The 125,473-nt window shown below is 50.1% G+C and overlaps 3 protein-coding genes and 1 pseudogene across 3 annotated transcripts; 2 read left to right on the top strand and 2 right to left on the bottom strand.

The window, feature by feature from the left end:
• Positions 1–1,824: 1,824 nt before the first annotated feature.
• Positions 1,825–2,967, top strand: LOC121153467 (annotated as a pseudogene).
• A 15,453-nt stretch (positions 2,968–18,420) lies between these two features.
• On the bottom strand, positions 18,421–25,937 carry SFTPD (surfactant protein D). The gene is made up of 8 exons (XM_040976132.1): positions 25,808–25,937; positions 23,724–23,925; positions 21,241–21,357; positions 20,897–21,013; positions 20,482–20,589; positions 19,972–20,088; positions 19,314–19,397; positions 18,421–18,884 (listed from the first exon to the last, which is right to left on the bottom strand). The coding sequence occupies exons 2-8, from the start codon at positions 23,920–23,922 to the stop codon at positions 18,508–18,510; spliced, it is 1,119 nt and encodes a 372-aa protein (XP_040832066.1). The 5' UTR covers positions 23,923–23,925; positions 25,808–25,937; the 3' UTR covers positions 18,421–18,507.
• A 34,477-nt stretch (positions 25,938–60,414) lies between these two features.
• On the top strand, positions 60,415–71,184 carry PLAC9 (placenta associated 9). Its single transcript, XM_040976050.1, has 3 exons — positions 60,415–60,479; positions 69,060–69,157; positions 71,050–71,184. Exons 1-3 carry the CDS (start codon positions 60,416–60,418, stop codon positions 71,182–71,184), a joined length of 297 nt encoding a protein of 98 aa, XP_040831984.1. The 5' UTR covers position 60,415.
• A 4,310-nt stretch (positions 71,185–75,494) lies between these two features.
• On the bottom strand, positions 75,495–111,483 carry ANXA11 (annexin A11). Its single transcript, XM_040976032.1, has 15 exons — positions 111,337–111,483; positions 90,583–90,642; positions 88,803–88,915; positions 88,114–88,506; positions 86,990–87,077; positions 86,677–86,771; positions 85,942–86,055; positions 84,188–84,278; positions 83,832–83,911; positions 83,288–83,344; positions 81,330–81,423; positions 78,966–79,061; positions 78,082–78,140; positions 77,799–77,921; positions 75,495–77,175 (listed from the first exon to the last, which is right to left on the bottom strand). The coding sequence occupies exons 2-15, from the start codon at positions 90,632–90,634 to the stop codon at positions 77,116–77,118; spliced, it is 1,515 nt and encodes a 504-aa protein (XP_040831966.1). The 5' UTR covers positions 90,635–90,642; positions 111,337–111,483; the 3' UTR covers positions 75,495–77,115.
• Positions 111,484–125,473: the final 13,990 nt, after the last annotated feature.

The following is a 125,473-nucleotide window of genomic DNA, read 5'->3' as shown; positions in this document are numbered from 1 at the left end:
ACCCTTGCTATGTGTTGCTTTCTTGGGTTGAAGGTCAATGTCTTTACTCCCTCTTCCTGTAGCTCTGCCCTTCAATTAAAGAATTGTTTTTGCTTTTGTTTTTGTTTCTTGAAAAGAGAAGTGTGGGGTTCAGCCTGATTGCTCAGTGGCTAAATGCTTGCCTTGTATGTGCTGGGAACCCACATGGGTACCAGTTCACATTCCTGCTGCTCCACTTTCCATCTGGCTTCCTGCTTGTGGCCTGGGAGAGCAGTAGTGTTGGGAGACTCGTCATGGGTCCCTTCCCGGGGTCAGGAAAATAACACTTCCAGATGATAGCACAGGAATAGCTCAGCTGTTTCCTAGCTGATGAGAAGGAAGCAAGGCCAAAGGTCTTCCCAGGTCCCCAGCCCAGTGAGCATCCAACACAGCCATGCCTGCGCAGGGGAGCAGCAGAGAGAGGGGCAGGGAGCCCTCAGACCCCAAGGCTGTTGCTGAAACCTCGAGCCTACCCTGCAGGAACTCACCTCAGGCTCCATTCTGTCAGGTGTTTCACTTCAGTGCTCACTTTGACTTTGCAAAGTCTTGAACTAGGCTCACAAATGCTTCTCAGTTTCTTTGCCTTTTTATTTTTTCTTTTCTATTCTTGAGCTGAGAAGCTGTGAACTCAGGAGTGGGTGTGATCCATTCACCAAGGAGCTCTTCCTGGGTCAAGCCATTCAGCGGCAGCCTGCTCTTCTCTTTCATTCCCTTTGGGACCTCCATAGAATGAGAGCTTAGGATAACCTCCCACGAGTGTTCCCAGGATATCATGTGTTCCGAGGTACCATGCATGTACAGGTTGACTTGGAGTCGGTGTGTGTCACTGGGACCCATGTATATGGAAGTGTAAGACAGGGGCTGCGGACAGGGAACCACATGTGAACTTGCTGTTTGTGTCTAGTTTGCCGACTTGAGGTGCTCCTGCCAGTGGCCAGGGCTGCTTCCCCAGTGAGTGCTGCTCTTGATGCCTACGGCTGAGGCTCTGTGTGTCCTCTTCTCTTTCTCTCAGCCTCCCAAATCTTAAAGAAAGGGAAAAAAAACATAGTTTGTAGGTTTTGAAACTAGAAATGATCTGCTTTCCATTGGCATCAGTTGTGATGCACGAGCTGCCACCACCACACAAGGTTCTGGAATGAAGGCAGAATCTTTCTCCCACTGCCAGAACATGAACCGGTACCCACATGGGACCCCAGCATATGCAACTTGAGGATTTTCACCACTAAGCCATAGTGTTGGGCCCTAAAAGATTCTGTTTTTTTTTTTTTTTTTTTTAATAAACTCAGGACTCCTTATTTAAAATCAAAGTGATGTGGGGATTAAAATCAAGCATGAATGATTCAATTTTTCAAAGATGTATCTACTTCCTCGAAAGGCAGTGAAGTGGATGGGAGAGAGCTTCATCTTCTGGTTCACTCTCCAAATGGCCACAGCATCTACATGTGAAGCCAGAAGCTAGGAACTCCATCCTGCTCACCCATGCGGCTGCCAGGCCCAATCACACACTGCCTTCCCAGGTGCGTTTGCATGAATGCCAGATGCCAAGTGAAATAGCCAGGGCTCAAACTGAACTCCAGGATGGGCTGTGGGTATTCCAAGGGTTGGTTTACCTTGCTCTACCACAACACCAGTCACTGTTGCTGCCACGAATGAATTCCAGGCTTTTAATGAAATGTAATACTTCAATCAAAAGATAGACAAAAATATATATATATATATAAATATATATATATATATACCCAGTCCATCCTACAGAGCTGCTCAACAGTCACGTTTTAAGTGCCTGCAGGCCAATGATTGCCTCAGCTGCCACTGCAGCTCGCCCTCCTCGGCTGGGCTGTCACAACCTATGCCACTACTTCAAGGAACATTTTCTGGATGGAGATGGGTGGGCCAATGGCTGCATCAAATTCAAACACAGGTTGGATTTTTGCAAATGTGTTCTCAGCAAGTTCTACTGCCATCCGGACGAAGATATCTTCAGAACAGCCAGGAAGCATGCTGCTCCATGCTGTCAACAAGGTTCCAGCCATTCAGAGACAAGGGCCAGCCCCTGGTGCTGCAGTTCTCTCTAAAACATGAGCAGAACATGGACTTTGAGGGCAACTCTGCAAACCTGTTTCCCGCCAGCCTGGACCAGAAGTAGGACACGCATGGGGACTCCAAGGACAGCATCATGTTTGGACCTGACATCTGTGGGCCCGGCCCCAAGTAGGTTCACATCACCGTCAACTGCAAGGGCAAGAAGGTACTGCTCAAGGACATCCGATGCAAGGATGGTGAGCTCATGCACCTGCTCCCTGATCCTGCAATCTGACAGCACGTGCCAGGGGAAGCTCTACAGCAGCCAGGTGGAAGAGGGCTTCTTGGAGGACGACTGGGACTTCCTGCCCACACCCAGAAAATCAAGGACCCTGACACTGCCAAGCCAGAAATGGGCCAAGATCAGCAGTCCCTTGGAGTCCAAGCCTGAGCACACCCCTGACCACAATACCAAGAAGCCTGAGGACAGGGACAAAGAGATGGATGGTGAGAAGGAGCCACGGGTCAGCCAGGACCCCGAGTGTAAGGGTGAGTGGAAGCCACAGCAGATGGATAACCCCGATTACAACGGCGTGTGGATCTACCCACAGTCGACAACCAAGTACTCACCCACCGCCCACATCATTGCCTACCACAGCTTTGCAGTGCTGGGCCTGGATCTGTGGCAGGTCACATCCAGCACCATCTTTGACAACTTCCTCATCACCAAGGATGAAGCATGCGCAGAGGAGTTTGGCATGAGACATGGGGTGTCACAAAGGCGGGTGAGAAGCACATGAAGGACAAACAGGACCAGGAGCAGAGGCTGAAGGAGGAGGAGCTGACAACAATGATGACAATGACGAAGAGAATGAGGAGGACAAGCAGGAGGCCCAGGAGGACGAGCTGGCCAAGGACAAGCTCTAGAGGCTGCACTGGCCCCTGCAGCTGGCAGCACCCAAGAACGTCTCAATGAGACCAGGGAATTATTTTTGTTTGTTTGTTTTTTCCAGTCAGATTAGGATTTGGGATGGATTGTGGGTTTGTTTCCCCCCATCCTTTCACCTCTCAGTGTTCTTTAAATGTTCATGTATGTATGTATGTATGTATTTGTTATGGGTGTTGGTCTTTGATTCTCTACTGAAGCCTTCTCTCCAATCTCAGTTAACAACTTCCTTGTGCCCTTCTCTTCCCCCATCTCTCTAACCCCTTTCCCACTTGGGGCTGAGGTAGGGGACAAGGAGACTGGGGAAGAAGATTGCCCTATGCACCTGTAACAAGGCCTAAGATTCTCTGCATCAGGAGTCTGGAAGTGTGGGTGTGCATGGAAGGGGGCAGGGACGAGTGAAGGGGTGGCACCTGAACCCCCAGCACTGAGGAGGAACAGGGCTTAAGCCACGCAGCCTCTCCCCTTCCCCAACCCCGCCCCTGGGATTGGGCCACTGCTTTTAGGTGAGAGACAATGGGTTCCAGCTTGGCTCACCCTTGAGAATGTAAGAACTACAGACAAAAATTTCTTTTTTTAAAAGAAACATTTTATTTTTATTGGAAAATCAAAAACACAGAGAGCAGAGATGGAGAGGACTATATTTTGTCCGCTGATCCACTTCCTAAGTGGCCGCAATGGCCGTTGTCTGCTCGATCAGAAGCCATGAGCCAGGAGCTGCTTTCGGCTCTCCCATATGGGTGCAGGGTCCCAAAGCTTGGGCCATCCTCAATTCCTTTCCCAGGCCACAAGCAGGGAGCTAGATGGCAAGCAGGGACAGTGGGACACAAACTGGCACCCATATGGTATCCTGGCATGTGCAAGGCGAAGAATTTAGCCACTAGGCAGCTTTGCTAGGCTACCAAAATTTCTATTACATTTTGTGTCAAAATCAAAACAAAACAAAAAACCAAAAGCCATAAAGCAAAAACCAAAAAACTCACCAGTTCATCTTGTGAATCTAAACTTCAACACTATGCTTCTTTCTTTAAAAAATTTTAGTTTTATTATAAAGTTTGATATAGAGAGAGGAGGAGAGAGGGAGAGAAAGATCTTCCATCGGATCATTCACTCCCCATGTGACAGCAACGGCCGGTACTGTGCAGATCCAATGCCAGCAGCCAGGAGCTCTTCCAGGTATCCCACAAAGGAACAGGGTCCCATGGCTTTGGGCTGTCCTCCACTGTTTTCTCAGGCCACAAGCAGGGAGCTGGATGTGAAGTGGGGCCGCAGGTATTAGAACCGGCGCCCATATGGGATCCTGGCACGGTCAAGGACTTTAGCTGCTAGGCCACCACACTGGACTCAACACTATCCTTATTTCAACGCAGCGCTACAGCGGCTGCATGAAGTGAAGAGGACCCACCTTTAGCATGATTTTTAATTGTATGGTCATTTATTTGAGAGTGAGGGAGAGAAGAAGGGACAGCGAGAGGAGGAGGGAGGAGAGAACATGCCTTCAACAAGAAGGTTACAGGCAGCAGCCGGGGCAGCTGTGGATTGAATGCAGGGACTCAGCTAAGGGAGACAGGCACCTTAACTAGTGACTTACCAAAGACCGAAGGCCTGCCTTGCTATGGGCATGTTTGTGTGTCCTTTGGGACCAGGCTACATTCCTTTGTTATTATCCCTCCAAGCCTGGATCCCTTAATCCAGTCCCACCTGCTGTGAACAGGAAGATGGGATTGTTTCAGCTCCACCAAACAGGAGGGTGTAGTGGAGGAAGGGAACCTGCACAAGATCTCCTGCCTGCATGAAAGCAGGGGCCAATGACAGTGAATAGGGAGGGGCTGTGACTGCCTCCCAGGTGTTTAATGAGTATTAAGGAAGAGAATGAAACCATAACGGCTGAGGTTTCTGATGTCTTGTTGAGCTCCCCTTTCTTAAAAAGTAAAATCATGACTTGCAGACAGATATAAAATAAACCGGAGTAATGATGGATTTCCCAGAATCCATGAGGGAACCAGGCATATTATAACTAACTCAGAGAGTCAGAACAGCAGGACTGTATAGGAAGCAAAGCAATGTTGAAATGAAGGCGCCAATGGAGCCCACAGCAGCTTCTTCCAGGACGGGGCCGGGAACCTCCCCTGAGGAGGACAGAGTGAAGGAGTCTGCAGTCAAGACTGACTCTGCCTTTCTATGGCTTTCTGGGTTTTAGAGTTGCAAAAGCGCTCCCTTGGCACCAGCCAACGGTGTGGAAAGATGTGCTACCGAGGATGCTTAGTCTTCCACCGGAAGAAGTAGGTCCTACAATTTTTCCTTCTTCAGGGCAAAATGAATCTTGTCTAAGAAGGCCCTGCTTGATGGTGCAGCAGGCTGACCTGCTACTCTGTGTTGCCAGCATCAGCATCAGAGCACCAGTTCATGTCCTGGCTGTTGCAATTCTGATCCAGCTCTCTTGCTTAGGGCCTAGAGAAGCAGGGGAATTTGGCCCAGAGCTTGGATACCTGCAATCATATGGGAGACCAACAAGAGCTTCCAGGGTCCTGCCTTTGAATGAGGTCAGCTTTAGATTTTGGGGCATTTGGGAATTGAATCGGTGGGTGGAAGACTTTTCTTCTCTATCCTTCTTCTCTTTGTGTAAAATCTGCCTACAAATAAAATAATTAAAAAAAAAAATATTCCCTGCCTGTAAAATTCACTGAAAGTAACATAGCAATGGAACCTTACAGTTTCTGATTTATTTGATCATTCCTGTTGGCATGTGGGAGACCTGTGTGGAGTCCCAGGCTCCTGGCTTTGGCCTGGCTCAGTCCTGGCAACCGTGTCCATCTGGGGAGTGAACTCCACATGGAAGCTCTCTGTTTCTCCTGTTCTCTCTGAACTCTGCCTTTCAAACAATAACCAAAAATAAAAGCAAAAAAGAGGAGGGAAAAAGTAAACAGAATTAAAAGGTGTTCATTTTAGTGAAAAAATTGGAATATAGCCATAGTGTTTGCTATGTTTTATGTTAAGATTTTTTAAATTTGAAAGACAAAATCATAAGAGAGAGAAAATGGAAGGTACAGGGAAAGGTCTTCCATATGCTTGTTCACACCTCAAGGCCTGTAATAGCTGTGAACGCTCCTTGCCGAGGCCAGGAGTCCTGAACTCCATGTGGGTCTCTCCCAACAAGAGAGGCAGGGACCCAGGCACTTGGGCCACCAACTGCTGCCTCCCCAGAGACCAGTGGGCAGGAAGGAGCAGAGTGAAGATGCTGGGACCACAGCAGGCACCTCAACACAGGATGCAGGCATTGCTGTTGCTGTCCTCAGCTGCTACCCACACCTAGCACAACTAATTGCATACATATGCTCCCTGAGGGAAGAGCAGGGCAGCTCTACCAGGTGATGCCAATCACCTGTGTGCCTGGTGAGGCCTTTGCTCACTAGGGCACTGTGCCTGTCAGAGAGACCACAGGGACCAGCATCAGGTTGAAGGCTATGGGTCACTCTGTGCATGAAACCTCTAAGTCTCAAAGAGAAAAGGTACCCACATTGCAAATGTCTTATGGGGAAGTGAGAATATTGGTTTTGCCGGGAGCTCAATGAATGGCAGCTGGGATTTGAGAATAGGGATAACAGATTACCGGCAGCTGTGTCTGGGGTGGAGCTTGTATAGGGTAGAACAGGGAGAAGCAGGCTAGAGAGAGTACTAGGCCAAAGGAGAGCTGAATGGGAGGGTAAGGCGGGTCTAGGGGGCATATCAGGGATGCATATGTTACAGTGAGGCAGGACCCAGGAGTCTCAGTACGGACCTGAAAAGCAGCTCATCATTCTCTCTGTCTCCTGACAAGTCTCCATCGATGGCTTCCAGTGGTGAGTGTCTGGGTGCCGGGGTTCCTGGGAGGCCGTGATCCTGAGGGTCCCCCGGGGGTTGGACATGTCATCTTTGAAAGCACAGGCTTAGGGTACAAGGACAGCTAGTGACACAGCTGTGTTGCTTGACTGTAGCACAGAGCAATGAGGGAGTCAAGTTCTGAGAGCCTGGGCTGTGTAGAAATGAGCCCCACCTGGGGGGCCTTGAGAAGCTTCCTACATTTTTAAGACGCCTATGGAAGCATTTTGGATCCAGCAGTGTCCTGCATCCCCTTGGAAACAATCGGGGTGATTTGAGAGAATGTTAAAATCTAGAGGCAGTAACAATGGTGGCGTTTGAGGACGTGGGTGAGAGACGCTCACGCCCTGGTGCTGGGCTTGTCAGTCAGGGCAGCCTCTGTGGACAACAGTGTGGCGATTTCTTCCAAAACTAGAAGTAGACTTGCCATGTGATCCAGCCACCCCACCACTGGGTGTGTACCCCAAACCTGACCGCAGTATGTCAGAGAGAGAGCTACAAAACCTGATTATCACAGCCATGCTCCCATCAGCCAACATTTAAGTCCTACCAAGGTGTCTATTGTCAGCTGAAGAAATAAAGAAAATGTACTGCACCAGGCTGGAATGTATCACACAATGGAACATCATTCGGATGTGAAAATAAATAATAATCTGACATTGGTAGTAAAATGGACTCCATTGGAGGACATGATATTTTCAACAAAATTGTTTTGTACCTTCTACACACCAGTTTTTAAGAATGTTACACTGCTAAAATTTTAATGAAATATAATTTACTTCATTTAAATGAAATGAGTATTTTCTTTGAATTTTTGTTGAAAGCGTTTTTATGTATTTTCACTAAAGTCTGTTCTGTGTTTACACTAAACTAAGGTGTTTTGCTTGTTGAAGTTTGTTATAAAGATTTATTTATTTTTATTTGAAAGTCAGATTTATAGAGTGAAAGAGAACAGAAAGAAAGATCATCCTCCTCTGCTCACTCCCCTAGTAGCTACAATGGCCAAGGCTGAGCAGATCCTAAGCGTGGTGCCAGGAGCTTCTTCTACAACTCTGATGAAGGTGCAGGCTCCCAGGGCTTTGGGTCCTCCTCTACTGCTTTCCGACTGGTAGAGAGCTGGAAGGGATGTAGTGTAGCCAGGATATGAACCAGTGCCATGTGGGATCCGGACCTGCAGGGCAAGGATTTTAGCCAGTAGGCTACTGTGTTGGAAGTATTGGTGAATTTCTTATTTGGTACGAAGTACAAAACCTTTTGCCAATTTTTTGTTTGTTTGCTTTTTGTTTTGTTTTTACTTCTAAAATAGGTTATCTCAAATGTTAAAAAAATAAAAAAGATCAGGAGAAAGAATAAAGGGGAAAGATACATAGTAGAGAGGAAGACAGGTAGGAGAAGGGGAAAGCCTGCATGTTCTTCAAATTGTACCAAATCTGTTCAAAATGAGAAACATATGGATCCAACAAAGCAAAATTAAAGCAATAAATGGGAGAGGGAAGGGGCAAGAAATGGTGGGATGGAGGAAATAAGATAGTTACGTATGACTGTAACTCTCCCAGGTCATGGAAAAATGGAGCTAAGAGATGCTTGGGTGCAAAAGATGTGAAAATGCATGAATCCAACAGCTCCACTTCTACCCAGCTCTCTGCTGAAGGCTGGGAGAGCCGCCTAGAGTGCCCAAGAACTTAGGTGGGAGACCAGGAAGAAGCCCCAGCTTGGGTGTGCTCAGTATGTCTCTGGCGTCCATTTTGGGGGTGAACCTATGGTTGGAAAAATCTCTGGCGCATGCAAACTCTTTTCTCCTTCGATGCCTTTCAAATAATAATAAATATTATTATTAATAAAGCCTTAAAAAAGGAAATATCCAGGGTAACTTCTGATGAGTCTCTTAATCCCATAAACATTCTTTACAAATAGTTACTCTCACTTGAAAAACAGTTATAAGCATGGAGAGAGTGAGAGAGGATCATTCAACCTTTGTTTACTTTCAAAGACTCTTCGTGTACACCCTTGCCCCAGGGGACGAGCTACAGCAAATGCCCTTGGCAGCACAGGAGAAAAATGTTGCCTAGTCAATCTCATCCCCCAGCTCGGGCATTTTTATTAGTTCACAAATAATTCAGAAGCAGTGCGGAACCTTGGTAACTCCAACTGTGCCCAAGACTTGGAGGTTCCAGGCTCCAATTCCTTGAAAATGGTGAACTTTTTTTTTTTTTTTTTTTTTGGTGAACTTCACATCCTTGGAGTCTGGCCTGGTCTGGTTATTCCAGACGGAATCTGGGTGAGAAGCAAAGTCTCGGGGTCCACTCAACTCCTGCGGGGTCCTGTATCTTCTGAATATGTTTTTGAGATGCTGGGGCTACCTCAGGAGGAGAGGCAGCTTCAACATGTTGGTGGAATGCGACCTTCGTTTTGAATTTTATTTCCCATGAGCTTTCCTCTGGAGTGAACCTCTCAGCTTATTCTCTCTCCCTGTCTCAGAGGCAAAACTCTACACTGGGGCCTACATGTGGCTCAGCTGGTCAACCCTCCACGTGGCAGAGCTGACATCCCACATGGGTGCCAGTTCATGTCCTGGCCGCTCCACTGCCCATGCATCTCCCTGCTGGTGGTCTGGGAAAGCAGTGGAGGATGACCCAAAGCCTTGGACACTTGCACCTGCATGGGAGACCTTGAGGAAACTCCTGGTTCTTGCCTACAAATCAGCTCAGCTCTTTTCTGACTGCTGTGTACAGAAAATCTTTCTCTGTCATTCCTTCTTTCTATGAATTTGCCTTTCATTTGAAATAATTAATCCTGTTAAAAAATCTACATCGGTGGTCATTAAACAATGATGCCACCAGTGCAGTGTCCTTAGGTTGTAGAGGGCTCTGGGCAGCCCCCCAACAGTCGTATTTCTCAGCATCTTACTAATATTTCTTTGTGCCTTTTAAAAAATTTTAGATTGATTGATTGATTTTAGAGGTAGAGCTGTAGGGAGAGACACAGAGATCTTCCATCTCATGGTTCACTCCCTAAAGGACCCCTGAAGCCAGGAGCTTCTCAGACTGGCTCTCCCACGTGGATGCAGAGCCTCAAGCACTCAGTGCCTTCTGAGAAGCCTTAGCAAGGAGCTGAATCCAGAAGTAGAGCATCTGGGCTCGAACCAGCACCCTATGGGATGCCAGGATTGTAGTCGCTAGTTATATCCACTAGGCTACATCAGAGCTGCACAGTGTTTTTTTTCTTCTGTTTCTCTGTTCATATTTTTCAGGTTTCCTAGCAGGAGAAGATGGTGATAACAAAATTGGAATACAACATGCAAGAGGCAAAGTGAAACAATGCCATAAACTTTCAAATGGCGACCTGCAGCTCCTTAATCAACAATTTGAAACAGATCCATACCCTGACTTTACCACCAGGAAAAAATTGGCCCAACAAGTACAATGTCATATATTTGTAATTAATGTATGTCAAATATGTGCAGATTTAGATGAATATGTTTATTTGTGGGCAATTTGAAAAAATAGTTTCAAAAATGTTGAGTAGCATTTCATCTTCTGGGACAATATAGAAATTTTGTAATATTTCTTATTCATCTCATTTTGGTTTGAACAATTAAGCATACATACATTTTTAAAACTTTCATTTTTGAAGATACATTTTTATTGGCAAGGCAGGTTTACAAAGGAGAGACAGGGTGCAGCACAGTGGCCTAGCAGCTAAAGTCCTAGCCTTGAACAGGATAGGATTCCATATGGTGCCCATTCTAATCCCAGAAGCCCCACTTCCCATCCAACTCTTTGCTTGTGGCCTGGGAAAGCAGTCAAGGACAACCCAAAGCCTTGGGATCCTGCAACTGCACGGCAGACCCTATAGAAGTTCTGGCTCCTGGCTTTGGATCGGCGCAGCTCTGGCCATTGCACTCCCTTGGCGAGTGAATCATTCGATGGAAGATCTTCCTCTCAGTTTCTCCTTTTCTCCGTATATCTGCCTTTGCAATAAAATAACTGAAATTTTTTTTTTAAGAAAAAAAGAGAGAGAAGGCAAAATCTTCCATGTACTCTTTCACTCCCCAAATAGCTGTAATGGCTGAACCTGATCTAATCTGAGGCCAGAAGTTTCTTCTGGGTCTCCCAAATAGGTGCAGGGTCCCAAGGCTTCAGCCATTCTCTACTGCTTTCCCAGGCCAGTACCAGGGAACTGGGGTGGCTGGAACAAGAATCAGGATCATATGGGATCTTGACATTTACAAGGTGATGATTTAGCCACTAGCTGTTGCTCTGGGCCCAAGACTTAACTGGAAAGGAAGAAGCAGAAACTGAGAAAGATTTTCACTCTGCTGGTTCACTCCCTAGGTTTCTGCATCAATGGGGGTGAGCTGATATAGAGTTGAGTCAGGAGGATCTTTATCATCTCCCACATGTGTGCATGGTCCTAAGAATATGGGCCTTCTACTGTTGCTATCCTAGTGCACAAGCAAGGAGATGCATGCAATGTTCAGCAAGCAGAACATGAACTGGCACGCATATGGGCTGCTGGTGCTTACAGGCTGAGGATTAGCCAGTTTGCCATCACACCAGCCCCAGGGTGTGAATTTTTCCAAGTAGATGATCAAGATTGCAAGCAGGGAGCAGTTAGGAAGCCACTGAATGATCCAGGACTCAGACAGTGATGGTTCTGAGCAGGTGCTAGCTGTCCTGCAGAGAACAAAGTGGAGAATGCTTCATTTGGGGCCTGTTGGTGTTGGTGTGCCTGTCCCTCCTCCGTGGGGACACAGTAAGAACTACAAAATGCCCCTCCATTGTGCATGTAACTAGACTCTTGCTTTCTCTTTCTTTCTAGAACTGGTTTCAAAACAAAAGAGCCAGGCTGCCGGCCCAGGAGAGACGGAGGATTTTTGCTGCCAACTCATCGCATGAGTTCCCTATGTGGGATCTCCCTGAAAACATCCAATCACCCTGTCCCAACATATCTGCCTCTTGGGCTTCCATGCGTGCCCCAGGGTCCCTGCTGGGTGGAGCCAGCCCCTTTGGTCAGAACATACCAGAGGCGCCTGCTGACTCCTATGGCTCCAATAACCCAGGGGGTCTGGGTGGCCAGGAGCAAGCAAGATATGCTTTGATGGGAAATTCTGAAGGTGCTGGTAGTGGCTCTTTTACTGGTGCCATACCAGAATAGAGGTTTGTTCAGCATTTTTACCCTGGGCAGTATTTTAACCAGGAGGCATCTGGGCTGAAGGAGACGCAGCCTGCCCAGCCCACCTTTGTGGCCAGTGTTTCCAGTGCTCAGGGACATGGAGCGAATTGTGAGAAACAGCCTGGCCCATGGGTTCCCACTCTGTTCTCAGCCACACAGCAGATGCAGGACTGGGCCCCTTTTTTTTGGCAGGTGCAGCAGCCACAGTTTGACTCCACTGGGCAGCTCCCCCAGTCCCCGCTATGTGTACAGCCAGGGCCCAGCTTTGCAGAGCCCCCAGGAACCTACCAGCTGTCACAGTCAGAGGATGGAGCTTCTCCCTGAAACAAAGATGCACTGTTGCATGAGGGTCTAGCCAGTGCGCTGGACACTCTCAGCACTGAAAAGGAGTTTTCCAAATAAGATGTGCAGCAAGGAGCTGTCCAAGTGTCTGATTCTGAAATCCAAAATCTTGAAAGAGAACTGACCAGATTTCTTCATGTGGAACTCTTAAGCTTGAGGATTTTGAGAGCAGTGGACATGAGTAATGCATTGAGAAAGCTCATGGCATCCAAGGCCAAAGACTTTCCAATTCATGTGTGCCCAAGGAGAACTTGGCCTTCTCTATCCCGGATCTCCATGTGCATGTAGTTTTAGGGTTTCAGTGTTTTTTAAGATTGCCAACTGTGCTGACCCCAGGCCCTGAAACTTGCATGGTGTTTATCCTTCAGAAATATGACCGTTAGCACTGCAAGCATATCGTCTAATGTTTGCTTCCATATACCTGAAGGACATAATAAGGATTTTAGTGGTAGTATGTTTAGGAAATGCTGATTGTTAAGCTAGGATTTTCTGAACTTTTGTAAATGAATTATTTTTCAATAAATACTTATATTTTGTGATGACTGGCTCTGATCATTTCCTTATAGGAAGAAGTTTGACTCCTGATTTGGTGTTTCAGATAATTGGACAACAATTCTCAGGATTTAGGCCTGCCAGCAGGCCATGAAGTTACCAAGGATGAGGCAAATGTGCTCTTTGGCCATAAAAAAACACCAGCAACCAGCTGGTGAAGAATCGCTGCTTTATTATGCACAGGGTGTCCTAGTGGCTAAAGTCCTCACCTGGAGTACGCCAGGATTCCATATGGGTGCTGGTCCTAATCCCAGCAGCTCCACTTCTCATTCAGCTCCCTGCCTGTGGCCTGGGAAAGCAGTAGAGTACGGTCCAAAGCCTTGGGACCCTGCATCCACGATGGGGACCCGGAAGACGTTCCTGGTTCCTAGCTTTGGATCGGCTCAACTCTTGATACCAAGTCCAAGATGTTGACTGCATAAACAAGGTCAACAAGATATAAAATAACTATAGTTGCTGGGACCAAAATGGGATTGGAGCAAATACCACCCAGGGTCAGAGAAGGCATCATGCAGGGCAGGAGAAGGGGAGATGGTGTGAGCAATCTGATACTTGCCGCGGGAGGACCAACCATCTCTGTTGGAGCCCCCAGTGTCTCAGAACACAGCTCAAGACCACTGGGGGACATGGTGTGCATGAATTTGTGCCTACACTGCTCACCCAGAGCTCCTAGTACCCCACAGACGGCAGCAGGGTTGTACAGCAAGAAGACTAGTCCCAAGCTAGGAAGGAGGAGGCCAGGGGCTGAGACCCAAACACCAGAGCCTGGTGATTTCCCTACAGACATGGATCACACACTCCAACATGCATTAAAATACACAACAGGTCCAAGTCCTCATGATATATTTGAAAGGCATATTTTACAGAGAGAGGAGAGGCATCTAGCGAGATATCTTCCATGTAGCAGTTCATTCCCCTAAAGGGCTGCAATGGCCAGAGCCAGGCTGGTCTGAGGCTAGGATCCAGGTGCTTCTTCCAAGTCTCCCAAGTGGGTGCAGGGTCCCAAAGACTTGGGCCATCCCAGGCCATAAGCAAAAATCTTAATTAGAAGAGGAGCATCTGGAACATGAACCAGCACCTGTATGGGATGCTGGTGCTACAGGGCTGAAGATTAGCCTTCTATGCTACCATGCCAGCATGATCTCCTATTCTTTTTCATCATCCTGACTATTCCTTTATAATTAGTATGCTATTTTCATCACTCTAGTTTCATAAAATCTTTTAACACGGATCACCCCAATTCTTTCTAATTATGATTTGTATTATATTTCCTGACTTTTCTAGGATTCATTTTTTTTCCTTAAGAGCTTTAAAATCATTTCATGTGGTCTTCACAGTTTCTCTTTCCTTTTTAAAGATTTACTTATTTTTGTTGGAATGGCAGATTTACAGACAGAAGGAGATATGGAGAAAAATAATTTCCATCCACTGGTTCACTCCCCAAATAGCTCCAAAGGCTGCAATGGCTGGAGCTGAGATGATCCAAAGCCAGGGACTTTCTCTGGTTTCCCTGGAGTGGATGCAGGGTCCCAGGGCTTTGGCTGTCCTCCACTGCTTTAGCAGGCCACAAGCAGGGAGCTGATTGGAGAGTGGAGCAGCTGAGACTTGAATCAGCACCCATATGGAATCCCAGTGCTTGCAAGGGGAGGATTAACTAATTGAGCCATTATCCCGTGCCCCACAGTTTCAATAACTCCCTTTTTATTTTCTCTAAATGTTTTCTTTTTGGGAAGGACATTTGGTTTCTAGAATCTCTGGAAGTTTCACCTCATTAAACCTCTCTCTGTGCTTTTAGGTGCTTGCTCTAGCTGAGGACCAAGCACCCCAGACCACATCCACCACCCACCACTCACTCTTCTCCTTCCTGCCTTGGCCCATTCCATTGGTCATGAAATCTACTTGCTTAGCCTGAAGTTGCCATCTGACCTTTTAATACTGGCCTGGTCCCAGCCACTTACACCTAAACTGAAGTAATCAGGAAATTAAAAAATAAATATCTAGAAAGACTAACAGTGAGGTCACTGGGTCTCTGTTTAGATCAGAGGACTTGGTGACATCTGAAAAACACTTTAAGTCCTACAAGTAAGACTTGCAAGTGAGAGTTTGGAATTTTATTTCCTCCACTCTTTGACTTTTTCACCTCATTCATTTTTCTCCCTACCAAATAAATATGGAAAGTACCTTTTTTCCCCTGGATCCCTCCTAAGTCCCTCTTTGTGGCTAAAAGGTGATTCAGCCGGGCTGTCAGAGAGAACGTACAGGCTCTACAGTGGATGGAGGGCAAATGTTCAAACATATCCAGTGGAGGAGAACTGGCGTGCTGCATTAACAATCCCCAACTTTCACTCTACTGCCAAGTGGATCCGGCTGACAGCTAAGGGCTATGGTTTCCCGTAAGTTTTATCAAGCTTCCAGAAGGCTCCACTGAGCAATGTCGTATCCCCAAGTCATTCTGCAATCACCATGGCCACAAGAGAGTGGATTTCAGAAATGTACACTCATTCTTATCTGCTACTACCCAGAAGTGACACATGTCACAGGTTCATGCCTGCCTACACAAATTAGAGAAAAATTATAGGCTTTTATAGGGTTTCTGTGATTAGCCACATAGAGACCTGTAAATCAGACTATTCAAGTGGACCAGGATAAAGAGGATCTTGATCTTGGCCTCTGAGGAATGTGTTAATCGTACAAGGAGCTCCTATAACTCACCAATTGTCCTAAACCCACTTCTTGAGCATCTCTGTTGTCCACTGGCAGAACACAGTTCTGATTTCTCTGTAGTGTTAGGGACAAGCTACAGGATCTGTACGGATTTCACTAGCCATTTCCATCTGTACATCCAGTGCCTAGATAAATACTTGACACAGAAATGTTTATAAATAATATTTTATTTTCCCTAGCAGAGGTTTATTTTTCACTCCTGCACATAAAATTTGGGTAATTGAGAAAGATCAGGAACACCATTAAAACTAACATGAAGGTGGCTGAGAATTTCTAGAACTTCTGCAACTCCCTTGTCTGGGTTGCTTGTCAAGAGAATTCAGAGCAAAGCCAGGGTCCTAGGACAGCAAGTGACAGATGGCTGTCTACCAGTTGATCACTGTGGGACTGGGAGGGTCTGGAGACAGGAGGGTTGAGAAGCAGAGGGACACTGGGGAACGTTCTGATACACTGGACCCCTGTTTTCTGAGGCAGTATCCAGGAATGTTCCCCCTTCCAGATATGGATGAATCTCAGGCTGTTCACGTGATGTCCCCTGGCATTGCAAGGGGCATTGTAGTCTCCAAAGATTGAAGAGTTCCTCAGCACCTAAGTAACAGAGCAAGAGCCTGCCCATCATGCCTGGTGTGAGGTGGACACGGTTTGCCCTCTGTGTTGCCCTTTTCCCGTGGATGTTGGAGCAACAGAGCCCTGCTTGTCCCAGAAGGGAGCTGAGAAATACTGCTGCAGCTGCATCTACAGAGCTCAACCGAAACCTCCTTACCCGTCTCTATGGTAAGTCAGACCCCCATGGCCTTTGGTGTCAGTGGCTTTGAAGATTCTTTTTAGGGTTTGGGGATTCTCAGCACTCTTAACTCTTTGTACAGCAGTTACTCTTGTAATAAGTTACTCCTCTTGTCAAAGCACAAACCAACCAACCAACAAATCAGGCTTGATTGGACTTGGTGGGCATCACGTGGGGTGGGTCTTCCCAAATTGGAATGACCTTCCACAGGCTGTACTTCACTGCATGACCCACCCTCAAATTCAGGTAACTGGCTCAGGGTTAGGTATCTGAAACAGGCAGCCTGTTGGCACCAGCATTCCAAATTACTATCAGGTGAGATTTTCTTATCTCCATGCAGCAGGGTCAGACCCATGATTTGCTGTGATTACTCAGTCAATACCAGAGAACTGAGAAAGAGATCGCAAGATGCAGAAGCCAGGAAGGTGGCAATGACAATGCTGTGCTCCCCAGTCCCATTGGCACTCAATCAGAACTCTCTCTTCTCAGGAAAAAAAAATAATAAAAAGAAAGAAACCAAACCTGCTGTTCCTTGGTTTAAATCAGTTGCAGTGGTTTGGTCTCCCTTGTAATGAAAAGAGCCCTTCAAAGGCCCTTCCACGAATGGGTGCAGGTGTACCCTCTGTTCCAGAGAACTGTTTGCTCACTGTTGTGTAACTGCTGTTTCATAAGCTGCCAGGAACTGGGGGCTTTTTTTTTCCCCAGTAACAGGAGAAAGATCTTAGCAGATAGCCTGGACTGTGTACTGCCTGGGATTGTGACTCCAGTTTTTAGAAATGCTGCCCTATGGAGAAGGTATGGTTGCAAGAAAACTCAGAGGAAACATCAGAGTATGGGTCGGTGTTCCCATCCAGAAAGAATGGTTTCTCTGGTCGTTGATTTCCTCTTTGGGGAGATGCTTTGTGTTGGCCTCATTTAAGGACCCATAGTTCATCCAGTTTCTGTTGCCACGTCTTGCACACAGGTCTTAATTTGCCTTGGACACATTGTGTCAGTAAAATTCACCAAATATGCATGGGTCTCTGGCCTATATATTTATAGATCAAAAATGATAAGTGTGGGGACCAGGATGACCTCCTGTGTCCTTGCACAAATCTCCTATTGTCATATTCTGGTTTCAATAGCTCGAAAACAAGCAAGATTTAACTAGATTATCCCTAAACTGAGTGGGGGAAAGAATCTTCCTGGAACTTCCAGGCAAGAGGAGGGTTGGAGCGAAGTTGAGCATGATGAGATTCCCTCTGCTCTAAAGTGCCCTGAGATCCAAGATGGATTGAGAATCATGCAGCTGGCATGTCTCCCATGAGCCAAGAGCAGTCACAATGGCGAGAATGGAGAGAGATGTTCAGATGCATGGAGTGTGTATGGGGAGGTGGTGTATGCTAGTACAGAGATGTGCATGCTGGCGGGGCAAGCAGACAGTCCCTTCTGGGTCACTTTTCTGTGCTGTGTAGTTTCTTGGACTCAGGCCTTGAAGCAAGCAATAACCAGGGGCTTCCAGCTCTGGAGTTCTAGCCTGCATTGGTTAGAGAAGTCTGGGGTTAAGGCATATGCACACAGGAGCCATCAACTTGTAGAAGAAGCTAGGGAACAGGATGAGCTCGCTTCTGCAGTTGAGTTAAGGAGAGAAGAGAGCTGAAGGCTGAGATTCTATTATTCTGCCATTAAGGAGTGGAAGAGGGGTAAGGCAAGAGACACTGTTAAGGAGAAGCCAAATGAAAAAGAGCAAAGGCAGGGAAGAACTGTGCTCTGGAAGCCAAGAAGAGAAAGAATTTGAAAGATGAAAGAATAATCATTCATGGCCAAAGGCAGCTGGTGTTTAAGAAAGAAGGCTGCGTTGTGTTATGGAGAATTCATTTGAGATCTACTTCTAATGTTTGCAGTTAGAAAGCTAGTCCCTTTCTGCCCTGTGTGTGAAGGCAGTCTTGCATTTTACTGACACAGAAAAGAGCTCTTTGCAATAACCCTACCTTTCGTAGAGGAGCCTGGATGCTAGAGGTGAGCATCTTTTATTAGGATGTTGGCAGCACATGAGTCTGGGCCTGACTTGCTAGCCAGGCTCCCTGCCCCAACCACCTGTGGCAACTCAGAACTCGCAAACCACAAGGCGTTGCTCTCCACAAACCTTGTCATTCCACTTGCCATTGCTGAAAATCTCCACACAGTTTTCAGAACCACCGTTGTTGTTGGGCTCCCCTGGGGCCCAGTTGGAATAGACTAGGGGCTCCCCAGTGGGGTAGGTGAATGTGCCTTCTTTCTTGGTGTCAGTCATGCTCAGGAAGGCAGCCTTGTTCTTCATGGTGAGCAGCTCTTGCAAGGCATGGTTCTCAGCTGCATTGCGTGGAGAAGGCAACTTCCCACCAGCCTGTGCACACACCTGCTGTGCCTCCTCATAATGTTTTTCAAAGCCTGCTACCTTGAAGATCTTCTCCCCAACACCTTGGCCATCAGGAAAGAGAACGACTAGAGACGAAGAAAGTTAGGTTGTGATTATGGTAAACCCATGGTCCAGGGTCAGCAACTCTGAAACCAGAGCAGGGTGGGCAGGAGTGAAGGTCAACTAAATTGCTCTAAACTTGGGCATCAATCTGTTCCCACAGGACATAGTCTTGGCCTTGCTTTTGCTAGCCTGATGAGCGGGGCCATTCTGCCACTTGTCACTTTAATTTTTTCTACCAGCTTTTGAACCTTGTGGTTACCCCACTTCAGCTCAGCCCTAGCCTCAACCCCACTCCCTGCCCCAATCCCAGGTCTAGCCCTAGTCACAGTCTCCCTAATTTTCTCTATTCGCAATTCCTGGGCCAGATTAAGCCTCAGGTCCAGTCAATCCCACTCCTACCCCTCCAGTCCCCAAACCTAGACTGGGGTCCAACGTCAGATTCAGGAACATACCTTTCCTGTATTGAGAGAAGGCAGCCTGGAGGTGCTGTAGCTGTCCCTGTAAGGCCTCCATCTGTTGCCTCAGAGTAGTGATATCTGCAGGGGAGAGAAGTAGCTTTGTGAAGACTTGTCTAATCTTACCCAAGGGTAGCTCTTATCCAGGACTTCCCAGATAGGATATTCCATTCCACCTGTTAGGACTGAAGGAAAGGAGTCAGACGGACTCCTAGCAAAGCCTGCATCTGCCAACACAGCTGGTCCCTGTGCAGTAATTAGTTTAATGATTCTTTTATAGTCAAACAGAACAAGCCCCTGTACTGCAATGATAATGGTATGATATAATGATAATATTTTGACCCAACATCTGCCAATACAGGGGTATCTTCACTTTGGGAGAGGGGACAAGAATACACACTCCTCACCACTTCCCGTTCTTTGGGTTATTTGATGTTCAAAACTGTCCTCTGAGAAGGGAAGAAAGAGCCCACACTCTCCGTCCTCCCATGAGTCCTGGATGATTCAGACCAGAATCTGTTTTTCTTGCCTTCTAGTCTGTCCTGAGGTCCCCTCCCCTCCTATCCTTGATGGCCATATGTTCCAGAGGAGGGATGGTCCCTTCTCTCCTCTCATGCCCAAGGAGATTCCCAGAACCAGAAGCCTCCTTCCTTACCTGGCAGTCCACTTTCACCTTTGGCTCCTCTGTCTCCAGGAGCACCTCTGTCCCCCTTCAGTCCTGGGGGCCCCCTGGCTCCTGGGGCTCCCTGTGGACCTGCAGCTCCAGGAGATCCTGGGGTCACAAAAGAGTTGCGTGAGCTGTGTGGCCCGTTGCTCACCATTTTTACCCCTTCTCTGTACCTGGACTGACCAGTATACACAGCTCCTCGTATACAGAAAGTACCCAGACCTCAGACACACACCTTCTCTGGGTCTGCATTAACCTCCCCTGAGTCCTACTGTTCAAAGAATCCATGAGATAACTTCCCTGGGCACAGATGATGCCCATGGCTTAGCACTGCCCTGAGCTCCAGTTGTCTACAGTCCTTCAATATAGACTCTATCCAACACCCAGAAATGCCATCTCTGACTTCCTTGTGGTGATGGCTGGTGAGCTAGACCTGGCACTACCAAGCAGGCACAAGAGAACCAACTTCAGCTCCACATGAGCTCTGTCTACACTCACCAGCACTTCCAGGGGCTCCATGCTCACCAGGGGAACCTCTCTCCCCCTTGAGACCTGGAGGTCCCCTTGTTCCTGCAGTGCCCTGTATGCCTGGTGCGCCGACTTCTCCTGGAAAGACACACAGAGGGACAAACACTATGAGAGTGTGTTGTAGCCTGTAATATTTCCTTGGTCACCAACCATTGAATCCCCACACCCAGAGATGGAGAAAGAACTTGGGGAGATTTCTTATTGCTGCATGGGGCTCATCCTGGTGCATTAGAGGGAATGTGTGACTGTCAGGGAGTGGGTGCTTGGCAAAGCCTTCATGCTCTGTGCTCTCCCTGCCACAATCAGGATGCCTCAAACTGCATGGTGGCTGCCATAGTCATTTCTCCTTTCTCCCTCTCAGACTGGCCATGTATCATCCATCTACCTTTGGGCCCAGTCTCTCCTTTTGGGCCTGGTTTTCCTTGAGGTCCTATGTTCCCCTGCTTTCCTGATGCACCTTCTCTTCCAGCTGGACCAGGCATTCCTGGAAGTCCTGGAGGACCTGCAGGGGGAAAAAGGATTAGCTTTGTTAGTGATACTATAGGTCAGACATAATAAAGGTCAAAGAAGGAACATCTTCCAATACCCTAGTAGTGGGTCTAGTGGGTCTTGCAATAACCCAGTACAGCCTTTACCAGGACATTCGTCCTACTTCCTGGCATGAGCCATGCACATGCTCACTAGTCTTTCCCACCTGCAGACATCTCAGTCCCATTCCCAGGGGCTCACCACATGGTCCAGTGTCTCCCTTTGGTCCAGGTTCTCCAGCAGAGCCGTTGTCCCCTTTGGGTCCCACTGGGCCAGTTGGCCCAGGCAGCCCTGCTAGCCCTGTAGCTCCTGGAACACCTGTAGCAGTAGAAGAAAGAAATGGACATAAACTGGCCCTGATCTCAGGACAGGCTGGGTCAGGGTCCTGACGTTGCACGGACACACACTGCAGTCTGGTGGTGATCCTAGAAATGGATCCAGGAAATGCTGTGGATCACCACCCTAGGAGATGGGGGTCAGTACCCACCTCCTTGAGCACACGGACTTTCTAGAGTTGGAAGTAGATTCAAGTCAAAAATTCATTCTGTCCTTTCATCTCACACTCATACATTCATTCCACAAATTCCGGGGACATAGCAACAAACAAAAGGAATGGATCAAATCAGTTTTCCTTAGAACTTCAACTCCACCACATCATAGAAACAGACATTAAGAGACTAAAATGTGCTAGTCCAGGGCTGTTGGATTTGAGGAGGCGCCATGGAGAGAAAAATGAACTCAGTGTTGAGGATGGAGGCACCTGTTTTAAGGATGGTAGCTGGAAAGGCATTCTGTTCAGAATGCCCTGGAGGTGATGGGCAGTGAGCCACAGGGACACCCACAGGAAGAGCCAATGTCAAGGTCTCCAGGAGGAAAGAGATGAGTACAGGAAGGACCACCTAGCCACCAGAGTGGGTGCAGCTGAGCAGGTGTGGGGAGGAATAGAACACATCGAGGTTCCAGGAGCAAGCATGGCAGGAGACAGTGCCCACTGGGCCTCCAGGGGAGCTATCTGGTGGCTACCCACACAGGGAGATGGCAACATCCCTGGAGGGACTCTCCTGGCATTCCAGGAATTCTGGCAGTGCAGAAAGTGCTATAAGGAGACCATACTCCACAGGGAATGGTCTGGCTTTTAGTTGCCAGTGCCAGTCCATGCTATGCCTGAAACATCATCACATGGGATCCCCAGCTCCACCTTGCCCTGGCTCCAGGGCCTCTTGGAACCGAGAGCAGATAGATGCTTCAAAGTGCCCAGGGGACGTTGTCACCTGCCTTGCTTTGGTCTCACATATATGTGTAGGAATCAGAATTCTGAGGCATCTCCCAGCCCTCCAGGACTTTCTCAGGCCCAACCTTGGGTGAATGGAATTGAGAAGCAAGAGTGTAGCTTGACCTCCAGGCCTAGCTACTCCTTGTTTTCTGCCTGAGGACCAACCAAAACCAGGCTTGGGATACACATAGGATGGGGCACCTGCTCGGGAATGTGAGGTCTTGACTGAATTCCCTCTGCTCAAGGGTCACTACTGCTCCTGGTTCCTGGCTTTGAATCAGCTCAGCTCCAGCCATTGTGGCCACTTGAGGCAGTGAAGCAGTGGCTGGAAGATCTTTCTCTCTCTCTTTCTCTCTGTAAATCTGCCTTTCCAATAAAAATAAATAAACCTTTAAAAAAAAAAAAAAAAACTCTGTATTTGGTCCTTTGGAAGCCTTGGTCCAGCCTTCAAGTTTCTGTTGCTGCTTCTTTGTAGTTTTCTCTTGATGCCAATAAGACCAAAATCCTTCCCGCAATTCCCAGGGAAGGATGCAGCATCACCTGCAACAGTTTCTGTATTCACCCATACCTCTGGGGACCTCAGGAAATTCACTTAATTGGCACAGCAGAAAGATTTAACTGTCTTGGAGACCTCACAAAACCACAATGCTCTCTGCTTAGTTATTTGCCACTGGGTGCCAGTTACTGAGACTGAGTGGCTTCCCATGGAGCTGGAGCTAGTCCTGTAACCGGCTTGATTTTCTCAACCCTCAGGCTGGCTGCAGCTTAGCATTTCTGAGTTACAGTTTTCTAATCTGAGGAGGTTAGCATGTTCCTTGTAACCTCTTTAAGAGGATTAAACAAATTACTCAAATGAGTGTCCAAGTATAGGTTTGGGCAAAGAAATGTGAGGCTTCTTTTTTCTCCCTGTGTTGTACTAGGGAAAATGCTTTAGATTAAGCCTAGATGTGGAGTCATAAAGCCTCATCTAGGCTCACTTTCCATGCAGAGAAAGTTAATTAAATATTAAGAAATTTAATTAAATAAGTCCTGCATAGGCATCATTTAGAAGTGCCTATGAATGACGCCAAAGAGAATACCTGTGTCATATCAGAAAAGGGTTCTAGAGTCATTTGCCAAGGGTTCTATCAGTCATTTGCCAACCATTTGTTTGTTAGGGTGGGTGCCCTCTCGGGACCTCAGGGGAGGTACCAGGACAGTTGGGTGATACATGGAAACAGCTGGGAACTGAGAAAAGTCACTTGAATGCCAGCTGATGGCATGGACTTTGCACTGGAGACGAGAGAACCAACTTGTTAGAAGGAAGCAGCCCATCTCCAAGCTTTCCATCACATTCTTTAGAGTCGCTGGGATAGTGACCATTGCATTGCTCACTCTTCGCAGCCGGACAAGCGCTCAGTCCCAGCTCTACCTGGATCCCCCTTTTCGCCTCGGGGGCCCTCTCTGCCATCCCTTCCATCTCGGCCAGGCAGGCCATTTTCCACAGAGCTACACATGACCAGGGTGCATGCATTGCTGACTGCTGCCCTGGAGTAGGTCTTCACTTCTGCCCCCAGGTGTCCATGGGGCTGGGTAAGCAGGAACAATGTGAAGAGAAACAGCAGCAACATTGCCTGGGGAGATAAACAGAAAGACAAAGGACATGGTTTGGGCTTTAGGCCACTCCTTGAGAGTGGAAGACACCCCTGTTTACCTCCCGCATCCTGTTACAGAGCTCAAAGTAGCAAGATGCCAAAAGCAGCTTGGAGACAGATCAAATAGTGATCTTACAGGGCATGGCTTTCCTAGATGCTCACAGGGGTTGACAAGAGTTTCCTCAAGCCCTACCATTTTATTCTTGACTCTGCCTTTTCATGCGGCCTCCCACGGGCACCTGCTGAGGTGGTGTGTCTCATAGGGAGAGATCCAGTGAGTGTCCCTGAGCAAGACATTAGCCCTTGGCTCTGGCTGTTGACTTAGCTCAGACAAAACAGATTTTCTCTCACTTCCTTGATACATTGAACACAAAAGACCTGGAAGCCCACAACATTGGTCTGGAAGTGAGTCAGGGTCCCTACTGCTTCATGAAGTCTCTGCTGAGCTCAGAATGCAAGGGGAGCTGCATTGGCCAGGCACCTGGTCCAGGTATCATCCCTGGAAGCAGAACATCCCACAGGGAATCAAGGGGAAAGCTTTCAGAGATTCAAAGTTAGCTGGGAGATCCTGAGCCACCTTGGAATTCTTCACCTGAGAAGGCCTGGATGAGGGGCCTCATGGGGGATCACGACATGCCAGGTGGGCTAAGTCAGGTGAAAGATTCTGTGGGAGGCAGGAACAACCATCCAATAGCATGTCCAGTTACTGTCCGAGAGGAGATGGTAACTGAGGACAGAGACCAGGTACCAGGGTCACTCTCCATGCTGGGCATCTTTTTTCATCTCAGAGAACTTATGAAGTCAAAATTTATGAAGTCCAAGTAGAAAGAGCCAGTAGAAGGTCCAGAGGCTAGGTACAAAGCCCAAGGGACCCAGGCAAAGGAGAAAGGGGTACCAGGCCAACTGAATCAGTGTCAGGTAAAGGCATACCTGGTCACAGGATGGCTTCTACTCTAGCAATGGATGATGCTGGGGTGTGGGGGACAGCCTCTTTTAGTTTTGAATATGCCTCTTCTTCGAGTACCCTCACAGATGAGGTGTTTCCCTAAGAAATCCTCATGGATGCTCCCTGCTAAAGGCAGCTGCCAAGTTGCGCTTGTCCTGGCAGGTACTTCTTGGTGAACACCAAGGGTCAGCTCCAGGCCAGAGAGAGAACATGGCTCTCAGCTCTGGGACCCTGAGACTGATTGGGGGACAGGGTGCAAAATTAAGGCCAGCAGCTCCTGATGGCTCAGGTTTACCACAAAATGGATATGTTCCATCGCAGGGTCAGTGTGAGGATCTTGACAGAGTGGCCTCAGGGTCTCAGGCCTGAGAGTCTGACAGAGAAGGCAGGTGGAGTAGCCACGACCACTTCTACCCGTGCTGAGCTGACCTTCCACCAAGCTTTCTGAGTCAGATTTTAGACAAAGAAAAGGACTCTTCCGAGCATGGGTTGGAAAACCAGAGTCCTGTCTCAGTAAGTACAGACTTGAGGCCCAGAGGCAAGTGTGTGGAGCTGGGTCCAGAACCCAGACCTGGGAACACCTGACCCATTTCCCCTCCACTATTCTTTCTGCAGAAATCAAGATCAGAGAAGGAGCCAACAGAAAAGTTGTCACCTGTGGTTTCCATGGAGACAGCAGCACACCCTCGTCATCATTCTTTGTACCCCAGTGTAAGACCAAACAGCTTGGTGAAAGGGCCAAAGAGCACCTTAGGACCCCACGGGACCCCACCTTCCAAAGTCAAATTTCAGAGCAGCAGAGTGACACGGACTCCCCTTTCTATAACACCAGGATGATTAACTGGCCATTGGGGCAAGGGGCTATTTAGACAACAATGGGGAATATAAGACAAGAAGCGAGGGCACAAAACTCACAGCTTGCTGAGGGCACAGACACAGCTTGCTTCCTCTTGTTCCTCAGGAGCTCCAGGCAAACCAGTCTTTGCTGGGCAGGTACCTGTTATTTATGCTTATCCTGTAACCTGAGCTGCCAAGCTCTGATCTTCTGAGAACTCCCTTCAAGAAGTGGGGCAATTTTCTTCCTTGTTGACTTACTCTGACCCCTAACTGTGTTCTGAAAACAGAATGCCGCTATCCATAAAACTTCAACCACTAATGACTTTCAGATTTCCAGCCCATAATCTCATCTGCACCCCCACTGCAGCCCCAGGAGTACAAGAAAATATCAGCCAGTTGTGGGTGAGTGAGTGCCGGGATGGGTCTCAGCTTTCTTAGCCTATGCGAGGGACAGTGGGAGCACAGTTTTGGTGCATGTCTAGAGACTCCAGACTCCCCTTGGTTTCTATAAAAGCCTTGAGACTTCTGTTTCGAAGGCACCTTGAGACCCCTGCAGACCCATGCAATTGGCAAGAAGCCCGAGACCTTCCGGGTATTTCCGTCTCTCTCAACCTCTTCTGGTATATTTGGGTACTTTCCAGTAGCTTGGTCACCTCCTCCCCATGCCTATCCTGGCCCATACCCATCTTGTGGTAAACCTGTGCTAGTCTTGTAGTAAACAACTCCAGGATGCGGGTGGGTTACATAAGTTGTGCTGGGCTACACAGTGCCACCTGGCAAAGTATGTGACAGTTAAACTGATTGTCTAGGCTTATAATATGTAATAGATACTTATATCCAATAGAAATATTATTACTACCCTGAGGCTTGTTTTCCTGGACCCTTCCTGTATAAACTTGTACTTGGTTGCCAATAAATGGACAAGTTCACCATAACTGTCTCCGGCACTTCTCTGCTGAGAATGCTGTCAGCGCACCATATTACCCAAGTGAGTGGTCCATGGCTGAGACCCGCGCAGCAAGCGCCTATATTTTCTAGAGGTCCAAAGATGAAAGAGTTGCACAATGACCTACAGCAATTTCATACAAAACTCATATTTGCAGCTCTCAAGAGCTGGGCTCAGGCATGCCCACTTTCCCTCTCCAATTCAACAACCCAGAGATTGTGAAAGAGCCACTTGGGCATACCTGGGCAGGGGAAGAGCTCAGAAGCAGTGGCCTGTAGGGAGGAGTGACTTGGGAATGGCCACCTACCCCTCTTTCGCAACCTATTCAAGCCCTGGGAGAACTTTCCTCCTCTACTCATTGTCCTTCTGTAAAATTTGACTTCACTGGCGAGCCTCTTTTTGCCTCTGTTCAGACATACAATTTTTTTTCTTTTTTATGGGTTTATTTATTTTTATTGGAGAGGCAGATTTACAGAGAGAAAGAGAGAGAAAGATCTTCCATCTGCTGCTTTACACCCTAAATGGCCTCAGCTCCAGAGCATGCGGACAGGTCATAGATCTTTGCTCATGTCGGCCAGGGTTTCTTTTTGAAGCTTCTCCTGCCCCAGTGTCCCAACTGCATCTACTCACACTCATTGGACTCAAACTGAGCTACTGATTATTTCCAGTAAGTTCAACAGTGTTGCCACCAAATACATTTTCGTCCTCTGCCATTATTTGAATGTTTCCACTAGATTTACCTTAATAAGTCTACCTTAATAAATCAGCTGGAGCTGAGTTGATCCGAAGCCAGGAACCAGGGGCTTCTCCCGGGTCTCCCACATGGGTATAGGACCCCAAAGCTTTGAGCCATCTCTCCCAGACTGCTCTCCCAGGCCACAAGCAAGGAGGGAATGGGAAGTGGAACAGGCAGGACATGAACTAATGAATGAATGTGTCCTCTTCATTGCCCATGACTCTATGCTGTCTTCCCTTGTGGTTTTTGTTCTCATGTTTAAAAGTTCTTCAAGCTCCTCTATCAGGAGCTCCTCCTACTTGCAGATCTCACGCCGAATGGTGGGTTCTTAGCCCAGCCTGATTTAGCTCACCTCTCCTGTCCTGGCAGGAACAGTGGTCTTGTCCGATCAACCCACACCCATTCTGGCTCTTATTGTTGGGTGTTACAGCCCAGACACACCCGGTTCATCCCTAGACCCAGCTCTTACATGGTTCAGCAGGTACAGATCTAGCCTAGCCTGCCTTAAACCCACTCTGCCTCTTATGAGCACCAGCAGGTGCTTGATCCTAGCCCAGTATGGCATACCTCAGACCGAGTCCATACCCATGCTAAGGGATACTGCAGCCATGTCCAACCTAGATTACAGCCCCCCGTCCTGGCTCTTATGCTCACCAATCTCGCAATCACAGTCTAGCTGGGGCATCCACTTAGCTCATTCCCAGCCACAGATCTTGTATGTGCCAGTGGTTGCTATTGGTTGTTCTGACCCAGCCCAGCATAACCCATCATCCTCCTTGGCCTTTGCCATTGGATGCTGCAGCCTGGCCTGGCCCACCACAGTCCCAACTCTCACTGGTGGGTACTGCAGCCTAGTCCTGCCCAAACTGCCCCCACCCATGGCTTTCATGCAAAAGAGTAGGGGTAATAGCCTACTCTAGCCTGACCTGACCTGCACCCCATCCTGGGTCCTATGCATGCCAGTGTACTATGGTTTGGCTTAGCCCTGTCTGGTTTTCTCTCAGAGCCAACCTACATACCTGCCAACAAGTGAAACAGCCCTATCCAGCCTGGCCCATACCCAGCCTTGAATCACACACTCACCGGTGGGAGCTACGGACCACCAGGGGAGTTCCCCAAATTTCCCCACCATTCCCCTTCCCACTCCCAGACCCAGATCTCACATATACCAGTATGTGCTAGGCCCTTACCCAGCATAGTTTGCCTTCTCTGTATTAGCCTTTGTGTATCCTGGTGGGTGTTGCAGCCTAACCCACTCCACATCCAATTCTTGGGTGCACCTGTGGGTGCTACAGCCTGGACCAGCCCAGCCTGTTCCCAACCTCAGTACCCATGAGTGTTGATAAGTTTCATCATCATGCCCACCATCATTCCCAGCTCTTGAGCAAAGCAGCTGGTATAACAGCCTAGTTGGGGGGAACCCATAATCCCCCACAGAATCTGCTCCTAGACCCAGTTCTTTTGTGTGCTGATTAGTGTCATAGCCCAGCCTGGCATGGTCCACTCTGATCCGATACTTACTAGCAGGTATTGTGGTAGAGCTCTGCCAAGTAGGCCTGCCAGGCATAGCTTTCATGGGTGCTGTTAAGCGGTGGTTGATTCCAACAAACCCAGTCCAGCTCTCCTTTGTGGGCAGATGTATTGGTTTAGCCCCTAAGTGTCCTTTGGTTTCCTTCTTCTAAACCACCTGGTTTCAGTCCCCTTGTGCAATAGCTTGCTTGGTAGCGGTCCTCTAGAAGTCACTCCTCACCTGTCTTGTTCTCCCTCAGCAGTCCTCCTTCCCACACATTTCCAGACCCACTTCCCCAAGTAATCAACAGCCTTTCATGCCCACAAGCACACAGATCCCCAATTCCAGTCCTCTGGTGGTATGCTGTGTCAGCCTGAGGCCCTGCCTAGCTGCCCAGGGCCCTTACACAGTCATACACACGACCCCAGACCCTGTCTGTGCACTGGCATCTACCTCCCACATCTTTAAAAAAAATAGAATAGGCAATTATGCTGGCACACTGGTATAGTTAGCACAAATTTGGCATTAACCAGACCCAGGATACCCGCCAGCTATTAGCTGCTTTTCTCCCAGCAGTGTAACACTTACCTAAGTACAATGCAACCTAAGCAGTTGTTTATAGCTGGAGCAAATGGAAGATCTTTCTCTATAAATCTGTCTTTCCAATAAAAATAAACAAATCTTTAAAAAAGAAAAATTTCTATTCAGGTGTTTTGTCCTCTTCTTTTTTAAAAGATTTTTTTTTTTTTTTACTGGAAAGTCAGATTTATAGAGAGAAGAGATAGAAAGGTCTTCCATCGTTCACGCCTGGAGTGGCCACAATAGCCAGAGGTGAACTGATTCAAAGCCAGGAGTCAGTATCTTCTTCAGGGTCTCCCATCCTTGAGCAGGGTTCCAAGGCCTTGGGCCATCCTTGACTGCTTTCCCAGACCTCAAGCAGGGATCTGGATGGGAAGCGGAGCAGCCAGGACATAAACTGGTGCCCATATGGGATCCCGGCAAAGACAAAGCGAGGGTTTTGTCTTCTTCTTAACTGGAGTGGATTTGTTGTTAACTTTTTAACTATCTTATATAATCAGGATATTAACCCCTTGTTAGAAAAGAAGTCTGTAAGTATTTTCTATATTCTTGTATGCATCTTCAGTCTTTTTATTGTTTCCTGTGCTGATTGGAAGATTTTGAATCTAAACACAGTCCCTGCAGATAAACACAAGAACCGACAGCAAGCAGCCTAGATGAGGCCAGGTTACTGTACCAATGGCGTACATTTGGCTCAGGTCTGGAGCAAGCCAGGATGGGCTAGTTCATATCACCCACTGGCAAATGCAAGAACTGGAATGGGATATGCAACATGCCGGGTTGGACCGCCATATCAGCTAGTCCACATCAGGGCTAGGACTGGGGGCTGGCTGGGCTGACTAGGTAATAGCCCTACCAGCATGAACTGGAACTGGGGCTGGGCCGGGCTGAACTAGGCTACAGCACCTACTAGAAAATCCCGAGGTGAGGTGGGCCATGCCAGAGTGGGCCACAGCACCGAACCAGCACACGTGAGACCTGGGGGGTTTGGTGAGAACCCAGTAGGGGCTGTGTAGGGGGAGAACCCAGTAGTGGCTGCTTGGCCACTACTTCCACTGGTGAGTGTGAGAGCTGGGTTCGTGGGCAGACTAGGCTGGGCAGGACTACAACACCTGTTAGCCTGCATGTGAGATGGAGCAAGAGAAAGCCAGGCTGGAAAACTATACTTCTGGTGCATGTATAAACCAGAGTGGGTGTGAGTGGGTTGGGCTTTGCTGAAACAACAGATGGCAGCTGCTGGCACAGGAGACAAATTCCTTCAAGCTAAACAGCAGAACTGCCTGGAGAGTGCAAGATCCAAGAGTGAGAGTTGGCCCATTAGGGAACCAGTGGGCACCTCCCTCTTGGGTTGCTACTCCCACTGGCGAGCATGAAAACCAAGACTAGGGGCAGGCATGGCTAGACAGAGTGTGGCATGTGCCAGCACATTTGGTGTGGGCTGGACAGTGGGGCTGGTTGGATCGAACTTAGCTTCAATACCCAAGGACATGTACAAAAGCTGAATGGGATATAGGATAGACAGAACCAGGCTGCAGTACATACTGGCAACCAGGGCAGGAGGCAGACCTACTGGAGGTTATTGCTGCTCCAACTGGTTCAGCTTCAGCTTTCCACTGATTTGCATGAAGGCTGAGTGTGTGGTGGGCAGGATCGGGCTGGGCTCCAATACCCATTGGTTTGCATAGAAGACAGGGCTGGAGACAAAACTGACCTAGCAATTGCAACTACCAGTGTGTGTGTACGCTGACTTGGGCGACAGACTGTGTCAGACCCTGTATTGGCAAGCACACACAAAAATCAGGTCTGTACTCCATGGGATGGAAGAAGTCCGAATCCTTCCTTGTAGGATCCAAGGTCATTGGAACAACAACCAGGAACCCTGAGCAGTCCTCAGAATCAGAAGAACAGTAAACTTCCTTCAGGACTAGGGAGAGGAGCTTTCTCTGGTCCTTACTTATTTCCAACTCTGGGTCCCCCCCCCCGCAATGACTATCAGGGTCACTCCAGAGCCCCCCCCCAAATACACACACTCACTCACACACACAAATTAGAATAGATAGGCAGAGAACAACAAGGAAAGATTGGTCAGCATGGATTTAAACATAGCTTACTAGGTAGAACACAAAGAATAAGTACTCCCCACCAAGGTATGGAAGATTTCTCTGCACACCCCTCCTAAAACTGTTTTGCACCTCAATTGTTAAAATGTCATTAAAGTAGTCACAGGATGTTGTTAAGAACTTGCGTGTAATTTTAACATATTGTTTACTCAACACTATGTCAATTAATTCCATAACATTATATATTGTTGCTAATGGGGCTTTTAATTGATCGGGATTTTACTCTGTTGGCTCTACCTTCAGACCGAAGAGGTCTCCCCAAGAAGCCGTTGAACTTATCTGGACAATAAGATGCTGGACTCCATGCTTGGTATATGCTTGCAATGAAGGAATCTCAACTGAACTTGAACTGTGTTTACACAACAAGGTGGAGGAATCCACCTGGGGGAGGGTTAGGGGAGGGAGGGGGGGAATCCCAGTGCCTATGGAACTGTGTTTCATAATACAATGTAATCAATTAAAAAAAAGAATCAGGTCTGGGATCTCCTCAGATGAAGTTTTTTGAGGATTCCCTCTCTCCCACACTCCAAATGAACCACTGGCCTCAGAACTTCTACCGTGGAGAGAATTGCAAGTCCCATGGTCTGACCATGGAGTACACATGTCAGAGCAGGGCCTTCTCAGTGGCTTAGACAGAGCAGCGGACAGCATATCCAGGTGCACATGGATGATGCGCCGTACATTGGAGCCTGCAGAGGACACCTGGTACCATAACAGACGACAGAGGACGGAACAAATAGATCAACTACCCCAGCCAAGCGCTGGCAATGAATATGTAAACAAACGGCGACTCTAAGGTGGGCCATATCAGTCAGTGGATGCTGGAGATATTTTATCGTGATTCAGGGGGCAAGATCAGCAGCAATTCAGGACTGTTGAACTATCAAAATCACTTAAGCGGGACCCTCGGAGTATGCCCCACATCGGAGTCCCTGCGATATTTAGGAGGCTGGGTGTGGCTTCTCCCCTCACCTCTCCCCTCCCCCCAGATATAGGAAGAAATAAAGGGAATGTGGAAACAATGGTCTCACCCACTTTCCCATAGTGCTTGGCCCTTCACACCCTAATCGCATATGTAAAACAAATCAAAAATAAATTTTATGCAATATTAAAAATATTCCCTGCCTGTAAAATTCACTGAAAGTAACATAGCAATGGAACCTTAACGGTTTCTGATTTATTTGATCATTCCTGTTGGCATGTGGGAGACCTGTGTGGAGTCCCAGGCTCCTGGCTTTGGCCTGGCTCAGTCCTGGCAACCGTGTCCCTCTGGGGAGTGAACTCCACATGGAAGCTCTCTGTTTCTCCTGTTCTCTCTGAACTCTGCCTTTCAAACAATAACCAAAAATTAAAGCGAAAACGAGGAGGGAAAAAGAAAACAGAATTAAAGGTGTTCATTTTAGTGAAAAAATTGGAATATAGCCATAGCATTTGCTTTTTCTTTTTTTAAGAGTTATTGATTCTTATTAGTTAGGTAGATATACAGAGAGGAGGAGAGACAGAGGAAGATCCTCCATCTGATGGTTCTCTCCCCGAGAGACCACAACGGCTGATGCTGTGCCGATCCGAAGCCAGGAACCAGGAGCTCTCCCAAGGTCTCCAATGTGGGTGAAAGGTCCCAAAGTTGTGGGCCATCCTCGATTGCTTTTCCAGGCAACAACAAGGGAGCTAGAGGGGAAGCAGGGCCTCTGGGATTAGAACCAGCGACCATATGACATCCTGATGCAGCAAGGTGTGACTTTAACGACGATGTAATTCTCGGGGACCAACTTTTCCTTTATTTAGGATAAGATGTTGTTAATTTGAAAGACAAATCATAAGAGAGAGAAAATGGAAGGTACAGGGAAAGGTCTTCCATATGCTTGTTCACACCTCAAGGCCTGTAATAGCTGTGAACGCTCCTTGCTGAGGCCAGGAGTCCTGAACTCCATGTGGGTCTCTCCCAAAAAGAGAGGCAGGGACCCAGGCACTTGGGCCACCAACCGCTGCCTCCCCAGAGACCAGTGGGCAGGAAGGAGAAGAGTGAAGATGCTGGGACCACAGCAGGCACCTCAACACAGGATGCAGGCATTGCTGTTGCTGTCCTCAGCTGCTACCCACACCCAGCACAACTAATTGCATACATATGCTCCCTGAGGGAAGAGCAGGGCAGCTCTACCAGGTGATGCCAATCACCTGTGTGCCTGGTGAGGCCTTTGCTCACTAGGGCACTGTGCTTGTCAGGCAGATCACAGGGACCAGCATCAGGTTGAAGGCTATGGGTCACTCTGTGCATGAAACCTCTAAGTCTCCAAGAGAAAAGGATAGGTACCCACATTGCAAATGTCTTATGGGGAAGTGAGAATATTGGTTTTGCCGGGAGCTCAATGAATGGCAGCTGGGATTTGAGAATAGGGATAACAGATTACCGGCAGCTGTGTCTGGGGTGGAGCTTGTATAGGGTAGAACAGGGAGAAGCAGGCTAGAGAGAGTACTAGGCCAAAGGAGAGCTGAATGGGAGGGTAAGGTGGGTCTAGGGGGGCATATCAGGGATGCGTATGTTACAGTGAGGCAGGACCCAGCAGTCTCAGTACGGACCTGAAAAGCAGCTCATCATTCTCTCTGTCTCCTGACAAGTCTCCATCGATGGCTTCCAGTGGTGAGTGTCTGGGTGCTGGGGTTCCTGGGAGGCCGTGATCCTGAGGGTCCCCCGGGGGTTGGACATGTCATCTTTGAAAGCACAGGCTTAGGGTACAAGGACAGCTTGTGACACAGCTGTGTTGCCTGACTGTAGCACAGAGCAATGAGGGAGTCAAGTTCTGAGAGCCTGGGCTGTGTAGAAATGAGCCCCACCTGCGGGTGGAGGCTTGAGAATCGTCTACTTTTTTTTTTTTCTTTAAGGTTTATTCATTTTTGTTGGAGAGTCTGATAGGGAAGAGGAGAGACAGAGAGAAAGATCTTCTGTTCATTGCTTCATTCCCCAAGTGCCATAACGGCAAGAGGTGAGCTCGATCCGAAGCCAGGAGGCAGGAGCCTCTTCTGGGTCACCCACTCAGAAGCAGGGTCCCAAGGCTTTGGGTTATCCCTGACTGCTTTCCCAGGCCACAAGCAGGGAGCTGGATGGGAAGTGGGGCCGCCGTGAATAGAACCTGTGTCCGGGCCTGGCACAGTGGCCTAGTGGCTAAGGTTTTTGCCTTGCAAGTGCCGTCATCCAGTATGGGCACCCTTTGTAATCCCCTCAGCCCCATTTCATGTCCAGCTCCCTGCTTGTGGCCTAAGAAATCAGTCCAAAATGGCCCAAAGCCTTGGGACCCTGCATCCGCATGGGAGACCTGGAGGAGGCTCCTGGCTTCAGCTCAAAGCAGCTCTGGCCATTGTGGCCACTTGGGGAGTGATGTGAAAGACAGAAGATCTTCCGTTTTCTCTCTCCTCCTCTACTATGGATATCTGACTTTGCAATGAAAGTAAAATTCATCTTAAAAAAAATGTTAGCGTTTAAGGACGTGGGTGAGGGACATTCAAGCCCTGATGCTGGGCTTGTCAGTCAGGGCAGCCTCTGTGGACAGCACTGTGGAGGTTTCTTCAAAACTAGAAGTAGACTTGCCGTGTGATCCAGCCACCCCACCACTGGGTATGCACCCCAAACCTGACCACAGTATGTCAGAGAGAGAGCTACAAAACCTGCTTATCACAGCCCTTCTCCCAGGAGCCCACTCCTGGCTTGGGAGTGCTCTGCTCTGCTCTGTGGGACACAGAAGTTTTGGGGGTGCCAAAGCTTGTTTTCTTTTTCTCACTCACCCTTTAACGCTGTCTCTCAAACAACAACAATAATAATAATATCCTGAAAAATTATTCAGGGAAACTTTTTGCAGCATAGATCTTTTGGTGGCATGTGGAGAGCCTGGTGATTTACAAAAAGATGTACTTTTCATTTGAAAACCAGTTACACAGACAAGGAGAGAGAGAAAAAACTTCCATTGCCACTGCTAGGTTCATTTTTCCTTCAAGATTTTATTCTTCATTTTTATTGCAAAGTCAGATATATACAGAGAGGAGGAGACAGAGAGAGAAATAAATTCCGTTGGATGAGTCACTCCCCAAATGACCGCAACGGCCAATGCTCCACTGATCTGAAGCCAGAAGCCAGGAACCTCTCCCAGGTCTCCCGTGTGGGTGCAGGGTGCCACAGCTTTGGGCTGTCCTCCACTGCTTTCCCAGGCCACAAGCAGGGAGCTGGATGGGAAGTGGAGCTGCTGGGAGTAGAACTGGTGCCTATGTGGGATTCCAGCAAATTCAAGGCAAGGACTCTCACCACTAAGCCATGGAGCCGGGCCCACCAAGTTCATTTTCAAGGAATTTTAGGGAGTGCCCATTCAGCAGGGGACACCAGTGGGGCAGGGGACGCCAGCAGCGCCAGAGTGGACATGCCCCACAGAGAATGCCCTTGGCAGCACAGGAGAACACGTTGCCTAGTCAATCTCTTCCTCCAGCTTGGGCATCACTTTATTAGTTCACAAGTGATTCAGAGGCAGTTTGGAACTTTGCTAACACAGACTGTGCATGAGACTTGGGGGTTCCAGTTCTTTGGAAATGGTGAACTTCACATCCTTGGAGTCTGGCCTGGTCTGGTTACTCCAGACAGACCCTGGGTGAGAAGCGAAGTCTTGGGGTCCACTCAGCTCCTGCGGGGTCCTGTATCTTCTGAATGTGTTTTTGATATATCGGAGCTGGGGCTACCTCAGGAGAGACAGCTTCAACAAGTTGTGGAAAGTACACCTTTGTTTTGAATTTTATTTCCCATGAGCTTTCCTCTGGAGTGAACCTCTCAGCTTCTCACTGTCCCTGTCTCAGAGGCAAAACTCTGCATTGGGGCCTGCATGTGGCTCAGCTGGCCAACCCTCCACGTGGCAGAGCTGACATCCCATATGGGTGCCAGTTCATGTCTCAGGTGCTAAATTTTTAATCTAGCCTCCTGTTTCTGCCTAAAGAAAGCAGTGGAGGATGTCTCAATCGCCTGCACCCTGTACCCACGTGGATCCCGGTGGAAGTTCCTGGATTTTTGCTTTGGATCAGCTCAACTCAGGCTTTGGTGGCTGCTTCAAGAGTGAACCAGCAGATAGATCTTTCTTTGTTGGTTCTTTATCTGTAAATCTGCCTTTCTTATACAAATAAATTATTCATAAAAAAAACATGCATCTGCAGCCCCCAGATTATTATGCTGCCACCATTGCAGTGTCCTTAGGCTGTTGAAGTGTTTCTGGGCAGCTGCTCTGAACCCCAGGGTAGGGAGTGCCCTGCCCAGGGCTCTGCTCCTCCTGTGCACTATGGGAGAACTAGGTATGTGTGTCTAGGTGCTGATTGCACTACTGAGATGTTATTTAAAAAAGGAAAAAGCACATGTAAAAAAAAAAAAAACACCTGTCAAATGTAGATAAACTGCCCTTCAAAAAGACTGGGAACTTCATATTGACTTAGGTTGGTATTGGGGTTGGAGTGAGTGGAACAGAGTGCAGCCTGAGACCAGGGCATCGTGGTTGTGCCCAGCTGCCTCTGCCCAGTGGTCTTTGGCTGGCAACAGGGAGCTCTGCCAGCCCCATGTGAGTGCTGTGCTGCCAGAATGGAGAAATGTGGCACCTCAGCTGGCTCTGGCTGCGGGATACCTGGGACTGGTCAGCCCCCCACAGTCATATTTCTCTGCTAATATTCTTTGTGCCTATATTTTTATTTTAGATTGATTGATTGATTTGAAAGGTTGAGCTGTAGGGAGAGACACAGAGATCTTCCATCTCATGGTTCACTCCCTAAAGGACCCCTGAAGCTAGGAGCTTCTCAGACTGGCTCTCCCACGTGGGTGCAGAGCATCAAGCACTCAGTGCCTTCTGAGAAGCCTTAGCAAGGAGCTGATTCCAGAAGTAGAGCATCTGGGCTTGAACCAGCACCCTCTGGGATGCCAGGATTGCAGTCGGTAGTTATACCCACTAGACCACAAAACAGCTTCACAGTCACTTTTTCTTCTGTTTCTCTGTTCGTATTTTTCAGGTTTCCCAGCAGGAGAAGATGGTGATATTAACACTGGGACACAACCAGCAAGAGGCAATAAGAAACCACGTCATAGATTTACAAATGAGGATCGGCAAATCCTTAACGAGCAGTTTGCAATCCAGCCGTATCCTGACTTTCTTGCCAGGCAAGAATTGGCCCAACGACTGCAATGCCACCTATATGCAATTGATGTATGTGAAATAAGTGCCAATTTATGTGAATATGTCTATTTGGTGACAATTTGAAAGGAAGTATGGAATTAGATAAAGTTGAGCCGTATTTCATTATATAGGACAGTACAGATATCTGTTCATTTCTTATTCATCTCACTGTAAATATGAATATAGAATGTATGTATAGTTTTAAAATATTTTATTAGGAAAGTAGATTTACAGAACTAAGTAGAAATGAAGAGGTTTTGCATCCTCTGGTTCACTTCTTGAATGGCTGCTTTGCCTGAACTGAGCCGATGCCGGGTTAGGAACCAGGAACTTTCTCATTATTATTATTGTTTCGCATGTGGGTGTAGTGTGTCAAGGCTTTGGGCCTTCCCCTGCTGTTTTCCTGAGCTGTGTGATAATCTCAACAACCAGAACATGAACTGGCACGCATATGGGCTGCTGGTGCTTACAGGCTGAGGATTAGCCAGTTTGCCATCACACCAGCCCCAGGGCGTGAATTTTTCCAAGTAGATGATCAAGATTGCAAGCAGGGAGCAGTTAGGAAGCCACTGAATGATCCAGGACTCAGACAGTGATGGTTCTGAGCAGGTGCTAGCTGTCCTGCAGAGAACAAAGTGGAGAATGCTTCATTTGGGGCCTGTTGGTGTTGGTGTGCCTGTCCCTCCTCCGTGGGGACACAGTAAGAACTACAAAATGCCCCTCCATTGTGCATGTAACTAGACTCTTGCTTTCTCTTTCTTTCTAGAACTGGTTTCAAAATAAAAGAGCCAGGCTGCCGGCCCAGGAGAGACGGAGGATTTTTGCTGCCAATTCATCGCGTGAGTTCCCTATGTGGGATCCTCCTGAAAACATCCAAGCACCCTGTCCCAACATATCTGCCTCTTGGGCTTCCATGTGTGCCCCAGGGTCCCTGCTGGGTGGAGCCAGCCCCTCTGGTCAGAACATACCAGAGGCGCCTGCTGACCCCTATGGCTCCAACAACCCAGGGGGTCTGGGTGGCCAGGAGCAAGCAAGATATGCTTTGATGGGAAATTCAGAAGGTGCTGGTAATGGCTGTTTTACTGGTGCCATACCAGAACAGAGGTTTGTTCAGCATTTTTACCCAGGGCAGTATTTTAACCAGGAAGCTACTCAGCCATGGGAGACACATCCTGCCTTTTTGGCTAGTGTTCCTGGTATTCAGGGGCATGGATGGCAGCAGCAAGTCCCCTGGGTCCCTCTTCCATCCCCAGCCCCGCAGCAGGAGGAGGAGGAGGAGGAGGAAGAGGAGGACTTCGGTGCTCCAGTATGGCAGCCAAATCAGGTTCAGCTTGCTTCTGGTGAAGTGTTCGCTGCAGGTCCTGGTTCAGGTGCAACCCACAACGCTTCTGCAGGGCCCTGTGGAGTTTTCCAGCTGTCACAATCACAGGATGGAGCTTCTCCCAGAAACAAAGATGCCCTGTTGCATGAACGCCTAGCCAGTCAGAGCGCTGGACACTCTCAGCACTGAAAAGGAGTTTTCCAAATAAGATGTGCAGCAAGGAGCTGTCCAAGTGTCTGATTCTGAAATCCAAAATCTTCTGAAAGAGAACTGACCAGATTTCTTCATGTGGAACTCTTAAGCTTGAGGATTTTGAGAGCAGTGGACATGAGTAATGCATTGAGAAAGCTCATGGCATCCAAGGCCAAAGACTTTCCAATTCATGTGTGCCCAAGGAGAACTTGGCCTTCTCTATCCCGGATCTCCATGTGCATGTAGTTTTAGGGTTTCAGTGTTTTTTAAGATTGCCAACTGTGCTGACCCCAGGCCCTGAAACTTGCATGGTGTTTATCCTTCAGAAATATGACCGTTAGCACTGCAAGCATATCGTCTAATGTTTGCTTCCATATACCTGAAGGACATAATAAGGATTTTAGTGGTAGTATGTTTAGGAAATGCTGATTGTTAAGCTAGGATTTTCTGAACTTTTGTAAATGAATTATTTTTCAATAAATACTTATATTTTGTGATGACTGGCTCTGAACATTTCCTTATAGGAAGAAGTTTGACTCCTGATTTGGTGTTTCAGATGATTGGACAATAATCATGCCGCCTTGGGTCATTTTGAGTATTTCAGAATTTTTTTCTTGGTGTGTCCTTGCCAGGTGCTGTGGCTTAGAGGAATAGAGTTTGGGGATAGAGCCAGGGAGCAGGGAGACTCACCCGATGGCTGTGGGAGGGTGTGTGCTCTGTGTTTCTGCTGGCTGTGTGCTGTAAGTTTCTCCTGGGCTAGATCTGGCCTCCTGCTCAAGGCCTTTTTTTTTTCCTGGCTTGGCTGCCCTCTCCTGGCTCATTGGCAATGTGCAAAAGTTTCAGGGGGATGAAGTAAATCTTGGCAGTTGTTATTCCCTGACTTACAGATGTGGTCAGAGTAGATTCCTACAGCACCTTTCAGAGGCACATCCTAATACTCCACCTTCGTTATGGTCCCTCATGAACTTAACTGCTGTAGACTCACCAATGCTTTGTTAAGAAGAGAAGTCTACATCTTTGCAATCCCTCCCTATACTTTTTAAAGTCACACTGATCACTACACCTGAGGGTCACCGCACAATCAGCTCCTTGCCCTCCACTAGAAAGTGATTCCTGAGCCCAATTCTGCAGTTGATCTACTCCATTTAGTACCAAGTGTCCTGTCCCCAGTCTCACGGGTTCACACAATGTCCTCTGTAAAGAGCCTTGTGACACCCCAGAGATTGTAGACTTTGCAGAAGCATTCCTTCCTCTCCACCACAGGGTTCCTCTTGGCTGTCTCTCCCACTTGTCTTCCAGGTTTTCATCCTCTCTCTTCCAATATTTCTCCATCTCTTTTTTTCCTTTTTAAAAATATTTTATTATTATCATTTTATGATACAGTTCCATAGGCTCCTGGCATTTCCCGCATTTCCCTTATCACCTCCCCAAATCCCTCCCCTCCAACCTAGTTCTTTTATATCATTACTAAAATATAGTTCTTCATACACAGTCATGTGTCCATCATTGCAGGCATGGACAATGGCAGAGAGTTCAGCATCCTGTTGTCAAGATATAGTAAACAGTTTCACTGGGAGACCATCTTTGTCTGGAAGCAGAGATGCATACTACACTGCATCCTCACATCTGGATGTTAGTGTCCATTTCACACTACTGTACATCCCCTTAAATGAAAAGTCATAATACAAAATCAACAATAGAAAGAAAAATAGAAGTTTGCAATGCCATGAAGTTAAATGCCATGTTACTAGATATGACAGTCTCCATTACACAGCTACTATACATCCCCTTAAATGAAAAGCCACACAACAAAATCAACATCAGAGAGAAAAAAGAAATTAACAACACCATGAAGTTAAATAACATGCTACTAAATGACTAACATGTAGCTGAAGAAATGAAAATCAAGAACCTTCTTGAAGAAAACGATGCTACTGTATGATCTATGAGTCATTGAATGATTTAAACAGAAGAAAATGTTTTGAAGAGATGAAACTAACAGAAAACAACAAAACAAGTGTGATATAGTTTCTGCTGCTTTTTGTTGGTGAAGTGTGTCTCTTATTTCTCTTTTTCATTTCCACATTAACTAGTCCTCACTTGAACCCTTGAAGCTGCTGGCAGGACCTCTCATGTAGATGAACCACCCTCCACTGCCCCTTCCACAAGAATGCCCTCCTCCACAGGAACACACTTGGGAGGCGCCCACCTAGACTTCCAAATGGAACAGCACATCTACAGAGGAAAAGCAATCAAATCTAAATGAAACCTCAGGACCTGAGAGAAGCTCCTGTTGGGGCACAAGCCATCCTGTCCACGCAAACTCTGCTGATGTCAGTGTGATTCCCTCACAGAACACTGACCAGAGCTACTCCACAGCTGGCTGTAGACTCCTGGCACCGTCACTCACCACATCCACGATGCCTTCCAAAAGCCCTGGCAATTCCAAGGGCTGCCCACGAGCCCCTCATGGAGGTGTTGTATTTGAACTTGTCGACCATCACTCTGTGCAACAAGAATCTCCTATGTGCTACCAGGATATTACCTTCCCACAAAGCCACAAAGGAACCCACAATGTGGCTCTCATGTGAATGCTGGCCCAGGAGGTCCTGCACATGCATGGTGCCTCGGAACACATGATATCCTGGGAACACTCGTGGGAGGTTATCCTAAGCTCTCCTTCTATGGAAATCCTGAAGGGCAACACATAGCAAGGGTCTCATACAACAGAACGGTCAGCCTACCAGGCCTAGCCAGGCTGGACAAAGACACCCATCACGGCCAGGCCAGATAAGTGCCATGCAGACCATCTTCTCCCTCCCAAGGCCTAGAGGAGGGCCATGGCCCACTGCTTTTCCCAGGCCCATTTGTTGCAAGTTGGCTCAGAAGTCAAACAGATGAATACACTCCCTTGACATACTCTTGTAGGTACGCATCAGTTTGTGGGGCCTGACGATGGCCCAGCAGGCTAACCCTTTGCCTACACGTGTCAGCATCTCATATGGGCACTCAGATAAGTCCTGGATGCTCCACTTCCAATCCATCTCCCTGCTCATGACCTGTGAATGAGGCAGAGGATGGCCTGACTACTTGGGCCCCTGCCTCCACATGGGAGACCCAGAAGAAGTTCCAGGAAGGTGGCTTCAGCTCCCATTTGAAAAGTGAGCCAGCAGATGAAAGATTTAGCTCTCCCTTCCTCTCCTCTCTGTAAAATCTGCCTTTACATAAAAATAGATTAAATAAAAGTTGAAGCTGACTTCGGCTTCTCCTCTTGAGAAAACATCAGCAAACCTATAGGTGCTGTTTAAACGCACGAGGGACTGAAGTGAAAGTGAGCACTTGGAAATAGCTCTGAAATGTGCTCTAAGAATTCATTCTGACCACTTCCCCTTGAGTAAGGGACTAGCACCTGCTAAGATGTGCTTCATCCCCTGCACACAGCCAACTGGCCAGCAGAGGGCAACACAGAAGAAGGAACAAAGCACAGGCGCTCTCTTTTTTTTAAAAAGATGTATTTCATTTTTATTGGAAAGTCAGATATACAGAGAAGAGGAGAGACAGAGAAAAAGATCTTCCTTCCGTCCACTGATTCCCTCCCCAAGTGACCACACTGGCCGGTGCTGAGCTGATCAGAAATCAGGAGTCAGGAGTCTCTACTGGCAGTGGAGGACAGCCCAAAGCCTAGAGACCTTGCACCTGAGTGGGAGACCTGTAAGAGGCTCCTGGCTCCTGGCTTTCGATTGGCTCAGCTCCTGCCATTGTGGCCACTTGGGGAGTGAATCAGCGGACAGATCTTCCTGTATCTCCTTCTCTCTATATATCTGCCTAGCCAAGAAAAATAAGTAAATCTTTAAAAAAAGAAATGATCAAAGCCAGCCCTTGGAAAATACATATATTTTAATTTTCTTTATATAAGAAATTTAGAAAATTGTAGGAAAGCTAATAGTCCTGAGTCAAATAATTTTAGCTTACCAGCCTTTGCGCCACTAAATATACAACCACTAAAATTATTATACAAGCAACCTTCAGGTCTAAGGATGCAAGCATTAGACGATATGTCAGCAATGCTAACAATCGCATTTAAGAAAGATAAAGAACATTGCTACTTGGGTTGTTGCAATAGTACAATCTTATTAAATATATGATGCAAACTTCATATGTATTATTCGATATGTAGATTTAATATGATGTAAACATGATCTATTTACATCACTGCAGGTAGAGGTTTTAGGGGATGGGGTGGCAGCATGGTTTGGCAAACTTGAAAAACACTGAAACCCTAGAAGTGCACACACAGAGACCCTGAATCGGGAAGCCAAAGTCCTACTAGGGCACACAGGAATTGGGGAGTCTTTAACCCGAGGGACCCAGCGCATTCTCAATGCATTCCACCCAAGTCCACTGCTCTCAAAAGCTTTAAGATGAACAGTCCCAGATGAACAAACTGACATTTTGTTTTTTTTTTTTTAATTTTCATTTCAATATTTATTTATTGTATTGTAAACACATATTTACAAAGAGGAGAAATAGAAAAACAGCAGCTGATTCTCAGGCTCTTCCGGTTGCATACACAGGTGCAGGGTCCCAGGCTTTGGGCCAACCTCTGCTTCTCCAGACAAAACAAGGGAGCTGGGAAGTGGAGAAGCCAGAGTACAACTCAAAGCCCATCTGGGATCTTGGAAGAGCAAGATGAGGACTTAGCCTCTGCTCCATTGCTCTTTCCAAGTTTCTGTATTTCAAAATGTGGCAGCTCCTTGCTGCACATCTTATTTGGAAAACAAATTTCACTGTCGATCCTTCCAAGAGCTCTGGCCAGCACTCTTTCAACAGGGCCCTTTGTTGCTGTGAGAAGTTCATTGTTGTGACTGTGACTGGAAGAAACCTCCACAGGGCCCTGCAGAGCCGTTGTGGGTTGCACCCAAACCAGGACCTGCAGTGAAAGCTCCACAAGAAGCAAGCTGAACCTGATTTGGCTGCCATACTGGAGCACCGAAGTCTTCCTCCTCCTCCTGCTGCTGCTGCTGCTGCTGCTGCTGCTGCTGCTGTGGGGCTGGGGATGGAAGAGGGACCCAGGGGACTTGCTGCTGCTGCCATCCGTGTTCCTGAACAGCAGGGACACTAGCCACAAAGGCGGGCTGGGCAGGCTGCGTCTCCTTCAGCCCAGATGCCTCCTGGTTAAAATACTGCCCAGGGTAAAAATGCTGAACAAACCCCTGTTCTGGTATGGCACCAGTAAAAGAGCCACTACCAGCACCTTCTGAATTTCCCATCAAAGCATATCTTGCTTGCTCCTGGCCACCCAGACCCCCTGGGTTGTTGGAGCCATAGGGGTCAGCAGGCGCCTCTGGTATGTTCTGACCAGAGGGGCTGGCTCCACCCAGCAGGGACCCTGGGGCACACATGGAAGCCCAAGAGGCAGATATGTTGGGACAGGGTGCTTGGATGTTTTCAGGAGGATCCCACATAGGGAACTCATGTGATGAATTGGCAGCAAAAATCCTCCGTCTCTCCTGGGCCGGCAGCCTGGCTCTTTTATTTTGAAACCAGTTCTAGAAAGAAAGAGAAAGCAAGAGTCTAGTTACATGCACAATGGAGGGGCATTTTGTAGTTCTTACTGTGTCCCCACGGAGGAGGGACAGGCACACCAACACCAACAGGCCCCAAATGAAGCATTCTCCACTTTGTTCTCTGCAGGACAGCTAGCACCTGCTCAGAACCATCACTGTCTGAGTCCTGGATCATTCAGTGGCTTCCTAACTGCTCCCTGCTTGCAATCTTGATCATCTACTTGGAAAAATTCACACCCTGGGGCTGGTGTGATGGCAAACTGGCTAATCCTCAGCCTGTAAGCACCAGCAGCCCATATGCGTGCCAGTTCATGTTCTGGTTGTTGAGATTATCACACAGCTCAGGAAAACAGCAGGGGAAGGCCCAAAGCCTTGACACACTACACCCACATGCGAAACAATAATAATAAATAATGAGAAAGTTCCTGGTTCCTAACCCGGCATCGGCTCAGTTCAGGCAAAGCAGCCATTCAAGAAGTGAACCAGAGGATGCAAAACCTCTCCATTTCTACTTAGTTCTGTAAATCTACTTTCCTAATAAAATATTTTAAAACTATACATACATTCTATATTCATATTTACAGTGAGATGAATAAGAAATGAACAGATATCTGTACTGTCCTATATAATGAAATACGGCTCAACTTTATCTAATTCCATACTTCCTTTCAAATTGTCACCAAATAGACATATTCACATAAATTGGCACTTATTTCACATACATCAATTGCATATAGGTGGCATTGCAGTCGTTGGGCCAATTCTTGCCTGGCAGAAAAGTCAGGATACGGCACTATTGCAAACTGCTCGTTAAGGATTTGCCGATCGGCATTCGAAAATTTATGGCGTGGTTTCTTATTGCCTCTTGCTGGTTGTGTCTCAGTGTTAATATCACCATCTTCTTCTGCTGGGAAACCTGAAAAATACGAACAGAGAAACAGAATAAAAAATGACTGTGGAGCCCGGTGGCATGGCCTAGCAGCTAGAGTCCTCGCCTTCAACACGCCGGGATCCCTATGAGCGCCAGTTCAAATCCCGGCAGCTCTACTTCCCATCCAACTCCCTGCTTGTGGCCTGGGAACGCAAACAGGAAGGTCCAGTGCTTTGGGATCCTGCACTCGTGTGGGAGACCTGGAGGAAGTTCCTGGCTCCTGGCTTTGGTTCAACCCTGCTCTGGCCATTGTCGTCATGTCGGGAGTGAATCATCGGATGGAAAATCTTCCTCTCTCTCTTCTCTGTATCTCTGACTTTGTAATAAAAATAAATAAAACTAAAAAAAAAAAAAAACCCAAAATAATAGAGACTGTGAAGCTGTGTTGTGATCTAGTGGGTATAACTACCGACTGCAATCCTGGCATCCCATAGGGTGCTGGTTCAAGCCCAGATACTCTACTTCTGGAATCAGCTCCTTGCTAAGGCTTCTCAGAAGGCACTGAGTGCTTGAGGCTCTGCACCCACGTGGGAGAGCCGGTCTGAGAAGCTCCTAGCTTCAGGGGTCCTTTAGGGAGTGAACCATGAGATGGAAGATCTCTGTGTCTCTCCCTACAGCTCAACCTTTCAAATCAATCAATCAATCTAAAATAAAAATATAGGCACAAAGAATATTAGCAGAGAAATATGACTGTGGGGGGCTGACCAGTCCCAGGTATCCCGCAGCCAGAGCCAGCTGAGGTGCCACATTCCTCCATTCTGGCAGCACAGCACTCACATGGGGCTGGCAGAGCTCCCTGTTGCCAGCCAAAGACCACTGGGCAGAGGCAGCTGGGCACAACCACGATGCCCTGGTCTCAGGCTGCACTCTGTTCCACTCACTCCAACCCCAATACCAACCTAAGTCAATATGAAGTTCCCAGCCTTTTTGAAGGGCAGTTTATCTACATTTGACAGGTGTTTTTTTTTTTTTACATGTGCTTTTTCCTTTTTTAAATAACATCTCAGTAGTGCAATCAGCACCTAGACACACATACCTAGTTCTCCCACAGTGCCCAGGAATAGCAAAGCCCTGGGCAGGGCACTCCCTATCCTTGGGTTCAGAACAGCGACCCAGAAACACTTCAATAGCCTAGGACACTGCACTGGTGGCATCATTGTTTAATGACCACCGATGTAGATTTTTTAAAAGGCATTAGTTATTTTAAATGAAAGACAAATCCATAGAAAGAAGGAATGACAGAGAAAGATTTTCTGTACACAGCAGTCAGAAAAGAGCTGAGCTGATTTGTAGGCAAGAACCAGGAGTTTCCTCAAGGTCTCCCATGCAGGTGCAAGTGTCCAAGGCTTTGGGTCATCCTCCACTGCTTTCCCAGACCACCAGCAGGGAGATGCATGGGCAGTGGAGCGGCCAGGACATGAACTGGCACCCATGTGGGATGTCAGCTCTGCCACGTGGAGGGTTGACCAGCTGAGCCACATGTAGGCCCCAGTGTAGAGTTTTGCCTCTGAGACAGGGAGAGAGAATAAGCTGAGAGGTTCACTCCAGAGGAAAGCTCATGGGAAATAAAATTCAAAATGAAGGTCACTTTCCACAACTTGTTGAAGCTGTCTCTCCTGAGGTAGCCCCAGCTCCGATATATCAAAAACACATTCAGAAGATACAGGACCCCGCAGGAGCTGAGTGGACCCCAAGACTTCGCTTCTCACCCAGGGTCTGTCTGGAGTAACCAGACCAGGCCAGACTCCAAGGATGTGAAGTTCACCATTTCCAAAGAACTGGAACCCCCAAGTCTCATGCACAGTCTGTGTTAGCAAAGTTCCAAACTGCCTCTGAATCACTTGTGAACTAATAAAGTGATGCCCAAGCTGGAGGAAGAGATTGACTAGGCAACGTGTTCTCCTGTGCTGCCAGGGGGCATTCTCTGTGGGGCATGTCCACTCTGGCGCTGCTGGCGTCCCCTGCCCCACTGGTGTCCCCTGCTGAATGGGCACTCCCTACAATTCTTTGAAAATGAACTTGGTGGGCCCGGCTCCATGGCTTAGTGGTGAGAGTCCTTGCCTTGAATTTGCTGGGATCCCACATAGGCACCAGTTCTACTCCCAGCAGCTCCACTTGCCATCCAGCTCCCTGCTTGTGGCCTGGGAAAGCAGTGGAGGACAGCCCAAAGCTGTGGCACCCTGCACCCACACGGGAGACCTGGGAGAGGTTCCTGGCTTCTGGCTTCAGATCAGTGGAGCATTGGCCGTTGCGGTCATTTGGGGAGTGACTCATCCAACAGAATTTATTTCTCTCTCTGTCTCCTCCTCTCTGTATATATCTGACTTTGCAATAAAAATGAAGAATAAAATCTTGAAAGAAAAATGAACCTAGCAGTGGCAATGGAAGTTTTTTTCTCTCTCTCCTTGTCTGTGTAACTGGTTTTCAAATGAAAAGTACATCTTTTTGTAAATCACCAGGCTCTCCACATGCCACCAAAAGATCTATGCTGCAAAAAGTTTCCCTGAATAATTTTTCAGGATATTATTATTATTGTTGTTGTTTGAGAGACAGCGTTAAAGGGTGAGTGAGAAAAAGAAAACAAGCTTTGGCACCCCCAAAACTTCTGTGTCCCACAGAGCAGAGCAGAGCACTCCCAAGCCAGGAGTGGGCTCCTGGGAGAAGGGCTGTGATAAGCAGGTTTTGTAGCTCTCTCTCTGACATACTGTGGTCAGGTTTGGGGTGCATACCCAGTGGTGGGGTGGCTGGATCACACGGCAAGTCTACTTCTAGTTTTGAAGAAACCTCCACAGTGCTGTCCACAGAGGCTGCCCTGACTGACAAGCCCAGCATCAGGGCTTGGGTGTCCCTCACCCACGTCCTTAAACGCTAACATTTTTTTAAAGATGAATTTTACTTTTATTGCAAAGTCAGATATCCGTACAGGAGGAGAGAGAAGAAGGAAGATCTTCTGTCTTTCACATCACTCCCCAAGTGGCCACAATGGCCAGAGCTGCTTTGAGCTGAAGCCAGGAGCCTCCTCCAGGTCTCCCATGCGGATGAAGGGACCCAAGACATAGGGCTTTCCTTGACTACTTACCCAGGCCACAAGCAGAGAGCTGGACATGAAATGGGGCTGAGGGGATTACAAAGGGTGCCCATATTGGATCACGGCAAGGCAAAAACCTTAGCCACTAGGCCACTGTGCCAGGCCCAGACACAGGTTCTATTCACGGCGGCCCCACTTCCCATCCAGCTCCCTGCTTGTGGCCTGGGAAAGCAGTCAGGGATGACCCAAAGCCTTGGGACCCTGCTTCTGAGTGGGTGACCCAGAAGAGGCTCCTGCCTCCTGGCTTCGGATCGAGCTCACCTCTTGCCGTTATGGCACTTGGGGAATGAAGCAATGAACAGAAGATCTTTCTCTCTGTCTCTCCTCTTCCCTATCAGACTCTCCAACAAAAATGAATAAACCTTAAAGAAAAAGAAAAGTAGACGATTCTCAAGCCTCCACCCGCAGGTCGGGCTCATTTCTACACAGCCCAGGCTCTCAGAACTTGACTCCCTCATTGCTCTGTGCTACAGTCAGGCAACACAGCTGTGTCACAAGCTGTCCTTGTACCCTAAGCCTGTGCTTTCAAAGATGACATGTCCAACCCCCGGGGGACCCTCAGGATCACGGCCTCCCAGGAACCCCAGCACCCAGACACTCACCACTGGAAGCCATCGATGGAGACTTGTCAGGAGACAGAGAGAACGATGAACTCCTTTCCAACTCTGTGCTGAGAGTGCTGGGCCCTGTGTCATTGTAATATATGCATCCCTGATATGCCCGCCCTAGACCCACCTTACCCTCCCATTCAGCTCTCCATTGGCCTAGTCCTCTCTCTAGCCTTCTCCTCCCTGTTCCACCCTACACAAGCTCCACCCCACACAAGCTCCACCCTATACAAGCTCCACCCTAGACACAGCTGCCAGTAATCTGTTATCCCTATTTTCAAATCCCAGCTGCCATTCATTGAGCTCCCAGCAAAATCAATATTCTCACATCCACATAAGACATTTATCTTGTTGGTACCTATCCTTTTCTCTTGGGGCCACAGAGGTTTCATGCACAGAGTGACCCATAGCCTTCAACCTGATGCTGGTCCCTGTGATCTGCCTGACAGGCACAGAGCCCTGGGTGGAGCTGCCCTGCTCTTCCCTCAGGGAGAATATGTGCACAATTAGTTGTGCTGGGTGTGGGTAGCAGCTGAGGGCACCACTAGCAATGCGTGCATCCTGTATTGAAGTGCCTGCTGTGGTCCCAGCATCTTCACTCTTCTCCTTCCTGCCCACTGGTCTCTGGGGAGGCAGCAGTTGGTGGCCCAAGTGCCTGGGTCCCTGCCTCTCTTGTTGGGAGAGACCCACATGGAGTTCAGGACTCCTGGCCTGAGCAAGGAGCGTTCACAGCTATTACAGGCCTTGGGAGAGCGATCCAATGCATGCAAGATCTCTCTATGTTTGTCTCCCTGTCTTCCAAATAGTCATATACTCATTTATATGCACACGTATGTGTAACTAATGTGTATATATAAACACTCTATACATATATTGTTTACATTATAAATATATAACATGAAATATTTATAAATATAATATATATACACACACATTAATATTTTATAGCTACAAGGCTGAGAGACTCAACACAACTACTAGCTGCCCTGCTCAGGGCTTGAGGCTGAAAGACAACTGAATCCTGGCTCCCTAGGGTTCTTTGGCCCAAGCCCTTTGCCTCCGAAGACAATGCTAAGAAACCATGGTTTAGGTCCCCAGAAATTGTCTACCGCTAATGTCCTCGTCTTGCATCCCAAGGAATCCCATATGGGTGCCCATTCTAAACCTGGTGGCCCTGCTTCCCATCCAGCTCTCTACTTGTGGCCTGGGAAATCAGTGGAGGGCGGCCCAAAGTCTTGGGACCCTACCGCCACGTCGGAGACAAGGACAAAGCTCCTCTCTCCTGTTTGGGATCGGCTCAGCTCTGGCCGGAGTGGCCATTTCAAGTAGTAACTCAGTGGGTGGATGGTGCTTCTCTCTCTAGCTCTTCCTTCTGAAAATCTGCCTTTCCAGTAAAATCAATACTAAGAAAAAAAAAAAACAACTTTTGAAACAGACAAACTTACCACTTGTATAAGAAATGTGACAAAAACTGCATTTGGCTAGCGGATGTGGATAGGATAGGGAGGAATGAACTCAACAAAAGTAAAAATGAAAGAAAGAAAATGCAAAAGATTTAGAGGGGTTTGAGCATGAAGCAATGCCTAGCAGCTGACTCATGTTACCCTCCCAGTGGGACTGTGGTCACCTGACTAGAATGGACAGAGTCCCAACGAGGAAATGGCAAGGAGCAGCAAGGTCGGCCCAGCTGTGTGGGCATTTGAGGAGTGAAGGAGTGGTTGGAAAAGTGCCTACTCTCTGTCTCCCTTCTCCTCTCGTTTTCTCCATGTTTTTCAGTAGCAATCATTTTTCAAAATGTATTCTTATTTAAAAGACTGAGTATAGAGAGAAGAAGAGACAGAGAAATCTTCCATCTGCTGGTTCACTCCCTAAATGGCCTAAACAGCTAAGCTGAAGCCAGGAAGCAGGAGCCTCCTCAGGACTTCCTCATGGGTGCAGGGGTTGAAGCACTTGAACCATCCTCCACTGCTTTCCTAGGCTACAAGCAGGGAGCTGGATGGGAAGTGGAGCAGCTAGCACTCAAGCTGGTGCGCATCTGGGATGCTGCAGCAAAGGTAGAAACTTAGCCAACCACACCACAGTGCTACCTGATAACAGATATTATTAAAAGAAAATAAATAAAAGGAAAGTTGAAAAAAAAACAGTCATTAAGAGAGGGAAAAGAAGCAGAGTGCCATAAGATTAAAGACAGTAAGGACCGAAAGAACATTTTTGTCAGTGTTCAATTTTTGTTTTTTTACAAAAGATCTATTCATTGGAAGTTAGAGTTACAGAGAAGAAAAGACAAGATAAGGAACCTTCCTTCTGCTGGTCCAGTCTGAATGGCCACAGCAGCCAGGATGCTGACAGCACAGGCAGCAGCTTGACCCACTGTGGCAGAGTTGGCTCCTAACAGTGTTAATCTTCATATTCATTGGCAATGTGTTTTATCAAAGAAATGAATTGCCTCAGAATTCAAGACACACAGATACCCTCAGAGACTTAGGCAAAAAATAAATAAACAAAAGATGAAACTGTGGGTTGATAGAGTTTCCTGGGAGATGACCATTATCACCAGTTTCCTGATGAAGTTCTGGGATAACCACATGTCCCGCAGGAGAGGGGTCAGAGTCGGTGCAGGAAAGTGAGCAGCTGGGACTGGAACTCCTAAGGGATGCCCAACACCCACAGCTCTTCAAGAGGAACATTATTTCCGTTTCACAGTCAGAGCCCTGCAGGGCTTCCCCACCCAGAGCTCAGGTGGCTGACTCCCACCCTCCACAGCACATAGAAGCCCCAGGGAAGGGTGGATTCCTAAAACCAATGCCCAGAGACTTCTGGATGGTGTGGGGATAGGAAGTGAGGGCCTTAGCATGGGTGGCAGGATGTCCTCCCTCCTCTGTCCTCAAGTTGGTTGCAACAGTTGCCAGGTTGTCTCCTTCAGCACAGTAGCTACAGCACCTAAGGCAGTGTGCTTGGGTGTCAGAAGCATAAAACCATACTGAGATGGCTGGGGTTTCTTGATTAGAGACAAATATGCACAGGCACCCTCAGGTATGTGCCATACCAGGTTCCCAAACAGTAGTGGGGATTGGTTTGTCATTTTTCCCTAAGGGCTTAAAGGGGAAAGCCCCTGCAAAGAGGGACTTTTGCAAGAGCCTCCAGCAAGGACACACTAAAGGATCTGTGTTGCTGCTTTCTCAGTTAAGTCACTGAGATCTCCGTACAAGAGGGTTTCAAAAGTTCATGGAAATCTTGAATTTTTCCTATTCCACACAATCGTTATTTTAAAAATCTTTTGAAACTCCTTCTGAACATTTTCTTTCAGAATAGAGTCAAAGGAATATGGAGGTTTATGTCAGTGTAGAAAGATTTTGAAATCCTATCCACAAGGGGTTACTCCAGAAAGTTCATGGAAATACATATTAACAACAACAACAACAAAAACCCTGGGACTAACACTGTGCAGTAGCAAGATTTACCCCCCAGCAGCACTGACATCCCACCGGGGCACTAGTTCATGCCCTGGTTGCTCCACTTCTGACCCAGCTTCCTGCTAATTCACCTGGGAAAGCAATAGAAGATGGCCCAAGTGCTGGGGCCCATGTGTCCTGGTGGGAGACCTGGAACAAGCTCCTGACTCCTGGTTTTATCTTGGACCAGCTCTGGCTGTTGTGGCCAACAAGAGAGTGAACCAGCTTATGGAAGATTTTTCTCTCTATATCTCCCCTTTTCTCTCTCTTTATGATTTTACCTTTCAAATAAAGAAAATTTCTGAATTAAAAAAAAGTAAACTATGCCTATATTCCAATCTTTTCACCAAAATGAGTACCTTTATTTCTGTTTTATTTTCCCCTGTTTCTTGTTGTTGTTGTTGCTGCTGCTGCTGCTGTTGTTGTTGCTCATTTGTTTGAAAGGCAGAGTTCAGAGAGAACAGGAGAGACAGAGCTTCCATGTGGAGTTCGCTCCCCATATGAACACAGTAGCTAGGACTGAGCCAGGCCTAAGCAAGGAGCCTGGGACTCTCTACAGGTTCCCCACAACGATAACAGCAGCCCAAGTCCTTGGATCCACTTCTGCTTTTCCAGTTTCATTAACAGGGAGCTGTATCATTACCATAGCATTGGGATGGGACCAGTAATCATGAGGTGCCAGAGTCCAGATGATAGCTCAACCTACTATGCCACAGCACTGACCTGGAATTCCATTTTTCTGTAAGGTTTTATAGCACCTGGATAGGCAAAAGCCTGGCTTGTCACTTTCCCTATGCTTGCCCTCAGCAAGCTGATGCCCCAAGGACACAACGGGCATTGCTACAAAATTTTGTTCTCTGAAGAGGGGCTATGAGGTCTCTGTGTTTGATAACTGACTTAATTGGATTTTCGTTTAATTCTTGACAATTTGCCAGCAAGCATTGTGTTACCTACATTCCATGTTGCTCTTCCAGAAGGAAAAATTCCAAATACAAACCAGTGTGAGTGCCAAGTGAAAGCAACATGTTTTGTAAACATGACAAGTAAGACTAGGGGTAGAAGCAAAAAGCCCAATCCAACGAACTGCATAGTTGAACTTGGCGCCCTTACAAACCTTTCTTTACTTGGCTCAACACAACTCAGATCACATTAAAATACATGGGATATGAGCTTATTGCAGGAAAATTGGTGAGACAAGCTCAAGTTCATGTCCTGGTATGAGACCAGACACAATGGTGAGAGGAGAAGAAGCAAAGTTTTGAACCCAGCGCAGTGGCCTAGCGACTGAACTCCTTGCCTTGAACACACCGGGATTCCATAGGGGTGCCCTTCGTAACCTTGAAGGCCCAGCTTCCCATCCAACTCACTGCTTGTGGCCTGGGAAAGCAGTGAAGGACGGCTCAAAGCCTTAGGACCCTGCACCCATATGGGAGAACCAGAAGAGGCTCCTGGCTCCTGGCTTTGGATCGGCTCAACTCCGGCCATTGTGGCCACTTGAGGAGTGAATCATCAGATGGAAGATCTTCCTTACTGTCTCCCCTCCTCTATGTATAACTGACTTTCCAATAAAAATAAAACAAATCTTTTAAAAAATGAAGTGAAGTTTTACTGAAATAAGACTCAAAACAGAGGTGCTGGTAGAAAGCAGCCCAGCCACAGAGGCCCCACAGGTCCCAGGACACGGGGTGCTTGTATGTCTTTAGCACAGGATCTCCCCAGGAGCAGGTATTATAGAGCAGGTATTGTGGTTATATGTTGCATACTGTGAAGGTGGGAACATTCTTAGCAGAGTACTTTGGTTCTTTCTTTCTTTCTTTCTTTCTTTCTTTCTTTCTTTCTTTCTTTCTTTCTTTCTTTCTTTCTTTCTTTCTTTTTTAAGGTTTATTTATTCCGAAGCCAGGAGCTCTTTCAGGTCTCCCACGCAGGTGCAGGGTCCCAAGGCTTTGGGCCATCCTCTACTGCTTTCCCAGGCTACAAGCAGGTTGCTGGATGGGAAGTAGGGCCACTGGGATTAGAAAACGTGCCCATATGGGATCCCAGCACGTTCAAGGTGAGGACTTTTTTTTTCATTAGGCCATTGCACCGGGCCTCAGCAAAGCTCTCTCTAACATGCTATTGTTAAAAGCTAAGTCATGTTATCTGAAGGCCACTCTGTGTCAGAAGGGGCACCCATCCTGTTCTGTTCTGTTTGTACTTGCTGGTGAGGACAGCAGCATATGTGCTGGCAAGGGGCCATGGAAAAGCATTTGTCCGCCTGCCTCTAGTCCCCAGCTCTCTCAAGATGATATCATTCTCACTGCTCATGTATCATCAGAAAGCTGGGGGAGATGGCAGAGCTGTCTCCCCTTGCCTTTTTCCATAGCAGGAGAAACTGAGGAGGTTATAGGTGTAGCAGTAACCAATGTATTGTCTCCAACCTAGTGACAGACCTAGGTCCCAACCATCTCACTATTGTACCAAGCCACTTGCCAGCCTTGTTGGATGCAACATGCAAAGCCAGCCCCTCAGCAGCGTGCCTCACCTCCCAACTACAACTGGCATCCAAGAATGATGATTTCAGAGTCAAAACAAGTTCTGTCATTGTGAGCTGCCTCCAACCCCACATCCGGTTCGTGTTATTGATGCCTGCCTTTCACATGCAGTATCCATAGCAATGTACAAATATTGGAAGTCCTCTGCAGGCCCAGGGGCTTGCTTGCAGCAGTAATATGTTGCACATGGACACAGAAGGGGAGGGAGTATTTATAACCATTTATGGAACTTTACAATCTGCAGAGCCAGAGAGTTGGAAGGCTGGGTTCTGGGCATTACAGAGCATTTCCTAGGAAACTGAAAATAAATACATTATGAAATGTCAGTTTTCAGTGTGTCACTGGTGGTGTCCTGGCATCCTATCAGACGTACTGTGAAATACACTTTGGCCAGAGGGCCCAGCACAGTGGCCAAGCAAAAAAGAAATCCTTGCCTTGTACACGCCAGGATCCCATATGGATGCCAGTTCTAATCCGGCAGTCCTGCTTCCCATCCAGCTCCCTGCTTGTGGCTTGGGAAAGCAGTCCAGGATGGCCCAAAACCTTGACATCCTGCACCCACTTGGGAGACCTGGAACATGTTCCTGGCTCATGACTTCAGATCAGCACAGCACTGGCCATTGTGGTCATTTGGGGAGTGAACTGACAGATGGAAGATTTTCTTGTCCCTCCTCCTCTCTGTCTTTGCAATAAAAATAAATACATCTTTAAAGAAATATACTTTAATCAGAAAAGACATTTCTTGTGCAACCCCATTGTGTCCTTTGAATCTTCAAGGACCCCCCATAGAATGGTTTCTGGGTAGATGACATAAGACCCAATAGTAATGCAATGCTCACTGTGTGCCGGGCATTGTGCTGAGTGCCTCAGTTGCGTTTTCATTTCATCTTCACTCTAACCCCTAGGAGGTAAGCTAGCAAACAGGTCTGATGAAAGAAGTAGCTTGCACACCTCAGAACAAGTGAGTAGTGACTTGAGGATTCAACATTCCAATAAAAATAAGTCAGAAATTCCATTCCTCCATGTTACTTTACATTCATATTACTTTCTAGGTTTATTTTTACCTGCTTTCTTTCCCTTTTCAAACAGGTAGACAAGTACCCCTTCTCACAGGCACCCATGATCCTAAGCGCAAGTGTTCTAATCCCCTGTCCGTTTTTGGATCATTGAGTCCCTAGAATCAGCATCGAATATTAAGTAAAAGTTAAATGATAGCTTCCCAGAAAGCCCATTAAAACTCCTGAAAGCTTTGTACTTCACCCTGCAACATGAAAGGTACCAGAAATGATCAGGTTTCATTGATATGTTGCTATTGATGAATTTCACAAGATTAGAGAAGATGTTTTTTAGTTAGTTTTATTTGTAAGGCAGATTGTACAGAGAGAGAGGTAAGGGGGTGGGTCTTCCATCCTCTGATTCTCTCCCCAGTAGCCCCATTGACCAGAGCTGGGCTAATTGGAACCTCTTCTGGCTCTCCCACATGTATACAGGGGTCCAAGGCCTTGAATCATCCTCTGCTGATTTCCTAGGCCCTAAGCAGGGAGCTGGGTCAGAACTGCAACAGCCAGGACATGAACTGGCGCTCTGATGCTGATGCTGGCAACACAGAGTAGCAGGTCAGCCTGCTGCACCATCAAGCAGGGCCTTCTTAGACAAGATTCATTTTGCCCTGAAGAAGGAGAAATTGTAGGACCTACTTCTTCCGGTGGAAGACTAAGCATCCTCGGTAGCACATCTTTCCACACCGTTGGCTGGTGCCAAGGGAGCGCTTTTGCAACTCTAAAACCCAAAGCCATAGAAAGTCAGAGTCAGTCTTGACTGCAGACTCCTTCACTCTGTCCTTCCCAGGGGTGGTTCTCGGCCCATCCTGGAAGAAGCTGCTGTGGGTTCCATTGGCGCCTTCATTTCAACATTGCTTTGCTTCCTATACAGTCCTGCTGTTCTGACTCTCTGAGTTAGTTATAATCTGCCTGGTTCCCTCATGGATTCTGGGAAATCTATCCCTAAGAGCAGTTTATTTGGTATCTCTACAAGCTCAGCCCGGCTGTTGCAGCCCAGCTGTTGAACCAGTGATGGGGGCTCTCTCTTTCTCTCTCCGTATCTCTTCTTCTTTCTCTTTACCTGTGCCTTTCAAATTAATTCATTAAGACCTTGAATTCATGAATAGATGTCTTATTCTAATCTAACATAACAGGGTTCCTTTTTTTTTATCCCTTTCCTTTCCTTGTTGTATTTCCTTTTTTCAACAATGAGAAAACTAGCATTATCTCTCTCTTTTTTTTTTTTTCATATCTCCTTGTTTTCTCAACCCTTAAATACCCATATCATAGTTTCAGAATTGTTAATCCCATTGCACAGGCATGACATCCCAGTAGCAGTAAGCATTTCACAGCTCTCAGTTTCCATTTCTTTCTTTCTTTTTTTCTCCAAGATTTAGTTATATTCATTGGAAAGGCAGATCCACAGAGAGAGGCAATAAAGAGAGAAAGATTTTCCATCCTCTGGTTCACTCCCCAAATAGCCATGACAACTGGATCTGAGCTGATCCAAAGCCAGGCATCAGAGGCCTCCTCCAGGTCTCCCACAAGGTGCAGGTTCTCAAGACTTTGGGCCATTATCTAGTGTTTTCCCAGGCCACAAACAGGGATCTGGATAGAAGTGGAGCAGCCAGAACATACACTGGCACCCATATGAGATGCTGGCACTTATAGGGACTGGAAAAGCCAACTGAACCATTATTTTCAAATGAAAATTTTAAAAGTCTTTAAAAAAAAAAAAAAAGGAAGAAAACTGTTTGAGGATACTGTTTGCTTAACTATTCAAAGCCTTCCTTCACAAGGGAGGCGGAGGACTTGAGTTCAAGGCCCATTTTGTGTTTATTGACTCCTTAACCTTGGGCAGGCAGGCCCTTTCTTAACTTTCAGTTTCTCCAGAACAGGCCTGCAGCAACACCAACAGTCCAGTAGAAAAATGGAGAGTCCCCACCTGATCTTATCTGCTTTCTCTTTGTTGTACTTTTTGCCAAATCATAAATGCCCTAAGGATTCAAAGGGTGTGACAGGCTTGAAGAGTTCAAGGTTTCTCAGAAGGCAATAGAAGTTCATCTCATCTAGAGCTTCTTCTGGGGACTGACGTAGGTGTTAACTTGAAAGTCCCAGGAAGTGGGTCTTAGCATATGGGTAGCTGGCATAATGGTTCAGTTGGAGCTTCTTCTGTGGGATGCTGACACTTGCAGGTGGAGGCTGCCATGCCAGCCCCAGCACACCTGCCTGTTACAGGGTCAGGTGGCTTCCTGCCTGCACTGGGTAGAAGACACCAGTTTTGCCTCCATTTTCACATTCAGGTCAATACTGGGCATCTTGGAAAAGCTGCCTATTCAGCTCCTTGCTTATGCACCTGGGAAACGTGGTAGAGCATGCCTACGTTCTGCTGTTGGGGCCATTTAGGAAGTAAATCACAGGATGGTAGCTCTAATTCTGTTTTTCAAATAAATAAAAAATTGAATACTGCCTTTTTGGGGACACAGTTTTGGCTTCCCATTAGTGCACCGGTTGGAGTCTCAGCTGCTCTATTTCCAAATCAACTCCCTGCTTGTGGCCTGGGAAAGCAGTCGAGGACAACCCAAAGCCTTGAGACCCTGCACTCATGTGGAAGACCTGGAAGAAGCTCCTGGCCTCAGATCGGATCAGTTCTACTTATGGCAAATGGGGCAGTGAACAATCAGATGAAAGTTCTCTGTCTCTCCTTCTCTCTGTGTGACTCTGCCTTTCAACTAAAAGTAAATACATATAAACAAAAACAATATTAAACATCCGCCCCCAAAGATGATTAAAATCCCCGCCATTTTGTACTCAGCACATTTTAAAAATCTTCTTCCCCTAGATTTCCTTAAGGTTCCTGCCGTTAGGTTCAAGTTTTGTTGTCCGCCAATCCACTGTAACCTTGCAGCCCTGTTCTCCACCAAGCCACTGTGACTTTGTGGCACTGAGCCTGACAGCCCTATCCACCAACCCCTTGTGGTTCCCTGATACATGCCCCATGCCATTAAGGCACGGTCCCAAGTGGATGCTTTCCCCCTTTTGCTAGCACTTGTGCGTGCCCTCTTTGTCTCCCCCATCTGCCTTCCCCCTTCTCCCCTCTCCCTCCTCTCTCTTTTCCTCCCTTAGAGCTCCCTTCTGTCTCTATGGCAAGGGGACCTCTGTCCTTGGGGCATCTTCCTCTGCCATATTTTCTCTCCCTTCCTGGTGGCTGCTTCTCCCGCTGTAATGAAGACTTGCATGAGTCGCTGCGTCTGACGTCTTGGGTTAATGGTGAAGATTCCTAACAATTTCTGCGTCTGTTCTTTGGACCAGTAGTGAAGTCTTAGGATTCATTCCTTCATTCCTTCTTCACCTGAAGAAACGTGTTGCTATAGAAGACACGCTTCAAGTCGGCGTACACCATCTCGGGGGGCCAGACACTGTGTGACGTCCTCAGGGTCATTTCTTGCGCCTCCCTCCTGGAAGTCAGGTTGTGCCATGGCTACCAGGCCAGTCTGAAATGAGCTGTCTCTGACTGCTCCTGCTCGGCCCCTGGGAGCTGTTGCTCAGCTGTTCATCCCCAACCTAGCGCGCCCCCCAACTTCACCCCCTTCCTGCCACCCTTTCACGTTCCACATTTCAGGCTCCAGAAGCGCGAGGTGGCCCTGGAGGGCAATTGCTTCCCCGGGGTTGGGTAGCCCGTCCACGGGGTCTCTAGACTCTGCACTGCTCCCGGGGTGCTGAAGGACCTCAGGAGGAGGCGGGTTCACTAGCGCTAGAAAACCCGGAGCCGCCCAGGAATCTTGGCTGGGACTGCGAGCATTTCCTCCCGGGCTGGCCCAGCGCGATCCCGGGGAGGGCGGGGGCGGGCAGACGCGGCGCAGCGCTGGACCCCGCCGGCACCATGCGGCCCCTGCTCTGGGCGCTGGCCGGGCTCGCCCTGCTCGGCGCTGCGGGAGCTTTAGCGGGTGAGTAAGGGCACCGGGTGCTAAGTGCGGGCAAGGGTCCGGGAGGTCGGGGGAGAGCCATCGATGGCAAGGTGCGGATGAGCGGGTGATGACAGAGACGTTAGGAGAGGGAAAGAGAGGGAGGGAGAGAAAGAAAGAAAGGAAGGGAGAGAGAGGACCCGGCAGGGAAACAGAGAGGGAAGAGGGAGAAAGAAAAAAGGAGAGGCTGAGACGGGTTTGGGGGGAAACGCAGATAGAAAGGAACAAGTGCAGAGAACGGAAAGGAGTTGGAGAGGCAGAAGAGCAAGAAGGGAAGAGAAGGAGAACTGGAGAGATGGAGACTGGTGTTTAAAGTTGAGCAAGAGTGGAAAAAGGCGGGGGGGGGGGTGGTTGGCTTAGCGGGCATGGGAGAAAACAGGATGGGGGGGTGAAAGGTCAGTTTGTAGGGTGGGGCACGCCTGCGCAGGGCCTAATCTGACTTTCCAGGGCACCACACCAGGATTTGAGCTCCAAGAGGCCGGGATGCCCAGTTGCCTACCACAGCCAGAGCTGGGCCAGGATGAAGCTAGGTGCCAGGGACTCCACCAAGGTCTGGCACTTGGGTGCAGGGCCCCACGCACTTGGGATATCGTCTCCTACTTCCACAGTCACATTAGCAGAGAACGTGTTTGGAAGTGGAACAGCCAGGACTTGAATCAGTGTTGCAATGTGGAGTGTTGTCATCACAAATAGCGGTTTAATCCAGTGCACCACAGCTCTGTCCCCCAGTTTCCAGATTGTCAGAGGGCTCCCCGAAGACCTGCTCTGCCTTGGCCAGGGCACGGGTGGTGGCAGGGAGGCCCAGGCAGCTTGACAAGGTACCCTTTTATACCCCTTCCCATGCACCCTGTCCTTCTGCTCCCTGGCTGTGCCCTACACTTGAATGGAACCACCTGATCCCACCCTGCCCAGGCCCTTTGAAGACCCCCGAACGGTGTGCCCACCCTGCACCAGGCCCATTGAGGACCCTCGAACGGTGTGCCCACCCTGCACCAGGCCCATTGAGGACCCTCGAACGGTGTACCCACCCTGCACCAGGCCCATTGAGGACCCCCGAATGGTGTGCCCACCCTGTACCAGGCCCATTGAGGACCCTCGAACGGTGTGCGTAGGCACTTCCAGGAGAGTCTCCAGGTCCAGGTTAGGTCACTTTACCTCTCTAAACCCATCTCTACTTGTGGACGCATACAAGGTGAGGACTTTAGCCTCTAGGCTACAGCACTGGGCCCCTTGCCATATTATTGTATGAAGTTTTCAAATTGAAGGCAATAACCGTTGTTTTCTTTCTTAGCTTCTGTTTCTAAAAAAAAAAAAAGGTCTTGGGCCTGGCACAAACTAATCTCAGTAGCCCCACTTCCCATCCAGCTCCCTGCCTGTAGACTGGGTGAACAGTAAAGGATGGCCTAAAACCTGGAGACCCTGCGCCATGTGGGAGACCTAGAAAAGGCTCCAGGTTCCTGGCTTTGGATTGGCTCAACTCCAGCCATTGCGGTCACTTGGAGAGTGAACCATCGAATGGAAGATCTTCCTTCTGTATATCTGACTTTCCAAAAGAAATTAAAAATCATTTAAAAAGTCTTGATTTAAAAAAATGCAATGCAAAAACCAGAAGAGCCCAACATACCTGCGAAACCAGCTCCGACAAGTGCAATTCTCGGCCAATCTTATCCGGTCAGCAGAATGACCATCCCTAATCTGAAATACTTCAAAATCTGAAAACATAAATATTTCTTTGTATATTTATAGATGAAAATATATGAAAGCTGGAATTCCCTTATGCAAGTTGGACACGCCCTCCCTAAGTGCCTAGGACCAGATGTTTTGGTTTAAGTTTCAGATGTTGGAATGTTTACATTTACTTAATGAGACAACTTGGAAATGGGACCCAAGCAAGTATCAATATAAAGCTCATTTATGTTTTTGGTGGTCACCTTATACACATAGCCTGCAAATGATTTTTCCATCTTTTTAATCTTTTTTTTTTTAAGATTTTTTTTTTTATTGCAAAGTCAGATAAAATGAAGGGAGAGGCAAAGAAGAAGATCTTCTGTCCGATGATTCACTCCCCATGTGAGCGCAACGGCTAGTGCTGTGCCAATCTGAAGCCAGGAGCCAGGAACTTCCTCCAGGTCTCCCACGCGGGTAGCAGGATCCCAAGGCTTTGAGCTGTCCTTGACTGCTTTTCCAGGCCACAAGCAGGGAGCTGGTATGGGAAGTGGAGCTGCCAGAATTAGAGCTGGTGCCCATATGGGATCCTGGCATGTTCAAGATGAGGACTTTAGCTTTTAGGTTATCGTGATGGGCCCAATTTTTCTATCTTTAATAATTTTGTGCATGAAACTAAGTTTCATGACATGGCATTTTCCACTTGTTGACACTTAAAACATTTTCAGATTTTGAAGGATTTCAGATTTCCAGATTAGGGATGTTCAGCTGATCAGTATTCTTGTTAAAACATAGCTGGAATACCATAATCACACCAAAAAAATGGATAATAATTTCTGAATATCAACAAATATGAAGTCATTATTCAAGTGTTTTGATCGGTGCTATATGTCTTAGCATTTTTTTTTTTTTTTTGGAAAGGCAGATTTATGCAAAGAAAGAGGGACAGAAAGATCTTCCACCTGCTGGTTCACTCCCCAAATGACCAATATGGCTGACAAGCAGGCGCAGGATCTCAAGGCTTTGTGGCATCCTCCACTGCTTTCTTAGGTCATAAGCAGGGAGCTGGATTGGAAGTGGAGCCACTGGGACATGAACCAGCACCCATATAGGATGTTGGTGCTTGCAGATGGAGGATTACCTAGTTATGCCAATTTACCGGGCCTTGAACAGTTCATTTTTTTGGTCCAAATAAAATTTGCATTTGGTTAGTATACCTGTTAAGCCTCCTTAAATACTCGTGTTCTCTCTCCTTCCTTTTCCCTTAAAATGTGTTTATTAAAGAAAGTAAGTTTACCCTGGAAATTTCTCTACATCTAGATTTTGCTAATTGCATCCCCATGGTTTTGTTTAAATATTCCCTCCTCCCCTCACCCTTTGTGATAGCTACATCTAGAAGATTCAATTAGTTCCTGTTACAGCTTTTATTTGTTTATTTAGTTAGTTGAAAGGAAGAGTAATGGGGCAGGAATTGGGAACAGTCCTATAGGCTGATTGACTCTCCCACATGGCTACAATGGCTGGGGCTGGGCCAGGTAAAGCCATCAACCTGGAGCTCTGATTTCAGTCTCCCACGTGGGGAGGAGCCGAAGGACGTGGGCCACCCTTGGGCTTCCTTCCCATTGTATTAGCAAGAAGCAGCCATTGTCCAAAGTGGCTCAGCTATGGGATGATCACCTTGCAAGCAGCTGCTTAGCCCTGTGCACCACAACTCCAGCCCTCAGTGTTTTGGTGAGACTATTTTATAGTCTTTATTCTTTTTCATTGTTATCTGTTTGATAGTTACTCCAATAGACGGCCAGCCGGAGCAGCCTTCTGTATGAGTGTTCTTGGGGTGATCATTTAAAAAGCCAATGCTGGTTTTGAATGCTTCACAAAGACGGGTACAGATAGTAGATGTGGTGAGCTTTAGTTTCCCATGCTATGCAATGTGGTTGGTGGGAGGGAAGCCTCAAGTCAGAGCAGACCATGACTTAGCCGTCACAATCTGCAGAACCTGCCACTCAAAGTATTTCCCCACCCCTAGCTCACGGAAATCATACAAATTGCAGACGTGTTCTTGTCCGGGTTCCAGGTACTCTCCCTCCTTGCCCCCCAGGCCTGGGAATAGGAGTGGGCCGCATGCCATGGCCTTGGAGGACAGGACCCAGTGGCTGCCGCTTCTCCACTGGCCCGGGGTCCTCTCTCTGCAGCACGTAGTGCTGCTGCTCCTCCGCCCGTGGCCACCCTCCAGGGTGCGCATCAGACGCTGAGCAGGAGCCAGGCCAGAGGCGGCCAGCGCTGAGGAGGTCCACTTCCCAGCTGCCAGCACTGGTGAGGGGCTGGGGGTGGGGATAGGGTGGAGACAAGGACAGTCACACCCCTGGCTGTGCAGCGTTGGTCCTAAGAATCCCTCACCTTCCCGTCATCTGAGCTTCTTGACAGCCGTGCATATGCGTGTGAGCGTACACACATGCGCATTGACATGGAAGGTCCCCAGTCCTCACTTTGCAGGGATTCCTGGCCCAAGTGGCCACGTCTTCACTCTCTTCTGCTTTCACTCCCTGGGCTTCATGGGGGCACGATGGGGGACAGGGGCTTCAGGGTAGTGGAGCTGCAGCTGGGAGGCTGTGCCTCAGGGCCACCCCATGTTGTTTTAGGGGAGACAACAGAGGTCAGGGAAGAGGTGGGCCGGGGCTGGGGGGCAGGAGGCAACGCGTCTCCCCATCCCGGAGTGAGCCACCAGTTGCTATAAGCTGATAGTGCATGTTCAGCCTGAGGGCCTTACGGTTGCATGGTGGACATCAGGAGCCCCGTTTGGAGCCTTCTCTCTCAGATGACCTCCCCGGGGCCTGGCTGAGCGTGTGGGCAGTTGCACCATGGGCGCCGCGGGCTGTCCAGATGTGAAGGATTAGCGCTGTGCACTGTGGAAAAAGGCTTCGGTTCTGCCTGTTCCCCAGAGGGATTTGGTGGCCAAGTTAGACCTCATCGCAGAGAACCAGGATTTTTTGGCCAACAGAGAGGAACAGATTCGCTTTGTTGGAAGCTTCCAGTACAGCCTGCAGATCCCCCTTTGCTCAGCAGGGCTACTCCACCTCCCCCAGCCTCAGGCCTGAGCGGGGACAGGGTGTCAGCGGGCAGATAGATGGGGTCTGGGAGAAGCGGTGAGACTCTCAGGAATAAAGAACTCCAAGGCTCTTGGGCACAGCCTGCCCACAGGTGTATCTGTACCGACTTACAGCAAGACTGGCCCCCAACTGCCCAGCCTGTGGGTGAGAACAGCTCTTCCTGCCCCCCCCCCCAAGCCTCTGCCCTCCAGGCTGAGCACCCAAGGTTCAGAAGGGACCCAGGATGCAGTCCTTCCATCCAGGCCACCTCCAGACCTGAACCCGCCTGGAATCCCTCCCGTCTCCCCGTCCGTGTCTGAGCCTTTTGAGTGGATTCAGCCCAGATTGCATCTGGTTTTTGGCCAACAATCCCATCAGACAACTAGCTTTTATAGTTGGACATTCCAGACAATATAAGCGCCTGGATTTCAATTTTGTATGTGTGTGGTATGTACAAAAATTAACTTATCCGCTAGTTCCGGTTCCCACAGATTTTCTGAAGGCCCCTGGTGTGGTTGAAGAAATCCCCCCCCCAACCCGGTGCCTAGCCCCCCAGCTTCAGCAGTGAGCAATGCTTGACCAGTCTTTTTTTTGTTTTGTTTTCATTTATTTATTTTTATTGGAAAGTCAGATTTACAGAGTGAAGGAGAGGCAGAGAGATCTTCCATCTACTGGTTTACTCGCCAAGTAGCCACAAGAGGCTTCTAGGTCTCCCATACGAGTACAGGGTCCCAATGCCTTGAGCAGGCCTCTACTGCTGACCCAGGCCACAAGCAGGGAGCTAGAAGGGAAGCAGAGCAGCTGGGATATGAACCGGTGCCCATATGGGATCCTGGGTGTACAAGGCAAGGACTTTAGCAACTAAGCTACTGCACTGGGCCCTCTGGCCAATCTTGCGGGTTCCTAACATCCACCCAAGTCCCTTCCCTCAGCCCCATCCCAGCCGGACTAATCTGAAAGAAATCCCAGAAATTGTAGTATTTCTTTTTGTTAACAGTTATCACTGCAGGTGCCTGCATCCCTGCCCAGAGCATGGAAGCCTTCAGGCGTTCCCCTGATCTCAGGCCCTCCAGGCCCTGGCCCTGTGTTTATCCCAATCTGATGGTCCTCACGTCTTTCCTCAAGCAAGCTGAGCCCCACAGCTCATCTCTTTGAGCTCGGTGCTGGCCCAATCTCAGCCTGTTCCCCGGCTCTACCACCTGCCATCTCCCAGCTCCCTCCAGCCAGCCGCGTCTGCACCCAGGCTGCAGGACACTGCTGGGGAAGATCTGCTTCATCCTGCCTGGCACTGCCTCTCCTCCACTTCCCCTTTGTCCCAAAGGCTGCCTATTAAGAAAACAACAACAAAATGAAAAAGCGCTTGTTGATTTCCAGGATAGTTTAGCTGACTCACTAGGAGAATTCCTGGAAACTTCACCCCTAGCTCCCCCCTCCCCCACCCCTCACCGGGAGGACTTCTCAACAGGTGACCTAGCGTGGGAGCACGCACACAGATCCCCCGGCTCTTTGGGGCAGAGGCACCTCTAGGAGGGTGCGGTTGTAGATCCCCTGTCCCTTCCTCCCGCAGGCAATTTCTGCTGCAACCCCTCCATTCTCCTGACTTCCTCCTGTACCTTCCCATAAGAAAACAAATGACAACAATCAACATTTGTCCAGAAGTCAGAAGTTTCCCAGAGCTTGGAGTTGTTATCCGTTGTCCTTTTGCTTCTCACTCCCCACACCCACCCTGGGACTTTGCTGTTCTCTGTTCCCCTTCTTATCCTGTCCTCCCTGTTGCCTTAGGCCATACTGGTTTTCCCAGTCCCCTCCCAATTGGTTTATCTGAAAGGCAGGATTACAGAGAGATCTGCCAGATGCTAGTTTACTGGCCAAATAGTCACAACAGATAGTGTTACGGGCGCGAGTGAGAACACACCAGACATGTCTAAGGTTTATCAAGGAGTCTTTATTAACCAAGCTTGATGATAAAAGAGCATGCTAGAAATAGTCCATATGGCAATCCAACCAATCATAACCCCAAGAGGAACGCGGTCATTACCCTTATGTCCACCCATTAAGCTCAAGACCTACGTCCCAGCTTCCCCAACGATGTAAGTTACCCTAAGAGACATGCAGCGAATAACCTGGACACACTTACAAAGCTGCAGACATGCACCTTTCCCTGGCTTCTCTGCCTACATTCACTGCTAGGCCTCATCTCCCCTGGAACTCCTGATAGCACACAAATCAGAAATAACGTTACTATATCCATTTTCCCATCTAAGCAGTACACAGGGACCACGCTCAGGGGATTACCTGCCAGAGCAGTGGAAGCACCTGACCAGAAAGAGCGAGCCCCTGCTTCATGAGCCTTTTAAAGGGGCTTGTGAGGGGAGTGGTTACACGACAATGCAATACTGTCCTCTCTCGGTTGATAGGTGAGTCACAGGTGGGCAGGAGCGAATACCCAGGTGGTGGTGGGCGGGGCGGGAGGGCAGTGGCTGAGGATGGAATTAACATTCCATTGCTCTGGGGACCCACCTTCAGGACCGAGAGTAGGTGACACAGCCACATTGCATTTGCCCAGTCAATGGGTGCTGGCTACCACTGGCTACACCCCACAACAATAGGACTAGCCAGGAAACAGGAGCTTTTTCTGGGTTGCCCACGTGGATAAAGGGGCCCACACACTTGGACCATCTTCTATGATTGCCCCCAGGCACATTGGCAGGGAGCTGGATCAGAAGTGGGACAGCAGTACTCGAACCCGTGTCCATATAGGATACTTGGCATCACAGGTGGTGGCTCAATATGCTGTGCCACAGTGCCAGCCTGCAACAGTGTAATTTTGTTCATGATATTTCTCTCCTCTTTGCCTCAATTTTCTTACATGCAAGCTGGGGACGGGGTGACTGGATCAACACCCAGCAGACGTGGGCTCTGATAGGCCTGCCTCCGTATCCATCACTGCTGCGGCATCTGTTTCTTCCTCCCGCCTTCTCACCCCGACCACTGCAGCAGCCTCCTGCCTTTTGATCTACTCTCTCTCTACTTCAGCCCACTGTTGTGTTAAGATAAATTCCAAGCAAACATCACCACTGGCTTCCTAGGACCTTGGGCTTACACCCTCCCTCAAGGTGTGTCTCCAGAATGCCCCTTTCCAGGCTCATCGCCCACCCACCCCAGACTTTGCCCCACCTCTGGGGAGGCCTGGCTAGCAAGCCAGGGTGCTTCAGGCCTCTGGCCCAGCCTGGCTTGCTAGCCAGGCCTCCCCAGAGGCGGGGCAAATCTTTCTTTCTCCTTAACTACCTGGTTCAAGGTGCCGTGGTTCATCTAGTAAAGCTGCAGCATGCTACAGGAGCATCTCACAGGGGCGCTGGTTTGAGTCCCGGCTCCTGCACTTCCCATCCAGCTCCCTGCTAATGTTTCCCTGGGAAAACAGTGGAGAATGACTCAAGTGCTTGAGCCCTAGTATCCGCAAAGGAGACGCAAAGGAAGCTCCTGGCTCCTGGCTTCAGACTGGCTCAGCTTTGGCCATTGTGGCCATTTGGGGAATGAACTAGTAGGATCTCTCCCTCCCTCTTTCTCTTTCTAATTTTGCCTTTCAAATAAATACATAAATCCATCTTTAAGAAAAAAAATATCACCTCCTTAGGGAGGTGCCCCCGAGTGTATTCATGCTCTTGCCCTAAAGAGGAGTGAATGATGGGTCAGCTGACAGGACGGCACTGACCCCCACACCTGTGCACCTGAGCATTGCCACCCCCTGCCCCCACCGTCCACTCACTAAAGCCCAGTGATCTACAGGAGTGACAAGTCTTGTCTCCCCCAGCTGCAGAGCCCTTCAGTCCAGCCGGAGGAGACTCAGCCAGGAGCACAGGCTGTGACCAACACGTGGCTCTCCAGGGTCGTTTGAACATCCTAGAGGAGGTGACAAGGGTGATGGTAAAGGGGAGGGTGGCAGGCAGGGCTGGGGTCACAATGTAGCCTCCCTCAGGGTCATGTGCTGGCTGGTGGAGTGCTGGGGTGCAGCTTTCTTTGTAGTGACTGGGGGTCAGAGCCCACTTGGTGCATCTGGCTGGGGGGCTAGCCTGCCATCTCAGCCCCCAACTTCCCTGGTCAAAGGTCTCCCAACACTTACTGGATGGGAAGCTGGAAGTTCAGTCCATGTGTTGTGTTCTGCAGCTGGGATTCATAACATGAGCATTCCTGTTCACCAAAGACAGCAAACCCTAGTTCACTAACAATGTCATGACTTTGTCATCATAGAAATCACGGACAGCTCTACCACATGGCGGATAGAAATGTCTATTAGTCCTCAGTATATCAGTGACAGCAGCCTCCATCTCAGACCATAGTGGTTCATGAGTTAACACATGATTTTCAGGAGCCGGTGTGATACCTCAGTGTCCGCATCCCATGTGGGTGCTGGCTTGCATCCTGGATGCTACACTTCCCATCAGGCTCCCTGCCTGTGGTCTGACAAAGCAGCAGAGAATGGCTAAGCGTTTGTGGGAGACCCAGCAGAAGCTCCCGGCTTCGGATCAGCCCAGCTCCAGCTGTTGTGGCCATTTCGGGAGTGAACCAGCAAATGGAAGATCTGTCCCTCCTTTTCTCTGTAATTTTGCTTTTCCAATGGAAGTAAATAAATATCAAAGAGATCATTTATTTTGAAAAACAGATTGTAAAATATGTGATATCAAAAACTCAATCTTTAATACTTGAATAATAGTTTAATGCCACTGATGTGCTTGGTAATTATATGCTTTATTTTTACATTTAAGGCAAAATATTCAAAGTAATTTTCTCAAAGATTTATTTATTTTATTTATTTGGAAGGTAGAATTACAAAGAGAGGAGATAAGACAGGAAGAGAGACTCCTCCATCTGCTGGTACACTCTCCAAATGTGTGCAATGGCCAAGGCTTGGTCAGGCCAAAGCCAGGAGCCTCAAGCCTCTTCCAGGTCTCCCACATGGGTGCACGGACCCCAAACACTTGGGCTATCTTCCACTGCTTTTCAAGGCACATAAATGGGAAGCCAGATCAGAAGTGGAGCAGCCAGGCTCTAACTGGCACCCATATGGGATGTTGGCATTGCACGTAGAGGCTTAGCCTGTTGTGCCACAATGCCAGTCTCCAAAATATTTTAATTTATTTTTATATATTTTAAAGGCAGAGAGAGACAGAGGGCTCCATCAAAAACAAAGTGTGGATCCATCCACTTCCACTCACTCCACAGATGCTCATAACAGCCCAGATTGGGCCAGACCAAAGCTGAGAACCCAGAATTCAATCTGGTATCCTCTTTTGGTGGCAGAAACCCAGTGCTTGAGCCATCACCTGTGCAGGAAGCTCCACTCCAAAACGGAACCAGGATTCTAACCCAAACACTCAAATATGGGATGTGGGCAGTGCCTTAGCCAGCACACCAAATGCTCCAGAAACATCATTCGGTGGGATTCACCAAACTCCTGGCACAAAAGCCTGCTAATACTGAATTAAAAAAAAAAAAAAAATTCAAAATTAAAAACCTGCTATTTGACAGAAGCGCCACCAGAGGGCAGGGCAACAAAGGGAATGTGGGCCCCAAGCTGCCAAGTCTTCAGGGAGAAAGAGGCATTTTTATTTACAACTGAGTAAAGTCAGAGCCTGGAGCCCCTGGGTGCTGTCATCTGGGGAAACAGCAGCAGGAATCAGAACCTGAATGGGGACCCAGGCCCGCAGCACCTGGCTCCCTCATCTTAGCATCCCATCAGACCCAGTAAACTTGGCCCTGCTCTGGTCATTGACTCTGCCCTCTACCTGCCCCTCCCATTCTAGACCGTGCAGAAGACTGTGGAACATCTGGAGGTGGAAGTGAAAGAATTGCTGGGCCTGCTGGAAGAGCTGGCCTGGAACCTGCCTCCGGGGCCCCTCAGTCCGGCCCCCGACTTTCCCGGAGACGGTGAGCTGTGAGGGTGGCCTCTGGACCTGGTCATCTGGGGCTGGGTTGGCTGCACTCCCTCTGCAGGGGTGACACAGAGAGGCAGGAAGAGAGTGGAAGGTGTCTCCTGCCTTCGGGGCTGCTACAGCCTAGTGCCAGGTCAGGGTTCCTAGGGGAGCTGCCCCCTACCCTGCCCATCCCAGACGTACTTGGGCACAAACCCGGTGTGGATTCTGGCACTGGAGAGCCCCCTCCTGTCCCAGCCCTATTGGCATCTCACTGCTGTGGAAGTAGGGACCTCAGCAGCCAATCCTGGGTGTCTCAGGGTTCAAGAAGGAGAAGGAAGCAGGCAGCTGGTCCTCAGGACTTGCTTCCTCCAAGGCTGCACATGTCTTTTCAGATCTCTTCTAAGCCCAAAGACCTCCGGTGGAGCCAGTGCAGAAGACGTGCACCTGCCAGACAGCCCCAGACCCCAAGCAGCCAGATTCTCCTACCTCTTCAGCTACACATGAAATAACAGCTACTCCTTTGGTCCCTGCCCTCAACTCCATCCCCAGTGTGTGCTGCCCAGGTCACCCCAGAACCACAGCTGCCTCCCCCATCTACCACCATGCCCTGGGCTCAGGCCTGGGAGACCCTGCCCATCCGTGCTTCCATCCTCCTGACACACGGGGCAGGGGCTGCTGCACACAGGTGAGGTGCCACCCAGCTCCGGGCCCTAGAGTGGCCTGGGAGTGCTCACTGTGCATCTCCTGGCTGCTGGCCAGCACAGGGGGCTCCTGGGGCCCACCAGGCCCTCTGGAATCACACCTCTGTGCATCGTGCTGAGATGCCATACTCAGGCCCAGAATATGGCTGTTGAGGTCAAATTCAACATTTTTTATCCACTTGAAACAAATACATTCAGTGGCTTCCAGTACATTCGCAATGCTGTACAGTCCTCACCACTTGTTCCAGAACACGTTTGCCCTGGGATATGGTTGGTCACTTGTCACTCCCATTCCCAGTAGCTCCTTAGAAAGCATGAATTTGTCTGCTATTCCAGACATTTAATATACATGAATGTGGTTTCTTGCATCTGGGTTTTTTTTTTTAATTATTTTTATTTGAAAGGCAGAGTTACAGAGAGAAGCAGAAACATAGAATTACACCCAAAAGGGTGTGATGGCCAGAGCTGGGCCGATCTGAAGCCAGGAGCTTCTTTCAGGTCTCCCATATAGGTGCAGAAGCCCAAGGGCTTGAGCCATCCTCTGCTGCTTTCCTAAGCCATAATCCGAGAGCTGGATTGGAAACAGAGCAGCCAGGATTGGAACCAGCACCCATGTGGGACACCAGTGCCACAGGCTTAACCTGCTACATGGCAGTGCCACGCCCTATGTCTCGCTTTCTCACTAAGCATGTTTTTAAGGTTCTTCTGTGTTATAGCATGAATCAGCACCTCCTCACTTTCTGTGAGTAGTGTTCCGCTGTGTGGGTCCACATTCTGTTCACTCTTGCATTGGCTGACGGACACTTGAGTTCTTCACGCTTTCGGCTATCATGAATAATGCTGCGGCAAACATCTGCGTGCTGGCTTTCTGTGTAGACTGCTGACTCAGACGGCAACTGTTTCATTTTTTACTTTTAAAAGGATTATTCGTTTAAAAAGCAGAGTTACAGAGAAAGAGAGGGAAAAGAGAGATCTTCCATCCACTGCTTCACCCCTGAAATGACCATGCTGGGCTATGCTGAAACCAGGAGCCAGGAGTTTCTTCTGGGTCTTCCCTATGTCCCCAAGCACTTGGGCCATGTCCTGCTGTTTCCCCATGCCCTTGTTTTAGCAGGGAGTTGGATTAAAAGTGAATTAACTGGGACTTGTACTGGCACACATACAGGGTACAGCCATTATAGATGGCAGCTTAGCATGTGATGCCACAGTGCCAGCCCCCACTGCTTGTTCAACTCTTGGAAGAATCATTGATCTGCTATGCCAGCTGCTCCAGTTTACACCACCAGCAATGTTAGCTGCCAGCTTTTCATAATGCTGTCAGGTTAAAAGTTTTCCTTCTATTCTTAATATGTTGACTTTTTTTTTTACTCACAAAGGAGTGTCATGGTTTTCCAAGTGATTTTGTCTGCACCTAGTGAGAACATCGTGTGGGGTTTCTCCTCTTGTCATCTTGTTGCTGTGGGAAATGTCAGCTGGCTGCTGTCTGTCTTGTGAACCTGGCCTACCTGGGGGCAATCCCACCTGGACTTGGTCTATCATTTGGTTGAAAATTTTTGCACCAAATTGCAAGGGATGTTATTGACTGGCAATTTTGTTTTATCTTTTTCTCCTGGAGGTTTTGGCTTTGCTCTCAGAATAAGGTAGGTTTTGGAATGAGCTAGGTTTGCCAAGTTCACTGCCATTTCCAAAGTACTTACTGTTTCAGCAAGTCTACTGCTTTTCTAGCCTTTATTTTGGTTCTCTGTACTATAAACTTCATTATCTCTTGCCTTCTGATTGCTTAGATTTAGTTTGCTCTGTTTCTAAACTTTTTAAAAGGCTTACTTTTTATTGAAAATCAGATTTACAGAGAGAAGGAGAGACAGAAGATCTTCCACCTGCAAGTGGCCACAATGGCTGGAGCTGCACCAATCCGAGGCCAGAAGCCAGGAGCTTCTTCCAGGTCTCCCATGCAGATGCACCTTCCAGGTGCAGGGTCCCAAAGCTTTGGGCCATCCTCAACTGTTTTCCCAGGCCACAAGCAGGGAGCAGGATGGGAAGTGGGCTGCCAGGATATGAACTAGTGTCCATATGGGATCCTGGCACATGCAAGGCGAGGACTTTAGCCACTAGGCTATTGTGCCAGGCCCCATGTTTTCTTTTCTTTTTTTTTTTTTAAAATTATGTATTTATTTGAAGGAGAGACAGATATCTTCCACCTGCTGATTCACTCTGCAAATGGCTGCAATGAGCTGGTCTAAAGTCAGAAACCAGGAGGTTCTTCTGGCTCTCCCACGTGGGTAAAAGGGCCCAAGCACTGGGCTATCTTCTGCTACCCTCCCAGGCACATTAGCAGGGAACTGGATCAGAAGCAGAGCAGCTGGGACTTGGACCAGTGCCCTTATGGATTGCCAGCCCCTCCTGGGCATTTCTAATGAACAGTGTAATGTGGCCCTCAGTGTGTTGTGGCTGCTCATGTCTGCTGTAGTTTAGACTCTGTAACGACCTTCTTAGTCTACAGTCTGCTAAAGTCCACTTGGCTCCTTTCGTGGCCGCTAGGGAGCTCCACACAGAACAAAAACAATCTGTGATGCTCGCAGCCCAAGCCAGGCAGTGTCTAACTCTGCCTTAGCTTCTGCTTCCTGCATGGGCAGTGCCTGGAGGTCGGTCACAGTGGACAAATGGGGGTTTTCTCAAGTCCTCTACCAACACACTGGCATTTGGGGGCCGCAGGACATCTGCAGGAACTCTGTGAAGCCCTCATTCCCCGCATTTGCTCCCCAGGGTTTCCAGGTTGTCTCCTGTTGGCCCCGGCTGGTGTCCCCTCCCACAGGCATCAGAGCTAACACCCTGGCCTTGAAATGTCCTTCAGGGATGTCACCTTCAACCTGCAGAGCCCAAATAACAGTAAGTCGTTTGAACAGGTCTTCCAGAAAGCAACCTTACAAATGAGACTATGAAGACCCTCATTCTTTTCTTAAAGGTTTATCTTATTTTTATTTGAAAGGCAGAGTTACAGAGAGATAGAAAAGACAGATCCTCCAACCACTGGTTCACTCCCTAGATAGATGCAATGGCCAGAGCTGGGTCGGTCCAAACATGGGAGCTTCTTCCAGGTCTCCCACTTGGGTGCAGGGGCCCAAGCACTTGAACCATCCTCCATTGCTTTCCCAGGAGCATTAGCAGGGAGGGAGCTGGATCGGAAGTGGAACAGCTATATTAATGATGGAACTGCATGTGTAGCTGGGACTGGGACTGACCCCTATCCCTCCAGGAGGCAAGCGAAGACCCCCGTGCGGCTCTCTGCCACCTCCTGTCCTGAGCATAGCAAACACAACCCTGGACAGCAGCAATGGCCTTTGCCGCTAGTGCCACCTCAGCAAGCTGCCCACACCGTCCTTCTGTCCATGCTTAGCATAGATCAGAGCCCCCAGGCGGCCAGAGGGAGGGGAAGCAGGAGCGAGGTCAGCACAGGAGTCCTGAAGGATGCAGACGTCTCCATCGCCAAGGCCTGCCTGGGCGTGGTGTGGCACAAGGAGCTGGGGACTGTGGCAGCCAGAGAACAGTGCCACTTGCCCCAGCCATGTGGGAATGCCTGGTGGTGCCATAATTTGTTTCTTTTGAAAAAAAACCAGAATTCCAGATTTTTTTTTAAAATATGAGATTTCTCAATGTTTAAATGTTGGCAAAAGATTCACGTTCCTACAAAGAACTTTGTGTAAAGCAACTCCATCTGCCAAACACAGGACCGAGTGTGCAGGGGCAGATGACAGCGCCATCAGAGCACACCGAGTCGAGGCCCTGCCTTGGCTCAGGAGGCCACCAGGGGTAGGCACTTCATCTTATCCACGGGTCCCATCCAGCACCCAAGGGTGAGAGCCTGCCCTAGGGCCGGTATGCTTGGGAGGTTAGCGGGGAGGCTGAGAGAGCTGGGGCGGGATGCTCAGGGGCTGCTGTGGCGACTGGGACCTGCCACCCACCTCAGCACCCTCCAGGCCTCCGGGGACTCTCCTCTCACTGCTTAGGGGTCCCCGAGGTCAGGCAGCAGCAACCAGCAGCTGTCTACCTGAAGACAAGCCACACCCTGGGGCTCGCCCACCCTAGAGACAGCATCCTTTGCTGGGTGAGGGCGGTGCGTTCTAGAAACTCTGTCCCCCTCCTAGACTCCGCTTTTCCCAACACCATCAACTATGGTGGGTGCCAGAGCCTTAAACCCAGGGGCTCCCTCTAGTCACATGCCTCTGGGGCGTCCTCACCCTCCTCATTAGCCCCTAGCTGAGAGTTCCGCTCCAGGAGTCAGACCCTCCCTCTCTCTACTCAAGCCCCTTCTACCACACTGGCCACATTCCGCCCACCTCACCCTCAGGGGCATGGCTATGCCTGATGCCGACCCCCACCCCTTTCTAGTGTCTGGCCTCCCAGCAGGCATTTCAGGAGCCTTTGTAGTCAGTTACTGACAATCAGTACTTTGCTACTTAAAGTCGTGTGTGAATTTTCACCAGTCAGTACGGCTGGAGGCCCCGAGCCACGGGGCAGAGCCATGAAGCAAAGAAAAACAAACCGGCGCCAGGAAGACATTTCTGGAACATTCCAGAAACAGCTAACTTTAATGTGGAAACAATTTTTTGTTGTTGTTTTCTTTCTTTCTTCTTTTTTTTTTTTATGGCTAGAGACATTCAGGTTTAAGGCACATTCCAAATGACAAGAAGGCCCCGTCACTGGCAGGGAACTGGCCTAGCCCTTGTGGTTACAGGAAGGATAGAACAGCTGACTCTCAGGCCTTAGAAAGGAGTGTGTTTGGCAATAACAACGCTCATGACACATTCTCACCAGATGCAAAGCTTACCCTGACCGCCCCTCCCTCCTCCTCCCCACCTCCCCAGGGAAGCCAGGGTGCTCCGCCCACCATGCCACCCTCACCAGAAACATGTCCGGAGTGAGCGGATGCTGTGTGAGTGTGTCAAGAAGGAAGGAGTCTCCAACAAAAAGAGGAAAAAAAGCATACGAAGGCAATGAAGGGGGTGGGGATGGGGGCTCAGCCACAAGCCCAGGTATTGTCTGCGCGAGTGGGCAAAGAGAACAACAGGTTGAGTGGGCAGGTGGGCTGGAGCGAGCCTGGTCTTCCAGCAAGGTTCCTGGCTCAGGAGGGACAGAGGGCTGGGGGCCTGTGGACGGCATGCCTAGCTGGGGGCTACTGCGTGAGATACATCTTCTGGCCTCTTGCTGGCATGGCCACTGCCGGCGGGTGAACAGCAGGGGGCGCTGGGGACGCGGCTCAGTCATTGCCACCGCAAATCTTGAGCAGGATCTTGCGGTAATCGCCGGAGGTGTCTCCCTAGGTGGGGGGATAGAAGCAAGGCAAGCCTGGATCCGGGTGCGCTGGAGAGCCAGGCCTGCCCCCGGCACCTGTGTGTGCCGTAGCTGTGTGCTGACAGGTCGCATCACCTGTGTGCACCAGGGTCACAACCTTCCTGGGGAGGTTCTGCGGCCCTCTGTGTCTGACAGGCCAGCGCTGGAGCGGCTGTTCAGAGAGGTTTAAGGAAACTGCTTGCAATCACACAGTGGGTTCAAGAGCCGGGACCCAACCCTAAGTAATCCCCTTCAGGAAAGCCCATCCAGTAGGGCTCCATGGACCATTTGGGGATGTGTGTTCTCGCTGGCAGGTCACAGAATGGCAGGGTGGCCAGGACTGCCAACGTTGGGCCCAAGTGGAGGAGGCCTGGGACTTTCCTGTCCTTATCTCAGATGCAGCTGGGACTCACCAGCGGCAGGGCCAAGCCCTGCCCCGTACCCAGGAGCTGACCACTAGGGAGCTGGCGGCAGAGAACCACAGTGGGCGCCATGAACAGGCCGCCACGTGGCATGCAGTGGAGCCCATGGGCTCTCTGAGAAGAGGGGGTAAAAGGAAGAGCTGTGGCAGAGGCAGCGCCCCCCGCCCCGGCCTGCAGGGGCACATACCGTGATGTCGTGGTACAGCGACTTGCCGTACATCCGCTTGTACTCGGCCCTGATGTCCAGCAGGTCAATCTCGCTCCGCGACACCATGATGCGGATCAGCGTGCGGTCCTTGGTCCCTGCCCCCTGGAGAGGTCATCAAGAGAGTGTGGGTGAGTGGCAGGTCACTGTCCCCAGCCCCAGGCCCCGCCTAGCACCCCCAAATCCCACCCTGTGCCCAGCTCAGCTGTGGGCCGGCCCCACCCTCCCCACGCCCCGCATTCAGCCCCAGGAAGGCCTCACCTACCTTCATGGCCTTGTTGAGCCTTTCCGCGAAGAAGGCTGGGGTGTTCTTGAGACATTTCACTGCGAGACAGAGAGAAGGGAGGATGGGAGAGAAGTTCACTGCAAGAACGGAGGCCCTCCTGGGAGACAGAACTTCAAATCCATCACGGCAAAGGCCTTCCTCCATCTCCTCCAGGCTCACCAACTCCCCACCCACACACACACACACACTGACTCACCCCCGGCCTGGCCTGGCCCCAGCTTTACAAAACACAAACACACAGCCTGCCCAAGCTCACGGAGTCCACTGTGCTCAGACATGGGGGAGTGTGGAGGGGACAGAGTTGGGAGGAGCAGTGTGCAGACACCCAGGCCCCCCACGGGTGGGAGGGATTGAGTACAAGGAGCGTCCCCCAAGAGTCCTCGGGCTATGAGACCTAACACAGGGGACGTGTAAATGACCACTTTCCATCTACTCCCCAGCCCTCGATGCCCTCAGGAGGCTCCAGCAAAGCACAGCAACAAGACAGGCAATGTCCCTGCAGAGAGAGCGCAGAGGGGCTGCACGGGCCTGGGAGCGGAGGGGCCTCAGGGAAGCAGAGCTCCGCTGGGGCACGGCCACCAGAGCCCTCCCCCTGACCAAGTATTCCTGCAAACATCCCCCAACTGCTGCATTATTTTAAGAAAGAGCCTGGTGGGGTATGAGTGACTTTCCTTGGGGAGCAGGGCAGCTGGATGTGCTACCGGCAGTGCTTACCCCACGCCCCATTTCTCCAGAGCTGCACTAGGGACCCCGGGTCACCCCTCGAAACCCCAGAGACCTGGCAAGCAGCAGGCCTCGCAGCCACCAGGGGTTCCTCTGCCGCACCACCCTCTTGCCCAGGGAGACACGCCGGAGGCCCTCACCCACGGCCAGCATGCCCCGCTCCAGGTCTCCCGACATCTCCCGGCAGATGCTATTCTCGATGTCGCGGCCCGTCATCCTCTGGTACTCGTTGAAAACTAGCAGGAGGACAAAAAGGGACAGATCAAGAACCAAGGCTCGCGCTCCCTTCCAGCTCTCACAACTTCAAGGAGAAAGCCCCTGTGGGAGCCCTACCACACTGGCCCCATCTGCCCTGCTCACCAGTTCTGAGAAGTTCCTGAGCAGTTCTTAAGGTGGCCACACTCTGTGTCACAAGCCCTGCACACAGGCCCATGGCCCCAGCTCACCCAGCAGGCACAGCCACACCCCAGGGTAGCTGCCTGCCTGGGGAAGGGGGCTTACCACGCCCAGTGGCACCGTTCTTCCCCAGGTCCCCAGCACAGCTAGCTATAACACCCGCACTGCTTCACGGGTCAGCCTCATGCTTCTTGCCTGAGAGCCAGCACCCAGAGCTGCCTTCTACCCACCCTGCCTGCACCCAGCAGACCTACGGAGCCCCAGACGGCAGACTCTGACATCACTGATATGGGACCTCTTGCTCCCACCCAGACGCACACTCCTTCCTGCCCAGGCCTGTGACACAGGTCACGGGCAGAGCCACATCATGGACGCCACCTTGGTCCTCCGGAATGTGGGGGACAACATGGGGGTCCTGCACTATTCCAATTCTCATCCAAACCATGGAGAAGATGAAAGCTTGTTCACTGGCTCCATCACAGCACAGTGAGGAGGTGAGAATGTGTGCTCTGGGCAGAGGGTCTGCATTTCAATGCACTGCAATTATGGAGTTGGCAGGAATGCCCACAAGCCACGTCAGAGTGCCTGAGTGCAAGCAAACGCACACTCCCGGAGGCAGTGGCGATGGTGCTATGGTCCTGCCACTCAAAGGGGAGAGCTAGATTCAGTTCCTGGAAAATGAGCAAGCAGATGTAACTCCTTCTCGCCACTTCATCCCGTCCCACCACTCCAGCAGGTCAATAAAACACATTTCAAAAACCCACTTAGAGGCAGGTATTTGGCATAGTGGTTAAGATGTTACATCTGGGGCTGGCATTGTGGCACAGTAAGTAAAGCTGACACCTGCCATGCCGGCAATCCCACAGGACAATGGTTCGTGTACTAGCTGCTCTACTTCCCATCTAGCTCCCTGCTAAAGGGCTAGGAAAACCAGCGGGAGATGGCCCAGATGCTTGGGTGGGCTAGCCTCAATCCACCGCACACTTTCCAGGAGAACAAGACCTCTTCTTGTCCCAGGGCCTCCAACACAGCTGCAGGCTTGGCCTAACCTTCCCTCACTGCTAGCCTGACACACTCAGCCACCTGGCGCCTCCAGCCACCCAGCAGCCTGCTCTGCCCTCCCACTTGCCCAGCCACAAGACCACGTGTCTCCCTAGCTCCTCTCACTCTAGCATGAGCAGGGACAGAGTCTGACCCTTCCCATCACACCCTTCCCTACCACCCTGATCCAGATAGCCACAGTCCTCACCCTGGGTCCCTGCAGTGGCAGCCTCCCAACTACTCTTCCCGCTGCGCCTCGGGGCCCATCACCCCATGGTTTCTACCACCTCTGCCCTCCCCCTGTCCTACGGCCCACTCCAGCCACATGGACGCCCACCACCATTTCTCTGGATCACCTGGGAGCCCCCACACAGGGGCCTCTGCATCTGTATCTGCTTAGGGTTTTACAGTCTCATCTCACCTGGATGAGGACCGTCCCAAGGACCATCCAGACCCCATGTCATGGCTTCCTGACCGTTCTCTACTGCCTGACACAGCTTTTCTACTTAGCACAAGATTGTTGTCTATATTCCTGAACAAGGTTTATTTCATGAGAAAAGGACTTCTTCACACCCACTTCATCAGAGCGACTGCGTTGGGCATGGGTTCAATTTTATGTGCTGAGTGAACCAGAGAATGAAAGTCACCCACCATCACCTCTGGGCTCATTTCGAGAGTGGTGCTGCAGCACACACAGGGTGGGTGCCCCCAAGGGCTCACCCAGCTCTTCCGTTCCAGCGTGGGAAGATCCAGCCGGGGTCAGCTCTGTGTCTTCCCCCTCCTCCACCCCCAGCAGGAAGAGCTGGCATCCCGCACACCTTAGCAGGGGTCAGCTCTGTGTCTTCCCCCTCCTCCACCCCCAGCAGGAAGAGCTGGCATCCCGCACACCTTAGCAAACTCTCAGGCAGCATCCATGCAGTCACCACCAGGGGGAGCTGATGAAGCAGCACCAGAGTTTGGCAAGAAAAGAACCGCCCCGGGGTGGGGAGGGGGGGGAAGGGAGGCTCCTGTAAGCTTTGATCTGACCTCATCTAACAGCTCCCAGAAAGGCCAGGGGCCTCCCTTACCCGCCACCAGATGGGCCCGGCTCCGGGAGCAGAGAATGGCATTGAACTTGGATTCATCTGTTCCCAGGCGGTTCTCTCCAGCAGCATACAGGTCCTGGATGGAGAGAAGGACACACATGTAAACAGGGGTGTCAGCACCCTTGGCTCCCAAGCCCAGGTCACCTCAGAAAGCCAGGCAGTGCTAGGCTCTACAGATCTCCAAGAAGCCCAAAGGGGCAGTGCTGGGCCGTGTGGTGCCCTTACAGAATTGGCATAAAACTTGGGGTTGGGGACAGGAAAAAGGGAGAGAAGTTGGGACCAGGATGACTGAGGCCTTAGGGGCCCAGAGCAGGTAAGAAACAGCCCAACCAGCTGTTCACAAAGAGCCTCACAGCAGGGGACAAGAGGCCTAGCATGAACGGAGGTGGCTGTGGTATGTGGTTAACCACGCTAAGGGGAGACTACTTCGCAGCCACAGACAAGGAAAGGGGACAATAGGTCCCCAGCGACCAGCATGTCTGCTCCCCAGTGAGGCTAGACACCCACATGGAAATTTCCAACCCTCAGCACTCTCCTGCTCTAACAGAAGGTGCAGGTGAGGCAGCAACCATCACAACAGTTGCTAGGAGACACTCACAGGTGTGGCTCTGACATGAATCTTACTTCCCCCATGGTTTATGACCCACACATGATGTTTGCAAAGGGGCAGGGTTGTGCTTGTCTGTCAAGCTCCTGAAGAGCCAAGTCCAAGATATTTGCTTAGTTTGCAACCTCTGACCTCAATGACCCCAAAGTACCTCCGGGGTCTCAGGTGGCAGCTCTCCACTAAGGGTACTGATACCATGAACGGGGGCAGACACTCAGAGTGCGAGAGCTGAAGCCTGGCAAATGGCCTATAAAATTTCCACTAGGTGCAAGAATCAGAGACCAGAGAGCCAAATTCAGGAATAAGATGAATGTCACAAGCTCTGGGGCTGGCACTGCGGCATCAAGGATTAAGTTGCCATCTGTGGCGTTAACATCCTCCATGGGCACCAGTTTGAGTCCCGGTTGTTCCACTTCCAATCCAGTGTCCTGCCAACACTCCTGGGAAAGCAGCAGGAAATGACCCAAGTGCTTGGGTCCCTGCACTGCACGGGAAACCCTGGTGAAGCCATACCTGGCCGTTGTAGTCATTTGGGAAGTGAAAAAAATGAATAAAAGATGTTTCTCTATTTCTCCCTCTCTTTTAAACTCCACCTTTCAAATAACAACAAATAAATCTTTTAAAAAGAAGTCACAAGCTGGGCAGATGTGGAGTAAGGCAGAGCCTGCAGAAGTCAGTAGGTGCTGGGGGAGCCCAGAGCCAAGAGTTGGGGCCTCGGCCAGCCTCCACCCCCACGGTGCTCTGGATTCCAGCTCAGCCTCAACTTGTTCACCTAGAAAACAAGGTCCAGCTCTAACAGCAGAGAGGATCAGACCACCGACAGTTCCCAGTGGCTGCCCTGTGGGGGGCAGCAGGAGCAAGGGACCGGGAGGAGGAGGATGGGAATGGGACGTACAGCAGCTCCAGCCAGCAGCGAGGCCGTGGCTCGCCCCAAATGCAGCAGTCTGAAGGCATTCATGGGAAAGGCCAGATTTTCTAGCAAGGAACCAAGATATCTTCACATCCTCCCTTCTGTCATATGAGGGGGATGTGGGCAGAATCCCCTGGCCACACAAGTGATAGAACAGTGGCTTCCAGGCTCCAAGCCTCAAATGCCCTGCAAACCTGAGGGTATGTACAGCAAAACGCAGGGAGAGCACAAAGTCCCCTTTAGCAATGCTGATCACCTCATAGGTTCCATGGCAGTGTGTGTGTATTGTGGAGTTGGAGTGTGAACTGGGGTGACCTGTTCATTGAACAGTAGAGCATGGCTAAAACTCACAGCCCCTGGAATCCGCCCCTCCCTTGTGAAGTAGGTACCCCAGGGGGTTGCTTGGCCCGGCCACATACTCACCTGGACATCTCGCTGCACCAGGGACATGTCCACGTTCGTGCTTTCGTCCCGGTTTCCCTGGAAGGAAGCAGGCAGGCTGGGCAGGGCCCCTCCTTAGAGGGCACACCCCTCGCCTCTCCACCGCTGCCCCTCACATCCCAAAAGGCCCAAAGCAAACACTAGAAAACCACCTCCGCTGCCCTTCTCTCGGGCTCCCCTTGGACATTCTCCACCAATACCCAGCATCTTCTTGTCCTGTATCCCCACTGATGTTCCTGACAGCTCGCCTGTCGTCTGTGTGGATGACAGGGCTGGTAGCACGTGAAGGGTGGGGATGCCTGCCAGTCTCTCCGCCCGAGAGGGGGCCTCGCCTGGCAGTTCCACCTCCCAGCTCTCTCCCACCTGACCCTGAAGCGCTCACCCACTCTCTCACAGGGAAGCACTCTCACACAGACATTATACTCTTGCTTCCTTATATGCAAGACTTTCTAAGCCCCCTCCTCACACAGTGCATCACACACGGCTGATGGGGTGGGGGGCACAGGAAGAGGGGGCAGAGAGGTACCTGGGAGAGGGAGATGAGGAGCCTCTGGAAGTGGCCCGATGTGTCGCTTCGAATGGCCTCCTCCAGGGTCTTCTTGAATTCTGAAAGGGAGACACACAAGTTCCACCCCGCAGCAGGAAGCTATTTGACACACACAGCCAGCAGGGGATCCAGGCTAGAGAAGGCAGATGACCTTCCAGGAATAGCCATGCCCGCGACCTTCATTCTGACCTGCCCATGGTCAAGCTTGACCCCAAACACACACCCAAGAGGGCCTCCCTCACCTGTCACCTGCCCTGTGTCAACAGGAGGCAAGGCCTGGGAGAGGGCGGAGGGACCGGCAGGGGTGGGGAATGCAGCCCTAGTGACAGCCTAACCTGCTTTGTAGGCTTTGTTCAGTTCCTGGATGTGCTCGTTGCTGCGGGAAGCGAGGATCTCAATCAGGCAGGCTTCATCGGTGCCAGCCCCCTACGAGAGCCGAGAACAAAGCACACCACACACTCAGCACCACGCCCTCACCCCTGCCCAACATACAGCAGGTGCCCCATCAAGCGAGACCCCCAGCTGAGACACTGCTCTCTGACATCCTGAGTGATCAAGACCATGGGGTCCTCCCCCCACCAAGCCAGGAATCAGAGAAGTGTCGTGACTTGTCTGAGGTCACAGAGCCAGGAAGAGATGTGCACTGCAGTCTCTCTCTGTGTTCAGCCCACGAGTGAGCACTCGGGGTGTCTGCAGACTTCTGCAAGGAGGCAGCCACAATGAGGACAGAGGACAGAAGGGAAGATTGCTGCTGGCCCTGCGTGGACTTGAACTCCGGCTGTGTGACCTCATGCACAGAATTGAGCCTCTCTGTGCCCCTGGGTTCCCTCACTACCTAGCAGGCGTGGTGCTGTTATTGCCCTCCCAGGCAAGTCAGGAGAACTGCATGAGTAGGAGTGGGTGGAGCACCCAGCACAGTCAGGCCAGGAACTCCGTACATCGGCAGGTGTCTCACCATCACCAACTGCAGGCGGCTGGAGTTTACAAAGGGCTGACACATAAGCCCCTTACCCAGTGCTCAGCACACACCCTGACAGCATCCCCTGTCCCCTCCACAGAGGCGCAAGGATACATGGCTGCTTAGCAACAGCCAACCCTACCCAAGCCAGTACTGTTTCCAAAGCTGCAGGAGGCAGGGTGAGGCAGGGGCTAGGCAGAGGCCTGGGGGTTACTCCCTGGGACCCCGAAGCCGCCTCCTGACCCCTCCCTGGAAATGTGACATGCCCCTACACCTCAGCACAGCCTTCCTATGGACAGGCTGCTGCATCGGACTGTCTGGTCCTCCTCCTTCTGGGTGCCTCCAGGCCTTGGAGCAGACTCCTTCCAAGAACTGACTCTGCTCACACGAGCCACCTGCTGTCCACCATCTATGGGACTTCTACACAGAGGCCAAACCCTGCCTAGGATAGAGAGGGCTCACCCCAAGTGGTCAAAACCCCTGGACTAGTCAGACAGACGGGGAGCCCAGGCTAAGCCAATCAGAAGCTGCCCCCATTTGCAATCTGGACAAGGGCAGCTGGTCTCTCTCCTTTGGGGTGAGATTTCTGACAGGTAAACAGAGATGGACAGGAATCTTCTAGAAGCTGACAAGGAAGGCAAAGCCAACAGCAAGTGGGAGCAGGGAGCAGGAGCTCAAGGGGGCAGAGTCAGAGTCCTGCCCTGGGCAGCAGGGTGGGACATGTTCCTGGAGTTCCTGGTCCTGGCCCTCTCCGCACCAGGTGACCCTCCAGCCTCCTAACTGCGCTGTCACCTTGGTCGGGCCAACACTCCACAAGCATGTTCCTGGTATTTGCTAGTTAGAGCCGGGATGAATGAAGACACCATCTGTGGCCTCCTCCCCCTCTTCATATGTCCTGTCACTAACTCCTCCCCCACCATCATCCTTTTAACAGAGAGAGGCTTAGATATTCCCTGATGAAAGGTATTTGCCTCCTGGCAAGGCTGCCCCTTCTCCAGCAGGTGTATGCAAACCCAGGAGACACAGGTGCTTCACTGACAACAGCAGCCAAGAGGAGGCGGCACCAGGCCACCCAGGCCTGCTCCGCAGATGAGGGCAGGCGTGTACACACACACACATAAACACACACACCTTGATGGCTTCCTTGATCTCATAAGCGTCAAACAGGATGGGGGTCTTCATCAGGGCCAAGATGGTCTTCTCAAAGTTCCCTGACAGCTCGGATTTCAGATCTTTGATCAGATCCTGGTCAGGAATTGAAATGAACAAAGACAAGCCTGTTGCAGTAACCACCGAAGGTGACTAAGGAAGAACGGTACCCCAACTCCGCGGGTGAGCCGCACAGGGAGCCTGGGACTGAAGCACCTGAAGCTCAGGCCGCGGGCCAACCCCGCCAAGCCAGAGCCCGCAGTGAGCAAGGTGGCCCACAGGGCATTATGCTTTGTGACGTGGTGGGCTGGAACACTCACCAGTTCCACGTTCACCCTGATTTCAGCTTCTGAGACTTAAAACCCAAAGTTCACAAGACAACCCTCAACATGCTCTCATGTCCATTAGACCTCCTGGGTGGTCACGTCAAGGAGGAGAGATGGGGGAGGACACGAAAGCTCTGTCCACAGTCGCCACAAGGAGGGGGCTGACCAGAGCCTGTCCCCAAATCCCAGCACCCTAAGGACACCAGGATACCTCTTGCAGTGCAGCCTCAGGAGGCCGCCGCACCCTTAGACAGCTCATGGTTCATTCCACAGGCCCAGCTGACTCGGCCCCAAGGAAAGGCAGCGGTGAGCATGGACAGGGCTGGAGGTGCCCCCTGTGCCAGCGCCAAGGATGTGGCACCTGGCTCAGGAGGGAACAGCCGTTTCTCACCTTGCCATAGGCAGTCTTGAACGACAGGAGGATCTGTTGCCGCTGCTTGTTGGAGCGGTTCCCCAGGCAGTCGATGATGGCCTGTTCGTTAGTCCCTGGGGAGAGCAGGAGGAGGAAGGCAGGGTTACAGCTCATACGGACGCTCTGACAGCCCAGGGATCTTGGCATGGTCCTGGGCATTCCCACCACACCCCACCTCTGTGCACCTGCTCTGCCACCCCCGCAAAAACAGATTGCTTCCCTCAGCTCCCCACACAGACAGCCTGGGGAATTGGGCAGGAGGGCTGGGGCCTGAGCTGCCGGAGTCTCTCACCAAAGCCCTTCATGGCCTTCCGCAGGACCTCAGCATCTCGCAGGGGATCGAAGCCAGGTGCATCCATGATGGTGCCTCGGTTTCCAAACTACTGGCACAGACAGCGACAGGTAAAACTGTGTGTAGTTCACCTCACCCTGACCCAGACATGCTGCACCCTGAGACTCTGGGACAGAGGCTTAAGTGGGGGCCACACAGAGCACTCGGCATCCAGTCTGCCTAACTTGACTATTGTCTGTCCTGGAGTCAGGGTGCCTGGTGTCCTGGTGCCGGAAATTGTGCCTGGCTCACAGGGTTATGGGCCCACATACAGCTGAGTTTGCATGCTGATAATGTGGTCCCCTAGCGCCCTCCAGGGTTCCCAACCACAGTCCACATGGGCACCCCTGAGGGCCCACAACCTGGGGCTTCCACCCTGCACTACTGCACAGGGCAGCCCCACTTCCTCTTGGTCAAAAGCCAGCTCCCCGGCTCTGTCCTCTAGACTGTGACCTGCCTGCCTGCCTGGACACGCCTCAGCCAACTAGTGTACATCAGGCCAAACAACTATGCCCAGCTGATGTCTCTAGATGGTGAGCACAAGCCAGTGATAACACAGAGATAAGCTTAGGGGTCAGAGGGCAGTGCAGGGGGTGGGGTAGAAGGAGCAGAGGACCCTCTCTTTATAGCAGTCGTTCAGCATACAACACAGCCCAGTGCTGGGCGGGGCTGGCCATGTGACCCTGACCATAGGCTCTACAGACAGCAGTGGTTCTCCAACATGAGCCAAGATCACCCTAGGAGGAACTGCCAAACGTTTCCCCAACAGTTTGTGTGGGAGAGTACAATGAGGTAGCTGCAGACTGGAAGCCACTGGGAACATGGCCTTGGCTGTGGCAGTCTGGGCAATTCTATCAAACACAGAGCTCCAGGAACAGTAACAAGGGAGTGACAGGAGATGCCTATCTGACTGTTCCCTGCTGAGCACACGGGAGAGCAGCCAGGGCAGCAAGCAACTGCCACTGGGAGCCTAAGAAGCTGCCCCTGCAAGCCTGAACCTCCCCGCTAGCACCCTACCACTGCCCACCTCCCCACCCCCCACCACGTGACCAGACTTCGGGGTCCAGATCCTGACCAGCACTCACCTGGACTGGGGGCACAGCAGGAGTGACATTCCCAGACCCCGGGTATCCCGGATAGCTTGGCGTCGGCTGCTGCTGCCCTGGAGGTGGCACTGGTGACTGCCCAGGATAGGTCATTGGCGGCTGCCCAGGATAGGGTCCTGGGGGATGGTGTCCAGGGGGAGGCATGGGCTGGCCTGGCACAGGGGCCCCTGGGTATGGTGGATAGGAGGGCGACCCAGAGGGTGGGTTTCCTCCAGGAGGTGGGTACATTCCATAGGGTGGAACCCCCGGCTGCGGGGGAGGGGGCTGACCAAAGCCCCCTGGAGGCACCGGAGGGTAAGCACCCCCAGGGGCGCCAGGGTACAGGTTCGGTGGCACGTTGGCTCCTCCAAATGTCCCGGACATGTTGGCAGCCTGGAAGCACACAGACCATAGACTCAGACTTAAGGTGCCCTGTGCTGGCCTGAGTCTTTGGACCTACATCCCTGCACACATACAGATATTGTTGCCAATACATGCAAGCACACACATGTGCACATACATGGGTGGTACCCCTGATGACAGCTCTCCCATTCTGAGACATAGCTGAAGCACAACCCATGCCCACAGGTGGACATACAGAGATCCCACTGAAGCCACGGACAGCCAGGTCTCTCCCATTGGGCAGCCGGGACCACCCGGGGCCACCCAGGCAGCAGTGCTGGACTCACCATTCCTGAAAGGTAGTCCTGGTTGAACTGCCCTGCGTAGTTGGCCACGTTATCCAGCCCGATGGGGGGCATGGTGGGTGGAGGGTAGGCAGCACCTCCCCAGGCACCGCCACCTGCAAGCAACACCGAGGCCTTTAGCCAAACAGGGACAGGACAAGAACTCAGCAAGGAAGAACTCCACCCAGAACCAGGGGAAAAGGAAGCCAACACTCCCAGGGTGCTCTGCAGAGTACTGGGTGGGCACAGTCCTCCCAAGCCCACCATAAGAGAACTGAAGGACAGATACAACAACAAGACATTTGGGAACATGGACTGAGCCCAAGCAGCAGTAGGCCAGCGAACTCGGAGACTTCCTGAGTGATACAGAAATGAGCTTAGGTGGGGGTTTTGGGGGTGTCATCCATTTGACTGTGTGCTGTGACAAGAAGTAGGCTGAGGAGGAGGCAGGACACAGGCTGGGTCATGGCAAACACAGAAGACATCAGCCATTACCTATAACGGCACATAAGTGGTAAGAAACCTGGTGCTAAACCTGATAAACCAAATGTGCCTAGGCCAGGGCTCTCGGCCACTCCAGGCTCATGGCTTCAGCTGGTAAATAGGGTGACCATATGTGCAATGAGGACTGTGCTGTGCTTGGCCCAGCAGGCATTCACATACAACCACTAGCACAGAGCTCACCAGCAAGACAGTATGGGGCTGCTGGCCAGCTCCACGCATCCCTGTCCATGGCAGCCTTGCATGCAATCACACAACCGTGGGATACTTAGGGCAAGTCCTTTCCTAAATTGCCCTCACTCCCCTACCATGACACTGTGCTGGCAGAAGCATTGGGCACAGGGCCTCTGTCCAGGGTTGGCAAAATGGCGTGAGGAGGGAGTAGTATTCAGAAAAAGATGGCCAGTCTACCTAAGCTCTGATGTACCATGGCATAGTGTCTGGGGCCTGGTCCTCAACTGCTCACTGTCTAGGAGGGATATGGCAGACAAAGAGCCTGCAGGCCCCACTTGTGCTCAGACCCCCACAGAATGCCCTCCTGTCCTGGGGGCATGGGGCAGCATAGGTACCCTCAGGGTAGCCAGTCTGGAATGCCCTTGGCTACCCATTGTCCCAGGAGCCCTAACACATCCTCCCAGTCTCAACAGGACCCCATCTCATTTCAGGAAGACAAGGAGGTGCTAGAGTCCAGGACTTCGGAGTTTAACAAGAAGAGCCGTGGGGGTTGGCTTTGGGTCACCTGCCTGGGCAGCACAGCCTCACTCTGCCAGCTGTTGTTGCAGCAAGTGACATCTGACCCCTCAGCACCTGCAAGGAGTGGGGAATCCTGCACCTGCTAAATCATGCTCTGGGAAGCACAGGGCGGGGACATGCCAAGGGACTGTCGCCAGCCAGCAACACTCGATGGGATGCCATACCGCTAAGAGCCTGTTGCCTGGCCATCACATCCAAAATCAGGCCGGCTCAGCATGAGGTAGATCCTCAGTGCAGAGAAAATTGAATCTCAGAGGAGTGAAGGCATCTGAGTCTGCATCCACCCACTGCTCTTGGTCAATAAAGCAAGAATCCCAGACAGGGCCTTCTTCTAGTCTCTGTCCCACAAGCTCCTCAGCCCCTCTGGCACACCCAGCAGCTCCCCCAGTGCTGCACCCCCAACCCCAGACCATGCAGGAGCCTGAGGAGTGAGCAAATTGCAATTCACATCCTCTTCACTCCCGGCCACTGAGCAGAGAGGAGGGGGACACTCCACAGTCCAGGTACCCCAGCCCACAGCCCCTCTTACCTGGTGCTGGTGGATATCCACCAGGGGGCGGGGGGTAACCTGGGTAGCTCATGGCTGGATCTGGAAGGAAAAAGGAAAACTCATTTAGACCCTGCCAGGACCCTTGCCAAGCTACTGGGAATGCAGGAGGGGCTGTATCAGGCCCAGGCTATGGCAGCCCAGGTCCCCCTGCACCTGCTGGGCTCTGCTGGAGGAAACTGGACATGCAAGTTCCAGCCCTTCCCCATGGTTGCAGGAGGAACTGGTGCCCACGAGCCTGCAGGTCTCCGTGAAACCTCTCAGCCAAGCCTCACTCCCACCTCTGCTGGGGAGGGGGTGGATTGGGGTTGGGAGGGTGGGAGGGTGGGAGGTGTGCAGTGTGTGTATGCATGTGTGTGCACCTGTTCTCCGACCTGAAGCCCAGGACAGCGCACTGCCTCTCTCTGTCCAGGCTCCAGGTCTGCATTTATTTATCTTCCTGCATACTTATCACCAGCCACCTGGCAAGGGGGAAGCCCGAAAGCCTTACTTCCCAGTGTCCAAGCTGTGCACAGCCGCCCACACTGGACCTGACCTATACACTTTCCATTCTCCAACTTGTGGGTCCACAGGCAAGGGAACCTGATAAGGCACAAAATTGTGGCTCCTAGTGGCAAAACGGGCCTTTGGGAAGGCTTCTCTGGCAAGACCTGGGATCTTGGCAAATGAGCCAACACCAGCCCATTCTAGTAAATGTGGTCATTAACGCCCAGAGAAGGTGAACAGGGAAGAAAAGAGGCCCAGAACCTAGGCTCCTGCCCACGAGGACCACGTAGGACACATGCTCTCACCAAGTCTTCTGGACACAGCCCCACCATTGTGACACCAGCCACTCAAAGTCAGCCCTGTAAGCTGCAGGCTCTTGCTAAAGCAGCAGCTGTACAACTTGCAGACACATGCAGAGCAAGTGGGAGGACGTGATGACACCCTTGTGGTCAACCCTACCCTCCATCTGCTGGGTCTGAGGAAGCTGCTTGTCCTTCCACAGGGGCTCTCAGAGTGCAGGGGCTGTTAAAACACGTCTCTGAGCATCTGGTTTCCAGAAGGTGCAATCTGAACAAATGTCAGTGGCCACATGGATCTGAGGAACCCACTTTGAGAAGCATTGTGCTGGTGGACACTCTCGATCCACCTGCCAAGATTCTTCTTGGCCCTGTGGACAGAACGTCTAATGCATAGCCAGGTAGGGGGGGAGGAAAACGCCAGACACCACTGTGCCAACACATCAAATAAATGCAAGCCAGGCCAAAGATCTACAACACCAAACCCCAAATATACAGAATTTCTGTATGATAGGGCTGAATGTTGTGGCAGAGTGGGTGAAGCAGCTGGCTGTGGTGTTAGCTCCAGTTTGGGTCCCAGCCGCTCTACTTCTGATCCAGCTCCCTGACAATGGCCTAAAAAAGCAGCACATGATGGCCCAGTGCTTTGGCCTCAGTCTGGCCCAGTTCTAGTCATTGTAGCCATCTGGGAAGTGAATCAACCAGATAGAAGATCTCTGTCTGTCTGTCTGTCTCTCTCTCTCTCTGGTTCTGCCTTTCAAATAAATCAATAAATCCTAAAAAAAAAAAAATCATGATCATTATACATCTCTACATATAGAACTGGTTAATTCTGAAAGTAACTACAGAGCATCCATTGCAAGCATCTGCTATGGTTTCTTTTAAGCAGCCACTTTCCCCTCTTTGAGTTTATTTATTTTTGAAGATTTACTTCTTTCCTAGGAAGGCAGAATTAGAAAGGAGAGACAGAAGGAGAGCTCTTCCATCCACTGGCTCACTCTGCCAATGGCTACAACAGCCATGCTGAGCCAGGCTGAAGCCAGGAGCCAGGGAATTCTAGAATTCTATCCAGGTTTCCATGTGGCTACAGGGGTCCAAGCACTTGGGCCGCCTTCCTTCCCAGGCAGGCAGCTGAATTGGAAATGAAGCAGCAGGGACTCCAATTAGTGCATATAGGGGACATCATGACAGGCAGGCTTAACTATACTACAACATGGGCCTTAAGAGTTACTTTTTGGTTTTGCTTAAAAATAAACAGTTACTATTTCACACAGGCATATATGTATCTGAAAATATAAACTTCTAAAGATAGAGGGGTCATTTTTAATTTAACATCACCCACTCTGCCACAGGGCCACCCCAAGTGATCGTCATTTGGGGGCAGTGCTTTGTGTACACTAAACAAATGAAAAAGAAACTCAAACAACAGTTCATGTATACACCCCCCAGCCAGCCCTGGAAGGATAAACAAGACACGGGGAGGCACAAGTCGCTGTGGGAGGTGAAACCGGGAGCTGGGCAGGTTACTGTTTATATAAGGCCAGTTCAGAGTCTGTGGGAAGCACAGTTAAAGGGTAAGTGTGTCTTGGTCATTTTTTTTTCTTTTAATCTGTGCGAAGGTTGTTCACCATACACTTCTGCCGTGCCCTGCTGGGGGGCCCTGCGTGGAGACAGCCCCTGAGTCCCTGCCACACGCTGCTGTTATTCCCCACTACCAAGAAGCAGCCCTCAGAGTGGACCCTCAGCCCAGGCTGCCTCTCTGAGTCCTGGTGGCCACGTTGCCAAGATGGAAATAACACACACAGGGTCCTTTCAGCTCAGGGCGGCTACCCGTGGCCCAGCCTCAGCCAGCACTCCAGGTACTGGCACTCCTGCCAGCCACGAGCAGTGGGGGAGCTTCGGCGACCTGGCCTTGCCAGATGTCACCATCTGCATGCTGGCTCTGAGTGCTGCCCCCCTGCCCTGGAGGACCCCACAGGGCAGGTAGTTCACTCACTCCCACTGCTCAGCTGCTAACTCTCTCCTCTCCCCAAGACAACACGTCCATGCAACCCTGGTTTCCCCTCTCCTGAAAAAACAACCTCAACCTTCCCCTTCCTTCTCCCCAATTTCTGCCTGGAACAGTCCACTCTGCTCCTCAGCAGCATTCACATATCAAAAGTCTTACCATGTCCCATTTCTGCCTTAACACAGAACCCTTGCAGCTGGGCTGGGGTCTGCCCTCTCTCGCTGCCCAGTGCCCAGCAGTTCTGACTTCCCAACAGCAGGCTCCCAGGCCAAGACCCCAGGCATCCCAGCCTCCCATTGGCCCATCCAGGAGTCACTGAATGTTGATGGAGTAGTTCTTCCGTGGGCCTGGCAGGGACACAATAGGGCCAGCTCCACAGAGGGTACACAAGCATATCTTCAAATTGCCAGGATTCAAAATCAAGGGCACAGGGTCTGGCGTGATAGCATAGAGGTTAAAGTCCTTGCCTTGAATGTGCCAGGATCCCATACAGGCACCAGTTCTAATCCTGGCAGCCCCGCAGTTCTTTGAACATGTGGGGTAAGCACCGACTGCAGACAGCACCCCAAATGGTGGCCCACAGGGCAGCTGGAACACACTTCTGTTTTGCTGTGTTCCCTCTCAGGTCACATTCCTCCCAGGGTGTGTCTCCTGGCACTGTTTGTGGAGATGAAGCATTGGCCTTGAGCTGGTATGTGTTTCGTGCCCAACCACACGCTGCCAGGGAGTGGCTGAGCCTTCCTCCCCAGGGGCCACAGCACAGAGCACATGGCAGCTTAGAGCCCAGAGTGAGACACTCAGCACACATGGTGCAAATCAGGACAGAAATGCTGCTTCAGAAAACCCTGTTCCAGGATCTCACCCAGATATGGACCGCAACCAGGGCGCTGCAGCTAGTCCCAGCCTGGCCCTCCCAGGCCCACCCCAGGCTGGCTGGAATGGGTGCGACAAGGAGATCACCTGTCCTGCTCTTTCCTCTCACACCACAGAGGATTTTTTACTCCCCTTCTGCTTTCACTCCAAACTCAAGACTGCCAGGCTTGCAGAATCCACACTGGCAAAAACCTTGGCGATGATCTAGTTTCCACCCCACTTGTGACTGCAGCTAAAATACACCAGGGACACGGCTTGCTCACATCACAAATACCCCAGGGAGAGGGTCCGTGGGAGACTGGCCTGCTGGCAGCTGAAAGCAAAACAGGCCTCCCTCTCTCTCCTAACACCACGAGGCTTATGGGTGGGCTGGTGTGACAGCCCCAGCTGGTTCTGCCATGGTTGACCAAACTTAAGACTCCACCTACTTCTCCAAGAGCAGAAAGACATGGTACAATGCTTGTGCTCTGAACCGGGTTCTGCCAAGTCCCCTCTCATGGCTGGGTGTTCTAAGGAATCCCCCACACCTCGGCTCTCATCACTGCTCCACCACCACCACCACCCTTCCCACCCCCCTGCAGGCCACTGGGGAGGCAGGAAGCTAGAGACAGCCCAATTGTTGCCACAGACACTCAAAGTCAGCAGCATGAGCTGGCCCTAGCAGACCATGCAAGGGGCAGCGGCTCTGGAGTTCCCAACCACAGAATGGACTGGTAACCACTAGCTACTAGTGACTTTTTTTTTTTTTGAAAGGCAGAGTTAGAGAGGAGGAGAGACAGACAGACAGATCCTCCATCTGCTGGTTCACTCCCCAAATGCAACAGCCAGAGCTGAACAGATCCTAAACCGGGAGCCAGGAGCCTCTTCAGGATCATCTACATGAGTCTAGGGGCACAAGAACTTGAGCCACCCTTCACTGCTTTCCCGGGATGTTAGAAAGAAGCTGGATTCGAAGTGGAGCCACTGGGACTCGACCTGGTGCCTTATGGGATGCCAGTATAACAGGCGGAGGCTTAGCGTGCTAAGCCATGGTACCAGCCAGGCTGTCACTGCTTGCAATGTCTTGTTATGGAGACCATACACAAAACAGAAGAGTGCAGTAAGTCATCTTCCTTCAGTTTCCACAGTCATCCCTTCAAGGCCAATCCTGAATTATTCTGAAACAAATCTCAGATATTGTACCTTATTTCACCAGTCATTTTTCTTATCTCTAAATGACAGCCCAGTAAATATTAGTCACTCTACAATACAAACATGTTTATCAATATTGATTTATGTAACAATATCATATGACATGACAGACTTTAAGTGAATGAGGCCACTGTGCCATCCAGGGGCAGACTTGGGGATAGACAGCAGTACCTGAGGGAACCCTGTCACTATAAGAAGGCCAGAACATGAACTTCACCAGGACTTCGCCAGGCCCTGGACTGAGAGGCGAGGCTTCCCGCCATCTGTGAATGTCGTCTTCCAGGGCACTGGTCAGACACAAGCCACAGGCTCGCTCGGTCACCGCTGGGCCCCACCAACCAGCTTCAACACAGCTCGCGTGGAAGGGAGGGCAGATGGGCGGGGCTGCCATCTGTCTTGTCAGGGGCTGCTGAATGAGCCTGACCATGTGGTTTAATACATCTGGCCCTCAATTTTCTCCTTCATGATCTCACCCCTCCCTGGCTCCTCAGACCATGTAAGTACTGCACAGGAGGCACAGTATTTGGCTTGCCTGTGCAGGGCAGGGAACAGCATAATGAACACTTACAAACCCACGGTTCAGGGAAAATGCAGTCAGCTCCCTGACTATGTATTTCTGCACACTGGCTCTCGGAGTGCAGCACCCACCTGGTCTCTGACACTGTCCACTCCGATGGCAGCCATACAGCTGCAGGGACTCAGGGCACACAGGACCCACTTCCTCTAGCCATGCCTCCGCTCATTCCTTATTTCTGTGCTTTCACCACTCACTGCCCCCAAGTCCTGCCCAGGGCTAACCTGCACCCTCTCCCCCAGGCTGGTCTCCCCCAGGATAGATCTGGGCAGAAGCAGCTCAGCACAGTACCACACTGATCTCTGATGCCAATTCCATGTCTTATAGGCCTAACAGTCATTTCTGCCTGTGTGCTAGGCGTTGTGCTAAAGGTTTTACCTGGAATTAACTGTCATGACCCTATGAGGTAAAGACTAAAATTAACATGAGATACAGAGAGATGGAATAACTTGCCCAAGTTACAGAGGGCTGAGCCAGAAGGCCAGGCCAGGCCCAGCGCCTAAGGCTTTCTCCACTACCCTATATTTTCCCCAGAGCCTGGCAGCCTCAGAAACCACTGTTTTCGAGGTAAGAGCTTCAGAAACACTGGTGTGATAGGATCAGGAATCAGGACATTTGGTTTCCATGTCTAATTTTTATTGTCTGATCTCTGCAACTTGATTAAAACAGTGTAGGAGGATGGGGAGAACACGCACTCTCCTGACCCATGTTCAAATCCCATGTCTGCTGCCTGCTGGATAAGTAATTCAGGGCAGGTTGCTTAACTTTCCTTAGTTTTCCAGATCTGTAAAATGGGAATAATAATACTCTGATACATGTATTCTCATGAGTATATTTCACCTTTCGTTACCTCAATTTCCCTATTACAAAACAGCTGATAGGATGAGGGTCCGTGCAGACCCCAAGACCACTGGCAATACTAAGCGTAAAAATTGTTGGGGCTCCTGGGAGGGTGGGGAGCACCATGGACAGCATGCCTAGAGCAGTGAGGTCTCTGAGTGCAGTGATGTACCGGGAGGTGCCACACCACTCGGAGAGCCCTCCCTCCACCCAAGGTCTCCCCCACACCAAACAAGCTCTCAAAGCTTTGGCCAGTGTCAACCCTGACTGGGGGTTTGTGAGTACGGAAAGCAAGCGACAGAGGAAGATAGTACACTCAGATTCAGTGCCCCTATCTGGTTGGCACCTGGGCCAGGTGGTAGTCCCTGTAGACATGGAGGCTCTTGCAATGGCCACAGTGGCAGCAACACAGTCTGCACCTGATGTGAGTCTTAAGGTTGTAATGCAGTCAGGACCTGCTACAGATTCCGGGTGTGTGGCTTTCCAAATTCATTTGTTGACATCCTGACACCCTGTGTGATGGTGTCAGGAAGTAGGGCCACATCAGGGGAGCCCCTGGCAAGCTCCTTCGCCCTCCTATCTTGTGAGGGCATGGCAAGAAGGCTCCACCTGTGAGCCATAAAGTGGATCCTCATCAGACACTGCACCTGCTGACACCTGGATCTTGGCCATGCAGCCCACAGAAGCCTGCGCACTCAACTTGTACTGCTCAAGAGCCACCTGGCCTACAACATGTCATAAAAGCAGATGGAACAAAGCAAGCACTAAAACACACCCTCAAAAAGGGGAAACTGTGGCTGCGTTTGCTGGGAGCAGCAGCCAGGCTGCACGTCGGTTTAACCACTTCCACAGGGGGAAAGCCACTCCCAGCCATACTACCTCGACAAAAAAAAGGCCTTTTCCCAGGCCTGGCAGAAAAACACAGGGAATACCAACAGAACCACAGAAGGGGGTGACACTGAGCATCCAGTCCCAGGGGTGTGGAGATGCTCTGCAGCTCCTTCACTGTCAAGCCACTTTACTCTTCATAAAGTGCAACCCAGCTTCTGCCAGACCCCCATGGGCCTCAGGGTGCTCCATGCCCCAAGCTCCATGTCAGACATCACCCGTGCAGTGTGCCCTGCATGAGGTTCCTTGGCTTGAAAGGACCCTGGAGGAATTCTCCTAAATGCCTCCCTCATGCAGGCAGGGAAAAGGGCTATAGAGCCAGCTACTCACTCAGAGCCCACGCAGCCTGGGCATCACCTGCCTTGCTTCAAGTCCAACTGTAGCGTCTCAGCAGGTTCCCCCCACCCCAGTTACACTCTCCCCCATCCTCCATGCCCTCTCTGCACAGCCCGTACTCCTCACTTAAAGGCCACTCACGTCACATGACAGTCTCAAGAGACTTCTGCTGCCTGAATTTTACCCAATCCCACGCGGCTCTGATATCATCTTCTGACACTGCAGCTGGTCTGTGGAGTGACCCACAGGGCTGTGAGTCCAGGGACAGTGATTTCAGTTCTGGCTCCACTACTTGCTAGCTGTGTGATCCTGGGCATACTGCCTGACCTCTCTGAGCCTTTCTCTTGACATAAGAGGGAAAACAAATCCATCTGACTCATTGGCTAGTATCAGGTATACAGCTTTCCACCACATCGGTGGAGACACACACTAATAGTTGCTATACACTCATCATTTTAACTGCTCACTAAGTCAGGATCTCAACTCTACCACCTGCTGTGTGACCCTCCCTGGGCAACCCAACCTTGCTGAACCTCCATGCTGTCTACAAAGACATCATTTGCCCCACCTATCCTGGATTGCTGCAAGGACTGAATACAGTAAGAACAGGAACAAGCTTTGCTAGGCTTGACCAAGAGGTCAGGTTCTCCATATGGAAAGGGAAGAGAGGGCCAAAGACATCAGGCACACACCAAATGTGTGTTGGTGTGTGTGTGTGTGTGTGTGTGTGTGTGTGTGTGTGTGTGTGTGTCTAACAGATGGCCAGAGCACATAGTGGCCTCAGTGCCAAGCCAAGCCCTAGAGTCATGTGGGCCTCAGGCTGGTGTTGGCAAGGGGTGGGGAAGGTAGGAGCAGGGCCCTGCAAAGCCCAGGATGGCTGTCATTGAGTCACTTGGTTAGGTTCTTCAAAAACAGCCCTGAGGGCCCAGCATGGTAGCCTAGTGGCAAATGACCTCACCTTGAACTTGACGGGATCCTATATGGCACTGGTTCTAATCCCAGCAGCCCCGCCTCCCATTCAGCTCCCTGCTGTGGCCTGGGAAAGCAGTCGAGGATGGCCCCAAAGCATTGGTACCCTGAACCCGCGTGGGAGATCCAGAAGAAGCTCCTGGCTCCTGAGGCTTTAGATTGGCTCAGCTTCAGCCATAGTGGCCGCTTGGGGAGTCAACCAGTGGATGGAAGATCTTCTTCTCTGTCTCTCCTCCTCTCTGTATATCTTCTGACTTTCCAATAAAAATAAATAAATCTTAAAAAAAAAAAAGGGGGGAGAGAGAAGGAAAGTAAATGGAGACACATGACACATACAGGATCTGACAAGAAGGGAACTCTTTTTTTTTTCTTTTTTTAGTTTTTTTGCTTTGTTTTAGTTATAAGACAGAAACTCTAATGCAGAAGGAATCCAAAGGAAATCTCATAGGGCAGCTTAGCCACAGACCCAAGAAGCAACTGGTCTGGTTTTATTATTATCATTATTATTTTATCTTGATAATCTTTACCTAAATGATTAGGGTACAAAGGGTCAAGGGCTACAAGAATGTGGCTAAGACCATTGTTTCTACATTCTTCTTTTTTTTTTAATCTGGGGTAAAGGGGGAGATAAAGGGAGAAGCTCTACCCAGCCTCTTACCCATCCCAGGGTCACTGATGTAGGGCATGCTCCGAGGGCACTGCACAAGTGGTTTTGATAGTTCAACAGTTCTGAATTACTGTTGATCTCACTATTCAAGCACTATGAAATCTCTCCAGAATTCACTGGCTGACACAGTCCATCTTAGAGTCTCTACCTGCCCAGATTTTCACTGCCAACTAGTCTGGTCTTGAGCAACAGCTGTGCAGAAAGTTGGGCCGAAAAAATGGGAAAGTATTCACTTCAGGAATAATGGACAGTGACACTGTCCTGCATGGGCGCCATGACAAATTACCAGGCACAGCACTGAACAATATAATTTATGATCATACTAACATAAGCCTTAAGCATTGATATACAAATCAATTGCTTATCTATCTGAGCAGGAAGTCAATATGTCATGTCTAAATTAACAAGAGACAGTAATACAAAGTATTAAAGACAAAGAGACACAAGGCCGGCATGATGGTTCAACCGGCTAATCTTCTACCTGCTGGCACCAGTATCCACCATGGGCATTGGTTCATGTCCTCGCTGCACCACTTCTGATCCAGCTCCCTGCTTGTGAACTGAGAGAGCAGTAGAGAATGGCCCAAGTCTCGGAACCCTGCACCCACATGGGAAACCCAGAAGAAGCTCTTGGTCCTGGTTTCATATCAGCTCAGATCTGACAGTTGTGGCCATTTGGGGTGAACCAGTAGATGGAAAATCTTTCTCTCTGTATTTCCTTCTTTCTGCAAAATCTGACTTTCCAATAAAATGAATAAATAAATATTTTTAAGTATAATAATGAAACCAGTACTCTTTATTATCTCACTTTAGCTAGAACACTTCAACTATCAGTATAGTATTCAACTATATTCTGAAAAAATAAACATGCATTTCTAGAAACAAGCTAAAACTGGAGGCTGGCATTGTGGCCACTGTGTACAATGCTAGCATTCCTTTTGGGCACTGAGTAAGTCCTGACTGTTGCACTTTTTTTCTTTTTAAGATTTATTTTTATTTTTATTGGAAAGGCGGATATACAGAGAGGAGAGACAGAGAGGAAGAACTTCCGTCCGATGATTCACTCCCCAAGAGAGCGCAACGGCCAATGCTATGCCGATCCGAAGCCAGGAGCCTCTTCCGGGTCTCCCATGCGGGTGCAGGGTCCCGGGCCACAGGCAGGGAGCTGGATGGGAAGCGGGGCTGTCAGGATTAGAACCGGCGCCCATATGGAATCCCGGGTGTGTAAGGTGAGGACCTTAACCACTTGCGCCATCGCGCCGGGCCCTGTTCCACTCTCAATCCAGCTCTCTGCTGATGTGCCTGGGAAAGTAGTGGAAAGAGGCTGAGCCTGTGCATCCTCCATCCAACAAAGCTTCTGATTTCAGCAAAGCCCAGCCCCAGCCATGCGGCCATTTGAGGAGTGAGCCAGTGCATGGAAGCTCTTTCTCTAACACTATCTTTTAAACAAATACTTTTTTTTTAAGTTAAACATCTTTGCTCCTAGAGTCATTTCTCCTAGCCAGTCAGCATTTACAACGGATACTTTATACAATATATACACAATACAAAAAAAAAAAAAAAGAGTCCTCTTTAAGAGAATACAAAACAGCCTACTTTTGTTTGCAAATGTTACCAGGTAGTCAGGGAACTTGCAAGGGAGGGGTCTGCAGCTTCAGCCTCAAGAGCACGTTAAGCATCATAACAGTGTACCTGGGCTCAAGTGGCACCTTGCACAGCAGCTGGGCTCCACTGCCCCTTGGGGCAGTTCCAGGCAAACACATACCACGGGGTTTTAAAAATTGTTCCCAAGAGGAGCAGAGCAGGGTGCTGAGCACTGAGTACAGAATTATGCCACCGTAAGAGCAAGGGAGAAGGTTTCCTAGATCACACATTTATCAAGGAAAGGAGGAGGGGTACTTAGTGTGGTGGAGGAGAGAGGTTGGGTACTGACTTGGCCCTCCATCTGTAACAACAGAAAAACGACAGATCTGACCTAAGAGTCCTGCATCTACACAGGTGACACCCAGCTGGCCCCTCAGCTGATTCCCCACCCCTCCCAGCCACCAGCAGGCGTCAGCATTTGTCCTCAGAGAGGCACCAACTGAACAGGGATGGGGCAAGCCAACTCATCTCACTACCACAGCAGAGTTCTCCCAGATCCTTGACCAAAAAGAGGGTCAGGAGGAGTTGGATGGGGTGCTAGTCAGCCCCTGGACTGCCCATCACTGGACTGCCCATCCAGGGTGCTCTGAGCTGCCCATCGCTGGTTCTGAGGGACTGTTCCCGCCTCTGGGGGACACTCAGTCCCTTCAAATCAAGCAGACTGAAGGGTACTGCAGCTGTGCATGGCTGGGGCAGCCCAGCCTGCTTGGAAGCCCCAGGAAGCCTCACCGGACAGCTCTTACCAAAGGCTGCTTTTCTTTCTTTTTTACTTTATAAACTTCATTTTTTGAAGACTTATTTATGTGTTTGAAAGGCAGGGTCAAAGAGAAAGCAGGAGAGACAGAGAGATCTTTCATCTGCTGGTTCAGTCCCCAAATGACAGCAATGGCCATGGCTGGGCCAGCCCCAAATCAGGATCTGGGAACTCCATCTGTGTGGAATGCCAGCAATTGCACACAGCAGCTTAATTGGCTGTGCTGCAAGAAAGAAGTTAATGTATTTAGTTGAAAGCAGAGTTAGAGACAGAGAGGAACACACAGAGAACCTTTATTCTGTCACTTCACTCCCCAGATGGTTGCAACAGTCAGGGCTGGGCCATGCAGGAGCCAGGAGCCAATAGCTTCTTCCAGGTCTCCCATTCTGCCCTTCTAACAGTTAAGACCTCCCCGATCAGCCACATGCCGCTGCATACAGAGGGGAGATGATCCCTGCCAGAACCCACCATGCCCAAAGGACAGGGAGACACTCCTACAGACCTTACGTGGGCCTCCCGTGCTGTAGCTGACATCCTAGGCTGGGCCAAGCATCACACCAGACCACTGGCGAGAAAACAGGAGGGTCCTTTCTCAGCTCCAAGGCCGACCTGACAGCAGGGACCACAGAACACAAGGCCTTAGCCCGGCCCAGCTCCACCCTGTCTAGCTGTATCTGCAGGACTTCTGCTCAACAGGACCTCCTCCACTCTCCTGGACTTCCCCAGGACCAGATGAAGTCCCACTTCTTCCAGGAAGCCCACCTGCTATAATCACTCTTGGGGTGGTGGGGGAGGGAACTCTTCCAGGGCTTGGCTTGAAATCTTTCAATGCTCCTTTGTTCTAGTTCCTAGGATGGACACATACAGCCTGTCACTCCACAGGTGTCACCTCACTGACCTTCACCATGAGTCTGTGGCTTGGACCTTTTCACTCAGAGAAACTTAAGGCTCAGGGGAGGCCCCTGCCATGAAAGGCAGTAAGCAGCTACCAAGCATCAGAGCCAGTACTACTTTCTGGCTTCCCAACCCGGCCACCATTACACTACAGGCTGCAGGCCAGGTCCCTCCTCCTCTCTGCCCTCCCCATTCCCTGCCCCCACCCCCACCCAGGCCCAGGGTTGCCTCAGAAGTCCTCCAAATAGACACAAGATGTATAGAAACCCCAGTGGACCCTGACTCATCTCTTCCACACCCTGGGAGTCACCCATTGTGACGGCCTTTGTCTGGGATGTGGGCGTCAAGAGTTCTGGGGGCAGAGAGGGCACATCTGGGATAGTCCCCGCTCCCCCTCTTTGACTGTGGGAGAGGCTCTGCCTCCCTCCCCTTTGCACTGTGTGTCACAGGTGCCATTAAGCCATGGAGCAGGTAAGAGGGCCCCCAGGACAGCATTCCACCAGCCTGACTCTGTTTTCCTAGGCAAGACACAAAAAGCCTACAGAAGGTGCAGTTCAACTCCACACCCACAAGCCAGGAATTAAAAATAGTCACAGCCCACGTCAGCCACTAGCTAAGCGATGCCTGTGGCTCCGCCCGCCAAGGGCTGGCACCTTTTGCGGTCTAGCCTGGAGACATTCTGGGCAAAGCAGGCAAGGAATGGGCAGTGAGCTGTGTCCAGCACCTTTTCAAGGGGCAAGGAAAGACACTTCTTAGAAAACAAAAAAACAAAAACCTAGTCAATTCCCAGTGCACAGGCATTTGAATAAATGGGAATCACAAGACGTGGGGAGCTGGATGGGGTCCTTCATGAAACCATTTGGTTCATTAGGTCGATTATAACAGAAGGCTCATCCAGGCTCAGAGAGTACAAGGGTGCTGTCTGAGGTTGAGCTGTGGGAGGATAGAACGAGATTAGAGCCATGTCACTGGACATCCAGGCTGCGGCACTGCAGGTGGGCAGGCTCCCCAGCCACTCCGCACACATCTGAGCTCCATCTCATCTGCAGTGTCACAGACTCGGGAAACATGAAGGTCCACTTGGGAAGATGGCACAGGCAAGTGACTGCTGTCCTCCCCCAGCACATCCCGTCTCATCAAACCACAGGCCAAGTGTCATCTGCCCCAGTGTCGGGGAGGACTACACAGCCTCTGTCCCCAGCTTCCCTGCAGTCACCCAGGTGCCACAGCCAAGGCTGAGCAAGGCAAGCACAAGATACTTCCCCTTTCCACAGCTGGGTCTTGCAGCCCTCAGGGCTGGGTGAGGTGGAGATGGCCCCAGGGACTCAGAGAGTGGCTGTTCAGGCTCAGAGGCAGCTGCCTGCCACTGAACCACCTGCCCAGGGGGCAAAGGGGGAAAGTCAAGGGCAGGAGAATCTAGGTGCGTTTTCTAACCTGGGATCATCCTGGCTTAGACTCACATAGCATAGAAGACCCCCATATTAGCAAGAAACTGGTTTCAAGACCCAGGACACAAAGCCCAAGAGGCTCAAGTCTCTTCCACAAGATGGTGCCATGTTCGCATGCGCCCTATACACATCCTCTCCTCTCCCTTGCATGGTTTCTAGATTTCCAGCAATATCCAACACACTGTGAGGGCTATGTCAACAGTGGTTATCCTATGTCGCTTAGGCAATAATGACAAAAGTCTACACATATTCGCTGTCAAGTTTCCCCCCCCCCCAAATATTTTTGAACTGGGCTTGGTTGCATCCACTGACAGACCTGTGGACCCAGACGGTTTACTGTAGTTTCAAGTTAAGGAGGACAGTGGGTGGTGTTCCAGAAGCTTCTAATCATCCTCCCTCAACCATCTGCCCTCAATCGCTTTAGTCACAGAACAATCACTACAGCCTGAACGTGGCAGCTCCACTAACAGCCAGGCTTCCCAGCTCTAGGCAGCCAGGCTGGGCCCTGTCCAGTGGCAGTGGAGTGGTCCATCCTGGGGCCATGCAGGTTCAGGCAGTGCTAGACAGTGCTCCTTATGGTGTGCCTAAGACACGCAGCATCAGCACAAGCCGGGCGCCTGTTAGAAACTAAAGCACTCGACCTGCATCACAGACACCCCAAATTAAAACCGTCTGGAGTGACATTCAGCAGCGTGTGCCTGCACAAGCCTTCTGGATTACTCTCACCCAATCTCAGGTCTGAAGGCCTCCACCCAAAAGAATGCGGGCAGCAACATTATGGAAGGAGCCTGGTGCCTGGACAGCTTTATGGGACAGATGCCTAAAAAACCTGCATCCTTGGGGCCAGCACGGTGGCACAGCATGCTGTTTTCACCTGTGGCATCGGCATCCCCATAGGCACCAGCTCGTGTCCTGGTTTCCCATCCAGCTCCCTGCTTATAGCTTGGGAAAGCAGTGGAGGATGGCCCAAGGCCTTAGGTCTCTGCACCCAGGAGAAAACTCCTGGCTCCCAGTTTTAGATTAGCTCAGTTCTGGCCCCTGCAGCCATCTGGGGAAGTGAACCAGCAGATGGAAGATCTCTCTTTCCCTCTCTCTCTGTAACTCTCTCAAGTAAAATAAATAAATTTTTTTAAGAAAGAAAGGAAGGAAGGGAAGGAGGGAGGCAGGAAGAATGGATGATTCCTGGATTCTGGTTTCAAGTGTGTGAGGTAAGCTTCTCTCCTAATTCACAGAGAAACCTGGATCCTAGGGCAGGAGAGGTGGGAAGAGGCAGAACAGCAAAAAGGAGGAAAGGAAAGAAGGAATGCCCAAGTAGAATGAGTAAGAAGTTCCCAGGCCTGACATCAAGTGCACCCTGTGACCACTCTGAGCTCCTCCAGCAGAGAGAAACCACCAGGTGGGGCTAGGCACAGGCTACTAACCAGAAACACATGGAAGCGGCAGGATTTGTTTCTGAGGGTTGGGCAGACATACCAGGTACACAAAGAAAAACACAAGGTGGACACATGAACCTGAACAACAGGCAAAGATTTTCCAATAATCCTGCCTTCGCAGGCTGAGAGTTTTTAATTTTGTTTTGTTTTTCCCCAGTTTTTGTTTGTTTTTCAGTCTTCTTTCTTTAACTGTAAACACGGAAATCAGAAGCGCAGGGTGAAATACAGCTTTGGCTATTGTTGCCCATTGAGACACCTTACGTAACTGGGGCCTGGGGCCTGATTTCTGAGCTCTGGCCCACGCACACTTTTGTGTCCGACTTGGTCATTTTGCTGGAAGAAAGAGAAAGCCAATCTTATTGCCTCTGAGGAAAAAGCAAATGTGTAAATCAAGTCAGAGCTGTCAACCTCTTGAGACTCAAAGCAAGGAGCCAGGCACTGCAAAGGGACCCAAAAGGTCCTGCTGGGTTTGGGGATAGAGTGTGTCCCCAGGGGTTCCTGTGCTGGAAGCTGGGTCCCTAGGGTGCTGAGAGGTAGAAGGACTTCAGAACATAGGAAGGGGGAGTTATGGCGCAGCAGGCTATGTCATCTCAACACCTGGGACATGACATCCTTTGTGGGAGTGTTGGTCCAAATTCCACCTACCCCCCAATCCAGCTCCCTACTGATGTGCCTGGGAAAGTAGTGGATGACGGCTTGGGTACTTGGGTCCTGTGGCCCACATGGCAGACCTGGAGAGAGTTGTGGGCTCCTGGATTTGGTCTGTCCCAGCCCTTACGAGTGTGGGCATTTGGGGAATAACCAGAGAATGGAAGATCTCTACTTCTCCATCACTTAGCCCTTCGAATTAAAATTAATAAATAAGTAAATCTTTAAAAAGACAGCAGCAGGGGGTGGGAGGTGATGGGGCCCTGTAGGAGTGATTAGGCCATTGAGCATTCCTCCTGAGAAGAGACCAAGGTCTCAGGGATAGCTTAGCTGTTGCAAGCATATAGGGGAGTGAGGACTGGCTGGGATAAGCCAACCCATGTCCTCTGTGCAACATCTCTTGTACATAGACCAAGACCCTCACCACAGACTGAGCTATCCACATTCCTGACCAGCCAGAACAGTGGGTCACACACACATCCTTTCTTCAGCAATGACCCAGTCTTAGGCATTTTAGCACAACAACACGATAGGTTTCCAGGCCACCTCCCTGGGGTCTGCAGGCCAATCTCCCTGCACCCATGCCTTCCAAAGGCCTGGCCACTATGTAGACTGTCAGAGGGTCAAGGACAGGAGCTCATGGTAATCAGCGAGCAGAGATGCAGACCAGCTTACAAACCCCATCCAGTGTCAGCCTGCAGCAACAGAAGGGCATGGCTTCTATGCCCATAAAAAGTACCTACCTCTGAACTTTTTAAATTTATGTTTATTTTTATTGGAACGGCAGATATACAGAGAGAAAGAGAGAAAGATCTTCCATCCACTGGTTCACTCCCCAGTGGCCACAACAGCTGGAGCTGAGTCAATCCAAAGCCAGGAGTTTCTTCTGGGTCTCCCATGTAGGTACAGGATGCCAAAAGCTTGGGCCATCCTCATCTGCTTTCCCAGGACACAAGCAGGGAGCAGGATGAGAACTAGAGCAGCCAGGACATGAACTGGCAACCACATGGGATATCGGTGTATGCAAGGTAAGGACTTGAGCCACAAGATTACCACACCAGGTCCACTGTTGAACTTACAAACCTCATTGTACTGTACTGAGTCAGCAGATGGAAGATCTCTCTCTCTCTCTCTCTGGTGCTTCTCCTTCTAACTATGACTTTCAAAATACATAATTTTTTTTCTAAAAAATCCTATTTCATAAAGACTACTATAAGGTGCTTGATTTGGAAAACATAGTACCATATAAAGTTTCATAAATGCCTTCAGTGACACTGCAACCAGGGTCTTTTTTACAGGTTGTTTACACACACACTGTTTCCAGATCTTCCCAGCTCCTATCAGAAAGGGAAAGGTTGAGTAAATCATGGTAATTCCATGCAGCCACTGCTGACCTGGAGACCCAGGGACCCAGCGTCATTCGCAGCCCCTGGTAAGTAAACCAGAAACATCAATAGAACCAAATGCTCTCAGCAGCAATCTCCTTCCTTTCAAAGCCTGTCTACCTGGGATCCCCCACCCATCTGCGCCACACCAGCCTGCTCCCAGTACCCCACCCTTTGCCCCAAACAACACAGCACCCAGGCAGTGCTGCCACCCCTGACCTTCCCCAGGTTTCCCTGTCACTGCTCAGTGCTGGCTTTGTGCCCTCCATTCCCACCCTGCTGGGCCTTTCCCAAGCTCCCCTCACATCCCTTAACTCTGCTATGCAATGAAGCATTCAGGAGCTCCCCTGCCCTCAACCTCAACCCCAAATACAGCCCAGCCAGAAACATGCCAAGCGAATTCATAATCTCCCTTGCCCACCCCCACCTGCCTCGATTCTCATCCAGGGCCTCGTGTCCCAGGGACATCCCTGAGGACAAGCCCACAGTGAGTGGGAGTGGCTTTCCCTTGTAAATGCACGCACAGGATGAGGCGAGGCCAATAGTAGGTCCTCATGCAGGAGAGTGCAGCAGAATCATGCCTTGTCACCTGCTTCCTAAAAATAACCATGGCCTTCCAGAGACATAGCACACTCATATGTGCCATCATCCCTCACCCATGCACATCCTTTTTTCCCCCTCTGGAGACGCCAGGCCCAGGTCTAATGAGCCACTTACCCTCTCTGTGGATGCTCTCATTCAGGTTTCTCTCCTTCAAACCATTCTCCCCACCACAAGCCAGCTGCTAGGGGCAAGGAGCCTCTCTTCCCCCTCTGCATTTCCCCCCTCCTTTACTGCTTAGGCAGTGGGCGCTGGAGAGCTGGACACAGAGCCAGGCCTCTCCTACTGCGCAGGCCTACCTGGCTTCGTAGCCAGCCGCAGCGATGCACCCATGCTATGGACAGCATCATGCAGCCCCTAACTCCTCTTACCCCTTCAGCCTACACCTGCTCACCTGATCGGCACCTGAGGCAGGCCCTCAGAGCATCTCTAGTCACCTTCAGCCTGTCTGGGGTGACCCAGCACACACAGGGCTTTGTCCCCTGCTGCCTCAGCTGTCTCCACCCATGATTTCTTCCCATCAGTGCAGACAAGGCCTGGATATACTGCTGGAATTCTCCCCAGGTGACCATCAGACCTGGATTTCCTAGGTGGTGGGGTTAGGGTCAGCCAACGTGGAATGGTCTCAGTGGTGATGTTAGGATATTTTACTGAGTTTCAAAAACTTAGGTTAAGTCCATGAACTCCCACCCAGCAAAGTTCAGGTCCCCCATGGGACCTGACAGCTATCCTATGTGAGTGTCACTCAAAGTCCTGATAGTCAAAGGGACCGTAGAGTATTGCAGGGAAAAATCCAGAGAAATTGGGCCAGCTCCCTTGACTGTGATTGGCAAGTATATGGGTTCACACACACACACGCTCTCATGGGACCAAGTGCTAGGAACTGAAGCTGACAGCTAGAAAGGAGCAAGGAGGGGGGTTGATTTCCAGAAGGGTCTGAGCCTGCAAAGACTTAGCAATTGCCCTATCTTGTCGCAATGAGCTGCTTTCTCCTCTTTTGCAATGAGTTCCTAAGCAGAAACCACAATAAACCAGTCCTGGCTCAACTCTTCCTTCAGCCATCCCAGACTGATCCAGAACCACCCAACCAAGGCATCACTAATCAACCCCAATCAACCCCAGGTTCCCAGGAATGGCAATCTAGGAGAGGCCCTCTCCCCGCCCCCTGCACAACCCCCCCCCCCTCCCCCGCCGGTCTGGCTCCATAAAGGAGGCATTTCAACCTCCAACAGCTCCTTATGCTCCTCTCTGTCCAGGTTCATTTCCACCTCACCCCACCCACCTTCTCACCCACCTTGGACTCTGCCTATCCAGCCTGTAGGAGTTAATATTTTAACCGGAGGGCAACCACTTCCCTGATTTGCTTCTGGCATTCAACAGACAATCTCCTGTGCACCCACTAAGATAAGGCCCATCCCAGGGCCCTTCAAGACATCAGGAGATGAATCAGAAATAGCCCCCACCCTGCACAACTGAGGGTGAGACCATGGCCCTCCAAACACAAGACAAGGTGAGTCACAGACGAACAGAACAGGGCTGGGTGCTCCTGTCGGTGCCCAGGGAAATACCTGCACGGCTCCCAGGAGGGTGGTGGACGGGCCAAATTGGGGTCATGCGGACAGAGCCATGTGTAATAAGACAGAGGGATGGTTCTAGAAAGGAGCAATTCAGCTCAGCTAGTGAGGGTGGGAGGAGAGCTGTTAACCATGATTGCCTTACACATCCACACAAAGTTCATTCCTAACATTCCAGGCCCTGCTTTACACCTAAAGGGGGAGGGGGCCACACACCTGCAACACACAGGTATAGTGTACTGGTGACCACACAGTCCAGGTGATCAGTATCTGAAACTGGGATGGCCACTAAATACCTTCACGACCACCTAGGAGTAGGTGCTCTCATCATTTCCACTTTACAGAAAGGGAGACCAAAGCACAGAGACCGGTCTGACCAGGAAGTGAGTGCCCACTGCCCAGGGTCCTCAGCTGGCCTCTGGATTCAAGGCATAGCTGGTGCCTAGGGGGAGGGGGCCCTGCTAAGTCCTCTGGAATCCCCCCACCACTGAATGTAGCATAAGGAGTGAGCAGTGTCACAGCCTTCAGTCCCGGTGGGCCGTGCCCAGCTCACCAGGCCCAGGCAGGGCAGCGGAGTAGCAAGGAGTGAAGGCCAGCAGAGGGGGCCCAAGAGAGGGGAGCCCGGGCAGGGTCTGTCCTCAGGCGAGGTCCCCGGGTTAGAGGGGCGGGACTGTTTGCAGCTAGGGCCAGCGCCACCGGCTGACCCGATCTACTCCCCCACCCCCTGCACAAGTCCAAGGAAGAAGGCCAGCAGGTCGGGACAGTCGCCTGAGGTGAATCTGCACTCTCCCAGCCCCTCGGCTACTTACAAGGAAGCTGCAGCGGCGGCCACTCCCAGGAACGTCTTCCACCCAGTTCAGGGGCAAAGACCTTGAGGGCAGATCCTCAGCTCGCTCGGCTTTGCACCGGGCCACGAAGGACGCACACGCTGGACAACTCACCTGGGCCGGAGGGGGGCCGGGGTCGCCGGCCGGCCGTCGCCTTCTGCCCCGCGGGCGCCCCCGGCCCAAGCCCTAGCCAGGCCGGGACGGAACCGCTGACCTCCGGCAGCACCGCACGGCCACGTGTCCCGACCACGAGGGCCCCAGTGCCTGGGCACCCCCAGCCCTACCGGGACGGGTAGCCAGACCAGCACCCCTGCCCCAAGCTGCGCAACCAGGAAGCCGCCTGGCCCAGCCGGGGCAGGGGAAAAACCTCAGCGCACTTGCCGCCGCGGCTCCTCACTCACCTGGCTCCGGTGAGCGGTTCTCTGGGAGGACGTTTCGGGCGCCGCGCCCTACTTCTTGAACCAGGAGCTCGGGGACACTGCGGGGATCGGAGAAGTCGCAAACACTAGTGAACGCGGGTTCCCCGGCCGTCAGGGCGAGGCGGGAGGAGGCGGAGCCCGCTGGAGCGGAAAACTCCGCGGGTGCGGCCGCCCCCACGCGCCCCGGGGCGGAGCTGCGGGAGAGGGGCGGGGCTTGTCCAGGAGCGGGGCCAGGCAGAGGGGCGGGGCCAGGCAGAGGGGCGGGGCCTTCCCATTGCGGACCGCCTCCGAGGGGGTGGGAACTGCGCCCAGGAGGGCCACTCCGAGGGGCGGGGCCTGCACCTGGGCGGTGTCTTCGGGGGGCGGGGCTGCGCCTAAGCGGTGCCTTGGGGCGGGGCATCTTTGAGGGGCGGGGCTGCTCTCGGGAAGGCGGCCTGGGGCGGGGCCAGCGGCCTGAGGAGAAAGACGCGGATCTCGGCGCTGCCCTGGGCGGGAGGAAGACGCTGCGGGCTCCGCCAACTGCGTTCCCCGGGCTGGCCCGGCCCGGCCCGGCCCTGCCCTGAGCCGCATTCGCCCTCTTGCAACCCCGCGTGCGTGTTTTGCGACTTTTTTTTTTTAGATGGAAGAAAACTTCCCATATTAAAATGACCCCACCCTTTTGAGGCGTGACGAGGCGGAAGGCGGGGGCGAAGGGGATAGCTTGAGGATGGAAACGCCTCAGCAACTCCCTCAGCCGGGCGACCAGCGTCCACGTCCACAGTAATGAAACTGGTTGTGAATCTGCGTGTGTTCGAAGTGCCATTCCTCGGAAACCAGGGCGCAGCACCCCACGCACGGTATGAGAGAAAACAGCTCCGAGGCCGGCTACTGACGCTCACCCCTGGAGGCGGCAGGTGATGGCTCCAGTACCTGGGTCCCTGCCACCCACGTGAGAGACCCAGGTGGGGCTTGTCTCAGCTCTGTGCTGGCAGAAAGTATATAGAAATTAATTGAATACAAAATAACATTTTTAATATTCAAAAAATAAACCCAGATTTGCTCTTCATTTCCCCAGCCCCAGAACTTTCTATAGCTAGCTAGCTAGATACATACATACATCATATCTAAGCAAATGAATTTCACCAAAAGGGTGTTGCAGTGTTTTTTAATTCACTCTATTTTGAGAAATATCCATGCTAGCATACCAGCATAATCGACCTGCTTTTTGCATCAACATGTGCCATCATGCGCCTCACCATTTTTTAATTACTAGCTCCTAAATAATGCACCTTTTGATGTTTGCCCATTTTTGTTTGTAAAAACAAGCTTCCGGTTGCTATTTGCATTGCAAGGGGAGCACGGAAGCTTAAGAGCAGGAAAAACTTAAGAGGAAAAGCTTAAGAGCAGGAGTGAGAGATAGGTGTGGAGATGCTGCAACCCAAGCTCTGTCCTCCACTGCACAAGGACAAGGGTTGTGGGTGCCGGGAGGCAGGCGCTACCAAATGCCTGCACGACCCCGCGTTGGGGATCCCACAAGAAGCCCTTTGGAGTGGGCTTGGGGCTGACCATGCAGGTGGGGGTGTCATCTGGCACAGCCGTGTTTGGGGCTGGACAGCGAAGTTTGGACAAGGGTGGGCGAGTGTAGGTGCAACTCAGGCCAAAGGCATCGAACCACCCTAGAAAAGCGGCTGTCTCCTGCCCCCAGACGCGGGAGTAGGGCGGTCGGGGCAAAGGGGAGGAAGATCCTGGCTGAAAAGATTCTAGCATGCTAGTCGGCGCGTGAGTGCACACAAAGCACTCGGGTGCGCTGATGCCAAGTCCCAATGCACTGCTCTGGGCTGGCTCTGGCGGCCTGGCGCTGCAGTCCCTCTTCAGCCCCTCACCGTCTGGCTCGCATAGCCTGCGCTGCCCGCACCTGCCGCGGCAGCAAAGACGGGCTTGCTTGCACGGCCCACTTGGAACGTTTCTTCGAACACCACGTTGAAACATCATAGGCCAATCTCCAGGGATGGAATTCCTTCTGAATGTAGCACACACTTCATTGCTGCCTTCAGAGCCCTAGACCAGAGCACTGAGTAGAGCTGCCACGGGGCTCGGGGTCTAGGGATTTCCATGAGATGCCAGGGTGAAATGAGATGCCAAATGCCTGCTTGCATTTGGTGCCTCAGATAAAGTCCTTAACCTTGTCCCTAACCTAATGAAGAAACAAAGTACATTTTCTCTTATAAAGTTTATGTTGCCACATCAAACAAAGACGAAGGATCTGGGGGGTGGGTAAAAGGCTTCTGATGGGGACTTGGCAGGGAAAAAAAGGCTCGACTTTTAGTTTTTGTAAATCATAATAATTCTTTAAACCAATTATGTATTGCTTTCATTCCTACTTTTACCCCTGTCGATTTGGCCTTCCTACTTTTTGGTGTTTTTCTGGTTTCTGGAGTCAAACATTAGGGCCATATATCTTCAAATTCTTTTGTTGTTATTTCTAACAGGATTGTATGGCCATAAATGTCCCTCTAAATCTTACTTTGGCTGTGTACTTTCAGTTTTTGTACATCAGGGATTTTGTTCTTTCTAGGTTATAAATGTTTGGGACTTTTGTGTTGTTGTTAGGATTGTCATCCTTAATTCATGAATTATTTAGAAGCCAGTTTTCTATTGCTTGATTTGGTTTTGCTCCAAACTTAAGATTTTAAAAAAAATGTCATTGACTTTTAATTTCAATGCCATAAAGATGAGAAGTGTGCTGCTTTTAGGATTTGTTGAGACTCCCAGCATGGTCTAATATGCAGACTTCTGGCCACCCCAGTTTTGGTAAATGTGCCCTGTACTCTTTTTTTTTTTTTTTAAGATTTATTCATTTTTATTGGAAAGGCAGATATACAGAGAGGAGGAGAGACAGAGAGGAAGATCTTCCGTCTGATGATTCACTACCCAAGTGACCGCAATGGCTGGTACTGCACCAATCCGAAGCCGGGAGCCAGGAATTTCTTTCCGGGTCTCCCACACGGGTGCAGGGTCCCAATGCTCTGGGCCATCCTTGACTGCTTTCCCAGGCTACAAGCAGGGAATTGGATGGAAAGTGGAGCTGCCAGGATTAGAACCGGCGCCCATATGGGATCCCAGCGCGTCCAAGGTGAGAACCTTAACCACTACACCTTTTGACCCAGCAGTTAAGATGCCTTAAGACACCTGCATCCTACATCAGAGTATCTGGGTTCAGCATCCAAGCCACACAGCTCCTGGTTCTGGCTTCCTATCAGCACAGACTCTGGGAGACCATGGTGATGGCAGATAGTATAGTTCCTCCCACCCACGTGGAAGATACAGATTGAGTTTCTGGCTTACAGTTTAGGTATGACCCTGTCCTGGCTGTTGGAGCCATCTGGAGAGTGAGTTAGCCAGTGGGCAGGCATTTGTATTCTCTCCCTCTCTTTCCTTGTCATTTTAAAAATAAACTAGCCATCTTTCATCCTGATTTTTCCCTCCTGGGTTCTGCATGTCAAGGAGTTAACGCTTTCTGCCCAGCCCTCTGTGCTAGAGAGTTGAGAGCTACTGGAATCCCCTCTGCCAAAATTACCCATCATGTCCTAGCAACAGCCCTTGCTTGCATGGGCTCCTTACAAGGTCAAAGTGGAAAAGGCTTAAGCAATGTCTCATTGGTATGTGTTTGTAGAATTTACAACAGTCAGCTATTTTAAGGACAAGGAGTTGAGACAGTTGGCTCTTTCCATGCTGGCATCCTCCTTCTGTCATTTCTCTTCATGGCCCTGTGTTGCAGTGACCACAGGCCACCTGGGGCTCTGGCTAGGAATGGGAGGTGCTTAGGTAGTTTGTACTTACTTCTGTGTATACATGCCTGACTGTTTGTCTCCCCTGTGTAGGGGCAGCTTCTGGAATACTGTTTGGATGCAGTCAGTAGAGCCAGAGATATCTCAACAGTAAATGTGTCCTACACCTGTTTTTTAGAAACATGCTGGTAGTGAGGGTGAAACAAGATGTGTGATATGGGTAGGGCCAGGAATGAGTCTGTGGAAAGCTCTATCAGCCATCACATGTAGAAGAAAGCAGGTCTATATTCTTCATGCCTGTTTACCATGGAGGTTTTAGAGTAGGTATCTGGCCTGGCAGTTAAGCACTGATTAGAAAGTTCACTTTCCACATCAGAGTGCCTGAGTTCAACCCCTAGCCCCAGCAGGTCTTCATAGCTGCCAGCTAACATAGACTCTGTGAAGCAACAATGAAGGCTCAAGTGCTTGGGTTCCCACCATCCATGTGCAAGATCTGGACTGAGTTCCTGGCTTCACCCCTGAGCTTGTGCCCTGCCACTATTACAGGTGTTGGAAGAATGAACTTAGATGGGAGTTATCTCTCCCTCCCTCTCCCCAGTCCAATATATTACACAAAACAAATATTACACAAAAACAAAACCTTAAAATGGAAATTCTTTCCCATGGATATGTACTCAATAAATCAACATACACAATTATAATACACAATTGCAAATATAAGCACCATATATCTGTTTTCTAAGCCATTTCAGGAAGTAGGGTTCTGCTTAGTTCTCTTATAGAAATTCCTAGTCCTTTTCATGGCAGTGAGCTGAGCACATGCAACAGGCTGCCTCCTCAGCACCAAACTGCAGAAATGACAGGGAAGGAGACAACATTGTGTCTTCAAAAGCACAACCAGGAATGTTTAAACAACCCTGTGTGTGAGAACTCCTGTATGGTAAAGCACAGGCCATGGGGGTACTTCAGACAGAAGTATGCTTGTGTATGGAATGGTCTGTTCAGCCCAGCATGTCTGACTGTATCTTAGCTTATCTGACCTATTTTAACCGGTTGAGATCTGCACAGAAGAAATTAAGTTCTTAAGACCTTAATTGGAAACATTTTACATCTACAAGGAAATATGAAACTCTGTCCACTACTACAATAAGAACAACCATGGCCAGCTGGCTAATACTTGTATCCAAGAAGGAATATGATGAGATGCTGTCTAGGAGTACTTAGAATGTTCTAGTTAGTAACCATCAAAATTTGCTTACTCTTGCCAGTGATACTGTTTGTGACTAAAATAGCTCACTTCAGTAAATTTTACCAAAATATGTGAGCCTAATGAAAAAATGCTGGAAAAGAAAATAATATTAGGGACTGGAGCTGTGGCATAGCTGATAAAACTGCCAGTGGTGCTGGCATCCCATATGGATGCTGGTTAAGTCCCAGCTCCTCCACTTCCAATCCCGCTCCCTGCTAATATGCCTGGAAAAGCAATGGAAGATGACCCAGAGCTTTGGACCCTTGCACTGATGTGGGAGACACAGATGAAGCTCCTGGCTCCTGGCTTTGGCCTGGCCCAGCCATAGCTGTTGCAGCCATTTGGAGAGCTCTGTGTCTCTCCTCTTTCTTTAACTCTGACTTTCAAATAAATAAACCTCTTTTTAAAAAAAGAAACAGAAAATGGTAGGAAGGAAGAGTAAGAAAGAGAGAGAAAGAAAAGAAAGAAAGAAGAAACAACACTAGAAAAAAGACATTAGAAAATTCTCAGGCTAGCCATGTGGCTTAGTAGGTTAAACTGCTACTGGCAACTTATGTAGGCATCTATTCATGTCCCTGTTGCTCCACTTCCAATCCAACTCCTTGGATTGATGCACCTGGGAAGGTAGCAGACGATGGTCCAAACACTTAGGTTATAGCCACCTATGTAAAGACCAAGATGAAGCTCTTGGCCCATGCTCCTGGCTTCAGCTTGCCCCAAAGGAGACCAATTTGTCATGTAATGGAGTGGCAGCTGTAGCCTGTAGGCTGTAGCCTGGGGAAGGCCCAGTGCATTTTGGGGGAAGGAGATAAGGTAGGGAGTCAACACAAAGACAAGGCAAACACCTAGTGAATGGAACAGGGGAGGCCAGGCCCCAGGAAGTGAGTGGCTGAAAACTGGAAAGTTCAACAGGGGGAGAAAATGAACATTCCAGACAGATACGTACTGGTTCCCCTCAGCGCGTAAGCTGAATTGAGGCTCAGACACCCAAGCAGTGAGCTCCTTCCATTAGCAAGCCCCACCCCCACACCAATGTTTGGCGCCACATCCTTACATGGGAATATGCAGCCAGGATCACTAGCCTGGGAAGGAAGCCTCCAGTGAGGGGGACCAACCTTCCCAGTTTGCCAGGAACTGACTGATTCCAGGACATAAAGTGTTTTGCACTCAAAGTGGAAATGTTACTGGCAAAGCAGGTGACTTGCTCATCCTCCTCCAGCATTTGTGTGGCTTTTGCCTACTGATTTGCATACTCCAACTTTGATAGGCAGAGCTCACAGGCTGTGATGTAGGTACCTGCTACAATTCTTATGATCCTGTGGGAAGATCTGTCCTGCAACAGTATTCAATGGTTTGTGACACTCTTCCAGCCTGTGACACACATATAGGGAGAAAACCAACTATGCTGTTTGCATTGGGATCAAATAAGGATGTTCCCTGGCTCCTTTGGTTTTTCATTTGAAACCACTTCAAGGAAGATTGTGCTCTCCTACCAGCCTGCTCAACCACCAGCCAGCATCTGTGTGTTTACCCTGTGGGCTATTGAATGTGGCCTGGCCTGGCATCCTGCCCTGTCCCGCCCTGTCCTGGCGAACCATAGGCCACTCATTCTCTTGAAAGCAGGTTATCTGATGTCCATGGACTAGATATAGTCTTCGCAGATCATAAGTACCACTGTCTAAATGGGTACAACCAACTCTGGATCTAAAATCATTATCGAACTAGACTTCTTCCAACTTTTAGGAGATTTCTAGAAAGTGAATGTAAAGAAAGTAATTGCAAGCAGGAAATCACCTTATTAAATAATTTGACCTGTATGTTTCACAGCCAGTTTAATTAGTCAACAGATCTTGTTGCTCAGAATTAGATATACTGCAGGTGTATGTGTATGTACATTTGCTTGTGTGGCCAAATAAGATACACAGTTACAGACCTGCTTCACAGCTTTCCAGGCCAACTTTAATTGCTGCTGCACATGGTGATGGGGCGCCTGGTGATGGGTGGGATGCACAGTGATGGGGACCATGGTGAGAGAGCTCTCAGGTGTCTTTCTGGGGAGAGTCTTGGTTCTGCCTGCAGGGATACTCAGCACACTGTGGCTTGGCTTTCTCTTCAGGAACGTGTTCACTGGTGCTGGTGTCTTCACTGATGATCCACAGCGAGGTATATGGTGCATCTTTCCCCTGGCAACGGGAAGAATTACATGTCAAGTAGATCAGGATCTCCTAGCATCGCTGAACTTCTGAGAAGCCCGGGTAAGTGAAAAGCTCTTTGTGGGTAAGTGCCCATGAACTCTTTCTCTGTATTCTGTCCTATTCAGCATTCATTCTGTTCAGTCTCTAGACACAGGCAGGTGTTTTTAAATATATTACTGATTCAGCCAGAGCAGCAAAGGGAGGTGTCTGCCTGGCTCCTTGAAGAATTATCTGTAATTCTTTGTATTTGGCTGGGAGCCATCCACCTACACTTGAGGGGGCATTAAACAAAATATATTGTTGCACATTTTTGCTTTATCTGTTGTGGGGTATTTCTGATGAGGCGGCCTCTATACTCTTTGGACTTAACAGCTGGAATGAATCTTGGCCATCTGCAGATACTCTGGATCTTAGCCTTCCCTCAGCTCCCCATCAGTCTTAGTGTTAACTGGATGGACAGGCTTAAAGCACAAAGGAATAATCTCTGAGGCCAGCACAGTTGGTGAGCATGAAGTCAGAGCATGGCAAGATGGTCTAGTGAGCTGAGCGGGCCTGGGCAGATCAGGGTGCTAGGTGTCAGACACGCCTCACCCCAGCACCCCTCCCTGGTGATGAAGGTGGGGGTTGGAAATGGACGTCAGGACTACACGCAAGCTTGGATGGGAGCCTGTAGGGCATCACTCTATCTTAGGGTGAGGGGTAAGCATGCTGGAGTGAGACATGGCCCCATCTGTTCCTAGATGCTTTTCCATCTCCAGCTTTCTATGTTTTATCACACACACACACACACACAGAGCATCGTTAAGTGTGAATGTGAGTCAAATACCACATGCCTTTCATCCTCCCTTCATGGTCTCCAGGTCTCAGCACATTCTTAACCTAACCTCACTTCTGTGACATAAGCCAGGAAAACAGAACACCGCAGACATTACAGATGTGGGCTCTGGACTCAAGGGATTTTTTTAAAAAAGATTTATCTAGTTTTATTATAAAGGTAAATTTCAGAGAGAAGGAGAGACAGAGAGAAAAATCTTTCATCCATTGGTTTACTCCTCAATGGCTGTAATGGCCAGAGCTGAGCAGACCCAAAGCCAAAAGTCAGGAGCTTCTTCTGTGTCTCCCACATCGTTGAAGGGTCTCAAGCACTTGGGCCATCCTCTGCTGCTTTCCCAGGCTACAAGCAGAGAGCTGGATGAGAAATGCAGTAGCTGAGACACGAATTGGCATCCAAACAGGATCCTGACGCTTCGCAAGGAACTGATCCTGATGCTTTAGCCAAATGAACCCTTTTGCCAGGCCCATGACTCAACTGCTTTTGATTCCTTCCTCCATCACTTTCCACTGGAGTGGCATTGGGGCAGACATTTGGTCTCTTCATCTGTAAAAATAGGACTAAAACAGTTTCCCACACAGGTATTGTGGGGAACATGTGACATGATTACCATGAATCATCTCCCATATAGCTTAACCTCAACAGTTGAGGTTTGCTATGAAGAAATACATCATGGCAGTGAAGAGTTCACTCTTCGGAGTCAGATGTACTCAGCTGGGTTCTAGAAATTTCCTAGACAAACAGTGAAAATTCGGATGTTTTAAACCTCTTTAGCCCTAGGCTTTTCTCCTGTGCATATACAATTCTAGGCACCCTGCCGGATGGAAAGTGTATGCTCAAGGCTCCATAAATAGCTGTAATTACTTGCTATTTTCTTGCTGCAACAGAAGAGGAGGCTGTGCAAGCTAACCAGGCAGGAGGGAATGCCTAGGGGCCAATTCTCCAGAGCTGCCAACCCTTTGTGGTGAACTGATCTTTATCTGAAATACTTGGTAGTAATGTAGCTAATGAGATTTGCTCTTTTCTCTGTGTTAGGCAGCAAACAGAGATTTCCAATTTTTGTCTTATCTGCAACAAGGTATGGTAGATTTTAATATTTTGGAGCCCCCAAGTATTCTATCAGTCTGGGTCCAATCAAAAGACAAACCACATGGTGGTTTATGCAATGGAAGTTTAATAGAACCATTAAACTTTGATAAAAGAGTAACCATATGGCCTAAAGGGAGCCCTGTAAGTCTAATCTTCCTGCAGTTAGAGCTATTCAAGGAAGCCCCCCTTGCCCGCCCCTGCACCCCAGGCTGGAGATGAAATTGATTATTGGAGCAAGTAGCATCACAGTACCCCGGGTAGCAGAAAAATCTTTTGAGTTGCCTGAGCCAGATTGAATCTTAATCAGTAGACAAGCTAGGGAAGTAAACCTCCAGGGCACCTGCTAGCCACAACTGTTAGGTGAGTTTATAGATGTGTGGACATCATAGAGGAAGGTAGGAAGGTTTGAACAGCAGGTGTGGATGGGGCACTGACTGTTGGAAAAGTTTTGAAGTGACTACCACATCACGCCAAGTCAGGCCAGGCAAGGCCGGGACTGTCTGGGACCTTCTGAGAACATGGCTGGGAGCAGGGTCACTGGATGTCCTCCCAACTGCCATAGCCAGCAAGAGACACCCTCTGTCCCCACCCCGCTTCTCTGCTCAGAAAGCACAACATCATGCTCAGCATAGGGAGAGAGGCTCATGGGGTTCTGTTGTCTTCACAGAGGGGTGTGGCTGGGGGAAGCAGAGTTGAGAAGTCAGACGTTGGGTAAACAGCCCAGACACCTAGGGGATATTTGGAGAAAGCTGTGAACGCCCAGTGTGGCTCCAAGTGTTCATGCATATATACTTATATCTAATGAGCCACACTCTCAGAGTGGGTACTTACTCTTAGGATGTTCCCAGACCACAAGTGGAGAAAAGACTGGGCAAGAGGAAGTTATGCAAAGCTATTCCAGGTTCCAGGACAGTTGTGAGAGAGCCTCCATACAGTACAGTGAGGTGATGTGAAGGAGTGGCCATAAGATTCCAGAGCTTGTCACAGTCACGGGTGGCGACATTCCCCCCTCATGGGCAGGCACTTAAAGACACCTGAGAGAGGGAAGTCACTTCCATTTTGCGCACCTGTCAGCTCGGGCACACGTTGTGGACAGCAGACTCCCCAGATCACTTTGCAAATCCATGCAAAGTCATTTTGTTCCTTCAAGTGAACACCAAGCTCCTCCCTGACACTGACAAATGCATGTTTGTGTTTTCTGTGGCTTCAGGCTGGCTGGGTGGCCATGCACAAAATAAGGACCAAGATACTAACAGGGACCATCAGTAGTTAGAGATCCCTGAAGAATAAAACTGGGGGCTGGCACTGTTGCATAACGGTTAAAGCCTTCTATGACATCGGCATTCCCTAGGGGCTCCAGTTCACATCTCAGCTGCTCCACTTCCGGGAAAACAGCAGAGGATGGCCTGTGTGTTTGGGTCTCTGCCGCCCATTTGGAAAACATGGATGAAGTTTCTGGCTGCTGCTTGTGACCTGGCTCGGAGCTGGTCACTGGGGCTATCTGGGAAGTGAACCAGTGGGCTCTGCGAAGTAGCCTAGTGGCTCAGTACTGCCTTTCATGCACCAGGATCCCAAATGGGTGCCGGTTTGTGTCCCGGCTGCTACATTTCCCACCCATCCAGCTCCCTGCTTGTGGCCTAGAAAAGCAGTTGAGTGCAGCCCAAAGCCTTGGGATCCTGCATCCACATGGCAGACCTGGAAGAAGTTTCTGGTTCCTGGCTTTGGATTGGCTCAGCTCTGGCTGTTGCAGCCACTTGAGGAGTGAACCAGTGGATGGAAGATTTTTCTCTTTGTCTCTCCTTCTCTCTGTAAATCTGCCTTTCCAATAAAAATAAATAAGTCTTTTAAAATATGAAACAATAAATAAATACATCCCTCTATCCTATCCCCCTCTCTTTTTTTAAAGACACAGTGCTGTTTTGAGAATCTCCATTTCATAAGGGTCCACAGAGGGAAAAGATTTTACATTTTTGTTACATATCCCTGCAAACCCTCCCTTCACTGTGTCTGAAATGGCCACGTCTACAGATGCCCAGTATGTTGCTTCCACGAATAAGCAGGATGTTGAGGCTTCCTGTGAGAGCAAAGGGCATTCAGGAGGCCCTGGCAACGAGTACAGCTTGGAAAACGGAAAAGAAAAAAGAAAAAAAAAAAAATCCATGGAAAACAACTTTTCTGCCCCAAGCCAGACTGAGAGGCAGGAGCCAGGAAAGCAAAATGCTGCCCCCTCCTGGTCATTGTTTGTAGAGCAGCACCAAGATATACAACTAACACTAAGCTAAGCTGGAGGAAGAGTTTGGCATGTGTGTTTACAAGGGATGGTTTTCTAGGTTGTTCATGATAGGAAAAGTACAAACTCCAGAGAACCAGGCCTGCTGCTTCATGGCCGTGTGCTGTGAACATATCATTCCTCCTCTCAGAACCTTATTTTTCTCGAGGGAGTGGGATGGAGTAGGACAGTCTACAAGAACCCAGTGGGAGGGTATTAAAAGATGAGACTGGGGTTGACAGATAGGTATCAGGGAGGAAGGAAGAGGGCAGCCCAGGCAGATGCAGAGGAAGGGTTCGAAAGAAACCAATGGAAATCCTGTGGTGTGTCTCCTAGTCCTTGCCCACTATGTGCGGGGCTAGAGTTGGTTCTAGATTCTTAAAGCACCTGTTCTCCCCTGACGTCAGCTCATGGGAAGGAACCAAGGATCTGGAAACACCTGTCTGCATGGGACAGCGCCCCCATCTTTGCAGGGCTAACCTGTAACATTCTCTCCTGTAGAGATGTTTTTTAATTACTGATTTGAAAGACAGAGTTACTGAGAGAGGGAGACACATCTTTCCTCTCTTTCCCCCGCCACCTGATGTGAAGCCAGGAGCTTCTCCTGGTTTCCTACACACTAGAGGGTCCCAAAGACTTGGGTCATTTTCCACTGTTTTCCCAGGCTTGTAAGTAGAGAGCTGGATCAGAAGTGGAACATCCTACACAAAAACCATATGGTACCCATATGATGCCAGTGTCACAGGGCAGAGGATAGGCCTGCTGTGCCACTGTGCTGGCCACTTGGGCCATTTTATGCTATTTTTCCAGGCATATTCACAGGCACCTGGATCAGAAATGGAGCAGCCAACACTCAGACCTCCAATGTAGGATGCCAGCATTTCAGGCAGCAGCTGAGTCTGCTGGGCCACAATACTGCCCCTTTCCCAGAAGAAACTTATGGCCAGGGATGGAATATCCACAGGAAGAGAATAACCCATCCATGGAGGAATCCAACCTCCACGGCTGAAGTCCTTGGAGTGTGGGTGAGTCAAACCTACTGCATTTCCTGAAACACGCCAAGCCCCATGGACAGCAAGCCACACAGGGCGTACAGGACCCATGGGCAGTAGTGGGCACCAGTATCCCATCCATCCCATAATCCAAAACCCACAAAGTCTACTTCCCCAGACTCTTAAGCAGGTCCAGTTTTATTCAGTCCTGGATGTCATGGATGCCTTTCTAAGAACTACCCTTCATGCACAATCTCAATCCCTCTTTGAACGGCAAAGCATAGATGCCCTGGCAGTCACTGTGCTCATGCAGGCTTCCAGAGACAGGCCTCACTTGTTTGGAAATACTCTAGTGAGAGAACTGACAAAACTGAGCCAGAAGCACCCTGATATCCTTACACAATGTGAGGATGACTCGTTGATGGCCAATTTGTCTTGCTGAGATCCCAATTACAGTACTATGAAAGAATGTACATTTCTGGGACCAGTAGTATAATAGCTTAAGCCTCTACTGCAGTGCTGACATCAGATATGGGCACTGGTTTGTGTCCTGTCTGCTCCACTTCTGATCCAGCTCCCTACTAATACACCTGGGAAAGCAGAGGAGGATGGCCCAAGTTCTTGGGACCCTGTACCCATGTAGGAGATCCACAGGAGGTGCGGAAGCTCCTGGCTATGGGCTGGACTAGCTCTGGCCCTTGCAAACATTTGAGGGAGTGAAACAACAGATGGAAGATCTGTTTTTGTCTTTCTTTCTCTCTGTGAATCTACCTTTCAAATAATAATCAATAAATCTTTAAAATAAATAACCTTCCATTTCTTAGCTAAATAAGGCCACAAAGTCTTCTCCTTAAAAGCCCAAATTTCCTTATGAAAAGTCCTATATATATATTTTTTTTAACCCAAGTTCTGTACTCCAGCTGTTTGCTGAAAAAAAAAAAAAAGACATTTTTTCCTCCCTGGCAGTCCCTGAGTCCAGGAAACAGCTGTCCAGGTCTCCAGGAGTGGTAGATTTTGGCTACATCTGGATCCCAAATTATGGGATGACAGCAAAACCCTTAGAGGAGGCGCTAATTCAGGGAGAGGCGTGGGAATCTGCACCAGAGCCCAGCCTTTTTGGGGGTGGGGAGGCCCTCAGCCCGTGTGAGGCTAGCCCTGGCTCGAGAGTTCCCACAGGTCATCAACAGCTCACACTCCCTCTACATGTAAAAGGTCAGGAATGGCCGCAGGAGTGCTGAAAACGGCCCCACGGCCGGTTCAAAGACCAGTGGCCTACAGTCCAAATTGGACCTGTGGCTTTGGGGAGGCCCAGGTGGCTAAGATCGGTAGCTGCCACTGCTTTGTCGGTCAATGAGGCCTTCGGGCTTACTCTGGGACAATCCCTGGAGCTCCCACACCTCACCAGAGGTCAAAAGTATTAGAAACCAAAGGGCAACCCTGTATGACAGGACAAAGACCCAGAAAATGCCAAGAGCCTCTGGTAGATGTCCCTGACATTGCCACAAAGAGCCATCCAACTCTCCCCCAGCTTCCCCTTTCCAACCACAAAAGAGGTGGCCTGACAGCATCAGTGGGCTGCCACCAGACCTACTCCCTTTAGACAGTGTCCAGAATCCCAATGCCAACTGGTACCCTGACGGTAACAGAAAAGATTTATTTGAAAAGTTATAGAGTTACAGAGACACAGAGAGAAAATTTTCAATTGTTGATTCATTCCCCAGATGGC

Source organism: Ochotona curzoniae, unplaced genomic scaffold (genome assembly GCF_017591425.1).
Source record: "Ochotona curzoniae isolate NIBS_2020 unplaced genomic scaffold, NIBS_Ocur_1.0 contig_2692, whole genome shotgun sequence".
NCBI lineage: Eukaryota > Metazoa > Chordata > Mammalia > Lagomorpha > Ochotonidae > Ochotona > Ochotona curzoniae.
The sequence above is the reverse complement of the archived record's forward strand: the minus strand, read 5'-3'. Positions and strand labels throughout refer to the sequence as shown.

Coding starts and splice junctions, on each gene's coding strand:
- SFTPD (XM_040976132.1), bottom strand. CDS start 23,922: ATGTTGCTGCTGTTTCTCTTCACATTGTTCCTGCTTACCCAGCCCCAT. Junction 21,358..23,723: donor AGGCGAAAAGGGGGATCCAG/GTAGAGCTGGGA, acceptor CTACTGCTACAG/GTGTTCCAGGAGCTACAGGG. Junction 20,089..20,481: donor TGGAGCCCCTGGAAGTGCTG/GTGAGTGTAGAC, acceptor TTGTGACCCCAG/GATCTCCTGGAGCTGCAGGT.
- PLAC9 (XM_040976050.1), top strand. CDS start 60,416: ATGCGGCCCCTGCTCTGGGCGCTGGCCGGGCTCGCCCTGCTCGGCGCT. Junction 60,480..69,059: donor CGCTGCGGGAGCTTTAGCGG/GTGAGTAAGGGC, acceptor TGTCTCCCCCAG/CTGCAGAGCCCTTCAGTCCA. Junction 69,158..71,049: donor GTTTGAACATCCTAGAGGAG/GTGACAAGGGTG, acceptor CTCCCATTCTAG/ACCGTGCAGAAGACTGTGGA.
- ANXA11 (XM_040976032.1), bottom strand. CDS start 90,634: ATGAGCTACCCAGGTTACCCCCCGCCCCCTGGTGGATATCCACCAGCA. Junction 81,424..83,287: donor TGGTGCAGCGAGATGTCCAG/GTGAGTATGTGG, acceptor CTCTCCATCCAG/GACCTGTATGCTGCTGGAGA. Junction 78,141..78,965: donor GCGGGGCATGCTGGCCGTGG/GTGAGGGCCTCC, acceptor TCTGTCTCGCAG/TGAAATGTCTCAAGAACACC.